The sequence below is a fragment of the Phacochoerus africanus genome, chromosome 2 (assembly GCF_016906955.1).
Source record: "Phacochoerus africanus isolate WHEZ1 chromosome 2, ROS_Pafr_v1, whole genome shotgun sequence".
Lineage (NCBI taxonomy): Eukaryota > Metazoa > Chordata > Mammalia > Artiodactyla > Suidae > Phacochoerus > Phacochoerus africanus.
This window is the reverse complement of record NC_062545.1, coordinates 11396241-11534467: the sequence shown is the minus strand read 5'-3', so window position 1 is coordinate 11534467 and position 138227 is coordinate 11396241. Positions and strand designations below refer to the sequence as shown.

At 40.2% G+C, this 138227-nt stretch overlaps 1 protein-coding gene and 1 pseudogene across 1 annotated transcript; both read right to left on the bottom strand.

The window, feature by feature from the left end:
• Nucleotides 1-23543: 23543 nt before the first annotated feature.
• On the bottom strand, nt 23544-78481 carry NOX3 (NADPH oxidase 3). The gene is made up of 13 exons (XM_047769314.1): nt 78331-78481; nt 77606-77701; nt 77378-77488; nt 76332-76416; nt 67594-67739; nt 64946-65127; nt 60300-60429; nt 55252-55344; nt 53145-53398; nt 47062-47224; nt 36466-36612; nt 32899-33023; nt 23544-23703 (listed from the first exon to the last, which is right to left on the bottom strand). The coding sequence occupies exons 1-13, from the start codon at nt 78376-78378 to the stop codon at nt 23577-23579; spliced, it is 1707 nt and encodes a 568-aa protein (XP_047625270.1). The 5' UTR covers nt 78379-78481; the 3' UTR covers nt 23544-23576.
• Nucleotides 78482-81523: 3042 nt separating this feature from the next.
• LOC125120978 (BTB/POZ domain-containing protein KCTD5-like) lies at nt 81524-82220 on the bottom strand (annotated as a pseudogene).
• Between the last annotated feature and the right edge of the window lie 56007 nt (nt 82221-138227).

Here is a 138227-nt window from a genome sequence, read left to right as displayed (position 1 = left end):
CCAGCTCTTTAAGTTTGATATAAAATAATAATAACTAGTATATTGAGCTTATTTAAAATACATAGAATGGGAGTTCCCATTGTGGTTCAGCAGAAACAAATCTGACTAGTATCCGTGAGGATGTGGGTTTGATCCCTGGCCTTGCTCAGTGGGTTAAGGATCCAGTGTTGCCATGGGCTGTGGTGTAGGTCGCAGACGTGGATTGGATCCTATGTTGCTGTGGCTGTGGTGTAGGCTGGCAGCTATAGCCATGACTGGACTCCTAACCTGGGAACCTCCATATGCTGTGGGTGCAGCCCTAAAAAGCAAAAGCAAATAAATAAATAAATAAAATAAAATACATAGAAGAGAAATCCCAAATCAACTGTGTTTTCTTAAAATTCAGGTAATTCTGGGCATATCTTCATAGCTCATAGTGTAGATGTGTATCTAGTTAGATCAAGGATCTGGGAAACAACTTAGTAGGAAAATTAGAAGCTCAAGTGTTTGGCCCAGGATGTTGAGGTTTGGGGAAGTAGAAACAGGACACTCCTTTTCTCTTCCATCTGAGTTTGAAACCAAACAGTAAATGGAATAAGAAGCTAGAGGAGAAAATAGCAGTTTGTGTGTGTTTTGCTGTTGTTTGTTTGTTTTGTCTTTTTAGGGTCGCACCCAAGGCATAAGGAGGTTCCAAGGCTAGGGGTCCAATCAGAGCTACAGCTGCTGGCCTATGCCACAGCCACAGCCATGCAGGACCTGATCTGCAATCTGCGTCTGCGACCTACACCACAGCTCACAGCAACACTAGATCCTTAACCCACCGAGAGAGGCCAGGGATCAAACCTCCGCGTCCTTATGGATACTAGTTGGTTTGTTAACCACTGAGTCACGATGAGAATGCCTGTTGTTGTTTTTTTGTTTACAATACTGGAGAACATGGCTTAGAGGCAACGTGAATCTCAGAATTAGATAAACATTCACCCGATAGATCACAGGTCCACTGCTGGCTCCCCTGTAAGCACAGAGCCTTTGCCAGGAGGCTATGGCTTATGGAGCATTCCACATAATGTGCCCTGCGTAGGCAGAGGCTTTCTCTGTCCATGCTTAGTGCTTGCTTCCAAATTTACCAACAAGAGAACACAATCCTCCTTCTTAGAGAAGAGTGAGCAAGAAAGTGGAGTGTATCCAAACTCATCGTTGCCCCTTCCTGGGGAAGATGATGCCAGGTCAGGACCCTTTCCTCTGCCAACCCTCACTCCCTACAGCACAGCTGGCTCGGCAATATCTTCAGAGCAGTTTGTGAGTCGAGCACAGCACCTGACACACAGGCTCTTCTTTGGTCTGGGTCCCAGGCTGCATTAAGAGTGCCCCAGACTGAAAAAAACAAAAAAAGTGGGTTGTTGAGAGCACAGGCTTCAGCAACACTGGTATTTGTGCTCAGGCAGGGACTGGAGACAGCAGTCCACACTGATACCAATGCTCTGCCCTTTGGGGACAGCAGCCTTCACAGTAATGTTGGCAATGGCAGCTGGAAGTAATAGAAACAATAATCAGAGTAGAAGCCAACACCAATAAGCATTTATTGTGCGCCAGGAATTCCACTGAATAATTCACATGCACTATATCATCCTTTCGAATTTTCTTTTTTAAGAAAATTTACATGCTAAAAAAGTAAATAGTCTGAATAACAATTACCCATAATCTACATTTAATACTCATACTTTTCTGGAGTTCCCCAGTGGCCTAGTCATTAAGAATCTGGCATTGTCACTGTTGTGGCTTGGGTTTGATCCCTGGCCTGGGAACTTCTGCACGCTGCAGGCATGGTCAAAAAAAGTTATCCATACTTTTCTGTATTTATGTCTTTTTTATTTTGGTGGAAGAGTTTTAAGTTACAGATATGACATCAATAGTCCCAGACATTTTGGTATGCACCTCTAAAATATAAGGAAATTTTATACATAACCATAACATCATCAACCTTGATCATATTAATAATTCTCCAATATCTAAAACTTGGTCTTATCCAATTTTCCCTGAATCTTCACCGCAAATGTATGTATAGCTCATTCGTTTAAACCAGAATTAAATTTTCATGTTTATTATGTCTGTAAAATATCCCTTTCTTAATCTAGAAAAATCCTCCCTTTCATTTTTTTTTTTTCAGTACAACTTTGATTTTTTTTTTTTTAATCACGACTTTGGCTTATTGAAGAGACCGGTTCTGTTTATACGTCCTCCCTTCTGTATTTATCTAATTGTTGGCTGTGGTGTCATTTAACCTATTCTTCTATCCACTGTGTTGAAAGACCCAATTAGATTTAGGTTAAATATTTTGGCAAAAATACTTCAAAGGCCTGGTTGTGTATTTCATTTTGGATTGCGTTGGAAAGTACTTCATTTCTGATTGCGGCACGACACTAAAATGTATCACTGGGTTAAAGTGGTAACAGCCTGATCTCACTGGGGCGTTACATTACCTTAGCCTCACAACTGTGGTCATTTTACATTTTTTTTTTTTTGTCTTTTTGCTATTTCTTTGGGCTGCTCCCTCAGCATATGGAGGTTCCCAGGCTAGGGGTCAAATCGGAGCTGTAGCCACCAGCCTATGCCAGAGCCACAGCAACACGGGATCCGAGCCGCGTCTGCAACCTACACCACAGCTCACGGCAACGCCGGATCGTTAACCCACTGAGCGAGGGCAGGGACCGAACCCACAACCTTGTGGTTCCTAGTCGGATTCGTTAACCACTGCGCCACGACGGGAACTCCCATTTTACACTTTTGACTGGCATCTGAGCAGGAGCATCTGACCCAGATTCTATGAGCTTAAGACCCTCTCCTTCTGCCACCTATCAGCAGTGTCTTTAACTCATGTTGGAGGCATGGCTGACCTTTTAGAAGTAACCCATGCCACCACAGTGAGCTGGTGCAAGAAAACAGGAAAATGACAAAGAACTATTTTGGGGATTGTAGACCCATCTGATAGAAATTTATAGGCGCAAATTGGAAAAAAAATGTTTGTGTAAATTGGTATCATATGCTTAACATTTTTGTTTACATTCTTATTCTTAGGTTATTTTGGCCTGGGAAAACATGGGTATTAGTAATTAACTTCCTATCCCCTCATGATACAGATGTGGGAGTAGGCGGGTTCGAAGCTGCTGCCAGAGAAAGGGTGCTGGGGCTCGATAAGTGTGAGGAGGGCTCAGCATTCCATTCTCAACCACATCCTACCTTTGCTCTTGTCTTTTACATGCTAAGGGTTGTTTATTTGATGATAAGCCCTTTGAGGGGAGGCTTGGGCCTTTTGTCTTTTAGCAGCAATGTTTACGTAGAAAGAAGCTGGTCTTTGGAGTCAGACCTAATTAGTCTTGAATATGGGTAACTGTATCCATGTGTTTTGTGACCACCTGCAGATGGTTAAATCTTTGAATCTGTTTCACCATAACTAAGAGAGGGTAATGATACATGCTTCAGAGATTTTGCAAGAAAGATTCATTCCCTCATTCATTCAACAGACATTTACTGAACAGTGTTCTATCTGTCAAGCCCAGCTCCAGGCAGAGGGGATACGACGTTGATTGTAGGACAGGGTCCCTGGGAGTTCCCACTGTGGCTCAGTGGAAACGAATTTGACTAGCATCCATAAAGATGCAGGTTAATCCCTGGCCTTGTTCAATGGGCTCCCAGGATCCGGTGTTGCCTTGAGCTGTGGTGTAGGTGGCAGACACAGCTTGGATCCCCCATTACTGTGGCTGAGGTACAGGCCAGCAGCTGTAGCTCCAATTCGGCTCCTAGCCTGGGAATCTCCATATGCTGCGGGCAAGGCCCTAAAAGACAAAGAAAAAAAAAAAAAAAGAAAAAGAAAAAGACTGGGTCCCTGATATTGAAATTCCACAAATCAGATGTGGTAACAGGTGAAACACTTTAGCATTCATGGTTCCATGGTTCCAGCATTGAGTGAAACTCAGAGCTGATCATTTTCTTTGCCCTCCTCTGAATCATCCTCAGTGTCCAGCACCATGACTAGTCCACCCTGTGCAGGGAGAGTCAGTGAGAACCAGAATTGACAGGGAAACAGCCATAGGCTCATCTGCGCTGCTGGGGGTCAATGGGAAGATAAACACTTCCACTCCCTCTTAGCCCTGTGGTCCAGAGCATAGCACTGACATGGAGAAAGTCTTAGAAATCAGGAAACGGAGACTTCCTAATTGTGTTTTAGGAAAAAAGGTGAAAACATTTATCATTCATTTAAATAAAATGTTAATATAGAAACATATACATATACACACAGACATTCCGGAGAGATAGTGGCTTAATTCCTAGAACACAGTTCCCTTAGAATCGGCATCATTTCAGCAATTCATTTGAAATCCTCCTCCACCACTACCTTCCCCCACCCCCTCAATTCTAATGATCCATCCGTATTTTTTTTTTGCTGTTGTTGTTGTCTTTTTGCCTTTTTGCCTTTTCTAGGGCATATGGAGGTTCCCAGGCTAGGGGTCTAATCAGAGCTGCGGCTTACGCCACAGCTCATGGCAATGCCAGAACTTCACCCACTTGACCAAGGCCAGGGATGGAACCTGCAACCTTATGGTTCCTAGTCTGATTCATTAACCACTGAGCCACGACGGGAACTCCTCTATCTTACTTATTTTGCCTGCCTGACTGGACTGTAAGCTCTCTGCAGACAGCACTGCTGTCTTACACATCACTTGGCCCAACACAGCAGCAGTGGGCATAATTCGGGCTCAAGGAGCACTTACCCCTGAATCACAGAACAGGATTAAGTGTCCCGAGGATGCCAGGCTCTGGCTAGCATTTCATTGTTTCCGATGCATATGTGACTTGAACATTAGCCTGCAGAGTTCTTTGCTACTCTGTATTTTGGTCTCTGTTAGCATTCCACACCTCCCAGCATTTTCCACTAAAGAAGCTGACTGAGCAAAGCCATGGAGATATTTTTCATTTCTTTTGATGGAGCATAATGCTTTCCTATATAAACACAATAACACAGTCATCACATAGGCACTTCCATTATTGCAGCGGCTGTGTACTCAGCAACACTCCCGGCCAGGCAAGAAGCCCAGTTGTTCTATTTTCCATTCTGATCTAAATTATGTTCATAATAAAAGAGTTTTCAATCAAGGTAAATACAGTTTCATCCCAGCATAATATCTACATTCCTGCTCTCTCCCTGTCTCTCTTTTTCCTCTCCTTTTCCCCCGTTTATTCTAGGTCACTAACCCTGCTATGCCTGAGATTCTCCTCTGGTGGGGATAACAGCCCAGCTCCTCAATGAACTATAACAATGGCTCTAAATGCATCTCCTGTAACACACCTCTGTGATTTGCAAAAGTGGGAATAAATCAAAGCAGGGAAGAGATGCCAGGAGAAGCCAGAAGCTAAATGTTACATCATGTAGCGAGAGGCTGGGGAAGAGAGAACCTACTTTTTCCTGGCAGTACAATATCTTTGTGCTTGTTACCTCCGCCACAGCCCCATTAAAACAATCATTCTGAATCTGTGGGAAATTGTCACCTCTTTCCTTCCTGCCACGGCAGCTGGTATTGGAGGCTGCAGACATTGCTCATTCCCTTCAAGGTTCTTAACACACATGCGAAGAGCAAAATGAAGCTTAATTTGTTAAGAAAGGGAAAAAAAAAAAAAAAGTGTCAGCTTCCCCTCAGGCTCAGCACAGGCACCAGGGGAAAAAAAGCAAAGATAAATGCCTCGAGGTGAACTGGCACCAACTCGAATTCTCCACTCACTCTGCTGCTCTCCTGTATGTATCACATTAATCATGCCGGATGGAGAGACATTTCCAAAACTTAAGCAATTTTCAAACCGAGACGCACCCTTTAAAAATACAATAACAAGGCTTTATTTTGTAATGCTTCCTTTGTACCAGCAGCAAATCTCAAAAATGTGCTGCAGATGTTAGTACAAATAATTAATACCCGGGTGGGAACAGGAGGGAGAGGTGGGAGGAAACAGACAAGTCTAAGCAGAAGGAGAACAGCAGTTGCCTCCTCCTTTCTCTTCCTGTGACCTTCCCCAGGTCACAGGAGCTGGGCTGTGTCCCCCCATTCACAGCAAGCCTGAGCTGTGTCCTGGTGCCTCTATTCATTCAGGGAACAGAATGGGTAGAATTTAAACCGTTTCATTGCTTCATCCCATGGAATGGAATATTCCAGCTTCCCAAAGCCCAGAGCCCTGTCACATCCCTGGGACATCCATTGTGCTCCACTGCTGAGGACCAAGCTCTCTTTGGGTTCTCGCTACCTTGCTATCCTCAAGCCAGGCCAGGCTTCTCTGCCTCTGATACCCAGTCTGACAGCCAGTACCCTGATTTCTGAGTTTGAAGCTTCCTATTGGTGACATCTGCCATTCTCAATCCGGTGTGCCCCTACCTGGGATTTCCACTATCCTGGGCTTCCTTTCTTCCCGGTACGTGCCTATCTCTTCTTGGAAGTCTTAAGGTCCACTGCTGCCTGATCCATGGCCATCCTTCTGGCATTGCACTTGGTCTTGCACCCAGCTGCTCTTGCTTGACTCTTGGCCCCCCATCTGCTGTGGTTTGGAAGGCTTGTGCCAGATCTCTTCTCATATTTTCTTTCCATATTGAATTTTTACCATATTCTGACCCTTACTCCAAAGTTTGAAGAGAGTAAATGAATAGAAGAAGAGCGGAGGATCCTAGAGCTCCATACTGTGGGGTGGTGGCCAAAGACACTCACTAGAAAAGGATGTCTTCGTGGACTGGAGGATCTTGGTGTGTCATCCCAAAGGTCCAAATCCCACAGTGACTGAGCAAGTGACCCTGCATGTTGGGAGATGACAGTGGTGGGAGACGTTAAGAGAGCCTGGGTCTCTTTCACCACAGACTTTGGGAAATTTCTAGTCATCTATTGTTGAGAGACAAGCCAGGCTTCCTTGACACAGTGACAAATTGAAATATTTTCCTGGGTTCTACAAAACCAAGTGTTTTTGAACCCTTGCCTTTAATATACAGGATAGGTGAAGAAAACACCAACAAGGACAAACGTGAGAGCCTCCATCCACTGAGGAAAATCCACACGTCCCTTGATAACTTAAGATGTCATTCCTTCCTTAGCAGAGCAAAAATCTACCAAGAATGTTTTAATTATATGAAACATGTCAGGTGCATATAAATTTCAGCTTAAGCAATACATATGAAAATAATCCAACTTAAGAAATAAATATTGGAATTTCTTGGTGGCTTAGCAGGTTATGAACCTGGCATTGTCACTGCTGTGGCTTGAGTCACTGCAGTGGCATGGGTTTCATTCTTGGCCTGGGAACTTCCATGTGCTGTGGGTACAGCCAACAAACAAACAAAAAACAAATAAAAAGAAAGAAAACTTGAAGTCCTTTGTCTTTCTCCTCTTATCAGACATAAACAGTGTTCTGAATTGGGGCACATGATTTAATTTCTGTGCATTTCTATACTCTGATGTGCATGTGATTGTGCATATGAGTACATAATATTGTTTTGCATGTCTTATAATCTTATTTTAGTGTTTCCACATTATATGTATTCTTCTACAATTTTTTTTTCTCAATATGATTGTGAAGCTTATTCATGTTGTTCTAATTCTGGCACTGGCAAACCATGGCCCATGGGCTGAATCTAGCTGGTGGTTTGTTTTTATACAATACTCTTTGAGCTAAGAATAGTCTTTAACATCTGTAAAGGATTGACTAAAAACCAAATCAAAGCAGTAGATATGACAGAGCCCATATGTGACTTTGTCCAAAGCCTAAGATACGTATTTTCAGTAGATATGACAGAGCCCATGTGTGACTTTGTCCAAAGCCTAAGATACGTATTTTCTGATCCTTTACAGAAAAAAGTCTGATGATTCTTGTTCTTTAATTTGGTCTGGGTTATTCTTATTCCTATGTTCTTCAATATAAATTTTTAAAAATAAATCTGTCAAATTTCATAAAAATTTTTAGGATTCAGATTGAAATTACTTTGCCGATTGTTTTGAGGAAAACTGATACATTGATGATACTGCACTTTTCCATCTGTATTCATTATCTACGGCTGCTATATTAAGTTACCCAAGATTTAGCAGCTTGAAACAGAACATAAATGTATTGTCTTATACGTATTTTCTTAATTACTATTTTCATATCGAAGTATAGTTGACAACATTATGTTCATTTCTGGTGTAAATACAGTGATTCAATATTTTTATAGTCATACTACATTTAAAGTTATTAAAATAATGTCTGTATTTCCTTGTTCTGTACAATATGTCCTTGCTGCTTACCTATGTTATACGCGGTGGTTTGTATCTCTTAATCCTATAACTCTATCTTGCTATCTTATATTTTTTTAGGTCAAACTCCAACATGAATCTCACTATACTAAAATCAATGTGTTATTGGCAGGGCTGTGTTCCCTTCCGAAGGATCTAGGGGAGAATTTGTATCCTCACCTCTCCCAGCTTCTAGAGGATGCCCACATCCCTTGGCTTGAGGCCCCTTTCACCTTCAAGGCCCTCGATCATATAACTCCAACTTCCTCTGTGAATCTTACTGACTCTTCTGTCTCCCTCTCCCACTTCGAAAGTCCTTTATGATAACACTGACCTGCTCAGATAATCTAGAAGGATCTTCCCATCTCAAAGCAATCATCATTTCACCTGGACCTCCAACTTCCTTTGACAAAGAACCTCACAAGTTCCAGGGATTAGGATGTGGCCATTTTGGGGGCTTTATTCTATGTAGCACGAGCCATCTAGTGAGTTTTTTCCTTCCAGTTACTATGTTTTCAAGTTCTAAAACTTGCATTGAGTTCTTTTTGTATCTTTTCTTTGCTAAGATGATATATTTTTCCATATATTTTTCCAGAGTGATCATGATTGCCTGTTGGAACGTTTTATGGTAGCTCCTTTAAAATTCTTGTTAGATAATTCCAACATTTGTGTCTCATCTTGGTGTTGGCATCTGTTGATTTTCTTTTCTCATTCTAGTTGAGATTTTCCTAGTTCTTCATATGACAAAAATTTTGGATTGTATCCTGTACATTTTGAGTATAATGTTATGACACTCTGGTTCTTATTTAGATCTTCTATTTCAGCTGGCAGTGAACAGGTTTAGGTTCGGAACACACATCCTGGCCCACTTTTGTGGTTTGTGGTTCCAACATCAATTTAGTTTTTCAAGCCTTTGGAATGCTATTCTGGTACGCTTCACTTGTGTTCAACCCGAAGGCCAGTCTGAAACCTGGGTAGTATTCCTTATCAGAGTTCAATTCTGAAAGCATTTGCTGTTGACTCTGGTTGGTTTTATACACTGGTCTCTTGGGAATTTGCCTGGGACTTTATACACAGATTTAAGAATCCTTTTCTTTATCTTCCTTATTCAATACCTCCCTTCCCACCCTTTCCCTAGGCCCTTCCTCTTAACCTTTTCTAGATATTTGTTTAGGGCAAGAACAGTTGACAGGTCCCCTCCCTAGAGTCTCTAGTTGGGGGTGCGGCAGCAAAGGAGTAACACTTCTGCCTCTGTTAGTGTGAGGAGGATATGGTTGATGGAGTTTTTATAATTTTCTTTGTGACGTTTTCATATATATTGCTGGCATTCTATATTGGTACCATATATTGTTTGATGCTGTTCCCACACTTCCAAGGATTAAAAATGAAATAAATTTGAATTTTGAGGAAACTGGCTAGAGATTTGGGGGATGTGGCATAAGAGTGTCACATAAAAAACTGTAACAGTGATGGTCTTTCCTTATTTAGTGGGTTACTTAATTAAATCTGTAAATTGAAACTGGATCATTATTGAGCTGTTTTCTTGAAGGTCAATCAGGAAGATTTGTAATAATTTGAAGTTGTTTGGACTAGATAAAGAATTCTTAAAGCAGCTTTTCTTCTGTTCAGTCTGAGGGAGAGAACTGAGAAAAAGCATCTGAGATGCAGAATTCTTAAGAAAATCTACAGGGAAGACAATTTAAGGATTGAAGAAAAGAAAAAAAAAAGAAGAGAAGCAAATCCAGCATGACAATGCCTGAAAGATGTCTGAAAATACTTTAGATTACCTGGTGACAAAGTGACCTATGTAGATAAAATGCACAACTAGGTTGGCATCCACCTCTCAGTGAAGGGAATATATAGTTCAGCCAATGAAAGGCCTTTGTTTGTACCTATGTGGGCCAGTTTTGCCTTTAAGTAGGGGCAGATGGCTGCATCTGAGACATATGGAAGTTTCTGGGCTAGGGGTCGAGTCAGAACTGCAGCTGCAGGCCTATGCCACAGCCATACCAGATCTGAGCTGCATCTGTGACCTATACTGCAGCTTGCAGCAATGCTGGATCCTTAAACCACTGAGTGAGGCCAGGGATTGAACCTACATCTTCAAGGACACTATATTGGGTTCTTAACCCACTGAACCACAACCAGAATTCCTACATATGCTTTCTTGAAATGTTTTTGGAAAAAGGTAGAGGAAGTAAGCTGATGAAACAGTGGTTTGGGAGAGCGATTCAAGAGCATGATGAGAAAAAGAGAAGGCTTAAAGATGACTCAGATGTATTTAGTGTTTTTAGCATAGGCATTTTGGTAGATGATGGTGACACTAACTGAAATGTAAATGGAGGAAGAACAGAACTGTGAGGAGAAAAATAAAGAGTCTTGTTTTGGACATGTAAAATTCAATATGCTTATTATACTCCCAATGGTGGAAAAGGCAGTTGGATATATTAGACTGGAATCCAGAGAAGTCTACTATGGTGTTTTAAGTAGGGAGCTCGTCAGCGAGCAGATGGTGCGTGAAGCCATGGAAGCCTATACTGTCAGTCAAGGGGATGGGTATACAGAAAGAGACAAGAACTGTGATCAAGTTCTGGGACACTCCAACATTTTATTTTATTTTATTTTATTTTTTGTCTTTTTGCTATTTCTTTGGGCTGCTCCACGGCATATGGAGGTTCCCAGGCTGGGGTAGAATCGGAGCTGTAGCTGCCGGCCTATGCCAGAGCCACAGCAACACGGGATCCGAGCCGCGTCTGCAACCTACACCACAGCTCACGGCAACGCCGGATCGTTAACCCACTGAGCAAGGCCAGGGACCGAACCTGCAACCTCATGGTTCCTAGTCGGATTCGTTAACCACTGCGCCACGACGGGAACTCCCTCCAACATTTTAAATTTGCGCATAAGAGAATGAAAAGAAAACTAAGGGACTGAAATGTCACAAGAGTCAGAAGAAGGGAGAAGTAGTCAATTGTTTCAGTTGCTGCCAATACCAAAAGGAGCTGAATGTCACATCCTGGAGGCATGTACCTTACAAACAGTTGCAGGTGTGGAGATAACAACCCAGGTAAAGTGCCTCAAAAGAGACCGTAGGGGATGTCCAACCACGGAGAGTAGACTGATACTGCAATGGTCACACCCACATCCACCAACAGACAAAATAAAGGACAGTAAATAAATTGTAACCTAATAAATTTAATCTAATCTAATAAATTGAAAAAAAAAAAACTTGTGCACAAGCAAAGACACAGAGGATTCTGGATCAGAAAGGAGACTAACAGGCTGACTTGGCTTCTACCTCACGCTACTCTTCGAGAAGTTCCATTCCTGAGTCGCTAATACTCCCACTTCTGGAAAGAAGTGAAGAGAGAGGGTATTCTTATCTTTTTCCTCTTCTGCCAGGAATTTATGAATGGCAGATGCTGACCTTCCTGGTTGCAAGAGACAGATCCAAGCTTCACACTTAACTGGGAGAAAGGGTCTGAAGCCTGGGAGAATCTCCTAACGGAAGTGCATTATACTCCCCTCGCCCGGATGGTTGGAGTGACCCAAGACAGAGGTCAGTATAATCTCAGAAGACAAAATGGAGCCCAGGAAATCTAAGTTGGTCTGCACACCCTCCAAGCTGAGCTTCCTTCCTCTTACATTCTGCTCCATCCCTGATGCTGTTCTCTCAAAGGGCAGAACAGTGGACAAAATATGAAACTCTCAGGCTAAACCAACCTTTAGGGGAGAAAACAGGATTCACATAAAAACTTGTACATCAATGTACAGTGTACATTCTGAATGGTCACTGCTAATTGGTATGGCTTTTCTTTTTGTAATGGTAAGATTGCTCTAAAATTGATTGTAGCAATGTTTGCCCAACTCTGCAAATATAAAAAACAAATTAATAGTACACTTTAAACGGGTTAACTTCATGCTTATGAATTATGCCTCAATAAAAGTGTTATAATGGGGGGGGGGAGAGAAAAAACCATGGTTTGAGAGATGGCATGAAACAGAAAACCCAAGAAATTCACAATATGGAAGAACCAATAAAATACTTGGACAGAGTCAACTAATATGAACAAGGTTAAAAAAAAATACAAGGAACATAGCAACTCTGCAGAAGTACTACAGCGAAAAAGAGAAAACAACCATAAGAATGAATTAACCCAATCTAGCAGAAATGATAACTCAGGTAGTTCCTCAGTATTGCTTTGTGTAATGGAGAACTTAATGAGTACATTAATTTAATAAGACAGGAAAAAAGACAAAATTATAAGACAACAAAATGAGATCAACAGGAATACTGCAGGTCTAAGGAAACAAATCAGAGCTCCAAACAGCATCTTTATGGCACTAATTTAAAAATGTAAACTGTAAAGTTTACTACTGAAAGCTGCATTTTCCAAGCCCATACTCTCTCCCTGAAAGAAAGCTGAAATTTCAAAAATTTAAGAAATGAAGAATTTTATAGGGTTTTTCTTGGTAACCTACCTGACAGCAAAATCTGTCCTTATACAACAATGAAATTATTTATAACTTTATTTATCCCACTTAATTTGAATATTCATATTTATATTTTTCATTGAAAAAACATTAAAGCTTTGAGAACTGGGTGCTGCCCCTAACTCTACTGGGAGTTTGTGCAGTATAAGAGATACACATTTATTTTCTACAATATGAAATAATTTTGAATTCCAAAACATACATGGCTCTAAGAGTTTAAGAATGAGATTGTAGACCAGTACTAAAATAGGAGAAGACACAAGTAAATTAAAGAGACAATGAGGTTAATTAGAAAAATTCATATATAAGAAAAAAAATCCAGTATAAGGATAATTGATATCTTTGAAATAAGAATAAAAAGGAAATAGAAGTATATTCAAAGACCAATTCAAGAAAGTTTTCCTGAAATGAAGAAAACAATATTTTAAAAAACCACACTATAGCATGAGAAAAATCAACATGAAATATTCAATACCCGTTATGAACTTCAAAGACAAAAATTATTTTTAATTTTTAAATTTTTATTTTTTAATTACTCAATGAATTTTATTACATTTGTAGTTGTACAGTGATCATCACAACCCAATTTTATAGCATTTCCATCCCAAACACCAGGTACAACCCTTCACCCTCCAACCTGTCTCATTTGGAAACCATAAGTTTTTTAAGATCTGTGAGTCAGTATCTGTTCCACAAAGAAGTTCATTGTGTCCTTTTTTAGATTCCACATGTAAGTGACGGCATATGACATTGGTGCTTCACTGGCTGGCTAACTTCACTTAGCATGATAATTTCTAGGTCCATCCATGTTGCTGCAAGTGTTGTTAAGTTTCATATTATTTTAATGGCTGAGTAATATTCCATTGTGTACATGTACCACGTCGTCTTTATCCACTCCTCTGTTGATGTAGATTTAGGTTGTTTCCATGTCTTGGCTAATGTATAGAGTGCTGCAATGAACACTGGAGTGCATGTATCTTTTAGAGTCATGGTTTTCTCTGGATGGATGCCCAGGAGTGGGATTGTTGGATCAAATGGTAATTCTATTTTTATTTCCTGAGGAATCTCCATACTGTTTTCCACAGTGGTTGCACCAATTTTCATTCCCACCAACAGTGGAGTAGGGTTCCATTTCCTCCACACCCTCTCCAGCATTTATTGTTTGTAGACATTTGAGGATGGCCATTCTGGCCAGTGTAAGGTGGTACCTCATAGTGGTTTTGATTTGCATTTCTCTAATAATGAGTGATGTTGAACATCTTTTCATGGGGTTTTTTTTTGGCCATCTGAAAGTCTTCTTTGGAGAATTGCCTGTTTAGATCTTCTGCTCATTTTTTGATGAGGTTGTTTGTTTTTGGTATTGAGCTGCAGAAGGTGTTCATAAATTTTGGAGATTAATCCCTTGTCAGTCAATTCATTTGCAAAGATTTTCTCCCATTCTGTGAGTTGTCTTTTTTTTTTTTTTTTAAGGTTTCCTTTGCTGTGAGGAAACTTTTAAGTTTAATTAAGTCTTATTTGTTTATTTTTGTTTTTATCATCATTACCCTAGGAGGTGGATCTGAGAAGATACTGCTGTGGTTTATGTCAGAGAGTGGCCTATGTTTCCCTCTAAGAGTTTTATAGTATCTGGTCTTATATTTAGGTCTTAAACCCATTTTGAGTTTATTTTTGTGTATGGTGTTAGGAAGTGTTCTAATTTCATTCTTTTACATGTGGCTGTCCAGTTTTCCCATCACCACTTATTGAAGGGGCTGTCTTTTCTCCCTAGTATATTCTTGCCTCCTTTATCATAGATGAGCTGACTGTAGGTGCGTGGGTTTAACTCTGGGCTTTCTTTCTTGTTCCACTGATCTATGTTTCCGTCTTTGTGCCAATACCATACATTTGCAGCTTTGTAGTATAGGCTGAAGTCAGGGAGCCTGATTCCTCCAGCTCCATTTTTTTTTTTTGGTCTTATTTGTTGTTGTTGCTATTTCTTGGGCCGCTCCCGCGGCATATGGAGGTTCCCAGGCCAGGGGTTGAATCGGAGCTGTAGCCACCGGCCTACGCCAGAGCCACAGCAACTCGGGATCCGAGCCGCGTCTGCAACCTACACCACAGCTCACGGCAACGCCGGATCGTTAACCCACTGAGCAAGGGCAGGGACCGAACCTGCAACCTCATGGTTCCTAGTCGGACTCGTTAACCACTGCGCCACGACGGGAACTCCCCAGCTCCATTTTTATTTCATAGGATGGCTTTGGCTATTCTGGGTCTTTTGTGTTTCCAAACTTTAAAATATTTTGTTCGAGTTCTGTGAAAACTGTCCTTGGTAATTTGATAGGGATTGCACTGAATCTGTAGATTGCCATGGGTAGTATAGTCATTTTGATAATCTTGATTCTTCCAATCCAAGAGCATGGTATGTCTTTCCATCTGTGTCATTTTTGATTTCTTTCATCAGCATCTTTTAGTTTTCAGAGTACAGGTCTTTTGTCTCTTTAGGTAGGTTTATTCCTAGGTATTTTATTCTATTTGATGTGATGGTAAATGGGATAATTCCCTAATTTCTCTTTCTGATCTTTCATTGTTAGTATATAAAAATGCAGTCAATTTCTGTGTGTTAATTTTGTATCCTGCGACTTTGCCAAATTCATGGATGAGCTCTAACAGTTTTCTGGTAGCGTCTTTAGGATTTTCTAGGTATAGTATCATGTCATCTGCAAACAGTGATAGTTTTACTTCTTCCTGTTCAATTTGGATTCCTTTTATTTCTTTTTCTTTTCTGATTGCTATGGATAGGACTTCCAAATCTATGTTGAATAGTAGTGGTGATTGTGGACATCCTCGTCTTGTTCCTGATCTCAGTGGGAATTCTTTCAGGTTTTCACCATTGAGAATGATGTTAGCTCTGGGTTTGTGATATATGGCTTTATTATGTTGAGGTAGGTTCCCTCTATGTCCATTTTCTGAAGGTTTTTTTTTTTTTAATCAGAAATGGGTATTGGACTTTGTCAAGGCTTTTTCTGAATCTATTAAGAGGATCATATGGTTTTTACTCTTTAGTTTGTTAATGCGATGTATCACACTGATTGATTTGTGGATATTGAAGAATCCTTGTATCCCTGGGATAAATCCCACTTAATCATGATGTATAAACTTTTAACGTATTGTTGGATTCGGTTTGATAATTTTTTTTTAGGATTTTACATCTATGTTCATCAGTGAAATTGGCCTGTAATTTTTTTTTTTGTGGTATCTTTGTCTGGTTTTGGTGTCAGGGTGACAGTGGTCTCATAGAATTAGTTTGTGAGTGTTCCTTCCTCTGCAATTTTTTGGAATAGTTTGAGAAGGACAGGTGTTAGCTCTTCTCTAAATGTTTGATATAATTTCACCTGTGAAGCCATCTGGTCCTGGACTTTTGCTTTTTAATCACAGCTTCAATTTCAGTACTTGTGATTGGTCTGTTCATCTTTTCTATTTCATCTTGGTTTAGTCTTGGAAGATTGTACTTTTCTAAGAATTTGTCCATTTCTTCTAGGTTGTCCATTTTATTGGCATATTGTTGCATGTATTAGTGTCTATGATCCTTTGTATTTCTGTTACGAATGTTGTAACTTCTTTTTCATTTCTTATTTTATTGATTTGAGTCCTCTCTTTTTTTTTGATGAGTCTGGCTAAGGGTTTGTCAATTTTGTTGATCCTTTCCAAGAACCAGCATTTAGTTTCATTGATCTTTTCTGCGGTTTTCTCTGTTTCTATTTCATTTACTTCTGCTCTCATCTTTATGATTTCTTTCCTTCTGTTAACTTTAAGTCTTGTCTGTTCTTCTCTCTCTAGCTGCTTTAGGTTGTTTATTTGAGCTTTTTTCTTGTTTCCTGAGGTGAGCTTGTATTGCTATAAACTTCCCTCTTAGAACTGCTTTTGCTGCATCCCATAGCTTTTGGATTGTTGTGACTTTGTTGTTGTTTGCTTCTAGGTATTTTTTAATTTCCTCTTTGATTTCTTCAGTGATCCATTGGTTGTTTATTAGCATGTTGTTTTGTCTCCATGTGTTTGTGTTTTTTGCAGTTTTTTTTTTCTTGTTGATTTTCAGTCGTATAGTGTTGTGGTCAAAAAGGTGCTTGATAGGATTTCAAACTTCTTGAAGTTACTTAAGCTTGATTTGTGGCCCAGAATGTGATCAATCCTAAAGAATGTTCCATGTGCACTTGAGAAGAATGTATATTCTGCTGCTTTTGGGTGGAATGTTTTATAAATGTCTATTAAGTCATCTGGTCTAATGCATCATTTAGGACCTGTGTTTCCTTGCTGATTTTCTGTCTGGATGATCTGTCCATAGCTGTAAGTGGGGTGTTAAAGTCCCCTGCTATTAATTGTGTCATTGTCAATTTCTCCCTTTAAGGTTATTAGCAGTTGCCTTGTATATTGAGATGATCCTATGTTGGGTGCATATATATTTACAATTGTTAAATCTTCTTCTTGGATTAGTCCTTTGATCATTATGTAATACCCTTGTCTCTTATAATATTCTTTAAGGTCTTTTTTGTCTGATATGAGTAATGAGTATTGCTACCCCAGCTTTCTTTTGATTCCTGTTTGCATGGTATATTTTCTTCCATCCTCTTCCTTTCAATTTGTATGTGTCCCTAGAAGTGAAGTGTATCAATTTCAGATTTTTGGTTTGCAGTTACCCTGAGGTTTTGATATAGAAGATTGTTTTAAGTTGTCGATCTCTTATTTGCAAATGCATCTCCAGTGTCCTGCATTTGTACCCTCCTCTTCTCACGATTTCTGATTTTGGTAGCATATTTGTGCCTGGATGATTTCCTACCTTTACTGTATATATGCCTTTACTGGTGAGCCTTGTCATTTGCGGTGTTTTTTTTCTAGTTGTGGTCTTTTCTTTTCTGCCTAGAGAAGTTCCTTTCATATTTGTTGTAAAGCTGGCTTAGCAGTGCTAAATTCTCTTAGCTTTTGCTTATCTGTAAAGCTTTTGATTTCTCCTTCAAATCTGAATGAGAGCCTGGCTGGGTAAAGTAATCTTGGTTGGAGGTTTTTTCCCTCTCATCACGTTAAGTATATGGTGCCACTTTCTTCTGGCCTGCAGATTTTCTACTGAAAAATCTGCCAATAACCTTATCGGGGTTCCCTTGTACGTTATTTGTTTCTTTTCCCTAGCTGCTTTAATATTTTCTCTGTCTTTAATTTTGGTCAGTTTGATTAATATGTATCTTGGGGTGTTCCTCCTTGGGTTTATTTTATATGGTACTCGCGCTTCCTGGATTTGAGTGAGTGGTTCCTTTCCTATTTTAGGGAAGTTTTTGGCTAATATCTCTTTGAATACTTCATCTGTCCCTTTCTCTCTCTCTTCCCCTTCTAAACCCTTGTGTTTAATGTTGTCCCAGATTTCTCTGAGACTATCTTCATCTCTTTTCAATCTTTTTTCTCTTTTCTGTTCCACACCAGTGATTTCCACTACTCTGTCCTCCACCTTGCTTATTCGTTCTTCTGCTTCCTGTATTCTGCTGTTGGTTGCTTCTAATGAATTTTTTCTTTGTTATTGTATTTGGCATCTCTGCTTGCTTAAGTTTTAAATCTTGTATTTCTTTGCTTAATGTTTGCTGTAAATTATCAGTCTTTGCCTCCAGTTTATTTCCAATGTCTTGCATCATTTTCAGCATCATCAGTCTAAAGTTTTTTTTCATGGAGGCTGACAATCTCCAGATCACTTAGCTATTTTTCTGGAGTTTTTTTCTTGTTGCTTTATCTGTTATAGTTCTCTGCATTTTCATTTTTATAGGTTTTTGGTGTGGTCTCCTTTTTGCAGACAATAGAGTGGCAGCCTTACTTCTGATGTCTGCCCCCCTTGAGGCCAAAGTTGATATGGGGGCTTGCTGTAGACTTCCTGATGGGAGGGACTGGTGCCTGACCACTAGTAGGTGGGGCTGATTCCTATCCCTCTGGTGCGTGGGGCTTTGTCCCTGGGTGAGATTAGAGGCAGCTGTATGCCTGGGAGTTCTTTAGGCAGCCTGTTTATACTGATGGGTGGGGCTGTGAGCCCATCTGGATTATTATTTGGCCTGGGGCTCCTCAGCACTGATGGGTGGGGCCAGATTTTCCCCAAATGGCCACTTCCAGAGGAACAGAGGCTGATGATTATTTCAGAGAACTTTGCATCCAATGTCCTTCCCCCACATTGAGCCACAGTCACTGCCTGTTTTCCCAGGAGATCCTCCAAGAATTTCAGTCAGGTCCAACCCAGACTCCTATAGAGCCTCTGCTTTGCCCTGGGACCCAGTGCACATGAAAGCCTGTGTGCACCTTTCAAGAATAGGGTCTCCATTTTCCCCGGTCCTGTGGTGCTCCTGTGCACAAGCCCCACTGGCCTTCAATGCCAGATGTTCCAGGGGTCTTTTTCCCAATGCCAGATCCCCTGACATGGAGCTCAGAACTCTCACTCCTGTAGGTGAGTCTCTGTGATACAGCTACTTTCCAGTCTGTGAATGCTGGCCTGGCAGGTTTGGGGGTACTTATACTGCATAATATCCCCTCCTACCATCCTGATGTGGCCTCCTCTTTGTCTTCTGGAGTAGGATATCATTTTGAAAGATTCCAGTCCATTTGGTTGAAGGTTATTCAGCATTTGGTTGTAATTTTGTTGTTTTTTAAAGATAAAGAATTATTAATGCATCTAGGAAAACAAGGTAATTTATTTTCCAAGGGAAAGATGAAATTGGCCTCATACTTTACCAGAGCAATATCAGATGACATAAAACACTGGAGTAATACCTACAAAGATCTGAGGGGAAAATAATATGGTCTAAGAACATTAGATACAGCCAACTATTTGTTGAGTGAAAAAGCAACAGACTAACATTCGTCACTATGTACTAAGTCATGGTACATACCACTCATGAGTCCTTCCTGAAACATACTGCTTGACAATTAATTCAACAAATTAGTAGTTTAGGCTGAAAAAAGCTCAAGAATAGAGAAATTATGTTACATGGAATGGTGGTGAGCAGTGAATCCATGTAAGGTTATCTCATTTAGAGCTACTTACAGAACTTAATGAAAAGTTACATTTAATCATTATTTATCTTCCAGAAGAATACTATATGGACTTTGGACTCCCCTCATTTTAGTGTCATCCTCCCATTTTCCATATTATCATTGTACAGTATTTGAGTTTTGCTTTTTAAAAAACATTCCTTCTGAAAAAAAACATTGATTTTTTTTTCTTTTTTTGCCTTTTTAGGCCTGCACCCACAGCATACAGAAGTTACCAGGCTAGGGGTCTAATCAGAGCTGTGGCTGCTGCCCTACACCACAGCCACAGCAACCTGGGATCTGAGCTGCCTCTGCAACATACACCATAGCTCATGGTAATGCCAGATCCTTAACCCACCGAATGAGGCCAGGGATTGAACCTACATCCTCATGAATACTAGTCAGGTTTGCCACCACTGAGCCACAGCAGGAATTCTTCATTGATTTCTTTTACAGCCAGTGCTTAGAGGCTTTGACAAAATCTTTCTCAAAGTCTTTGCTCATCATTGCTCTTGTATCCTATTTAACGAATTTCCTCTTTCTTTAAATCTATCCTTTTGTAGTTGTTTCAGTGAAGGAGACAAATTTCAAGGTTTTCTTTCCTTTGAAAGTACCTGTAGTTTGCCTTCACTTTTGACCAAAATTTCACTGAGCACAAAATTCTGGATTGATAACTATGTTCCTTTAGCACTTTGAAGATATTATATCATTATCACCTGGCCTCCACTGATGTTTATGAGAAGGCAGTGGTCAAATTCATTGTTGTTTAAGTAATTTAAGTAACATTTTCTATCTGGTTACTTTAGGGTCTTGCATTTTACCATGACATTCCTGGATGTTGAATTTTGTTTTCTTTTTTCTTCCTTTCCATTCTGTTCTCTTCTTTCTCTCCTCTGCTCTTTTCTTTCCTTACCTTTGTTTCCTCTTTCTTTTTTCTTCTATTTTTTTTTCGCATCTCTCTTGCTCATATATTCTCCTAGATAAACTTTAGCATATCTACCATTTCAAATAGTTTTAGAGAGATTTTGGAACAAATCAACATTTTTAGTATGTTTAATATTCCTATTTAGAAATATGCTATTTCTACCCATTTTAAAACATCTCACTAAATGTTTGTTCATTATCAAATCATCTTGCATAATTCTTATTAAATACATTTATAGATTTGCTACATTTCTGTTTTTCTGAATAGACTATTTTCCTTTGTTAAAAAAAACACATTTCTATTTGATTATTGCTTCATTAAAGAAATTTACAGAGTTTTCTTCCACATTTTTTTCTATCTAGATAGCTCAAACTCCTAAAGTTCAAAACTAAAGGTATGTGAACAGCACAGATTTTTAAAAATGCAACAAAATCTTTTTTTTTAAACTTTATTTTTTGGAACAGCTTTAGTTATATAACAAAATTAAAAGAAATGTACAGAGATCAAATTCTATTTTTAATGACAAGTATACTCCAACTTATTAGAAAAAATTAATTGACTAGAGAGTACATTTTATTTACAAATAGAAAAAAAGAAAAGTAGTAATTGAATATGATCGAGAAAATCTGTTAATATATACATATTAATTCTCCTGCTAAATATTAAATATATACATTTGACTGCAGAAAGTTCTAGTTGTAAAGACTGAATCAAATTTAAATGGGGAAATAATACACAGAAATATTAGGTGTATTAAAATTAATAGAGTTTAAATGATGTTCACCAAGGAATACTGAAAGATACTGAGAAATTCCAATATAGAATTAGCAGAAATAGGAAGTTCTCATTGTGGCTCAGTGGTAATGAATCTGACCAGTATCCATGAGGATTCAGGTTCGATCCCTGACCTTGCTCAGTGGGTTAAGGATCCAGTGTTGCTTTGAGCTGCAGTGTAGGTCACAGATGCAGCTCAGATCCTGCATTGCTGTGGCTGTAGCAATGGCATAGGCTGGCAGCTGTAGCTCTAATTTGACCCCTAGTCTGGGAACTTCCATATGCCACAGGTGTGGCCCTAAAAAACAAAAACAAACAAAAAAGAATTAGTAGAAATAATTTGAGACATCAGGGAATATACCCAGCATTTTCCCTAGAGTATAGTTAAGTGTATACCCTAGGAATTATAGAATCAACATTAACATCTGAGGACAAAGTAAAAGAAATGATCAATTTATAATTTAGAAATACCTGAAACAGCTTAAGTGGATGCCTGACCTCGTAAAAACTAATCATGTCAGACTAATTTAATTCTGTTCTATGGCAGAATGTCAGTCTATAAAGATAAGAAGCATTTGCAAAACACAGTCTAGTTTAATTTCAATAAATGCTTTGTTTTTACTGTATATGACATGTCATTTTTAAACTAAGAAAGTATGGGGTGATGTGCCATCTTCAATGGCTAGTTATCATTAATATATTCCCAACTGGGTGCTCATATTAATAGACAATTACAAGAATTGATGAGGGAGTGTTGGGAGTCTATGACTTGAATCTAAAGATTTGAGTATCACGAATTATATCTCTAGGTACTACAGAGCTAAATACTTGTATTAGTCTCTGGTGCTAGACTTCAAAACAATCTTGAAATATTCAAAGAAAAAATTCTAAAACAAAACAAAAAAATAAATACAAGTAGAGAAAACTGTAAGATATGAGGAATATACTGTGAAAACTTTAGGGGTAAAACAGCAGCATGGCATGGAAAGACTGGCTCAATGGGAGTATATATATATATAAAAAAATAATCCTAGAATGTTTGTGGGGGCATAAGTTGAGCTGGGGTATTAGTATCAAGATGATCATAGATGAAAATGCAATAGCAGTAAAGAGTATTTAGTAAAAGAAATTGAGAAAGAAATACAGAAGGAAAGAGACAAACATAGAATTTAACTGTGTTGAAAGCATATGGCACACAAGCTCAAAAAAAAAAAAAAAATGCACTCTCCTACCCACTACCAGCCATGCTTTGATTAGAATGTTATGTCTCATTTTAGTCAATACATTTTAAAAGAATATGAAGAAATGAAAATAGATTTGAAGAAAAGCAACAACAAAGATTGAAGTGCTAGAGTATATACCCTAGGCTGAAGAGTTAGAGAATTCAGGACTGTTTGGACTGGAAAAGGGATAGGTAAAGGATGATTTTATTATCATTTTCAAGTATATAAAGGATTTTTGTGAAAGATAACCCCCATTGGTGATTTCTCAGATCTATAGAGGATTGAAAAAAAAAAACCCACAAAGGAGCTTAAGTTTAAAGCAGAAAAGATCAGGTTTGGATATAAGGCAGATGTCTCTGCCATCAGGAAGATGAAATTTGAAATGACTTCTAAAGGCGGCTATGAGCCAAGCAGCCTCGCCGGTCTCCATGCTGGATGTACCGTTAAAGCATGAAAACAAGCTTGGGGATGATAATCTGGATCAGGGGTCAGCAAACTACCTCCTACGGGCCAGATCTGGCCCACCACCGGTTTTGTGGAGCTAAGAATGACTTTTACATGTTTAAATTGCTGAAAACAAGTCAAAAGAACATTTCATGACATAAGAAGATGATAGGAAATTTGATTTCAGAGTCCATAAATAAAGTTTTGCTGGAACACAGCCACAGCCATTTGCTGAGGTACTGTGGCTACTTTGGTACTTAATGGCAGAGGTGAGTAGTTGTGACTCAGACCATATGGTCCAGAGAATCTAAAATAATTACTGTTTGGTGCTTTATGGGAAAAGTTTCCTGACTCCTGACCTACATGATTATAGCCACTTACACAACACATAGATTTTTTTTTTCCTCCAGTCTAGAAGCTCTCTTTGCTGTAATAAAAATGAACCCCCCTGGGGTCAGCTGATGAGTATAAGCGGCACATTCTCTGAATTATCTTGGAGAGAGCTTTGGGTCCACAGAAGAACACTCCAATGTTGCTGCTGCAGTGGAGGCAAGAAAAGGAGAGGACGTGTTACACAGGGGCAAGGCCAGCCAGAAGCCAAGAGAGGGCAAGCCACTTAGTGAGTGGCTGTGGCTGTGACTTCATGTATGCTTTCCCCCACCCACTTCCTCTGTTGCTTAACATTCTCCCCTACTTTCATCACCATGTTCTCCCACAGGTTCCAGAGGTTCCAGAGTCCTAATATGCCCTGCATCACATGGGGAGATGGTGCCAAGAAGATGGAGCTGCCAGGGGCCATAATGACTGGAGGGCATTTTGATATGGAGGCGACATTGCCTGGCGTTTTGATCAGGGTACCTTGGTTACTTAGCATCCTCTTGGGTGGGTGATTAGAACAAAAGCTCCCTGGGAGCAGGAACCTGGTCCGTTTCCTACCTTTCGGCATACAGCAGACAATCAATACATGTCTGTTGAAGGAATGCATACAGGGCTCTGCCCGTTACTATCTATGGGGTCTTGAGTAAGACTCTGAACCTCAGTCTCTGCTTGAGTCAAATCAAGATAGCAATGGCAACATGGTATGTTTTATCCAAAGCAAAATGAGATAATGCATTCAAAAACTTTTAAAAAGTGTTACTCATTACTATTCTTCAACCCTGCCTTTTAGCAGATAATAACATTTATACAAAACTCCTAGCAACGTAGCTTATTTCTCCTGTTGGAATTACTTTAGTTTTCAAGGAAGGCCAAGAAGAAGAGTTGAAAAGGAAACTCACGTTGCTGAAAATAAAGTCACCCCAAAGCTGTCATCTCTAATTATGACATTTCAGAAAAGTGTGTTCAAGAGGTATTTTTGTGTATAGTGTCTGTCCCAGGGCTGCTCAAATCCCTTGTAAACACAGCTGCCAGCTCTGCTTATACATAAACAATGAGTCAACACAAGGATTCAGGTTGTCTCTGGCAATCAGGAGGGGCCAGTCTCTACAAGGACTTATAGACACTAAGTTTCCCCTTATCTTGCATTGTAGGATTCCTTGCAGCATTTTTCCAATCTCCAGCACAAGCTTAATGAGTTATCTGGTCTGGATCAAAAGTTCTCATACTTTATTGGGCATAAAATTATCTAGGCAGATTATCAAAACATGGAGTCCCAGGCTCAATTCCAAGGAATGCATTTTTAGCAAGGCTCATGGCCCTGCATGAGCCACACTTTGAGAAACACTGCCTTAGAGAAATTGCTCAGACTCCAGGACCAGCCCACTACACTGCCTTGACTTCCTCATACCGTTTTTCTTAGCCTCTGTCGCTTCACTCCTCTTAGCTTGTATGTTAACAAAGTTCTCTGCCATGTATTGTATCCACATTTAATTACGTGTCCCAGGACCATGATATCCATGGTAGATATTAATGGTTCAATTACCTTCCAAAGTCTAGCTTCGAATGAACTTATCAAGTGCATTCGTTTATAAATGAAAATATGTTTAAAATGCATAAGTACTATTTTTAAAGACATCCTTCCCATGGCTAAACTTGAGAAGATATTTTTTGCAGAAATTATTTCTCACTGAAAAAAATACAAGTTTATGACTTAAAGAAGCAACTTTACAATGTTTATGGAACTATCAGCCAATGGTTAAGAGTGCTATCCGTCTGCCACGTTGTTCTGGGAAACTTAGGGCATGTTAATTATTTCAAAGCCCCTCTTTCTTTATCTAGCCATGGGGACAGTTCTAGTACCAAACTCCTACCACCTGTGTGAGGGTTAGGCCAGCCTTCCACCCCGTACTTGGCAAATGATGAGCTCTCGGGAATAGTTAGCTTCCGTTACGACCCGCACGATGTCTGGCTGCTCCATGAAGTGACCAGAAGATGTGATGTGGGCTGCTGACCCAGCAGTGATTACAGGCTTCCTGGATCAGCGCTCCTGCACTAGGTTTTTTGAGTTCTGGACTGAAACATTTTGAATGATAGATGGGTCAGGCAAGACCCTTCCCAGTGAGGAGTCTGATACCCAGAGGCATCCTTGCATCTACGTTCAAAGACACTGTTGTGGGTGGTGATATTTTTCCATTAATGTAGGTGTCACCAAAGAGACTGCCCACTGGCCTATTCCCAACAGGCTAAGACTGCCCTTTCGTTTGCAGCCACAGTGGCTGCTGATCAGGACGATGCCCTTTGATGCTTTGCCTTTAAGAGTCCCCTTCAAAGGATTCTGATTGCTGGCTGTCAGGTGTACCACGGATGTCCCCAGCAGTTCACAGCTACCCCAACTCTTTTAAAGTTGTGGCTGTTACACTGCACAGCTGAGCACACACTTCTCTGTATTTATGTAACTGTCATGGTTATGCAATCACCAAAAAGTCTCACAAAGGCCATTCATCATCTTCCATTCTCGAAGGCAAAAAGGCCAGTCCTTCACTAGCTCTGTGTGCGTTACTGTCCCCACACGCGGCATTCTTTTGCTTGCCTTGCTTCTCCTCCTCGGCATTTGTGATTTCTAGTTTGGAGCTTTCTCATCATGAATGCTTACTGTGAAGCGTGGAGCTGAGAAGCCCCACAAAGTGGTTAAGGTACAGATGTGGCGGCATTTTTTTTTTTTTTTTTTTATGAGGCCATGGACAAGTGCAACAGAACCCTAATGGGATCGGTAAAGAAAAAATTCTTCGATAAAGTTTAATTACCCATGATTGCTCAGAATGAAAAAAAAAAAAAAAAAAGATTCTCTGTAAAAGAGGTATAAAAGCACCAGGCATTATTCTTCTGTTTACAGCCTGCAGGCTGCAGAGTTTGCACACACGGGAGGAGCTGGATCAGGGACAACATTGGCGGCATTGATCAGTCTGGGCTGCCGACTTTGATGTGAAAGGACAAATTTTACACCAGCTGCAAAGATGGTTAACATTACCAGCATTATTTTTAGCTCTGATAAACAATAAAGAAAATCCTCCCGTCCTCCTCTTATTTGCTAAATAACCGTGCTCTTTTCTGTGGGGTTGATGCATTTTTCAAAACAGTTCGGCAATGCCATGCATGAAAGGCATCCAAAATGTCACCTCCCAGGAGATTTCTGTCCAGCAGATAGATGGGGGAGTGGGTGTGCCTGGGAGTAATCCCACCATCTTGCTGGATTCCCAGGTTCTGCTGCCTTGAGCCCTGCTCTCTTTAAATTGTATGTTTGTTTTTATGTGTTGGCTTTTATGCTTGGTAAGTTATAACCCTGTAGGGGCAGACCCTAAACCCCATTTAAAAAAAATCAAATTACTTTATGCCCTGAGTGCCTTCTGCAAATAAAATCGATAAACAGAAGCTTCCCGTGGATTTATGGAGGCTTTGAAAGAAGACAATGAGAGCCAGAAAATCGGTATCAGACCACAGACACAACTTCTGGCTAATCTTTCCTAGAGAATGTTTTTCATTAGAAATGCCTCCAAATGATTCATCGCATAATTATATTTTGTAAAACACCTTCTTTTTCATAACCACAGATGATAATTGTGCTGGCCATTTTTTAAACCATCTCCCAGTTGATTTGAGCAGCCTGCTCTGTTACTTTTCTGTGTCCTAATTACTCAGTTGCTGATTAGAAGCTACGGACCTCGCTGATAGCACTTGCTCACAGCTGAGACACTTCTTCCCACCAACTCCATCTTCTCTGGCCAGACTCAGCATTCTTGTCCCAGCTTCCTCATCCCTTTCATTGTCCCTTCATTTGCTGGAGCTGGTTCCTGTGTCTTGCTCTGAGGAGCACAGATACAGTTGCGGCCCTTGAGGATGTCATGGTTAAACAAGGGAGAGAAATGAAAGCCGTTGACTTAGAGCCTTGGGTCCCTGGGAATGGGAGAGCCAATTTTCTCCCAGTCTTGTCCTCTCCCCCTTCTGATAAAACACTATAATACATACACCTTCACACTGAAATACTGCACACAGAAAAATCCTAATGCTTTTGCCATATCTAATGCTCTGACAGATAATACCACCAAAGAATAGTGATAAATCCACCTTGTGGTCAATACTTCCCTAATCCTACCTACTGCAAATGGGACAACACCAGTAATTTTCATTGTGTCTTCACTTGATTTGAACTGGAGAGCTGAATGTCCTCTGGTGCAAAGGTACCAAGAGAGTATCCTAACAATATCCCAGTCATAAACTTACAGTGGTCTTCTTTTTTTTGGGAAGCTATAATTTGTCATGTGTGGGATTTCCATGTCAGTCTATTTCTTTGAGTATCCTGAACCATTTAGTCATATAATGAATGTTTAGGATATCCTGTCAGATAGGCACACTTGCGTGCCATAATCAGAATGTTAATTTCTTAAAAATATCATTTGAAAACATTCTGCACATATGCACATAGAAATGAGAATTGGAGGGTGTGCACACAAGCAAATGTGGTTCCAGATGGACACATTTACCCAGTTTAGTATAAAGGTATTTTTACATCTCTGAAAACAATGGGTGGTCTAAAATACACTCATGCGGCACAAATGAGAAGCCCCAATCACATGGTGAGTCGGCACTTGCCGTCATTGCTGGGTTGGGTTGTACTGTTCTAACAAATGGTAGTACTCTGCTATTCTTTATTTTCCCCTCAAGATAAAAGAAACACTTCTACTGAAGTTATGAAAAAAATGGCCAAATCTTCAAAGTTTTTATGGTAATTAATTACATAAATTTTTATGCCTACAAGGCATGATGAAGTTATTAGTAGATAAGTCAAAAGTGGAAAACTATAAATATTATGTGAAACGAAAGATCAAAGATTGAAGTCTTATGGAATATCATCTTATTCAATTAATTAAAACAACTGATCTACAAATCCAGAAGGTTGAGTACATGCACAATGTGTGTTTATCAATAAGGAGCTAGATGCGACAAAGATATATTTATTTTCATCCTGTCTACCTTCTTGGCAACAATTTCCTGATTTTCTGAATATCTGCCTAAAGCTTGGGAACATACTGAGAACATTTACAAAAAACAAAATATAGCTTCCGTTTTCGTATAAGACCTGTATTTCGAAAGATTAGTAAGACATAGATATCAATGCACATATTTAACTAGACTATTTTATTTTAATTGGGAGAATAATTTCCATTGTTTTTGTGTTTAGAGTAATTTTCTGTGCTTGTTTAACAAGCAATGTACAACAATTGTCACATGCATGTCAGTTTGGCCGTATGGATGAAAGGCTTACTTGTTACATACCCACTTACTATTTATTGTGCCTCTTTTAAAACTTGTGTTTTTGTAATATAGCTGACACAATTATGAACATTAATTGCAAATAAAAACAACAGAATACACTTTCCTGTTTTCTACTCTCAGTCTTTGATCTCTTTTTAATTTTTTCCCCTTTCCTTATTTGTATTCAATTTGATGCCCATCAATTTGTTTCTCTATTACTGTTATTTTTGCAATTTTCTGGTTCCTTTATAGCTTGCACTATTCTCTTTGATCTGCTTCCCTTCAAGCTTTATTTTTAGTTCTGTTAAAAAAATGTTTTTGCCCCTCTTCCCTTTATCCTTTTGATTTAACTCCTTCTTAGAACAAGAACAAACTCCAGCTTTAAGTGAACAGGTAAATGTTTTTAAAAGAGTAAGCCCTAAGAATCCTTGGCTTCGTGCTGATGAATAGAAATGGTTGAGAGCCTACTTCAAAGACATCAAGAACAAAGAACCTCTTTTTTTTTTTTTTTTTAAAGAAACTTTTCTGAGGCCATAACAAATCCACCAATTCTTTCTATCCTATCTTTGCCAAAAGATATGAGCTAATGACAGGACAGACCTGTCCTGTAAGTACAGCCAAAGAGGCTTGGGAACAAATACATCCTTGACATAATCAGGGGAAAACATACTGTTTATCTCTTTAATAACCATCTTGAGGAAAATTAATGAGACTTTGTCCTTTGTGCAGAACAATAACTGAATTGTGTGTTTTATTTATATCTGGACAAAGGCCAGGATATTGAAATACTTCTCAATATTAGATTTTCTTGTTTAAAAATTAGATTCTATTGGCATTCTCTTTCCGAGATTTCTTCATTAAAAGCTTCATTAAGTATAAATCTTCTTTTACACAGCAGAAAACAAAATTATTTTAAGGAGGTCATTTAAAAAGTCTTTTGGAGAATGGTGCTAAGCTCTTTACCTTCTCTCGGAGACCTGGCATTCCATGGATAAAATGATAATTGATCTTTGCCTACATGTGTCTAATATTAATTACATGATAGTTGATGTTATGTAGTAAGTTGAACTGCTCTAGAGTCTAAGGCTATTACAAATACACTATTGTTAGAATTGGGAGCTTAGGAAGTGTGATGAAGAGGCTTGATTCAGTGATACCCAAACCTTGGGGGGTGGCCTGCTTCTACTCCGGAAGAAATGAAGTTATCCATCAGGAGGAGAGAGTTTTCATAGCTATCGTGCTGAACAATTCAACTGGGCTTTAAGTTCATGTATGCACTACACTTTTGATTACGGCTTTTGAAAAGGAATAAACATACCCCTCACAAGGGCAACGAGGAAAGTGACAGCTACATAGTTTTCCCACCTTCCAACAGTTCTCTACACTTCACTCTCTGCAAAATCAGACAGACTTGCTTCTCAGCAGGAATCAATATCATTCTGGAGGCAGAGTTTGTGCAAACTCAGTTCTGCTCTCCGGCTCCTGACGCTGTGTTTCTGGCTCACACCTTTCCCAGAGCACGGAGGAGATAATTAAATGGTTTGGTTTGAAAGACTTTCCCACTGAGCTGCAAACCTCATATGTAACACAAATACACAAATACAACGTGAGGCATCAATAAGGGACAGCCACAGAAAAGAGCAGTCTTACCTATAAAAACTTAAAAACCAAGATATATGTGTCCATGTCAAAAGCTTGCAAAGTGGGAACATTTAAGCCATGATAATTGAAAACTGAGGATAAAACATTTATCAGATGAATAGATTTTTTTTTTTTTACAAAAGGAGAAAACAGCAACATGATTGTAACGTAGAAGCTTGTAACGTTTTGTTGGTTTTCTACCTAGATAAGAAAAAGTGTAAAACAGAGCAACCAAACTAACCAAAAGATGAATAATATTCACCAGAAGAGTATTCTGCAGAGCAGAAAAAGTACCAGGGAACTAAAGCTTAATGAAGCAGTACCCCCTGTGAAGGAAGACCACAAAGCCGAAATGCCAGAACTGGGGGGAGAGTGCTAAGACAATGGAGAAATCACAGCAAATGAGAAGTTAGTCAGAGATGCCTTAGTAGATTTCTTTTTTTTTTTTAATTTTAATGGTTTAATACTGATAAAGTGGATTGAAAATGGGTCCTTATAGAAGACCTGAATGACATGATGTATAAAATAGCAATGAATAATATATATTGAACTCCACAACCTGCAAATAGAGAATATATTTTCCTACCCTTCAAGTATCATGGCTCTTGGAACTCTTGTTGATCTATATTTGCTTCTTTACTCATCTCATCTGGTTTCATGGCTCTAAGCACAATTTATATGCTCACACCTCCCAAGCATGTACCTCCAGTCTGAACTTCTCCCCTGAAGTTTCAACTCATATTCATCAGCCTAATTGATATCTCCACTTGGATGTATAACAGGCATCTTAGAGCTAAACCTGTCAAGAAACTGAACTCCTGACATCCTACACCTGCCAACCACTCCTCTTACAATGGTTCTCATCTTGGTTCTCGTCTAACTTCAGTCTAGCTTGTGCCGTGTCTCCTATCCAAGCCAGCAGCAAGTCATGTCAGGTCTACTCTCAAAAATTATCCAGAATCCAATTGTTTCTCAGCACCTTCACCCAAGCCACCCCTTCTCCTCCTTGCTGGCCTTTTCATTTCCGACCAATGTCCCTTACAAGCCACTACAGCCAGGGGGATCCAATTAAACGTAAGACGGGCAGATCCTGTCACTCTTCTGCTCAAGCCTCCAAGTGGCTTTGCTGCTCAGAGTGAAATCCAAATAAAATGACCTGTAATTGTACCCCGCTTATCTCTCCTGAACACCTTCTCCTGCAATGCTCCCTTTCAATCCTTGTGTTCCAACCTCACTGGCCTCCTGGATGCCAGGAACAGTATCTCCTGCCTCAGGGCCTTAGCATGCACTGCCTTTTTGCTCTTTCCCAGTTGTCCGCAGGGCAAACTCCCTTGCTTACTTTAGGTCTTTCCTCAAATGTGTAAACTATTTCTTAAACAAAGACAGTATTAGGACACGCTCCTTTCAAGAACTGTAGACGATGAGATTTTCAAAACAAAGATGGATCGAGCAGATATCTAATAATAACTTTTCATTGGTGCTTTGCACTTTATGAAGCTCTTCAATATACTATGCACTTTTTAAATGACTAAAACAACACTGTGAATGTACAGAATCTCCCATGGGGCCCAAAGTCTCAGATAAACCCCTTGTCTAAGGTCGCATAGCCAGTATCTTCTAGAATCAGAACGCACAGCCTCCACTCCAATCTTATGGTCTCAGAGCAAATACTCTTCCCTCCTCTACCTTTGAGTTTATCATATACTGATAATAGTACCAGTGATAAATAAAATAATAGTAATAATGGGGATAGCCACTAACTTTACTCAACTCGAAGCGCTCTTTTAGGTAATTTACAACTTCTCACACATTTAGTCCTCACAGAAACCTAGGAGGTACACAGATTTTTTATTTGCAGTTTGCAGAGAAGCAGACTAGGTCAGTGCCGGGTCTGCTCAAGGTAACAGTTCAAGGTAAACTGGTGGCAATGGCAGAGCCAGGATTTACAGCCAGGCACTCAGACTCCAGATTCTGGGTCCTAACCACTGCCCAAATCCCTGCTTGGGTTTAGAGTATTTTTTGTCTGCTTTGCTGGAAATGCTAGGTACAGTTTACAATTTGGCACAAGTGAATTCCCCAGTTGAGTAATTAGAGATCAGTTGTGTTCACCAAAGAGTTCTTGAAGGCACAGGGAGTTTAAGAAATACCATCTTCAGTTGAGCTTAAGTGTGAAAATTTCAATGGTGTTGACAATTGTCAGATGCTATAAGCTGATCAAGCAGAGGTGTGTGGTTCCTGGACTATCTCATGACTACTTTTTCTAAGGTCGAAGTTTTATCTCTAAACGAAGTGCCCACCGCTGCAGATTAACCAGCTTGTGCCCAAGGGCTTTGCATTCCAGCAGCAATGGAGCCCATCTCTCTGAGGAGGCTCCCAGCAGGCAGAAGAGAGCCAGCTGCCTTACCTGGGGTGACTGTAGGCTACCCGCCGGAACTCGTTATTCCAGTTCGGTCTTCCATAGAAGGTTTTCTGCTTTAATCCCGTAATCACATCAGTATTTTCATCCCAGTGTAAAGCTATGTGAAAGGCCTAAAGTAAAAATTGTAGTATCAGATGACATTTAGGGGGAAAAAAAGGAACCTACTTCTAAATAAAGGAGGAAGTAACTATGCTCATTCATAGATTTAATCTAATGACCAACTCCGGCCTAATTCTCCTGGGCTTCTCCATCATGTGGCTGAACATTGCTTCTTCTCGATTCTATTTGTATTACAAAATCCTAATTCTTCCACTTCTCTTTGGTTCTTCTTCAAGAAAGAAACACTGGATTTTATTTTCTTATCATATTCTCCTGTCTCGGTATGGAGCTGCCTTTCCAGTCTCTAGCTCAGCTCTTTGCACCTCTTGCCGAGCACTATTTCCCAGAGAGCTTCCGTTCTAACAACCCAATCGGCATCATCTACAGAGATGAATTCAAACTTTCTCTCCTAAGTCTGTCTTCCTGCTTGAGTAGAGTTCTGGATCTCAAAACTTCCCAAGTGCATATTTTTGTTTTTGTTTTTTGTCTTTTCAGGGCCACACCCAGGGCATATGGAAGTTTCCAGGCTCGGGGTCAGTGTCAGAGCTATGGCTGCTGGCCTATGCCACAGCTACAGCAGCTCAGGAGCTGGGCCATGTCTGCCTACACCACAGCTCACAGCAATGCCGGATCCTAACATACTGAGAGAGGCCAGGGATTGAACCCACATCCTCATGGATACTACTTGGATTTGTTTCCACTGTGCCACAATGGGAACACGCCAAACATATATATATATATATATATATATATTTTTTTTTTGGCTATTTCTTGGGCCGCTCCCGTGGCATATGGAGGTTCCCAGGCTAGGGGTCGAATCGGAGCTGTAGCCACCAGCCTACGCCAGAGCCACGGCAACGTGGGATCCGAGCCGCGTCTGCGACCTACACCACAGCTCACGGCAACACCGGATCGTTAACCCACTGAGCAAGGGCAGGGACCGAACCCGCAACCTCATGGTTCCTAGTCGGATTCGTTAACCACTGCGCCACCACGGGAACTCCTATTTTTTTTTTTTTTAATGTAGAATTCCTTCTGTTCCTTCGAATTGATCATCAGGTTTAAAAATGAATCACCCACTTTTCAGATAACTTGTGACTTTGTAGGGGTTAAGTGATTTCCATAGGTAGACAGTGTGCTATGAAAGGAGTGATACAAAGGAGAGAGAGCACATCTCTGAGAGGGACTGGTCAGGGAAGGGAGGGACAGTCCATGTGCACCACTATCGTGACCCGGGTCAGGTCACCACCCTTCTTTACTCGAGACAGAAGCAGAGTGCCCTGGAGAGGTAAGTAAGTTAGTCTGGCGAAGCCCTGAGTGACCCTGACTGAGAGAAGTGGGGAAGGCCTTGGAGGGGGCTTAAAGGGGCTCTAAAGGATGATTCTGTGCAGCAGGCAGTGAGTGTGTGTGGTGGGGACAGAGGGCATTAGGTGACATATCAGGGAAAGGAAACCATGAGAGGAGATGGAAGCAAGAAAGTCCTTGGCACAACTAGAGAACACGCTTTGTCTGGTGGCTTTGGTGCCAGAGGACAATGACAGGAATTCGACAGAACAAGTTGGTTGCTGTCAGGTCGGGAGGGGCCTGGAAGTGTTTGCTAAGAAGAAGTCTGGGAACCATTCAATAGGAAAAAAGAGCTTTCCCTACTTCCATCAGTGGTACTGTCCAGCTACCAATCACTGATGTTCAAACATTTGGAATTATGTTTGCTCCATATTTCTCAGCCCAATGTTCAATTAATCTCCAAACCCTGTTGATCTGCCCTTCACAATACCTTTCCCATCTGTCCCTTCTGTTCTTGTCATTCTGCCACTTTGAGGTTGTTGAATTGAATTTAACAATTGGCCATTTCTAAAACAGCCTCTTGATTCCTTGCTGACAGCATGTACCAATTATTTTGTCCTGAAATCTAAGCATCTCAGAAATTTCCAACATGTCATGGCAAAAATCTAAGAACGTATCTATTTTAATTCACTTGTGTTCAGAAGAAAAGTATATCTCATAGCATACATTTGGAAGTGGCAGAGATGGGATGGGGCAGAGCTGTGTTGTCACAAAATCAAACAGTGCCTAGGTCTCACATCTTCCTAATGACTGGGATGGCCTAGGTGGACATTCAGGATCCAGTTACCATAGAAGCAGAAAGCAAGCAAAGGACCAGAAAGCAGAAGACAAAGGCTGTGTTTATACTTCACCAAACGGATCATTTGTCCAAATTCCCATGTGAATAAGAAAAAAAAATGTTTGTTTGGAAAATATAATTAACACTATTTAATTCATTAAGATGATTCAAGTCCAGTTTCCAAGAAATCTCTATTTCGAATCATCCCAGAGGAATAAACATTTAAGGCTGACTACAAATAAGACCCCTCAAAATCATTTTGCTCCTAAATTTCAAGCCAAATCTTATTCATTTGCAGAAATGATGTTCTATAGGGCCAATCTGTGAGTGTGTGTGTGTGTGTGTGTGCGTGTGCGTGTGTGTGTGTGTGTGTGTGTGTGTGCCGTGTGAGAGAGAGAGAGAGAGAGGGAATGAGAGAGAAACAAGCTAGCTAGCTAGTTCAGGAGCTCATAGAAGGGCATTCATTTGTAAATTTAGTGACTAATACAAACCTCTTTAGCTCAAACACACTTTCCTTAAAGTAAATATCTGTAGTAGCTGTCAGAGAAGTGCATAAATTTCATAGAACATAAATTTCATAACCTAGTAATCACTGTTAGCTTCCATATTTAAGGAGTTAAAAAAGATTTAAAATTTAATAGTTATTATTCAATATTATCAACACAGAAATACTCCCACAGTGCAGTATTTTGATATAAATTCTCTTGGTAAACTCAACGTTAATATGTCATTAATACAGGACACTGCAGAACCCCTGACACAACAGAAGATCATTTTGCTCTTGGGTGAATAAACATATGTGCACACAATCTCTAAGAATGCCTTAGGAAAAATAAATCTCTAGATAAATCATGTACCCATAGTAATTATTTTCTGTAGGAGCTCACATACTTTCTAATACAAAATATTGGATGTCAACACCTGGGAATTTTTTCTGTTTAACTCTGAACAGCATAGAATCAGAACCGGTTAGGAGCTCTACAAGACACTACAGCCAATCCATGATATCAGCTTGATGTTACTGGAATGACAAATGCTGCTTTTAGCGACACGATTTTTTCTTGGGTTTTCAAATTTGGGATTGTCTTCCATTAACCAAACTCTTTCCCAATCTTCTTTTCTATTCCTTGGCAAGTTAACTGTAGGTCCTTTTATTCTACAATTTGAATAGCTCTCTCTAATCTGGTTTTATTTTACTCTCTTTTCTTTGAAAGAACATAAAAATAATACTTTCAAGCTACCAGATAACTATATAGTTTATTATTGAAACTGTTTCTCTTCTCTTTGCTCTTTCATTAAAGAATACTGCTTATTCTCAGTCTTATCAATACCTGATTTTCATCCCAGCCAGTAAGAAATACATGGTAACTCAGAAAGTGAGTTTTCCCTTGCTCACTCATCCGTGTTTCTAGTGAGAGTAAGAGATCAGCAAACCACGCGAAGGCTCCTGGATCCCGGCAAATCCAGTAGAAATACACCTGTCGAGAGAGAAGGCAAGAAAACAGATCTGTCCCTATTTTCATAGTGTGCTGATAATCGCAGACTACTTTATCTCCATTAAATTACTTGAGCCCAAATGGGCACTTCTACAAAATAGCAGGCTTCTCTCTGCCAGTGAGCAAACAGTCACACTGTGATTTCTTTAGAAAAAATTCACATGGTGTTTGGAAAGGCCCAGAGTGAATTCAGAGTCAGGAGCCTGTGGGTTGTTGCCAGTTTCTCTGGATGAGAATCAATTCAGCGCGTTCCTGGCTGTGCCCCTTCTGAACAAGGTTAATAATCATAACTAGCTGTGCCTCTCACTGCTCCCAAAGGGGGATGAACCATTAGACCAACCCCCTTCATCTTTTCTTATGACCTAAGCTTGGGATTTGAACCCTCTTCTCCAGAGACCCAAAGGCTTGTTCACGAATCCATCTCACCAGCCTTGACCTCCCGAGGGTGGAGATTATGGTAATTGCAGAATCAAGCCACACGTGCCAGATGTTTCCCCTCAGCCAGAGGTATCAGTGTCCAAGAAAGCTGGTGGTGGGGGCGGCGGTCGTGCGTCAATTACTACAATGAGATTATGTTGAGGAACACTTCTTTTCTTTTATTGCTTCCTCCCTCTCCTGGTCCCCTCCCCTCTTCCTCTGTCTCTCTCTTCCTTTCTCTTGGCTTCTTTCTTTCTTCCTTTCTCTTTCTCTTTCTCTTTCCTTCCTTCCTTTCTTCCTTCCTTCTTTCCTCAACTCTGTGTTTGGCAAATGGCATGTGACAATTAGTAGTTTGGGTCTGCTAAAATAGAGGCTTAGTTTTTCATGTTTTGAGTTTCATATAGTCATATCTAGAGGAAACCACAGGAGAGAGGCCTTTTAATTCTCCTCTTTTTCGCATACTCCTACCCACCACTGCCCACTGCTGTTTCCTGCACTTCCTCCCCAAGGAGACACCTCTGGACAAGGGGGCTGGCCTTCATCTCCAACCATGAAATATTGCCTTCAGTGGCCGGCCTTCTCTTCCCCCATCTCCAGCCAGCCTGCAAGCTCACCACCAGATAATGAAACGATTTAATTAACAGATCAAATTTATGTAGGGAAAAAACACAGACTGTGTTTCAAGGCTAAACATCTTGTTTATTCTCTCCAGGTTTGTGCAGGAATTTATCGAATGAACAGTCAGGAAGATCACCAGCTTAGAGTCTATGTATTTCCTGGCCAGTTGCTGGCTGGAAGGGCACTGAGACTATTAATCCCAGGACAAATAATAATCCCTAAGTGTGTCACTCCCCCCGCCCCTGCCATACACACACCCAAAGGAGCTGCTTTTCAGTTTCCTCTCAATCTCTGGTTCCCTCTGATGATCACGTTCCTTGCTGATTCAAAGAACTGAACGGAACACATTGAATTTATTGAATGCTTACTTTACATGAAGACTGTTCTTGGCTCTGGAACTAAAGAGCAAACAAAAGACACACAGATTCCCTGTCCTCATGGAGTCTGCATTTCAGAGTGAGAACGGAGACGATGAATTAATCAGCAACGTATAGACTGTGTCAGAGGATGATCGCTACTTTGCAGAAACGTAAGGCAGGCTGGAAAGTCCTGCAAGGAGAAAGGACCTCTGAGCCAAGGCATGGAGAGAACTGAATGGCTGGAGGAGGAACTCTACAGATGGAAGTGACGAGCAGAGGAGGGGCTGGGCATGGGAGCTCCCAGGAGGAGCCGGGGGGCTGTGTGGCCAGAGTGAAGTGAGGAGGGGGAAGCAGGGGGAGGTGTGGCCCGAGGGATGGCCAGGAGGTGCAGACAGGGCTGTGGGGCCAGCCTGGCTCTTCTCTGAGTCAGGAAGACCCTGCAGGGTGTCCAGCAGGGGAGGGACATCAGCGGAGGAAGGATCCCAAGGAAGGGTCACTCTGGCAGCATCCTGAGAGTGGACGGGGTGAGTCAGGGAGGGAGAGAAGCAGGGAGGCAGAATGGAGGCCAAGAGGCTGGTTCTGTGTCCTATGAGGTGATGAATACTGCTATCCTCTCTCTTTCCACTTTGTGTAGTGCCTAATTTAAATTACTCTTTCAAACCCTCAGCCCTCCCTTTAACTCACTTTGCTCCCTATGGAAATAAAAACCAACTGGCTGCATTTAATACCCTTCTCACTGGGGCTCACCTGTCCTGTCCTTCCTCTGCCCAGTAGGTACATTGTTTTATCTGGGAATGTTAATGGTGGCATTTGGGGTAAAACAAACAACATTGACTTATTTTCTGTTATTTTAACTTTTTAAGAAACATGCTACAAATATTCACCTAAGAATATGAAACCAAAGCACTCATTAAAAAAAAAAAAAAAAACCACCAAAAAACTGTCAATTTCAAATCCAGTCCCAATCATCCTTACTTGAAAAATAGTCACATCTGAGCTTCCTCCACTTACTGACCCTTATTCTTTCAAACAGAATTCATCTCTGTCCTTACTTTCTTGTGGCTTAGCTGTGTGTCAGTGTTCTGAGGGTTCACCCAGCCTTTTATACTTTTGGCTCCTTGTAGTGGCTTTGTGTGTTTTTCCTTCTGTAATTGACTTACAGGTGATGCTGGGCAGCTTTGGTGCGAGGGGCAATGGAGGGGCACTGAATGGGCTCCGGAGAAGTGCTTCAGGCAGAAAAAGAAGAAAACGGGGCTTTGAACAGAGGAAAAGCGTATTTACTTTGACTCCCTTTCATCTTTCTAATGGTGAGGGACACTCACTGTGAAGGGACAGAAGCTTCCCACCTCTGCATTTCGTCCAGGAGGAAGGGTCTGGTCAACGCTAGAACAAATGTCCCAAACAATAGGCTATGTGTCTGTGATCTGTGCTTCCCAACCCTCACTCCTCCTCTGTTGCCAAAAATAAAACCGCTCTGAAGTCAGTTACCTGTACAAAGCATGGCTTTCAGAATTCTGTAGCTGCTAACAGAGGCCAAAAATATTTCAGGTACCTTTAAATGGCTTTGTTAAACAGAAAATCATCCTCAGTAAAATGATGAAAGTTCTCAACTTTTGTCGTAATGGAGGCATTTCTTTTACAGGACTCAGCCCACACATTTTTGAGATCTGACAGATCCAGGTGTTTTAGGGGACCACTCCGGAACGACGTGATGGGGTTAGGGAGTTCTGTGTGTGTGGGACCTGTTACATCATTCCTGGCATGAACCACCAGACAAACTCAGCCATGTCCAGTCTCGAGGGCCTGGGCCGAAGCTCCAGCCCATCCTCACGTTCCCCACAGCCTGGGCTTCTCTTTAAGAGCTTGTGCACCAGGTCAAGGCGTTAAGGGATCAGTAGGAAGGGGATCCGTGCTGTTTTTAGAAAAATGAAACAAAATGAAAATGGATCCCAGAAAATGAAATAAGAAAAGCTACTTATCTATTTTATTCTCAGAGTTCCAGACTCTTCCATCAGAAGTTCCCGTGCCACAACCTGGATAGGCACCCCAAGCACAAGTGGAAGACACACCTCAAATACAACCTGCATTTCTTTAGACCCCAAATCCATTTCTTGTGGATGGAATATGAACAAAAATGACCTATCTATCTATCTATCTATCCATTTATCTACCTATCTATCTATCCAACTATCCACCTAGGGCCCAGAGTCTCTCTGCAAGGGGTTTTTTCCTTTCCAAAGAGGGAGGTTGTTCATGAGGGTGCAGGCTGAGCATACAGCATTGCATAATAATTAAACGTTGTGCGTCCTTGAGTTCTGCAACCTGGATGAATATGTTAGCCAACACATTCTGAAGCAACTAGTTCTTCTTATTGAGATGCTTCCCGAATGGGGTTTCCACATCCAGTTCTAAAGAGATGAAATCATAAATTGTTTTTCCTATTACTCATTGTAAGACTAAGACAGTCTTTGTCAAGCTTTCTTTCTTTTTTTTTTTTTTTTTTTTGGCTGCACCCACAGCAAATGGAAGTTACTGGGCCAAGGATCAAATCCAAGCTGCAGCTGTGACCTATACCACAGGTGAGGCAACACCAGATTCGTAATCCACTGTGCCTGGCCAGGGATGGCGCCTGAGCCTCAGCAGCAACCTGAGCTGCTGTAGAGACAATGCCAGATCCTTAACCCACTGTATCACAGTGCGAACTCCATTAAGACTTCTTAAAGCGGTTATGCTTAATGTTAACGGTTTCTTGGCTATGCTACTGCTTTGCCCTCTGTCTGGGGACTGAATTTATTGCGTCTCGGTTCCTTCTAATTATAGTTAAAAAATACTTGTTGGGCAGCCAAAATGATCATTAACGCTAGAATGATTAAATCAACTGTGAGATAGCCATACTACAGAATACGCTGAAGGTGCTAAATAAAATAAGGTCAGTATGTAGACACTGACACTTGAAGGAGCTGCAAGCCACATTATGACGGAAAACAAAAACCACACCACGCACATCTTTCTCTCCCCCCCCCCCCCGTTCATGCAGAAATAACACCCTGCCTATGTGTGTAGGTGAGTATGCGCACACACGTGGGCAGAAAAAGAATGGAATAAGAGGCACTCAACTGTTTCAGGTGAGAACCCTGGAGAGCAAGATGGTGGTAGAGGTTAGTTTGGGAAGGAAAGTGAATGAAAGGAGATTTTAGATGATTTTATTTGAATCTTTCACAAGCACCCTGCAGTCATATATGGCCTGTGTGGTTCATAAACCAAGATATTAAAAATATTAATACTGGTCACCTCCCCACAGGGCAATGGGGAGGCCCCATGGGGGACCGGAGTCTTTAGAGGCCACCTAGTGAAAGATGAAAAGCACCTGTGTCTCCCGGAGATGCAAGCTGGCCTCATGCTCCCGCCTCCATTTATCACAGCGCTCGGCAGTCGCCAGAGATGATCAATTCCAGGAGTAGCCAGAGTGCCAGGGTGAGGGAAAGAAAAGTAAATAATTTCTCAAACTAAACAGATTAAATGAAATGCATTTTTCATTCATTAGAAAAGAGAGCAGGCCCGCCTTTGTTTTATTAATATATTTAAGTGGAGTATGGATTTTTGCCTTTCTGGGCCTCTTTGCCTTGCTTGTTCCCACTGGCCCGTGCTGTCTTTTTATTTGAATTATCTGTTTATTATATTAGGTTAAGAACCCAAAGGCCATTTTGCATGGGACACACTATAAATACCCATTAGCACGGTTATGTATTATTGAGCTGATAAAGGAAGACAATTTATGAAGAAATTAGATTATCTCAGTTTTTCTATAATCTATTTTATTATTGTCTGAAGATTACACATGCAGTTAAGAAAATGAACCAAAGCATCCAGCTGGCCGTTCTCGGTTCTGACTCCACGGCCCGGGGTTTTAGGAAGAACTGAAATGTGGAGGCCAATACGTTTATGTCAGCAATCTGCCCCTCCCTCCCTGTTGGTACACACCTATTTCATTCATCATTTTGACAGTTTGCACAAGCAAACTGTCCCAATTTTTTTCAAGGGCTCTTTTCACAAATTGAGTGTGATGCAGAATTAATCACCCCCGTTCGGCAGGAGTTGGGGAACGCTCCTCGCCGAGGGGCCTTTTCACCCTCGGCTTTGTCCACGTCGAGTCACAGAGGCAGCCCCACCACCCACACCCCCTTCTCTCACCCCAAAGGAGCAGTGTGCTCTCCTCTGCCTCCAACTCAGTGAAGTCTGGCTCTTACTCTTGTGTTGAAAATACCCTTTAATACGTTACAACTTTTTCTTCACAGCAGGTCATCATTAGATTTGTTGTTATTTTGCCTTCTTGGGAAGTTTTGTCCTAACTGATTCTCTCTCTTCCTCTGCCCCACTATCTTTGAAAATAAAAGACAGCTAGAAAGAAACCTGAAAAAGGCCAGCTTCAAACAGAAAGTGATACACATGATCCTATTTGCTCTTGGCTGGCATTTTACTTAGCAGTGTTCTAGAACAATGTGGCAGGGGAGAAGAGTAAAGAGATGTAGCTTGCAATGGTCACAACTAAGAAAAGTAGGGTTTCTTAGCAAATTTTTGTTAATTTGCGTTTCTACAGCAGTTTTTTTTCTTTTTTTGTCTTTTCATCTTTTTAAGTCTGCACCGGTGGTACATGGAGGTTCCCAGGCTAGGGGTCTAATCGGAGCTGTAGCCACAGGCCTATGCCACAGCTACAACAACACTGGATCCTTAACTCACTGAGCGAGGCCAGGGATCAAACCCACATCCCCATGGATATTAGTCGGGCTCATTAACCGCTGAGCCATGACGGGAACTTTGAGCAAATTTTTTTCTCCTGTAGACCTGCAACATACGGCTGGTCTGTAAAAGTGCCTGCCTTTATGGCAACTGGTATTTTTTACACTGGAGGGAGAAAATCCCAACCAACTGCACTTAAAATTCCAGCTCTGAGCCCCTATGCTGTTTTTTTCCCTTTTCTTGTTGCAGAAAGGAACACTCTGAAAACTGCAGCCTGGATCTAGAATTATGAAGACATTGTTAGGTAAGAATGCACTGCTTTGCTCTGTAGCACTTAAAAAAAACTACAGAGATGCTGACAGGTGAGTGGAAGCAGCAGTATTTATATCAAAAGCATGTGGGCGGCCCTGACAAATATTAGTTACATAAGCCTAATGATGGCTGTACTCAAACAAACACAGAATTGCCCTAGGACAGAGAAAGTTCCTAAACTTTTTCTCAGGCATGCAGAAGTGGGTCTTAAGTGTGATTTTCAGCCTAAATTTTCAATAGCATAAAACCTCACTTCTTTCATAAAAGAGCTCTGAAATCAGAAAAGCAGGCTCCTGCCCTGAGTCTGAGGCTAGCCAGGTAGGGACTCTGGACACATCACTGTCCACTCTAACTACTGTCAGGTGCAAAGGTGGGCAGATAAACCCTTTCGATTCTGTGATCCTATCCTTTCAGCTTCTTTTTTCCCGTATACTATTATTCCTATTTTTTTTTTTTTTTTTTTTTTTGTCTTTTTGCTATTTCTTTGAGCCGCTCCTGCGGCATATGGAGGTTCCCAGGCTAGGGGTCGAATCGGAGCTGTAACCACCGGCCTACGCCAGAGCCACAGCAACGCGGGATCCAAGCCGCGTCTGCGACCTACACCACAGCTCACGGCAACGCCGGATCGTTAACCCACTGAGCAAGGGCAGGGACCGAACCCGCAACCTCATGGTTCCCAGTCGGATTCGTTAACCACTGTGCCACGATGGGAACTCCCTATTATTCCTATCTTTATTTTCAGTGGAGGATTGTCTCAATATTACTCCCCATGTTTATAAGTCATGAAAACATCATTTTTTATTTCCAATCCTATGGTTCCTCTTTCCTGGAATAGAGATCAAAGTCTCTGTTTTATAGTTCTGTGGTAACTGCTTAGCCCTCCAACTGAAATGGCCTTGAGAAAACCCATAAACAGAGCCCAGTAATAACAATGGACTCGAGAGAGAGGAGGCAATACCAAGATTTTGTGGGTTCCTACATGTACCTTAAGATTCTGGGGGGTTCCTATAAGAATTTTTCCTATTTGCAATAAAATAATTGGAATGTATTATTTTAATTATAAAGTTACTGAACTTATAGTCTTTTTGTTTAAATAAAAACGTTAACCTTAGTAAGCCAGACGTTTATAGAAAATTGTGCAGAAGCCATTCGTTCATTCTTTTGAGGATGTAGACATTTATTTATCCATGGATTTATTCAAAATTTATAGTATGTATGTGTATAAATATATATGTCTCTTATTATGAAGATATCCAGAGAAGCCATGCTCAAGAAGCTCAAAGTCTGTTAAGGGAAATAAGGTACTTTATGAACCTTAGCACAAAAAAGAAAGATAAATGATATAAAAGGAGAACATCATAGGGTAACGGATCTTGAGAGAAGGGTCAGGTATTATACGTCTGGTGTGAGGAGAGTGACAGGCTTTTCATGTCAGGATGAGAGGGTGTGGCACATGGTAGGTGTGGAAGAGATTGTCCTTGAGCGAGTGAGTGAATGAATGTGAGATGCATGATCCCATTACCGTCTCCGTGTGAAGCATAATGCGACCTTTAGTGTAACAAGAACTATGAAGCTTTGAGCCGCTACAGTGGGTTTTCCTTGGCAGACAGCAAGAGCTTACCGAGACCAAGGAATCATCACAAACCATAACGAAGCTTTTCTGTGGGGTCCAAACATAGAAAACAGGGTCTGTTTTGCTTCTTTTGTGCCAGACTGAACTGTGGCCCCATTCCCCACCCCCTGAAATTCACGTGTTGAAACCTACCCCCAAAATTTGGACTTGGGAACTTTGGGAGGTGATTAGGTCACAAGGGGGGAGCCCTCTGGGATGGGATCAGCGCCCATTACAAAGCTCTCTTGTCCCCTTCTGCAGTGGGAAGTCAGAGCTGTTAGATGAGCTATTAGATGACGTCTGTGCATCAGGAAGGTGCTCTGAGCAGACACCACGTCTGCCGGTGCCTTGATCATGGACTTCCCAACCTCCAGAACTGTGAGGAATGCATTTCTGTTGTTTATAAGCCACCTCGTCTATGGCTTTTTTTTTTTTTTTTTAAATAGCAGCCCAAACAGCTTAAAACCCTTGGTTAAATGTATTGGAGCACAAAGGAAAGAACATGGGATTTAGCTTAAGAAGGACCTGGTTTCAAATTCTCATTCTGATAGTTGCTAACTTTCAGTTTCCTCACTGGTAATGTGGGGACACTACTTATCTGAAAGATGTACTATGACAATGTCATAACATAACTCTATCTTTCTTATTAGCTTTGTGATCCAGCCTCAATTTCCTCCTCTGTAAAATGTGAATAAAAGCGGTAAGTGCCTCAGAAAGGTGATGTGAAGTAGTGTGTGTGAAAGGCCTAACTCCCTGCCTTCGAGACGGTCAATGCTTGAGTAATCCAGGCTCTCAGCATCCATGGTGGTACTAGCAATCTATTTACAGCTTTGGCAGATATAACACACATTTAATATAATTTTATACACATTTACAAGGTAATGTCTCCACATTACCTATTTGTCTTATTTGGTATTAAAACTCCCTGTTGGATAGGGATGCTTATTTCTCCATCGTGAGGATCAGGAGAGCCAGCTCAGAGAGGGGAGCGGGTGCACTCAGCGGGACGCTGCCAGAGAGGGTGGAATCAGGCTGGGGTGGATTCTCTGACCACAGTCTGCCTACAGTACAGCAGGTGGGAGTCATCCCCACCACATGTGGGTTGTATGAAACCCAAGAGCCAGATGGACCCGGGTTTGAATCCCGTTTTGTCTTTCATTAACAGCGTATTCTCAGAAAATGACTTTGGTCTTTCTAAAGCTTCAGAGTCCTCATTTGGAAAACAGAACCTGTGCTATCTATTTTGTAAGGTTTTTGGGAAGATTATAAAAATAAAGCGAGAAAACGTTATGTCAAGCACCTGTCACTTGGAAACTCACGAAAAGATACTCTAATTTCTTAGCTGAGAAAGCCCCACCCGTAGAGATGGTTCCGTCTGGCCTGGCCCCGAGGCCTCTCAGAGCGCTGTTTCCAAGAGAATGGTAGGTGAAGAAAGTGTGGTGGGTAGATACGCTTGAGAAGAGCAGGTGAATCAAAATGGAAGGAGGTTCTTTTCTGCAGAAATTACGGGATAGGTTCATAGAAGGCGGCGATCTCCTACAGGGGATCTGTCGTGGCTTTTCTGGTGAGTTGACTAAGAATTCTTTTTAGCGGACCCTACCCTCTGACTACCGTTCTGTAGAACACACATGGAGACATGCTGATGCAATCACGTGTCTCCCTCTGACAGATGAGGAAACCGCAGCTAGCGTGTCAATCAGAGAAGTGGCAGAACCATGCCTAGAACTAGGTTTGCCTGACATCCTGGGGCCTCCTGAGCTGACCCCATTCAGTGTTAGCGTGGTTCCTTTTCTCCTGTCACGCCAGTGTCTGCTGCTGATCCTAAGATGGCTCAGCTATGGGATGGACTGAGGCACGAAGAGAACCATGGAGGTGGCTAGTCAGACAACGTACAAGGAATGACAAAAGGGGGGCCTAGGGCTGGATGGCCACACCAAGCAAGGAGACAAAGGAACCACAACTGTGGCCTTTTTGCTTCTCAATTAAGACCATGAGCTGAAAATATCGAATTGTACACTTGCAACCATGGCATCGAGCTAAGGAATCTAAGGCTGCCTGTTAATACCACTCACCACAGCCCAGTCACATAGCCATTTGCAGCCTGTCCATATTTCACTGATATGAGCAACTACATGTCCTGTAATGGCAATGAAGCAATAAAATTTATGTCTTGTCATCTTTAACAAGATTAGACATAACCCTTCTCATAAATGTAGCACTGAATGGAGATTTTTAAGAACATAAGTATAGTTAAGGATCCTTGAGTTTATCCCTCCTAGTTAATTAAAACCCTCCCCAGGAATCGGCGGATGATAGATAGAAGGACATTGAACTTTTTACTTCATGGAAGGGTGAACTGATGATTTTTTTCCATACCTTGCTCAGCTTCAGCTGGGTTTGTGACTCACAACATCTGTACCAGATAGATTTCAGCAGAGCGGCAAAGGGCGTGACCCCTATGCCCGCAGCAATGCACATGGTCACTGGATAGTGAAACACATCCGTCAGGGCAGCCCCGAACGGCCCGTCCACCGCCAGCCTGCAATCACAAAAGGCGCTTTTTGGCATTCAGAAAACACCCCGCTCTTGAAAACAAAACCATCCCAAACCAGTGTTCTGTGTAGGACGTGCTGGTGAATGCGTGCGGGGAGGTTGGCGCCGTGCTCAAGAGCGCCCTATTTGGACGTGTGGCATCGGGCTATGTCGCCCTGCCTGGTGGCACAGCTCTTTTTACAGTTCTTAGGAGCTTGTTCCACCCTCAAGCATCAGGAAGACTGGCAGGGGTGCTTTCTCTTTTCCTTTTGTTCTTTTTTTCCAGTTGCCATCAGAGGGAAACAGCAGAGGCACCAAGGTCATTGAGAAGGGTTATCTGTCTGTCCTTTTGCTAATATAATTCTCTCATTTTTATTTATTCCGTCCCACCTCTTAGTATGTTTATATAATTTTAGCCTAATGGACGCCATTCATTTGGAATAAACATAATTTTGGAATAATTTATTGCTTATGTGGATTTCCTAAAACTCATTATTTCAGATTATGCGAACTCAAAATCTGTAATAATTAGGCCAGGGGCAGCACGGATGTTTTCTCTCTGCTTAGAAAATGTTTCTTTATGAGGAAAATGCATATTCACGGGATAAGTGCCATCGTCTTTAACCTGGTCCTCAATGGACCGACCCCTGGATTCTGCTCCATCTCGTGTGATCACTTCTCCACACTGGCTTTTCTTTCATTTCTTAAAGGGCACAGAACCCCCTTCAGCCACGGGCCCTTACACGTAATAATCCAATTAATCACTGGGAATACTCTGTCCACGTTCTCTTCTCTCCCCTTATTTGGTTCATAGTTACCCTCCATGACGTCTTATCTCAGTCCCCATTTCCTTGGGGACATCTTCATGGATTTCTTAGACGAGAGATGAGATTAAATCCCCCCTTAGATCATTTATAACCCCACGTAACTCTGTAGTTCTCATCGCAGTTGTAGTTTTACAGCTGTTTGAGGGGTGTGCGTGTGTATAAGTATGTGTGCATAATCTGACTGGTGTCTATCTTGGCCACTAGACTCTTAAGTTCTGTGGAGGGGGGGGTCATGTCTGTCTTTGCCCTAACCACCCCCCCCCACCAGCCCAGCACCTGACATGGCATGGAGTTGTTCAATAACAATTTGTTGAATAAATTGTAAAGGGAATGTTTAAAATATTTCAGTCAGCAGAATGTATTAAATAACCTCTACTCTTCCAAAAGCACACATTTACATATGAACAAAGATATGCTAATTAAAAAGCTTCTAAGTTATTCATAACCATTCCCCAAGGGGTATCTGTTGAAGGCACTGAGGTTGGCCCATGTGGGCTTACTATGTGTTCATGAAAGTTCAATTGGGTTTACTTTAAAATATTCCATACGCCAGATCTCCTAATAATTCAAATGAACTCTCCTTAAGTTAATCTTAATTAATAAGGCTTTATTACATATTGATATATGGAAATAGAAGAATAAAAATAAAAGGTCATTAATCAGAAAGGGTTAGTATCTCAGCCTAGAGTAGATTCTTTTATAAATAATTAGATAAGGGGAACTGGGAGCCAAAAAAAAGGAACCGTCCACGATTAAAATGTCTTACTGTTAATTGTTTTTTATAATTAGTTGTATTTGGGATTTATTTGACACTGATTTTAAAAGATAACAATTAAACCCAAAGAAGAATTGTGCCACATGATCCACAGAAATGCGTAACAAACAACTTTCTGCATAATTAGAATTGAGACTCTACTGGAACGGCAGAGGGAATACTGAGTCGAACCTCCAGGCTAGTAGAGGGATCTTTCCTTCCCCTGATCACCTCCCCATGTGAACCTGCAGGGCCCCTATTCCATCGAGGGGCAGGTCTAAGGACTGGACAGTTTATTCTCCTGTCTCACCGAAATCTGTCTTCGGACCTCTTGTGCCTTTTGTCCTCCTGAGAAATACAAACCAGATCTTTTCTCTTATTTGGCCTCTCACACCCTTAAAGAATTGATCTGGGTATCATGATACCTATTGTTCTCTTTTTGGACCCAAATATCTCCATTTTTCACACTGCTGAATTGGCTTCCTTTGCACAAATTCCTGTTTATCAAGTTCGCTTGGCCTGTCTGATTCAGATACAGTTTCTAACAACGCAGCTTAGAAACAAGCCCCCTTTCCAGCACCCACATCACCCTTCCTTGCTGCTTCTAGCCAGTGGCACCACCCACCCTCCTCATCAACCCCCAGTCTCGACTCTCTGGACCCACAACCTCTACTCACCCACACTGTCTGTCCTCCCTGTCTAATCGTCACTTGCATTGTCCTCTCCGTGGTAGGTGACCTTTCTTATCTTGCTAATAGCAGCAGTAGATAACCTTTTATTTATACTATGCACGGTGCTAAACAAACTGCATATGAACTGTCATATGTAATCCTAAACAAAACCTCACAGGCTATTATTATCATCTTTATCTTACAGATGAGGAAACTGAGGCAGATGTCACATACATCCTCCAAGACCTCGCACAAAATTGGGCTTTGAACCCAGGTTGTTGGATGTTGGCGTCCCGGCTCTGGGGGGTAGATTAAATCACTGAAAACTCTAGTACTGACTCTGAGAAATTCCTCCACTTTACTTCAAAAGGCTAAGTCTTTATTTATTTATGTATGTATGTATTTATTTATTTATATTGAAGTAGAGTTGATTTACATTGTACGTAGGTATATAGCAAAGTGATTGTTTATATATACATACATTCTTTTTCAGATTCTTTTCTATTATAGGTTGTTACAAGATACTGACTACAGTTCCCTGTGTACAGTAGGTCCTTGTTTTTCTACTTTACATACAGTAATGCATGTCTGTTAATGTGAGGACTTTTAAAAGACCTCACAGTCTCCCTTTTTCCTGCACTCAGAGGAAGAATTTCTCTGATCTTGGGAGCTTTGCTTCTGCTCCTGGGCTCCTCAGTCACCTTCCCTTGTGGATTCCTGGGGCTGGATGAAATCCTTTCTGGGTCCAAAGCAGTGAAAAATTACGATGTTCTCCCTACCATGTCTGACTTAATCCAAAATTAAAACATCCCTGAGAGGTAAAATCATCGAAGGAAATTCAATAAAGTTCGATTCTTCGTATGTTGAAGATTTAAACAAATTCTAGGTTTCTGGGTGGTTTAGTGCTAACACACATACTTACACATACCTAGAGGCAGAGGTCAAATGATTTAACAAATGAATGGAAGCTGCACTGCGTACAGTGACTCCTTTTTATTCATTCAGTAAATATTTATTGACTGCCAGCTAAGAGGGCCTATACTGGGCCCTGGGGTCAACAGAATGAATCAAAGATATAAAGTTTCTTTTCTCAGGAAACTTCCATTCTTCTGTGGGGAGATGAACGGTAAACAAATGAACTGGCAGATATGTAGTGTGTCAGGTGGAGAGGAAGAAAGAAAGGCTTGGGGCACAGCGACCACGCGTGATGGGAAGGGAAGGCCTCACTAGAAGATATGAGAGCAGAGACCTGGGAAGAGTGTGCAGGGAGAGGGAACAGCAGTGGCAAAGGCACTGAGGACAGTGTACTCGGGGAGGGAGAGAAGCAAGAGCTGGAAGAACGGCTGGGTGCAAGGAGGAAGTGGGAGGTGGAGCAGAGGAGCCAAATCATGAAACGCATTCTGGAGACAGAAAGCAGGGTGCTACGGAGAAACACGTCCTGAGCTCTTGCTGGGGGACTGGCTTAAAGGCTGGCTGGTTGTGCAGAGGAGGCTTGGTTGATGTCTATCACACTCAGAGCAGAAACGAGGCTTGCCAATTGTATGAAGGTACCCATACTGGCAATGCTGAGGGAGGGCTGGGACCACTGTGTCTGTGTGTGTGTGAAAGAGCAGGTGATGTTTGCACTTCGTTTGTTATCACTACTCTTTAGTACCAATGTTTGAAATGAAGGCTGTGCCTCTTCTCATCCACTCACACGTCCTACTGCCGTGACCACTGTCTGGCAGCTCCTGACACCCTCCAAGGATGGCAGAAGAGGGTAGCTCTTGATGCTTCTTTTCAAATATCCAGTTCTTTCACTATGTTTTTCTCAATTTTTTTTGTGTGTGTCCCTGTTTTTCTGGGGCCTTCTACACAGGCTTTGAGTGCTTATTGGGCTATCCTGCAGTAAGAATGGGGATCGTCCTTAAGTCACTGTTTACCGAAAGGAGCCAAGGTGTGGTGATTTACACTGGGGTTTCTGTCCTGTGCCCACGCTTTTCTGCAGAGGATGCTGTTAGGGACTGAATTGTGCCCCCTAGTTGATATGCTGAAATCTGAGCCCTGGTTGGAAATAGGATTGCTGCTGCAGAAGTAATTAGTCAAGTTAAGATGAGGTGATTCAAGAGGAAAGTGGACCCTTAACCAGTAGGATCGGAGTCTTTAGAAGAAGGAACTGGAGTTCCCGTCGTGGCTCAGTGGTTAACGAATCTGACCAGGAACCATGAGGTTGCGGGTTCGATCCTTGGCCTTGCTCAGTGGGTTAAGGATCTGGCATTGGAGTGAGCTGCAGTGTAGGCCAACGGCTACAGCTCCCATTAGACGCCTAGCCTGGGAACCTCCATATGCCGTGGGTGCAGCCCTAAAAAAGGCAAAAAGACCAAAAAAAAAAAAAAAGAAGAAGAAGAAGGGACCACAGCAACAGAGAGACACACACACACAAGTGGGAAGAACACCGTGCTGACAGAGGCAGAGATTCAAATGCTGTATCTGCAGGTAAGGAATGCCAAGTATGGCTGGCAAACCAGGAGGAGCTAGGAGGAGCCAGGGAAGGAGGATCAGAGCCCTGCTGGTACCTAGATTTCAGACCAGCAGTCTCCACAAGTGTGAGAGCACACAATTCTGCTGTTTGGTCTCGCTCTGCTGCAGCACCCAGTTCATGGCACTTTGTTACGACAACCACAGGCAACCACAGGTGATGCCAGTGCTCCTCCAACCTTCTCAGATCTACCCTTTGCACGTCTTCCTTGTAGCAAACTTAATTCAACTGCTTGCAGGCCAGTGCTGAGCCATCAGACCTCCTGAAGGCCTGGAGAACACAGGCAAGGTTTTGACACACAGTGGAAGCTGATTAATACCTTTTGCATACACACGTGGTATTGGCTGAATGCTGACTTTCTTGATTCTTAGGTAATTTTGTCATTTTCTGAGCTTCAGTTTAATTGCCGAGCTCTTTCTCCAATGTGCGGGGCCTGCCAGGTTAATTTGGACTGTAAAGCATCCTTCTTCTGAAGATTAAACTTTATAAACTTTAAAATATAATGGAGAAACTTCAGACTAGGGTAGCAAACAGTTTACAGGGCTGCCTTGCTCATCACAAGCTGCTTATAATCCGCCGAGGGATGTTGTGGAGCTGGGAAAGCCAGATCTTCCCTCTCCCCAGATCATCACCTGCGTTTGTTGGACACGCGTCATTTGTTTTGTAAAGAAATGTTCTTGCTTCTACTGGAAATCTACAGAAATATATATATATATATATATATATATATATATATATTTCTAAAAGTTGTGCTTTTTCTTTCTTTTTTTTTTTTTTTTAAAATAGCTGCACCTGTGGCATATGGAAGTTCCAGGCTAGAGGCTGAATCAGAGATGCAGCTGCCAGCCTACACCACAGCCATGGCGACACTGGATCCAAGCCCCACACTGCAGCTGGCAGCAATGCCGGATACCTGACCCACTGAGTGAGGCCAGCGATCCTCACAGAGACAAGTTGGGTCCTTAACTCACTGAGCCACAATGGGAACTCCAGAATTATACTATTTAAATAGAGATTCTCAAATTTTCGAAGTGGATTCAAATTTATTTACCATCTAGAATAACGATATTGCTGAAGGTGTTCGCATGTTGATGCACCAGAAGACCTTACTTTTTATAATATTCTAACCTATACATAAAAAAGAGATGGGCTCCCACCTTGGCAGGCTCCAGGGCTCCCTCAGGGCCTGTCCCTCTGCCCCAAAGGCTTTATATAAAGCTTCTGTCCAGTCTCCTGCTACCCGGATGTGCACACTGAAGAAGTCCTCCTGGGGAGCAGAGGTGAGGGTGAAGGGGTGCCACTCCAGCCAGGATACGGATGGGCACTGGATCAGGACATACTGGCCTGGCGCCATTTTAAAGTTGCGCTTCTTCATCTGAAGTTCTAGGACTCTAGACGGATGGCTTACCACCTGAATGAGAGCAACAGAGTTGTTGGTTTTTTTCACTCAGGTTAAATAAGAAGGAAATGGGCTTCATTCCATCAAAGGTTTTCAGATTTTTACATCCGCTTTTTTGAGGTGTAATGACAGGGACCGTTCACGATGACTTTCCAAGGATCTCTGCCATCACTTTTATGGCTGGGTTGGCAACTCCAGCAAAATGACCTTGATGTCCTTCAGAGTGATAGGTCTGAAATTTGGGTAGCTGTATCCAGGGGCAAAGTGGTGTCTGGCATGTGATTTTCTGTCTCAAGTGGCCATGCTTTCTGCAGCAGAGTTAATTTCAGGCCCAAGAGAAAATAAGCTGGTATTTCACATCTAGCCCTTAATTACACTTCAAGTTATTAAAACAGTCACAGAATTAACTTCATGTTTTAAAATGTAGAGGTCCATTTGTTACCATTTTCAATGATGTGCATCTTTTCTTAATCCCTTAGGATGTGCCCCCCGCTATTTCTTCTAAGTATGAAACAATCTTCAAACTCACTCTGAAATGTTTTGCTTGTTTTGTTTGGTTTTAGTCTAGTCTCATCTAATCTGCTACCTAGGCTCTGAGTGTTAGATTTAAGAAAGCATCATGCAAAGGCTATTGCTTTTTAAGGAGCTCTATAACTTGCTGCTAATCAGAGGCAAAGCACTGATTTCCCTTCTGAGACTTCCCTCTTGTCTCCTGGCCCCATGTTTTCTTTTGTGGCAGGAGGCACAATGGAACGAAACCTAGTGTCTCACTCCTACGACAGGATTTTCCCATTCAGAAGAGAATTTCACAGCATCTTCACCATTAGTTCTGTTTTTCCTCTCCCTACTGATATTCGTTCTGATTCTGCTGTTAAATGGTCTCCCTAGTAAGAGCTCTAGTAGATTTCCAGAAGTTTTACTGTCTGGCTCTTGATATAGCTTGATATTCTTTGGTGCTTAACTTAAAAACAGCAACACAGAAACAGCTTAAAGTAGAAATATGAAGCAATTCCTAGGCATCCACTTTCATGAACGCAGTGAAAGAGATAGAGGGTCCTGTTAATGTTGTATTAGCAAAGCTGTACGGGTTTGGTTAACAGAGAATTTCTTCAAAGACATTTACAAAACGGGAGTGTGGGGGCAGGAAGTGTGGCTAACTTTTCAATCTCCTGGGCATGTATTCATGATCAGTTTGCTCATGTCATCCTCTAGCGCCAGGTCGACACTGGAGAGCTGGGGGAGGGAGGCGAGCCCTGGAAAACACGCCCGCCAGGTGGGCCCGGGGCAGAGGCCCCTGGACATCCTAGCACACTCTCTTCACTAGGGCGGACACCTTTCTTCCTCTGAACCTGAGGGCGCCTGCTCCCCCGTCTTCTGCTTAGTGGTTCCAAGCGTGAGTGTGTGTACTCGGAAACCCACGTACATTACGTGTGTGTGTGTGTGTTTGTGTGTGTGTGTGTGTGTGAGAGAGAGAGAGAGAGAGAGAGAGAGAGACACCTGTGTCTCCCTGTGGTGGAGGAGGTGATAACCATACTCCGAGTTGCTATGATCAGTGTGAAGCCTTCTCGGCCTGCCTGCCTTTTTCTCCCTGGAGAGAAACTGAAATAAAGGGAAAATACAGATGACTCCAGTGCTGTACCATAACCTTTAGCGCAAGTCTTGTACCAGGATGGAGCCCTGACTCTGTCTTTGGTAAAATTAGTCTCACTAAAAGATGCACAGGATACAAGCAATTATTAGAACAGAAGATGAGCCACTAAATTACAGACAGTTCTACAATAAAAATGGCAAATTAAAAACTTGGGCTAATAAAAAATTTTCATCTCCACTCAGGTTTTTATTCAGACATAAACCTATACGCGTACCTTGGTAATGACAACTTCTTGTTGAAATCGCCAGAACCTAATTATTCTTTCACATGCATACAAGACCACAGGGCCTAAAACCCATTTCCAAGCCTGCAGAGAACAGCAGAGGGAGAGGAAAAGGAAATGAAAATTGAATCCAAATATTTTCAATTTGAACCAATCAATATATAACACGATGGGGCTTAGACATTCTCCTTTAACTATGGGCCAGTTATATCAACAACAAAGATGTCTCCTTGTATTAAATACCATAACATTCAATTATTCCTTGATGTCTGCAAGCTTATTTAAGAGATTAAACTCTTCTGTATTGGTTTTTGTGCTTACTTGATCAATGATGCCTTTATGTAATTAGAAATAATTGAATTTACAAAGAAATAAGAAAGCAGATTGATGTTTATGTTACATATGATAGGGTCATAAATGCTCCCAAACTCGGCCAAAGTCAAAGACTTACCTACAAACTACGTTACCGAGTCAACATAGGACACGAGCAATTCAATAAAGACATTCTAAATGGTAATTTGGGGGGCCAACGACACATCAGAACTTGGTGGGGGGGTCTGCCTAAAGCAACTCACACACCCACATCCACATCCACACAGAAACACACACCCGCACATGTGGGTACAGCCAATGTCATCTGGAGTAAAACATAAAGTTAATTTCTCAGCACTTTAAATGTAGGTTTACAGGTTCTGAACAAAAGCCTAGACGCTTGTCTGGAGAATTGCGACAGGGAATGTTTCCATTCCGTGTTAAGCCTTTATGAGTGCACTCTGCAGTAGCAAGGATCAGTTTACCAGCAGACTACTCTTGTCCCAAGGTTGGGTTACAACATAAAGTGCCTGCTTCCTCTAAAAGGGAAGGAATGAGAACCTAAAATTTTTGAAGTTTTATGCGAGGTTTGCTATCAAACAACCTCCTGGGGCCTATCGCATTCTCTTTAGTTTATAGAAAAGGAAACTAAGGCTCAGCAAGATGGAACAGATGGTCCAATCACTAAGGCAGTAAGTAAGGTGCACAGTGAAGATGTGAACCCAGACAGCCTGGACCACCCAGCCTGTGCTTTCCCCAGGTGCTCACACTTCTGTCTGCCCAGTGCTGATGTTGGAACTGACACTTGTTTTACAAAACATTAGCGACTCATTAATTCATTGAATTTTAGGATGATAAGGGTTCTTGGAAATCCAGTCTAGTTTTTTTTAAAGACGGAAAAGTGTAACGTTCTGGGAGTAGGTGAGTTGCTTAGGGAGACAGCATCCGAGACTAGAGCCCGTGCCTTCTCCTAATTTCCTGAAATTCCCTCCTTGGAGTTCTAAGTTCCTGGCACCTGCTCTTAGAACACTGTCTCCCAGCAGGGAGGGCATCGCCTTCTCTTGCACTCAGGCGTTCACTAAGCCCTCACCAACACCGAATGACTCACCATCTCCCCACTCATCACTCCCCTACCCACTGTCCTACTCCATCTTTTCTGTTGATAGGTCACAAGCCCTTCAGCATTGTTTTATTTTTTAGCCTTTGTTATCTTTCTCGTTTCTCCTAAATCTCTGTTGTTTATTTCTGGGTCTGTTTGTATGGCACCTTTTCCCACCTACATCAACCTTCTGTGCTTTTTCCCAGGAGCCTCTTGCTAGCCTGATAAAGGTTCGATTTATATAGGCACCACAAAGCAATTTGACCCACTTATTCCTTTCTGCCTCAGTGGGGTTCAGCAACGTGTTCAGAATAACGGAGAGAATAAAACCTTTTGTCCACTTGCGCTGTGGGTGAGGTGGGGGTGATCATCAGAATAAGGGAAAGGACAGGAAGGGGTACACGTGAAGGATGGGGCTGGACCAAAGGGGTGACTCTTTAGGTCTCTTATGCTCAAAGGAACCAGAAAGTATTTTGAGAAGTGGTTTGGATATTTACAGAAATGACAGCAAGAACGCAATTCTTTCCATACAAGCCTAGAGAGAGATTTGCAAAAACACATGTAGTCTCTATGTATTTTTACGAATAATCTTCCACGCCCATAGAAAGTTTGAGACATCACACACTTCATTTTGGTGCTGTCAAATCAGACATGGTCTCTGCTTTTTCCATGTTGGCAAAGTGGAATGGATTATCCTTCTCTGTATAGCTAGTTAGGAAGGAGCATGTGAGCTGTTCATCCTCGGTTCGGTCTCTCTCCAGTCTCTAATGGCCCCAGGAGCAGAAGGCCCAGTTTAGGTTACACCGTGGTGCTCCTGGAGCTCCTGGAAGTTGGGGAGAGGGAGAGGATGGCCGGAGAGGATATTCAAGGATATACACCCTAGAAGTGATGACCAGGATAGGCAAGAGTGAAAACAAGAAGGAAACACAGCCCAGAGCAGGAGGGGCGCATGGTCAGGCAGAGCCTTGGTGGGTCTCAGAAGACCTGGGTTCTAGTCCTGGGGTTATCTCCTTCACCTTATGCCTTCAGCAAAATCTTTTTTTTTTTCTTCTTTTTTTAATGCTTAAATGTTCTGTTTTGTAAAATGGGAGAGCTGAAGGCAGTTATTATTTGGGATCTCTCCAAGCTCTTAAAGGCTTCAGCTTTACTTGCAGAGAGAAATATTATGTCCGGAGTGTGTATGTGCAGAGAGCAGCAGAGAGCTGACAAAATGTGGAGGTGAGGAGGCCAGAGATTCAGAACAAATGTTGAAGAGTACAGGGGTGAAAGTTCATGGCCACAGCGTTAGGAGCTCTGGCCCCTTGACGTGATTTTGCTAGGAATGCCTTTTGTAACCATAGGAAAGAAATGAAACCTCCTTGGGCCTCAATACCTCCATCAATTAAATAAAGAGGAAGAGCTATTTAGTACCTAAATGTGATTAATGCTAAATACTTGGTGGAATCTTAGCATTATTTTTCCTTCTCCAAAAATATTCAAAAAAGTCATGGTATAGTGAGTATTTTAGGGCAGAAATAAAACCATGTTGATTTAAAAGCTGCAGTAATGAAACCTGTTTCCTCTACTTTCACTCCTGGCTTTTCATTCCTACCAGAAAATAAGAACATGCTGACTTTGATTTTATTTTATGTGTGTGTTTATGAAAGGCCTCTTTTTCTAGACAATAAGATTTCCAGGGGCAGGAACCACATCACTGAATCCTGCCTCTAGTGAGACACCAAGAACATAATGGCCACTTGGCAAAAAAGCGTGCTGAGTTTACCTCAGTTAAAGCTTCTTCCTATAGGCTGACATCATTCCCTAGTAACTAAAAAAGTGTCAGTCTTATCATCATTTGTTCAGATTATAGTGAAATGCAAAAAGGTGCTTCTTTGGCTAAGGAAGACCAGGCATCTTTTGTGATGGACTGTGTGGGGAATTCTAGAGTCTGGAGTCTTACATGCATCTGTGAGTTCTGGTAGAAAGGGGGAGGGGGACAAGGTGGGGAGCAGGGGACTGCAGAGTCTAATCAGGCCTTTGATCAGTTGGGTTTATATGAAGTGATGTAACAAAGCATCCTCAGCCCTAACATGGGAGCGGGGCACCACTGAGGGTGAAGCGATAAATATTCCATTGGGAAAATATTCCACCATGAAAATGCACCAAGTCCAGAGAAAGGCAAAGAGGAAGAGATTGAGTCTAGGGTAGGGGTGGTGCAGTGAAGCACGGGAACAAGGCTTCCTTGTCCTTGGGATGCCTTTTGGAGTTCGTGTCTCTGAGACATCAGAGAGCATCTTGTTACAGCTCAGCCAAGCGGTAAGTGCACAGCCCGCACATGCTTTGCATCAGGGTCCATTACAAATAATGGGAAAGAGTGACAACATGAGTTTGGGTGTGCAAGGAGGTGTAGCAGGGGAGAGTGAACAGAGAGGTGGGTACGGTGCCCCTTTCTAATAATTAATGTCAGCCCAGGCTGCGGGGAGCGGGCTCTAGTCTGTAGGCATGAGGTGTGGGAGCGCATTGATTTTTTTATGGAGACACTGTAGCTGAGAATTTTTGCGAGGCATTCATGCTCCTCATTAGTATGCAGGCTGGGTAGTGCCCACCGATAGTTGAGTTTAAGACAGAGACAATCTATACTGGCTATTAAAAGAACCACAGTCTAATGGGCACGTCTATTCCAGTGCTCTCGGTTTTAAACATTCCTTCTCGCAGTTTCCACCCTTAAAATCCAGTCCTTCATCTAATATAGTTGAGGATTTTCAAAAAAGTTCCTATGCTCTTCATATGTGGATGACTTAATATCCTGACCCCTCACCATCTAATTTATACTATTTTCCCATGTTCTTGTGATCCCTATTTTTTGGCACTTGCTTCCTCCTTGTTTTGATCTGCTGGCTTCATTTGCTTTCTTTCATGCATTACCCAGCTGTCCCCAGGTTTGCATTGCTCTAAGACACACGAGGAGACCAAACAGGATTATTATTTCTGTTAATCTACGCTACCAACTGTAGTGCTTACAGCATACCGGGGAAATCTTACTTTTGAGATCTTGTGGACATTATCATCTACTCTAATTAAGTCTATTTTTGGCTCATATTGTCATGATTTCAGTTATAGAAGCTTAATTAGAGAAGGAAGGAAATGCATGTAAACTCAGATTTTTTTTTCCATCTGAAGAGTCATGGAAAGAAGGAAGCTTGTGAAGAGGGCACAATTCTTATCAGGTCATGGATAAGGGATGATGTTGTCCATTCTCAGAATGGAGAGGGCAGACGCACAGGGAGGGGCAGACGCACAGGGAGGGGCAGCAGGCAGCTGAGGGTGCAGAGGTGGAGGGTGGGGGAGCCAACCGGCTTTCTGACTCCTCCAGAGACATGACTGTGCTTGTGGGGCTCTGAATTCCCACGCTCACAGACATCCACATTTAAACGTAAGGAGCAGAACACATTTCAAAACGAATAGAGTGCTTTTGGCAGGAAACCTCTCTCAAAATTATCCATAACTCCATTTCTCCATTAGCACACTTAATAAAGAGTTGGCTTTGTCTGGCAGTGACACGGGCTGTTCTTTTTTCAAGCACATAAAAGCTCCAGCTGTTTTAACAGTGGCGACAGCTATTTTTAAAAGCTCCTAGGCTCATTCTTACCGAAGGTTCCTTGCCAGAAAATTGAGGCACGGGACACCGGGCAGCTGTCTGCCACTCAGCAAAGTGGTCTCTGCAGAAGGTGACATTGTGGAGCAGAAGACTTTCAGGGGTCTGGCCACGAACGATCCGACTGATCATTAAAAAAAAAGAGCAGAACACAAGCCCAAAGTTTGGAAGTGGTTTTGTGCAGTCTTGTGATACCAGCGATACATACTCTACAGTGCAATAACACGGCCACTGTCTTAACATCCAGGCTGTGGTGTATTTCCCTAAACAACTTTAAAAATAGGAGTTTAAGAAGCTTTGAGTAACTCTGAAGATCCCAGAAAAGAAGTGCCCCTCTGAGGTACCCTGTGTTAAATTGAACGTGTCTATATTAGAGAATTTATAATGAAGGAAAATTGTTTGAACACATCCTTTTGTAGACTGTTGAATTTAATTAGGTTACATCTTGCCCTGATTGCTGATTTGGGCTAATTGGCTAACTTTGTACTATTTGGGTCTTTTGCAAATGTATTGAACTTCTACCCTTCCTGGTTTATTTCTGAGCCCCTAGAAGATGTCAAGTGAGGAAGACAACAGAAGTGCCCTGAATAATGGCATTTCCCCCCACCTGCAGTGACCCATAGCAGGCTTAGCATTTGATAGGGTCAAAATAGGTCAGTGTGAAATGTGCCTTCAAGACTACATTGTTGAATTTCAGAGCCAAAAAGGGAAATGGGCTTCGTGAATAGAGCACTGGATCGAGTCCTGTGATCCTGCTGTATTATATTCTCCACAAATGCAGTAATGACTGTCCTTTGACAGGTTGCTTAGGTACAAATTCCTCCCCTTACCCCTGGTACACAGGCTGTGAAGCATGCGGTGCCGAGGTCATGTAATCTAGGAGATGCTCAATTCCTAGGTGTTTGGGAATAAAATGCATTGATTTGTTTTTGAGGAGCATGGTCCTGCAGACCGAGAAAGTTTAGCATCACACAGCTCAGGTGCTGGGTGGCCTGTGGAGTAACATGTCTCCTTTTGCATTGCATCGTAGGGCCTGGGAGAAGGGTGCAATGATGCCCTTGGAAACAGCCTGGAGAGCTGCCACCCTGGCCTTTGTCCCAGTCTGTTAGTCTGTTTAATGGAAGTCATCCAAACTTGCTAACATCCCTCTGCGTCAGAGGAGCAAAACTATCTGTGAATCTCCCCCGAGCAAATGATACCCAGACAGAGGAAGAGTGAATAAAAACATGAGAGCCAGAGGAAAGGAATCTGTAAATTTTAACACCTTCACTTTCAGGCCTGAGGCAACATTTCTTATAAGGTCTAAAGAAACCTCAGAATATTTCTCAATTGCAGTAAGTATCTTTTAAAAATGTTTAAACTTTTCATGTCTTCATCTATGCCATCCCATAATAGGAAGATTAGTGGGCTTTAACACATTCCAATAATCCTACTTTACTTGGCATTTTGTATAGAATTTGCAAATTACTTTTCGCTGTAAACAGTAGCTGTGGAATACTTCAAGCTGAGAAGATTAAATGAGGCCCTTATCCCAAAATAAGCCTTTCGACTAAGTTAAAACGACGGAAAAATTTCATCTTATGAAATGTTATTTGGATATTAAAAAATATCTCCAATGAAACACTGCCCAGTGAAATCCTCCAATGCACCAGGGTGTGACTGCCCCGGGGAAGGGTCACGGCGATGCATATGCATAATTTCTGTGAAGGGGACTTGCAGACACATGTGGATTATGAAGAGCCTCTCAAATGAACCACGGGGGTTAACAGCCTGGCATGGGCAGAAGAACCCGTAAAGGCTGGCCTGCTGGTCTTGGTCTTCGGGGTGGAACACTTGGGGACTACAAACCATCCATCCCTCCCCTTACACATGAAAAGTCAGGGTGAGGGATGATGCATTTATAAGAGTCAGTTGCAAGTATTTTAATGTCAAAGAGGCTGGAAAGCTTTCGCCAGGCAGCATCGACGTGATCACTGACTGACAAGGTTTCTAAAAATTAGCAGAGGGATGGCCAGCTTTTTAGGGTAAAATACGCCTCCAGGGACAAGTCTCCCTTCTCCCATGTCTGTGAGTCAGACAAGCTGATGGTAGGGGCTCTTAACCAGGCAGAGCAGTGGTGGCAGCAGCAGTGGACCCTCTTCAAGAAGTGGGGGGCTGGGATGGGGGGAGCTCCTGTGTGGGACAGGGGGACACTGGAAGAGGCAGCTGCCTTGCTGAGGTGCAGATCCAGAAGAGCTGCCACAGGGCCCGCCCACTCATGGTCACAATCACTGTGCGGCGTGTGATTTGATCAGCCATATGGTCGCTTGGACCATGCATTTGCTCTTTGAGATCTGGACAGAAACAGAGCCCACCTCTGAGACCAGGCCCCTCTGCACCCAGCCGCTGCTGTGGTGGGAGACCACGGTGCAGGACAGGTTACCATGTAGGCGTAGGAGGCAGAGGAGCTGCTGGCAAGCCACGCAGGGCTTTGCAACATGACTGGCCACATTCTTGTGTCAAAAAATGTCTTAGTCACCAAGTCAGTGATCCACTCCAGTAAAGGTGTGGTGGTCTGAAGACTGACGTCTTGGGTCTGACTGCCATCTTCCTGTCCTGGGATCTTGAGTGAATCACTTCACCCTCTGGACATCTGTTTCCTCCTTAAGAAAAGGGGACAACAGCACCATCTCACTGGACAGGGCTGTTGTCTGGGTCAAACTGATCATGCATGTGAATGTGCTTTGAAAATTTAGCCTGGGAATAAAAGGCATCAATTTATGAAATAATTGATGTGGGACAAACTAGCTTACACACATCAATTGGTTAATTGGCCTAGAGCCAGTCTGGTAATATTTAAAGAATTAAAAACATTATATTTGAAAGGTGCTATACTCCAGATACTGCTTTAGCTTCCTGATGAAGAAATTAAGAGTATCAGGCACTTGTTGAATGGCAAAACAGTATTTTATGAGATGTCTGAACAAAAAGGAATCCTAGAGATCAGATAGAAAATCCCTGAGATCTGATAGAATCAAAAAGGCTTGCACATGGTCACTCTGATGACTAGTGACAGAGCCAAGGTCAGACTGTCATCTCAAACACTGTCCCCTCCCACACTGGGTTTCCTAATGGATAATTCTGGTCAAGCAGAAGTAAAATTTGGGTGTCAAAAAATATATCCGGATTGAGTTCCAGGCACTGGAAGGTGGATGGGATCCTTCTAGCCTGCCCCGTGGAAGTTCCCTTGCATCTCTTCTCCATCCAGTGGCTGATGGACCTAACGGAGGGAGGAGCCACAGGTGAAAGCAGCCTGAGCTCTGAGTGACTGTGTGAAGAAGAGTTTGCTGGCCAACAGCCATGCAGCTGCTGAGATTTGGGGGTTATTATTTTTTTTTTTTTGTCTTTTTTGTCTTTGTTGTTGTTGTTGTTGTTGCTATTTCTTGGGCCGCTCCCACAGCATATGGAGGTTCCCAGGCTAGGGGTTGAATCGGAGCTGTAGCCACCGGCCTACGCCAGAGCCACAGCAACTCGGGATCCAAGCCGCGTCTGCAACCTACATCACAGCTCATGGCAACGCTGGATCGTTAACCCACTGAGCAAGCGCAGGGACCGAACCCGCAACTTCATGGTTCCTAGTCGGATTCGTTAACCACTGCGCCACGACGGGAACTCCTGAGATTTGGGGGTTGTTTGTTACAGCAGCTAATGCTGCCCATTCTGACCAATCAGAGGAGATGGGGAAGGTGAGAAGTAGGGCTCTTCTTTTACACAAAAGAATCCAGAGGGAGATCTCATTCATCAGTGTCTAGATGCCAAGTGCTGGGACAGCACGGGGGCATGAAATAACTCTCCCTATTTGACACCAGTGTGGCAGACAAGCCCAGGACAGGTAACAGGTACCAGAACAACGGCATATGAAGTCCAACCACTTGTCCTGGGGCCCATATTTTAAGAACAAAAAACAAGAGGAAAAACTGGGAGAAAAATAAATAAATAAATAAAGGAAAAAAGGTGATCAGAACCTTATCTTGAAAAATAAATTGAAAATGTTAAAAATTAAAAATAAGCTAAGTTCACATTAATTTACCAAAGTGTAGTAACTCTAATGTCTAGAGCAGAAAAACGACAAAGAATAAATTTTCTTTTCCATATATTTTCCTAAAAAATTTGTCTAAAAGCATTATCGACATCCTTCCCTTCTCATTTGTCCATTTTGCAGTTCTTATGGTTTAGAGATTTTATATATACATACATACATACATACATGTATATATACCTGTCTATCTATCTACCGACCTACCTATCTACCTACCTCTATATCCTGATTAATCCTCTATAAATTAGATCTGTGGAAATAGGTTCTGAATGAAACATAACATCTATTGCTATCCAGCACTCACTGACATTCCTCGATCTAACATACATGTCAAGACTCCCTAACAGAAGAAGCTAGGACAAATAAACATAGCACTTGACCACCCATGTTGCTTATTTTCAGTGTTGTTAACAACATGTTCACCACAGTGGCAGTGCTTTTTCATACGTTCTATGTGTCCATTAGTCCTATGTGTCACTTTCTTCCATCCAGAAGATTTTCTAGGACTATGTTGAGGTTCGCAGAGATAGAATCTTACACACTGAGCGCTGTAAGGACTCACCCTGCCCCGTGGATAGTCAGACCGATAAAGAAGATGATGAAAACATGGTGTGTGTACCAGAACAGCTCATAGGATGCCTGCCGGATGGACTCGGTGGAAGAGGTCATCATCAAGATCAGAACCAGTGAGATCAGCAGGCCAGTAACACCTGAGATTGTCCTTAGCAACTCGGTGACTGCGTTCTAAAAGAAACAAACACCAGGACATTAATGTCTCAGTCCTAGTTTTCCAATTTTGAATCAATATTTGACAGTCCAAGCAGGGAGCAATTCAAAATGTTCTAATCAGAGGCATATTAGGCTCAAAAAGCATCCCCTTACACCTCAAGAAGGGAGCTTCCTTACCCTTTCCTCACTCCACCCAAGGGTGGAAATTCACTATGCTCAAATTTTGTCCAATGCCATTTCATTAATTACATTTTTCCTCCATCTGTATAAATCAACTGTCATGTCAAAGTTATGTTGAACTGAAATTAGGACAATATGTGAAAATACAATTTAGTATACAATACTGCAAAACAAAGCAGAGTTTCAAGTTTTTAAACTTTTAAAGTAAAAATGAGAACTGTCATGCTTAATTGCATCTTAACATTAATAAACACTTTTTTTTGAGAGGTCCCTCAGGGGCATTCCTAATAAAGCTGCTGCACACTCTGTTCCCCCGGCAGTTACTCCTTGCTCTTGCTTTTTAGTTGGAAGGACCATGACTTGCATTTCTTTCATGCTACCTCAGGAGGCTTGGAACAAGGCTTTGTAAATCCTGGGTGATCAGTAAAGATACAGCTATTCTTATCAGATAGATTCTGCCAAAGGGCCAGAATTCTGATCTGTGAGTGCAGAGGATGGTTAAATAGCCATGTAGAATATGAATCACAAAGTACTGTGTTTTACTGTGAGTTTCCCATATTCTCGCTAAGCATTAGTATTCACTCATTGTGTTACTATCGTGGAGATAACCATGGGCTCAATAAACTCACACTGTATCTTTTGCCAGTAACACCTCATTAATTTGGGCTGCTTTGAGATCTCGAGGTAATTTGGACAGGAACTTCTCTGTTGTTTATTTTTTCTTTATAGAGCAAACAGTGGAAATAAAATTGAAATCGGTATGTCTAAAACATTTAAAAGACTTTTTTTCAAGTGTACTCAGGTATTTTAGAAATCTATTTACATCAGATGATGTGCTAGTTTCAATTCATTCTCTTCTGCTTATTAAAGCAAATCCCCACTTCCCTTGTCTTGCAACATATTTACAGACCGGTTTGAGTTGCAATGGATCCTCTAAAATAATTCCACTATGCCTCTTTAGAAATACTCTATAATGCACACTTTGTGTTACTGATACCCATTTCTCTAAATACCCAAATTAGAGGGTTTCCTGAACTTAATTAGTACTTACATAGTATATTGCTTCTAAATTTTTGAAATGACTGTACTGGGAATAGCTTAATCATCTTGTTAAATTGCTTTTAAAGTATTGATAAGAAACACTATTTGTTATATAGTCTCTTCAAAGTGTGGAGATTTATTCTTGGGTGTGTCTATCAATGAACTTTCCAGAGCCTTAGTGAGGAGAAGAGTTAACCCTAGCAGGCATCCAGGTACCTCAAATGAGTACACCAAGGGCATTCTACTCCCTCAGGCTTAGGGCATCTGTAGTTTTGACTTATGACTGTGAAACTTGTACTTTTAATTGTTATCAGTTGAGAAGACGTAGCTCTAACATGATCAATGGCCTGATGTTTAAAGGATAATTAGGGGACATGATATAGAAACATTTCCACAAAAAGAAACTTTGAATTTTGCTTCTTCAAATAAGGCTGCATGGGCGAAATGGTAACTTAAAGAGATGGCCCAGACAGTGATGCAGGTATTTCCATTTCTGGAGTGTACTGTCTCAGAATTCTTCTTGGGCAATACAGATTTTTGAGCTTGGTATTGACGCTGAATACATATTCCAATAGGGTAGGTAGCACATGGCAAAAATTTACATCAATCAGGAAGAAAGAGGTAGAGGGTGGATTAGAGAAGAGAAATGTCAATCTTTACAGATGGATTTCTGTGGCTACACTTCAGGTTTTCTTTCTGTTTCCCACATGTGTACACAAGTAATTGGCATTATGACGTCACTGGCCATGCAGGTCTCATTATGGAATTAGCTGCTATCCCCAGCATCGGATTTGGCAAACTAGCTAGTCACACGTATGTCAAAACATGACACAGGAGAAGGGATCCAGAAAACAATTTGCAAATTGAAATGAAGACATCCAATTCATCATCCTTGAATTCAGATGGCACTTCACATTCTTTATTCGTCTAACATTGGCAAAAAAATCTAATCATGAGTTGCTTTAAAAAATTTACATGTTAGGGTTTTAACAGGTTATTGCATTCCTCATTTAGGCATATTTATTATTTTTTGCTATAAACTAATTAGCATAAGTTTTTCTTCTTGCTCATAACCTCTTGGCAACATTGATGGCAGAAAAAACTATTTTTTTTTAAAGGTGAAATTGATGTTAGCACTTGGCAGAAGCTGCTCTCCAGCTTTCTAAAATTAAGAGCTTTTGAAATATAGTATTCCTGATAAAGGGATCAGAAAAGGAAGAATTTAAGGGATGAAGAACCAGGGAGTGTGCAAGAACTCACTGTGTGGAAGGTCCGGATGGGGTTGAGGTAGGTCTCATTTGGGGTGTCACCAAGTTTGGAAAGTGCAGCCACAAGACCTTCTGCTTCCCGCGACTGGCTCCCATGGTAGCGCTCCAGGTTACACAAATGTGCCCCGATGTGGATGGCTACGGGTTGGGAGAGGACATGTGACATGTGCCATGTGGATTTCTTCCTTTGGAGTTACTCAAAACCACAATGCCTGTCTGGTCACCCTTCTCAGCTCTGGCTTCTCTCCAAGGAAGAATAACCGCACATCTCCCCCAGTGTCTGGATGGAGTGAAGTGAATACTTCCGAAGGTATCATGTAATTTACTACAATCATTTTAATTAAGACAAAGAAAATTTCCAATTCACCCTAATTATAAACAAATAGTCATTCTGGATGTGGAATTGATATTATGATATACAAAAATTATATACACGATCCATCATATACATATATACAGAAGACACACACATACACATATTCTTTCCCAAGAAATCAGAAAGCATCTTACTAGAATACTGTACATTAGGAGTTCCTGTCATGGCTCAGCAGTAACAAGCCCCACTAGTATCCATAAGGATTCAGGTTCAATCCCTGTCCTGGCTCAGTGGGTTGGGGATTTGGCGTTGCTGTGAGCTGTAGTATATAGGTTGCAGACAAGGCTCAGATCCCGCATTGCTGTGGCTGTGGTGTAGGCCGGCAGCTACAGCTCTGATTCAGCCCCTAGTCTGGAAACTTCCATATGCTTCAGGTTCAGCCTTAAAAAAAAAAAATACTAATATACAAGTATATGACTTATGTTATAGACACCAGGGAAGATAATGGTTTTGTTCTCTCTCAGACCTTACATTTTATTCTTACTTTATACATTTTAGTGTACATGTATAAATACACACACCCACACATAACACACACACACATACTTGCATGTGATATTCCTAGAGGACTGAAATAAGCCAGTATTTATGGAGCCAAACATCTCTGTACATTCTTAAGAAAATTCAGCTTTCTCATTTTAGGAATTGATGATGTCTAAATTTCAAATGAAGAGAAGCTCAAGAACACAATGTCTTCTAGCATAAGGAGTCTGTGCCAGGTGCCACTTTCCCTGCCTTGTGAAATCTGTAGGGAAGCCAGCAGTCACAACATCCAGACAAGGACATCCTGAGGCTTTTGTTGTCATGGAAGCCCTGCCGGGTGGCCAGTTGATACTTGCCATGGGGATCAGATTCAAGTGTGAAATGAGCCTTCATTACCCAGCATATAGATCATTTCCCAGCGGATATCTTCTTTTTCTCTGTACCCACAGTGAAAAACAGCAGAGGCTACTATTATTATGCAGTCTCTATAGTTGTGGGTGATTTCTGGGATCCTCCATGGCTATACATTTTGGGTTGAAATGTGGGGAAAAAGGGAAAAAGGAAAAACAGAAAGTTCTGGGAATACTGGTGGTGTTTTGTGTCCTATGGTCCTAGGATCAGATTTATTTAGAAATGCCATCCTCTATTAGCCTCTTCTCTCTGTCACATGAGTTCCTTTTAACAGAGCCATTCCCGTTTCTGCCCTGCAAAGCAGTGCTCATGCTTGAAGACCCAACTCAAAAGCTGTTTTCTCAAGCCTTCTTCAATTTCACAGGCACCAATGATACCTTGATGACATTTCGCAACATTATTGTTCTGAGTGTTTATTTAGGGCCACGCCCATGGCATATGGAGATTCCCAGGCTAGGGGTCGAATCAGAGCTACAGCTGCTGGCCTACATCACAGCTCACAGCAACGCTGGATCCTTAACCCACTTAGCGAGGCCAGGGATGCCACTGGCAACCTTGTGGTTCCTAGTCAGATTCATTTCCGCTGCGCCACAACAGGAACTCCTATACTTGTTTCTTGATGGACTTTGACCCCTCAAGATATGTTCACCTTGAAATCTCAACACCTGGCACATTGCCTGGCCCCAGCATGTCCTTGGTAATGCTTTGTTCCGTGACCACTGGGCTTACAGAAGCGGGGAGAGGGTCAGGAAGTCAATGTGCGGCAACATTGCCGGAGCAGTGCTTCCCCAACATGTCTTTGTGCACATTTTCCACAGCCTTTAAGTTAGACGTCAATTTAAATACACTTCTGCTTGAAGCTCACTTAAGAAGGCAAAGCACATGACAGTGTTCCTGAGTCTATGATGTGGACTGTCTCCTGAGCTGAGTGAGGTTAGCACCCAGGACACAGCGTCTTTCCTCTTATGCTCCATTTATCACCATACACGGCCATATCTCTGAAGGGGTGGCCTCGTTTAGTCTCAGCATCTACAAAGCTAGAAAAGATTACCTGGCAGCAGTCTCTTGGAATATGCTGTGGATAAACTGGGAACTATTTACTAAATGGAACTCAAACATTGTCCAGTATTTTATTTTATTTTTTTATTTTTATTTATTATTTATTTATTTTTTTGTCTTTTTGCTATTTCTTGGGCCGCTCCTGCGGCATATGGAGGTTCCCAGGCTAGGGGTCTAATTGGAGCTGTAGCTGCCGGCCTATGCCAGAGCCACAGCAACACGGGATCCGAGCCGCGTCTGCAACCTACACCACAGCTCACGGCAACGCCGGATCGTTAACCCACTGAGCAAGGGCAGGGACCGAACCCGCAACCTCATGGTTCCTAGTCGGATTCGTTAACCACTGCGCCACGACGGGAACTCCTGTCCAGTATTTTAAATGCTGTTTTCTGACAATCATCTTCAAGTTTAAAAAAAAAACAAAACAAAACAGGTAATTTTCTCATAGCTGACACATATTGAATGCTTACTGTACTCCAAACGCTGCTATAAATTCTTCAGGCATATTATCTCATGCAATCCTCTGGTATTAGTCGTATTCCCGTTTTACAGAGCAGTAAATAAAAAGTTAAGGAACTTGTGGTCCATTAATGGTAAAGGCGGGATAAAACCCTGTTTGCCTGATTTTGACCCTTAAGTTATGTTGCTTCTTTTCACTAATCAATAATTGTTATACCTTACTGTGTACTGAAAATGAATTTCTCCTAAGGGCTTATCTAAAACTCTTTGAATGGTTCACTTGGCGTCTTTAACGCAGAGTCAAATAGCACCTAAACGCTACGACTGATCATGACCTTTGATGCCCTCCATGCAGGTGGGTGTAAATACTCCCTCTGCATTTTATCCCCTCACCCTCACTCCTCTGCTCCTCGGTTTCTTCAATTCCCTCTCTCTCTGGGGACTAAAACACACCTCAGAGGGGAGCTGTTCCCATTTTATAGAAATAGAGACTGAGCTTCAAGCAAAATCAAGTGATGTATTTACCGTTCCATAATCCACAAATGATGACCACAAAGAGAACATGGGATAAATTCTAGCTCTTTTACATTCTACATTCTGCAACTTTTCTCTCCCATGTAATGAGTTGTTGATCACAATCTATTTTCTGTTAGGTTGATTTCCACATGAGACTTGACACTAGTTCACTAAATGTAAGTACATTTACTGAATGACTGAAGATATTAAACACGTTATCTATTCTTATTGCCAGGTTTCCTATACAACAGAGCTGAAGAAACTAATGAAGTAGTATAAGAAAACCCAAGATGGTTTTCAAGAGGTAGGAATATATTGAAAACTGTTCTTTCAAGTTTTTTTTCATGTACTTTAAAATGCATGCTCCAGCTGTGTCCATTTTTTCTTTTTACAGGTAGAAAAATAAAAAAGTAAAATATCTTATCTTACTTATCACTGGAGTTCTCAGAGAGAATACTGCTTGTGCCCACTTTGTTTGTCTAAATGTTTTATTTCCTATTAGATCTGACCCTAATTTTATTGTGACCTTGGCTTGGAACTCAAGGTATCCAAATCCAGGGCTGTTGGGACCTGACAGAAATCAGGGGGGACAGTGATTTTGTTCCTTTTCAGACATTGTTTTCTATGCTTCCCTTTGTACCTTTCAATTATTTTCAATATGAATGGCCATGCTATGTTTACAGTGACAGCTGCTTCAAATGTGTGATAAAACAGTGATATGATTTTATTTCTCTCTTTGTCTTCAAAAACCATACGCCGTTATAGGATATGAGTCTGTAGGAGAAAGAATCCTGAAGAGATCTTTCAGTTACTTAACTTCTTTTGGTCCCTGTTTTCTCCTCTGTAAAATGGGTGGATTGAACTAAACTGTACTATCTGGGCGCCTTTCCAGCTGTCTGCCTCCCGTGTGTCCATCTGAAGTTAATCCGGAACATCTGTCACCTAAAGGGAGCTTTAATCTAATATGCAAGTAATGCAGATGTGAAATTCAGGTTTTAACATGTTTTCAAAATCAGCATTATTTTACAGGGGCTTCTTAAGTCTTGCGCCGAAGCCAATGTCACCAACCACTCCAGTACTCTCCTCCTGGTGCCTCTGGGACTCCTGCCAAGCTCTTGAAAAAGCCCAAGGTACACATTTCCAGAATCCACCCAAATGCCAGGCTAAAAGATATTATAACTGGGTCTTTCCAAAATTTCATTTTCTTACCAAAGTATTTCCACAGTTAAAAGAGAGCTGAGGTCTTGGACACACTACAAATGTACATTTAATTGGTGTGGGAACTTCTGAGTTCAAATAAGGAGCTTTCATTGAAGAGCGACCAAAAAAATCATAAAAGCTACAATTAGAGCCAGTGGCCCTGAGAAAGTTCCTTTTCCTTCTTTCTTTCCTTCTTTTTCTTTTTTTCAGGAGATCAAAGGAAGCGTAATTGAGGGAGAATCTTGGAAGTATGGTCAGTTCTTGCTATCTTTCTGCCTGCCTGTCAGTGATAACTGTCATTTTGGAGTTAGTCACCCCCTAATTAAGCAGCCTTTAGAAATAAGGATCTTGGGACAAATCCTGGCTGCGTTTCTTCTACACACATTCTCCGGCACCATGTGCATGCCACTCAGCTATAAATCACATTAAATCGTGTGAGAGAGGAGAGGCCTCCCTGGAGCTCCCTGTGCCTCAAGCAGAACCAGATCAGGAGCAACTCCTTCGGGATTGAGTCTCAAAGAGTTGGGTCTCTGGGACTGTCCTCTGTGATGGGGCCTCCAAATAATTTTTTTTTCTTAGCACCCTTATTCTGAAGTCACTTCTCTCAACGTGTCCCTGTTGAGTTTCTGGAGGTTTACAAGCCAATTTGAACAACTCCTCAGGAGACGCATGAGGGTTGTCATCCATACCTGGAATCTAGCAGATGCAAGATGCAGAATCTGCTAGAGAGCAAGCTGCCTGGGTCACTAGGCACAGCCTTTCAGGGGAAGCTTGGGCTCAAAGCACTGCTATTTAATCAGAAAGGGTTTCAAGGTCTATGTGCACCAGAGTCCAGAAAGATCTGCATTAATAAGAATGGAGAGGATGCAAAACCATGCTTTTTATACCAGTGAGGTTGTAGGACCCTGAAAATTATTTATTAGTGGTTGAAGGAGGCTCTAGCAGCTCTTATCACAGGCAGGCAAGCAGGAAGGCAGGAAGCCAAAGGAAGAGTTCCTGTCACTGCCTTTTCGGTGATGCCCTTGATTATAGATACCATTGTTTGCTTCTTCCCTCCTCCTCCTCAGCCTACTTTCACCAGGCTCTAATTACATCCTTTAATGATCTGACCAATTAAAGCTGCAGTTCAACTTATAGGGGAATGGATGAGAAATTAGAGGCTGGCACGCAAACTTCGACGCGGATGCACTTCTTCCAAGGTTACACACCTCTATTAAGCCAGTCGGCTATTTGAAAAGCAGGATAATGGGCGATGCTAATAAAATAAGCATGGGGACATTTTCAACTGCTCCCAAGTGAATACACCAGAAGGACAAAATGTGAAATGCAAAGGTATATCTATGAAACTGGGCTTAGCATATATATTTTTTTTTCTAAAAGCGCAGTTGCCAGTCACGTTTCTTAGTGAATGTGAAATGTAATAATTGCTTTGTCAGGGTTTGGGAGAAGCAGAGAGCTTTCTCTCCACCCTCCTGCCTTCGCCTGGAAAGGAAACAACCGCAGTGCTGCTGGTTGCCATGGTGGTGGGAGACGGGGAGTGCTCCAAAGCAGTCACGCCCTGCTGGCAGAGCCCCAGGAGATGTTTAGGAGCTGCAAGCAGTGGAGGTTCAAGCAGAAGAGGGCCAGGGAGAAGACCTGATTCTCTCCAGGGATTTGTGAGGGAAAGAGAGAGAGCATCCTGCTTTTTCTTGTTATAGCAGAATGGGAATTTATCATCTTGGATGACAGGCATCATTTTGAATCTCTTCACTGCCCACACTCTGTCTTTCATCCACCCCAAACGGCTCCCAGTTTGCTGGCAACTCCTGCATTCTCACATCTTGTACCTTTCCTCAATAATTCTCTTGATCTCTTTTGCCTGCTGGCCAATGTCTACTCATCCTCAGGTTTGAGCAAATCTGTTAAGGACTTATTACGTGCCAGGGCCAGGAAAGCCAAGAGGCATAAGGCACAGCCTCAGTCCTCAAGGTGATCAGGGTCTGAGATACTGTACTCTGGTAGGAAGTGAGACCGGGACCACAGGTGAGGTGCGCCAGCAGCTCAGACCTGGAGGTCAAGGGGAAGCTGGCCAGGGAGGGAGTCCTGGATATGGTGACAACCTACCCAATGAAGAAGAAGACAAGCATTTCAGACAAAGGGAACAGCAAAAGCAAAGGCATAGTCTGCTCAGGGTCTACCAGGAGCTGGGTACCACCAAGGGAAAAAGCAAGGGGGTGAGGTAGAGCACCAGTGGGTGGGGCTTGATGAGCAGAGCCTACCAGGCACGCTACACTTGGACTTCTCTTTGCAGTAGCAGCAGTGAATGGCCTTGAGGTCTGTAGGTTTCTAAGAGGTCCACATCTCATCGGGATGGACAGACTGAATTATTCTAATTCCATAGATGAGGACATGAGGAATTCATCTGAGCTCATGCAACCCATCAGTAGCAGAAATATAAAATGCCTTGGTCATCTGATTTTAGTCACCTGCTGTCCCTATAAATTATACTCCATCCTGCAAACCTTAGTGACCACCAGTTTCAGGTTACAGCTCCTGTCATGGTATCTCACATATGAGAGGGAGAGACAGGATTCACATCACTGATGCCTGGGTGTAGTGACATGTGATTACACAGAAAGACATACACATATCCAAAGGTTTAAGGAGAAAATGATTGCATGGCACATACTTTATTCTTTGACTCCCTTTCTTCTGTGTTTTGATGCTGTGGGGTTTTTTTGTTCCTTCTCTCTATAATATCTTTATTACTTCCTGGCAGAGTCCAATTTTGCCTTAAAGCTATTGCATGGTGATTATATTCTTCCTGTCATTTTACTGTGTTTTATCTCTTCATATAGGAATTAAAGCCTAAAGATTTTATTTATTTTTAATTTAAAAATTTTTTAATTGTTATTTCCCCAATACATTTTTTTTCCTACTGTACAGCATGGTGACCCAGTTACACATACTTTTAAAGGAAGCCTAGAAATTCCTTGAATTCTTTCTCTGAAGCACTTTCCAAGGAACAGTCTGGATTCCACTTGCTGCGTCTCCAGATAGTCAACCGAGCACTCCCAAGGGACCCCTGTGCTAGTTTTAGATAATTTTCAAGGTCTGGCAAAGACTTCCATTTCCTAGCTGAAATCTGCTTCCTTGAGTCTACATTCCTTCCTGTATCCACTCATTCGTCAAAGATTATTGGGACCTACATACCCTCTGGGCTACTGTAGGCCTTAGAACACGAGAATGAGTCAGCCCTGTTCTTTGTCCTCCATCCCTCGCTGCTTTTCTCTAGGACATAATGTATTTTTACCCTTAATTCTTAACAAACTCCAAAGACCTTTTGCAAACGTTTCCTGGATTGGTTTAATCTGGCATTGGAGACAGTCGGTGGGGAAGTCTCCCCGCACGGCTCAGCGCACACCCAAGTTGTGTTAATTGGCACTGGGACACCGTCTGTCATGTCTTGTTGCTTAATTAAATCCACATTTGTTTTCAGTGTTCTTTTTACTCTGCTATTTTTTATGCATGACAGGATAAAAACAAATGAGAGAAACATTTTACAGTTAAATCAGTTTGAGGGGAACAGTCCTGAATCATAACTCTTTATCGTTCAGATAGCCTTTTATTTCAACGGCTCTGTTGTCCAACAAAACCACAAGCCAGTTGGTTACTGTCCCTCTTTTCTTCTTCCTCACCAGAGTTTAACTTTGACCTTGGATGCTAATTTCTAGTGCCTTTATCTTGAATTCTCTTGTTTTCTAACTCAAGAAATAACGATAACGTTTTATATGCCTATAAAGCTTCATATCTTTTCAAGATCCTTTTATATCCACTAGCTTGATGCTATTTAGAACCTTGTTCACATATCTTGCCTTCTTTTTTTCTTTTTATTGCCCATGATACCATTTGATGGTCATTTTCCTATGACTGAATGGAATTTTGAGTATAGGTCAATTTTATTTCCAACTGGGGTCCTTTTTCTAGTGGGTATTGTCAATGAGCTTAGCTATTCGCAAATGAAAATGAAATCTCATTAGTTTTCCTTGAGAAATTGAAGGCCTGCTAAGGAAGACTGCATTAGTATAAATTAGAAATTAAAAAAAAATCCATTTATATAAGTTTCATGTGATCAAATGGAAGGCAAAGATTCTTTTATCAAAGGTAAGTCTTTGGCCGGGAGGAAATAAACAAAACTACAAAGTGATATTATAAAATTCACCAGGAAATTACTAATAAGCACTTACCTGCATTAATGGCTATCCCATAGGCAACCAGTTTGTGGAATTTGAGATTTTTGTCTAATTGCCTCCTCCATGGTCCTCTGAAGCACTAGAGCAACAAAAATTAAAAGTCTTATTCAGGAAAAATCATAGAAGTAATAGCGTCAATGAGAGCAGGACTCAGGCTCTGCCTCTACATGACTGAGGGTGGGGGCAACGTGACACAAAAATTAGTGGCCATTAATTAGTCAAATAGGCAAAATCAAATGGCTATTACTGGCCTTGCTAAAATTTCAACTCAATAAAAGGGAGTGAGTTAGTTCACTGGCCATAAGTCAAGCTCTAGACTAAAGCTGCTAACAACCACGCCTCAGCTAATTTAGAAAATGAGGATGATCACATCCTCAGGGATGTGGTTTAAGTAGTCTATAAATTATTCTCTATTACACAAAGAAAGGCACTACATTCATCTACATCTAAATATTCATAAAATTATGAAGACGATTACATAATAAATTACTTAGACTCTAAGTGTTACTGAAGGCCTCATTTTTCTGTTCAGTGCACTACTCTGTTTGGCAGGGAACACAGGTAAGTATGCAACACAGTGAAATCTACATGGTTAGGAAAAGCCCCATTATGTCTGGTAGGGGTTAAAATCTGAAATCTCTGTACAGTGATTGTGCTTTCCTGGGCTGAAGACTCACAGGGACATTTCTTTAGTGGCCTTTGGCTCATCTACTTATTTACCCCCTTTTAATCAGAACTGGTAACAGTTCACACTGTTATCATACTTCCATCTTCACGAGTCAGGTCAATTGTATTAGCCTTTCTTTTCTCAGATGAAGCAAAGGCACCAGGGAAAGACTGAGCCCTGAGTCCAACGGCATGTCAATGGCAAAAGCAAGAGACAGATCAGTAATAATTTCTGACTTTCGGTTTTAACTAATGTTCTCTTTACAAGAAACAAACCTCAGTCTAAACAGGATGATTGGGAATGTCATAGGAAAGTATCTTTGTTTTCAATGGCACGTCTATTAGGAGGTTATTTCAAATAATTTAGTACTTACAGTACTTGTCCCTCTCATGAATGAAATAAAGTTTCGACTGATTGGTAGCAGAATTAGCATGCAGTTAAAATTCAGGCACACTGCAGATGCTCGAGCCCAAGCCAGTGCTGACTGTCCAAATGTAAAGACACAAGAAAGAGAGACAGTGAAGACAAGGAAGATGGGAGAAAAAGAATGCATTTTGTTTACTGAAACAATCATTAATGTGTAGGCCTCGACTCTACTTACACCCAGAATAACTCGGGTATAAAGGAAAGACTCTTCATCTTCATACCAGCAGAATGTGTCGATAAACAGATATAAATTCACTCCCAGCCATGCGAGCTAGTGTAAACGAAAAAAGAACCAATCAATACTATCTTCAAGCTTTTCTTCTATTCAAAAGCACTTGGGATTCTTCTTTTAAAGTGAAATGAAGAGCTTCTCAATATTAACCGGAATCACTCCACACACTTAGCGCTCATAGACTACTTCTGAACAGTGATCACAATGGTAAGAAACTGTCAACTTTGTGAAAAAGATTTTAAAATGCATTATGGGTATAGTTGAAGGAATTTAATGAAAAACACAAACCATCCTAATCAACATGGCTATACTGTTTTAAGCCAGTTATGTCAAGAAGGAGGAAGTCTTTAAAAACAACTCAGCAAGTACTCTAGAAAAATTTCAATTTCATAGTCTAATTCAAAGACTTCATTTGATTTAGAGGAACGTTCATACATGATGCATGAACAAACTACTTGACTTAAAAATAATTTAAAATGAACTCAGTTGGAAAACAACTTTACATGATGCTATAAGGGTAAATTAAATAAATCTACTGAATGTTTTCTAACAAGTTCTAGTCTTTTAACCAGAGCAATACCTCAAGTTATTTAGTATTCTGATACAAGTTATCCTAAGAATCAAGATACAATGCACATATTTAAAGGTGAACAAAAAATGATACTTACTACGAATATGATGGAGAGATTCTCATTCAAAATCCAGGACCCCATCATGTCAGTTTTGCTCTTTTGCCCTCAGCAAATTATTTCTTTTATTCACCTGAGCCTGGATATTGTTTCCTTAGTAAGGGCTTCCTTGCTGAGTTACTTTGTCTTTTTGTCTTAGGAAGCACCTACTGGGAGAAGCTCTTGAGGAATTTCTAATTAAGGACTTCTTGCCAAAGGCACATCTCCAAGTTGACATGCCTCATGACCTAGGTGAAAACAAGGCAAGTCTCTGTCTAACGATCCCTTTCTACAAAGATTTCAGAAGAAAGGAAAGCTCATTTTATTAAATTATCCTCATGTACTTTATACCCCATTCATTTTCTACATGATTGCAGTCAAGATGATAACTTCTTATGTAAATTTGAAAAATAACCTAACTGCTGAAGGCTGAATACGGCCAAACACTTTAATAGCGTTTTCTCTACTTTGTTTATTTTAGCTTCTTTACTTCCTTTCTCCCACTTTGAAAAAAGCTTTTTATAGAAGACATAGAATGGTGGGTAAAGAAATATAAAGTAAGTAATCTTTCAGAAGATGATGAAAACAGGACAGGATCTTAAAAAAAAACCACACAGATCACAGCTCGGATCCCACGTTGCTGTGGCTCTGGCATAGGCCGGTGGCTACAGCTCTGATTAGACCCTTAGCCTGGGAACCTCCATATGCTGCAGGCGGCCCTTGAAAAGGCAAAGACAAAAAAGAACCCCCCCCCCCCAAAAAAAAACCCACAGATGAAGAACTTGCATGAATTTAAAACATGGCCGTAAAGAATGAAGGAGACGTTTCTGTGGACTTGATAGAATAAATCTTATTTTTGCCTTTAATCCCACTTGGTGCATCCATGAGGTCAGTGAGAATATTCTTTCATAACTTAGTGATTCTAGGAGTGGATGTGCGTGGGCGTGGCCCATTCTCTGATTTTGTTTAAGTTACAGTTATTAAATACAGTGACTGTGACTGCTCTGGTAGGCAAAGTTGGCCCAATTAAAGCAATTTTTTTTTTTTTGGCTAGTTTTGACTCAAATATTTCATTTAAAGTTTTCAGATAATTAAGATGAAAACAGGAGGAGATGTGAATCATTTGAGTAATTGCCTAAGCTTTCTATGTTTTCATATGGTGCATCTATTTAGTTGTCCTAAAAAAACTAAAACTTAAAAAAAAACCTGGCAAGACTAGTAACTATGAGTAACACTGACCTAAATAATAAGAATAATCCTTAATCCTAAATAAACAATCCAGGCACCAGGTTATGGCTTTTTCCAGTATTGTCCAATTAAATCATACATTGACTCTATGAGGCAAGTACTATAAGACCCACAACACAAAAGTGGAAACAGGTCTAATGAAGAAACTTACAGTAGGAATAGCTGGGACCTCAATCCACCTCCCTCTGACTTTAGCATTTTTTTCCCTTTTTTTTTTTGTTTCCTTTTCTGCCGCCCTGAGCCACCCTGCATTTGTGGAAGTTCCCCAGCCAGGGATTGAACCGGAGCCTCCACAGAGACAAGCTGGATCATTAACCCACTGCCCCACAGTGGGAACACCCAGCATCTTCATTTTTATCCATTACCTTAAACATCTCCTTTTTTTAAAAAAAATTCATAAATACATAATTTTATTTGCTATTTTTAGGGGAAATAGGCATTAAATTGTAAGCTGATAAAATACAACTACCTACGAAAGCACAAAAGTATAAATATCACCTTAGAATAAATTTTAGTGAATTAAGTCTTAATTCCTTTAAATTCAAAAACCCCACAAGTCTATTATGACAAGGCCACAAATCAGAAGACGTTAAGTGACCCGCCATGCTCCACAGGTACCGCCCGAGGACAGGAAGCGCTCCGCAGGGAGGACGGTGACCAGGGCTAAGTGTGCCCCATGGAGAGGTTGCTGTAAGCGGGGGAGGCCAAACATTTAACAACACGCAACAGACCTTGAAAAAAGGAAGAAATAAGCGGTGCCAGACAACGTGGTTCACCAAGTAATAACCGGTAGCTGAGACCACGGCCCACGGAGGACGCCTCCGCAACAGCCTTCGGCGCCAGATGCGCCTGCGCCGGGCGGCCGGGGCGCACATGCGCACAGCTCGCCTGGAAGCTGGCGGGCCCGGAAGCAGAGCTGCCCCCTGAGCCCGGCCCTCCAGACGGACAGGCTTCGCTACCCGATGACAAAAGGCCTTTTCTCAAAGCGTGCGGACGGCGCTTTCCAAAGGAATCCTCGGGCCGGTGCAGGCTGCGTCCCAACACCCCAAAAATGTTAGCTAAGTGCATAGTTATACAAGAACGAGAGAGCCGGTGGCAAAGAGATGTTTGGGGTGCGCCGTAAACATCCCGTTTCCAGCATTAGCCTGAGTTTCAGCAGAGGCCGGGTGCACAGGCCTCCCGCCCCGACGAGGAGGAGGAGGAGGAGGCGCCAGCTCCCCTGGAACCCTCGCTTAGGTCTGGTTTGACCAAACTTGTACCTGCCTTTGAATGACTTCACTTTGAGACATTTCTAAGTGAAAGCATTGGGTGCTCTGGCTGCACAGGGAGAGAAAGGATGCACGGGTCTCTGGTTTGGAAATTACAAATGGAGATGCCTCGACTGTTCCAGGCCGGGTCAGGCCAGGGAGCCCAGCTCCGGAGGAGGCCGGGGATGTAGGGACCACACGGATGCTGGGAGAAACCATCACCCCATCACGTCTGGAAGGCAGAGCAGAGCTCCCTAAGCCCCGGAGGACCAGGGCCTGGTGCGTGCCAGGGTGAAGGTCACCCGGAGCCCGGGGCCCTGGCGTTGCGGCCACTTCCTATCGGTGAGGCCCAGGCTCCGTTACAGACTGTATAGCACCAAGAACGCTATCTCTTAACTGATCCGTAGTGATTAAAGACATCCGTCGGCAGTGTACTGCCTCAGGCCTGAAGGCCACTTGGAAAAACCAAGCCGAGGTCCCCACGGACAGCAGGCCACCTCTGAGTGGGGATGCCCAGCCTCGGACAGCTCGTCCCATCTCTCACCACCCACCTCAGAGGCTAAAAAGGATTCACATCCAGACCTCTGTAGAGATATTGTCAAAATCACGTTTCTTCTCATGGCCAGCCTTCCTCGCGACTAGGCGGATCACTGGATCCTGGGAAAAGGTAAAAAAATGTTCCTTCAAAAATGCGTTCCTCACAGCCTGGAGCCTTGTTCTTGCAAAATCTTGGCCTTTTTGCTGGGCTCCCTGGCTGTGCCCTCCGGGGTGCTGTGCAGCTCCTTGGAGTCCAGTTGAGGAACTCGGCATGGCCTTCACTCCTGTTGCAGGAAGAACCGAAGCTGAGCAGCTGCTCAGACTTCAGCTCTCAGCCCCAGGGTGGCATCTGCCCGAGCTCCTCTTCTGGACACCGCAGCTCTGGATACAGGAGCTCTTCACCTGCACTGGGATGTTTTGCTGTCTCTCTCCCTAATTTTATCCTTTACAGGGTTTATTAGGGTGGTCATATTGTAAAATTCCACTTCCTCCAACACCCTTTCCTCTGCAAGGCCTCTGTTCATGACCAGCTTTCTGTGTCTCAGGTAGTTCAGCACAGGCCCAAACTGGGAGGGCTCTCTGTTGATTAAATAGGTATCTGTTTCATCCTTGTCTGAGTCCAGGTCAGGGTTGTCCAGCACAACTGTACAGGAAGGATTTCGAATCTGCGCACAGCACCTGCCGAGTGGTGAGGAGGTAGGTGCCACAGATAGATGTTGAGCCAACCCACTTGGATACGTTGCTGGGAAGCTGGGCCAAAGTGACCCCCAGTCCCAGCAGAGGTCATCCCCAGACCCGCCCCACCAGGAGGCCACTCTGGGTCAGTGGAGGCAGCAGCTCACTGTGGTTCTCTGCCATGATCCCAGCAAACCCCTCCACAGCTCCCTAAACATCTCTTTTTAAGAAGTACTAATAACTTTAGAAAAAAGATATCATTTTTAAAGGAACTTTGTCCTCCAGAAATAGATAAAAGTAGAAGTATTTTGGTAGCATTAATGGGAGGTAAGAGTGCAGTTAGTGAAATATCCTCAGTAGCTTCTTTAACAGTGAGAAATATAAAGATGTAAATTCTTCATATTCATTTCTTTAAGCCAGTAATCTTCCATGATGAAATGATTTGTTATTTCTGAAGTGTTTGGGATTTACATATTTTAGAGGCCTTATTCTGTTGCTTTATAAAAATGGATTCAGAGAGACTACCTCTAGAATTTTGTATGATCTTGTCTATTTTAGATTCATTCAGTGTGAGGAAGAGTTGGAACTTTTTAGCCTTCTGTAGTCTTCACACGGTATTAGAAAAGAGGGGCATATATTGCTGAATCATAATGTGTGGTCACATTTTTGATGTCGTTAATGGCTTAGAGTATTTCTAGTGCTACAGTAAAAACAAAATTTAAAGCTCTTGTTTTGAAAACACATTTTTGCATGCTTCCCTTCTTATTTCTAAAATGTGATGTGTTTGTTCCTCATTTTGAATATGTAAAGATATTTTGTGCTAAAGTGTAGATATTATTCATTTACAGTGTATAAAAATGGTTCATATTTGTATTATGAAAGTATAATTCATGACTTCAGCATTTTTCTTCACAGATTTTATTCTTGTAGAACTTGCCATGATAATTAATTTATTCATATTCAAAAGGCAGGAGTTCCCATTGTGGCTCAACGAGTTAAGAAATGGACTAGCATCCGTGAGGATGTGGGTTCCATCCCTGGCCTCTCTCAGTGGGTTAAGGATCCAGCATTGCCACAAGCTGCAATCCCAGATGCAGCTGGGATCTGGCGTTGCTGTGCCTGTGGTGTAGGCCCGCAGCTGTGGCTCAGATTAGATCCCTAGCTGTGGGAACTTCCATATGCTGCAGGTGTGGCTATAAAAAGAAAATAAATATATTTTCAAATTCAGAGCTCAACACTTTTGTGCAAGCAATGAACATATCTTTTCATCTCAACACTTCTGTTTTCACAATTGAGATAATCTGTTGACACCATTGTTTGGTTTACAATATTGCCATCAGAATTCATAAGACTCAGAATAGCATACCTTACATCACACACCTGAAATCACTCAGTTTAGCCTCTGGGCTCCTTGGAAGCTCTCAGTTTTGATAAATAAGACATTGTGGTTCCTCTATTTATTTATTTATTTATTCATTTATTTATTTGACTGCGCCTGGAATAAGTGGCAGTTCCTGGGTTAGGGACTAAACCCATGCCACAGTAGCCACCCAAGCTGCTGCAGTGACAATACCAAATCCTTAATCTGCTGTGCCACAAGAAAACTCCTGTTTTTAATTTACCTGGTGAAATTCGAGGGTGCCTATCATTCCCCAAATGTCTGCCTCAGTTTTTACTTCAGTGAAGAAATCATTACAGATCAGAATTTAAATCAAGATTATTGGAATCATTTCTCAAGAATTGGGGCCAAGTGAATGGAATTGGGTCTAAGGAGAGAGGGAATTGTGTGAAATCTACTAAAATGATATCAATACTCAGAATTTGATGTAGACTAACAATTTTTTCATTGCTGGTAAGTAGTGCCCATTTCATTGCTTGGAATTTTCTCAGAACAAAAGAAGTAATATTTGCCTTGGGTGTGTCCCAGGCAGATACAGTCAGCTCACCAGAAAAGATGTGAGTTTTTTCCCTTGTAAAGATCACTAAGGAGTTCCCTTGTGGCTCAGTGGTAGTGAACTGAACTAGTATCCAGGAGGATGTGGGTTTGATTCCTGGCTTCTCTCAGTGGGTTAAGGATCTGGCGTTGCCATGAGCTGTGGTATAGGTCGCAGATGTGGCTCGGATCTGGCGTTGCTGTGGCTGTGGTGTATGTCAGCAGCTGCAGCTCCAATGGGATCCCTAGCCTGGGAACCTCCACATGCCGCAGGTGCTACCCTAAAAGAGAAAAAAAAAATCACCAATAACAAACTTTCTATAATGGAAAAAGTAGGAAGGAAACCAACAAATATGTTTACGAAGGCAGGTTAATTGCTTATATATATGAATGCAAACTCTAAACTTCCCATGTTCCATTTCTGGACTGGACTTGTGCTATTATAGTTTTGGTTCTTTTTAGTTTCTTAGATGAACAGTTGACCCAACAAAGAAACACTTTGATCCCCAAGGGCAAGATTGATCATCTAGTAGCTTTTTCTGCTGCACATTAAAATCCAAGTTTCCTGTAGGTATATAGCAAAGTTCATAGAGTATAAAAAGAGCATTGCCAAATTTCCTCTTCTAAGCATTAAGTATGTTTTTGTCTTTTCCTAAAAGCATTTATAAGCATCTAAGTATTAAATTGAAAAGGTATGAAAAAAATTTTAAAGTTACAAGCACATGTAATCTCAAATCCATACATGGTTATTCTGAGGAGCATTTGTTGTGATAATTATGGAATTATAGTCAATAAATCATATATCGAGTAAATTCAAATTTTTAAAGAAAAACCAGAATACGAGAAAAAAGTTCAAGGCCATACATTAAAATAAATCTGATTTTAAAATAAAATGTAATTAAGTATATCCCCATCCCCTACCTTTTGCTGAATTAAGTATATTGTATTTTTTGTAGGAAACATTGTACTCTCTTAATATTATTTTAAAATGGCTTGTTTCATAAACTTAGTTAACATATCCAGGTGAAGCCTTTTCCCCCCATCTAGGCATAATTCTTTCATTTATCAAAATTTCATAATTTCAAGTGAATACTTACTGAGATCACTGTATGCATCACATGACGCTAGGCACATTGTGTATTAGAGGTCTGAATCCTGTTATTTAGAAGGTTACATTATAGCACGGAAGTGCCAGATGTATGTGCAGTAACTAAAGCTTCATTTAAAGGTGAGTGCATGTTGAATGGTAGAGATTATCTACCTATGGGTCACGGAGCACAGAGAGATCTAGCTGAAGGATTTCCTGCAGGGAGAATTCTCTCTAGATGTGGATCAAGCTAGGTTTTGTCAAAGCTTATATACTGTGAAGAATAGAAAGAGGGCAATAAGTTTGAATTTCTGTATCTCTCAAAGGGTCAATTTGATAAGCTCTCCAAATATCAAACAGCAAGCAAAAATGACTTCTGCTTCCAACCTCTTCCTACGGTCCCCTCTGATCCGGTCTGCTAAGCCCAGAGGACTTCCTGCTTGGTTTGCATTGCTCACATATGTTTGCAGAACGTTCCTCTTTCCATTTATTGAGTCTCCTAAAATCTTTCTGAGTCATTTTGAGAGCTGCTTCTTACAGGACATTGATGCTGAGTAGCCTCAGGACGATAGTTCGAAAGAGAGCAGAATGACTAACTCCTCATTTCTTACCCCAAACTAAATGGCACAGTTCAAAGTCTCCTGTTTGCCAGTTTGAACTTTTTGGTTTAAGGGTCTAGTGAAAGTCAGAATTCTCATGCTCTTTGAATTTTTTATTTCCTGCCCAGCATACACCGAAACTTAGTAAATTTGTCAATAAACACAGAATCACATTCATTGCTCTGCTTCTTAAAACATAAGGCAATTCTATACAAATCCCTACACAGATACAGTCACAGGATTTTTGAGCACAATTTTTTGTTTAAGTTTAAAAGTGAGAGGAAAGTTTTCCTGTCTAGGTAGTGAATTATTTAACTTCTGAGTTCAGGAAAATTTAAAGTTTAAGAAGTCTAGTCTAGAAATTCCTTCTTTGCATACCCAAGCTGTTCATCTCTCAGAAGTCAAAGTGGATGCCAGAATTCCATAGATTTCATTTTTCAAGATGAACATTCATATTTGAACATATTTCAAGCCAGATGGTTTACAGTTCATGTATTTGTTGCTGTTTTCCTGCCACAACAACTAAATATTGAAGACACATATTTGTGATGAGGAGAGCACTCCAAACCATCTTTCCCACTGCATGTTCCCTAATCCCCTGCATGCTGTGTGGAAAGTTTCTGAAGAATCAAGTGGTGAATCACATCCATTTGATTTAATAGAGGAGGGGTGAAGTTACATAAAACAAGCTTCCTATAAGTATTTTTTGGTAACAGCCATAAATTGTCTGGTTGCAAATAAGAAAGCAAATGAACATGTATTGAAATATGCTGTTTTCATGATCCATTCAGACAAGCTGGAAAGCTTTCTTTTAAGACCTCTAGTACCTTGAAGGTAGTTTGCCAAACTATGGGACTGTCTGATCAGAGTTCAGAAAAGAACAGGAAGATCAAACAAAGGTTTAGTATTTTTAAATATGAAACCATCAGATAGGAAAGTATCGGCTGGCGAAAGCACTGTCCATTTGTACTGAGGATGCCAATATCACTCAACAGATTCAGTGGTATCTTTCTTCTAGGCTAAAATAATTTGCTGCTCATTTGTCATCTCATGTGCAATTTGTTATTATTCTGTTCAAGTATCAATATTTGCATTATTACAACTTTGAAGATTCATTTTGTTGACAAGGGGTTCAGTTAGGAAACAACCAAAATAATACACACTTTTAAAAACTGGAAAATAGAAGAAAGGATTGTAAGCACAGAAAAGAGGTATGTTTCCTTGATATCTGAGCAAGATTTCTATGAATATTCAATAAGCACTAAACAAGTACCTGGCAAAAGGGATGAACCTGTCCATAGTCATTATCCTAACCATCATCCCACAATACAGGACATGCACACACGAAATGACAGCAATACTTCTTAAGAGACAGTCTGCACATCTTCATACCTAGAATCAAAATTGCCTACACTCATCTAGGGACTAGCCCCAATACCAGTGCCCCACATCGGTGGTCCAGTCCTGCCCACCAGCATGCCACAAGAGCCATGGCCAGGCCCTGCAGCTGTTCTAGGGGTCAGTCTTGCTTATGTGTCATCAAAAAGTGTAAAATGTGAGGGGTGGGAAGTAAAAAGATAAAACTTTGGAATGTGTTCAAATTTAACTTGCTGTAAGCCTAAAACAGGCTCCTACTTACCTAGGAGGCTATAGATGTGAAACTCATGGTAAACACAAGGCAGAAAACCTACATTAAATACAAACAAAATTAATGAGAAAGGGATTTAAACATAACACTAAAGAAAACCACCAAAACACAAGAGAGGAAGAAAAGAACAGAGAGAAACTACAAAAACAGCCAGAAAACAATTAACAAAATGGCAATAAATATGTACATATCATAATTACTTTAACTGAAAATGAGCTAAATTTACCAATCAAAAAAGAGTGGTTTAATAGATTTAAAAAAATTCATCCATATACTACCTACAGGAGAGCTGACCTCAGGAGAAAGGACACACAGAGACTGAGGGGCTGTGAAAGTGAGGATCTGGAAAGAGATATTTTGTGCAAGTGGAAACAAAAAGAAAGCTGAAGTAGCTATACTCAGATCAGGCAAAATTGACTTTGAACAAAGACTGTAACAAGAGACAAAAAGGCATTACATAATGATAAATGAGTCAATCCAGCAAGAAGATGTAACATTTACAAGTATATATGTCCCTAACAGATGAATTCTGAGATATGTAAAGCAAATGCTAATGGACCTAAAGGGGAAAATGAAAGCAATACAGTAATAGTAGGGGACTTTAACACCTCACTTACATCAATGGATAGATCATCCAGGCAGAAAATCGAAAAGAAAACATTATATTTAAACATCATATTAGACCAAATGTGTCTAATAGATATATATAGAACACTCCATCCAAAAGCAGCAAAATATACATTCGTCTCAATTCACAAGGCACATTCTCCTGGAGAGGTCACAAAACAAGTCTCAATAAATTCAAGAAGGCTGAAATCATATCAAGCACCTTTTCTGACCACAGTGGCATGAAACTAGAAATCAGTCACAAGAAAAAAATTGGAAAAGCCCCATAAATATGGAGATTAAACAAGATGCTTTCAAAAAACCAGTGGGTCATCAAAGAAATCAAAGGAGAATTAACAAATACCTAGAGACAAATGAAAACAAATATAAAAACTATGGAATGCAGTGAAAATGGTTCTAAGAAGGCAGTTCATAGCAATATTAGCTTACCTCAAGAAACAAGAAAAATTTCAAATAAGCAATTTAGCTTTATACCAAAAGGAAGCAGACAAAGAAGAACAAATGAAGCCCCAAATTAGTAGAAGGAAGAAAATAATAAAGATCAGAGCAGAAATAAATGATATAGAGACTGAAAAAAAAACAGTGGAAGAGATTAATGAAACCAAAAGCTTGTTCTTTGAAAAGATAAAGAAATAGACAAATTTTAGTTAGACTAATCAAGAAAAAAGAGGGAGAACTCAAATAAGATCAGAAATGAAGGAAAAGGAGTTATGAATGATACCACAGAAATACAAAGGATCATAGGAGACTATAAGAACAATTATATACCAACAAATTGGACAAAAAATAAAAGAAGTAGATAAATTCCTAGAGACATACAATCTTCTAAGACTATATCATCAAGAAATCGAAAATTTGAATAGACCAATTACTAGTAAGGAAATTGAAACATCAATCAAAAATCTCCCAAGGAAGAAAATCCAGGACCAGACAGATTCACTGTCAATTTCTAAAAAATGTTCAAAGAAGATTTGATACCAATCCTTATCAAACTTTCCCGAAACATTGAATAGGAGAGAAACTTTCCAAACACATTCTACAAAACCAGCATTACCCTGATACCAAAACCGGACAAGGATACTGCCAAAGAAAGAGGATATTATAGGCCAATATCCTTAACAAACATAGATGTGAAAATCTTCAGTAAAATATTAGCAAATCAAATCTAACAATACAGTAAAAGGATCATACACCATGATCAAGTGGGATTTGTTTCAGGGTTATAAGGATAGTTCAACATCTGCAAATCAATCAATGTGATACATCACATTACAAAATGAAAGATAAAAATTATATGAACATTTCAATAATGCAGACAAAGCATTGGACAAAATTCAACACCCATTTTGATAGAAACTTTCAAAAAGAGGACTCAAATAAATAAACACATCTCAACATGACAAAGGTCATATATGACAAACCAACAGCTCACATCATACTCAAAGGTGAAAATCTGAGAGCTTTTCCTCTAAGATCAGAAATAAGAAAAAGATCTCCACTCTCACTACTTTTATTCAACATAGTATTGGAAATCCTAGCCATAAAAATTAGGCAAAAAAAAAAAGTGAAAATGATAGGAAGAAGTAAAACTGTCACTATTTGCAGATGACATGATACTATATGTAGAAAATGCTAAAAAGAGTCCGTCAAAAACTGTTAGAGCAAATAAGCAAATTCTGTCAAGTTGAAGAATACAAAATCAATATGCAGAAATCTGGGGCATTTCTGTGCACTAAAAATAAACTATCAAAAAGAGAAATTAAGAAAATGAATCTATGTACAATTATATCAAAAAGATTATACCTAGGAATAAATTTAACCAAGGATGTGAATGACCTGTATACAGAAACTATGACATTGATGAAAGAAACTGAAGAAGACACAAATAAATGGAAAGAAGTTCCATGTTCATGAATAGGAGAATTAATATTAAAATGTTGATACTATCCAAAGCAACCTAGAGTCAATGCAATTGTCATCAAAATGCCAATGGCATATTTTACAGAATTAGAGGAAATAATTCTAAAATTTGTATAGAACTACAAAAGATTTGAAATAGAAGAATCTTCAGAGATTGAAAAGAACAAGGTTGGAAATACCACACTCCATGATTTCAAACTATGCTACAAAGCTATAGTAATCAAAAAGTATGGTATTGGCATAAAGACACACATCTACACACACCTGCACCCACACAGCTTGATGTAACAGAGCTGAGAGCCCAGAAAGAAATCCACCTATATATGAACAATTAATTCACAACCAAGGAGCAAAGAACATACAAAGGAAGCAAGATAGTCTCTTGTTGAGAAAACTGGATAGCAACATGCAAAATAATGAAACTAGACCACTATCTTACACCATACACAAAAATCAACTCAAGATGGATTAAAAACCTGAATGTAAGACCTGAAACCATTAAATTCCTAGGAGAAAACATAGTAACTTCATAGACATCTGTCTTTGAGATATTTTTATGGACCTGACTCCAAAGGCAAGGGAAACAAAAGCAAAAATAAATAAATGGAATGACAGTAAACTGAAAGCTTTTTGCATCATCATCAAAATGAAAAGGCAACCTATGGAATGGGAGAAGGTATTTACAAATTATATATCCAATAAAGGATTAATATACAAATATATATGTAAAGAACTCATACAAGTGCAAAACTATAAAACAATCAGATTAAAAAATGAACAAAGGTCCCGAATAGACATTTTTCCAAAGAAGACATATTTAGGGAGTGCAAATCAAAACCATAATGAGATACCACCCATGTCTATTAAAATGACTTTCATTGAAAAGATGAGAAATAACAAATATTGGAGAGGATTTGGAGAAAAGGAAATCCTTGTACTGTTCATGGAAACTGTAAATTGGTGTAGCTATCATGGAAAACAGTGTGGAAATTCCTTGAAAAATTAAGAATAGAGCTACCATATGATCCAGTTAGTCCATTTCTGGGTATTTATCTGAAGAACAGGAAAATACTGATGAGAAAAGATATATGCTGGAGTTCCCATTGTAGCTCAGTGGTAAGGAACCTGACTAGTATCCATGAGGATGTAGGTTCAATCCCTGGTCTTTCTCAGTGGGTTAAGGATCCACGGTGAGCTGTAGTGTAGGTTGCAGACGTGGCTCGGATCCCACATTGTCGTGGCTGTGGCTGTGGCTGGCAACTGCAGCTCTGATTTGACCCCAGCCTAAGAACTTCCATATGCCATAGGTGTGGCTCTAAAAAATAAAAAGAAAGAAAGGAAAGAAATATGTGTTCCTATGTTCATTGCAGCATTATTTGCAATAGACACAATATGGAAACAACCAAGTATTCATTGCTAGATGAATGGATAAAGAAGATGTGATATATCTATATTTATATCTATTATCTCCAGCTAGCTAGCTGTTGGAATATTACTCAGCCATAGAAATAATTAAATCCTGCCATTTGTGATCACACGGATAGACCTTAAAAGTATTTGGCTAAATCAAATAAGTAACACAGAGAAAGACAAATACTGTGATTTCATTCATACATGGAGTCTAAAAAAAAAAAAAATTGAGCAAACAAAATAAAACAAAAATAAACTTCTAGATACAGAGGAAAGATCAGTGTGGTGATGAATGGTAATTAGACTTGTGATAGTGATCACTTTGTGTCACTTAGTGTGTCCAGATGTCAAATTATAACGCTGTACACCTGAAACTTACATAATAAAAAAATTCCCTAGAATCGTAATACTCAAGAACTGTGGGAAACCCGAGGATTCATGAAGAGCAACATTCTCATTGGACAAAGGAGAAAATAGAGGCAGGGAGCTTAAGGGATTAGTTTAAAGTAATATTGCAGGTTAGTGGAAAAACTGGACTAGCGCCCAGATGTTCACGTCCACTGGCTGTTCCCTAACATCACTCACTACACCTGTGTTTTCATATCTTTGCAGTTTACAGTGTGGAGAGATGAAAGATTTAGTCAAAAGCACCTTGTAGAAGCTCATTCCAGAAGCTTGGGTCCTAGACAATATGGTCTGGAAGTGCTCTTGAGACGGGGTGCACACTCTCTAGAAGCCTGGAGAGGGAATACGTCCAGCGAGCCCCCCAGGTGCCAGGCACTTCACACATTATGGTACTTAATCCTATGAGGGTGGCATTAGACATGTTTTGTAGATGAGGAAGATGTAGCAAGGCTCAGAAACCATCCTAAGGCCTCCTCGTTAGTAAGTATGGCTGAGCAGCAGGCCCATTGTGCTTGACCCCCAGTCCCGTGTCTGCCTGTCTGATGACGTTACCTTAAAGTCGGATGCGCACATGCATTTCCCAAACTACCAGTGACAGTTTCCTTTATGTGCATGAATGCCTCTGTTTGATTGGTGTTCAGAGCTAGATGCATTTTATGATGGTCTGGCTAATTCACTTGAACCAATGAATTAAAAATATTATTCAGAATGACTAGAGCCATTAAGCTGTGTTTCTGTCACAGGTAAAGACAGGGTCAGTCATCTCGTGCTCCTCTGACCGACGACCCTGACACCATAGGTCGTGAGAGTGTGGATTTTATGTGAAAGTTTAAAAGTTTATACTTAAAATTTTTCCCAGGAAGAATACAACATAATAGGTCAGTTGTCCTGAAGAAATGCTTTGTTACTTGCAGATCATTTAAAAGTAAAGTTTATTTTTCCCATTGCCATTATTTTCAGCAATTCTTGTGGCCAGGAGGAGAAAAGAAAATAATTGCTCAGAATCTGCAGTCAGACGCATCAGAGCGTTTTTAGAAGACTGATCCTCAACAAGAACAGTGAACTCCTGTAAGTATGTTGAAAATCAGGATATTGGTCTATTGTTGCTCCTGATGTCTGCCTCTCTTCTCTACGTGGCCTCAATCCTTCCAGCAGATTTAAGTGTCAGCTGAAGCTGCAGGTGCCAAAATGCTATAGTCTCCTACTGTCACTTCCATTTTTCAGTTTAAAGTTCCTTCCAGAAGGTGAGGCCAGTGGATCCCAAATCCTGCCTGCACATCATTTGATTCACTGATGCTGGTTGTGAATAAACCCATCTGTCCTTTGTACTTCATCCTTTTTATAACATAACTTCAGTTTTCCCTCCTTGCCTCCTCCTTTGCGAGTGGTACAAACTCCTCTCAGATACCTTTCCACTTATTTCCCTAGGGGGAGCCGTCTTTGCCGTATAAATTCCGCCTATAATTAAGATTTACTTCATTTGCAAGCACTTTTCTTGGTATGATGTTATTGTCCTAAGAAAGAGGGTTTGTTGTCAAGGTGACCAGGGTGGTGCGGTTAGCAGTTTGGGTTTTCTCAGAGCGGCATGGTCACACGGTGACTCTGTTCAGATGATCTTGTCAGATGACTGCTAAACATCCAGAGGTATCTCGACACCTGCCTCGTTGTCTGCCTCTCCGCATTGTCCAGGTAGACCTTGCCTACCTACGCGTTGTGCCCTGAGTTTGATGGCAGAGTGTATTTTCTAACCAACCTTGATTCCACTTCCGCTGAACTGGATCTCCTCCCCGATCACTGTACTCATCAGTCACAACTCATACACTCATGGCTCCAAGTGATACAAGGGAAAACTGGAGGAAGGAAAAAGGCAAGAGATGAGCGGCGAGGCGCAAGGGGGAGGAAGTTTTGTGTGAAGCTAAATCCACACTGTTCCTGACTATTTCTAGACTATAGAGTTCTTGAGGATGGGCCACAAGAAGTAGAGTTAAGAAAGGTGCTGCAAGGGAAAAGAATGGACATTCTGATGTGGAAGCATCAGGGCTTTCTTCATTCTCCTGTATGTCCTCCCATTTATCCCGCCTTTAACAAGTTACTGAGTGCAGTGTACCAGGAGTGCTAGGCCCTGGGCTGCCAAGGGGAATAAGACATAAGCTTACTTCAAGAAGTTACTGTGCAGCAAGCCAGCCAGCAATTAGTGTCCTTGGTTCTGCCTCTGATTCTTAATCTGTCCCCTTCCTTTCATTCCATGTGCCTCATCACCTGCCTTTATTACATTTTACTGGAATTTTTGCAACAGCCCTTAATTGATAGGTCTGTCTGTAGTTCTTTTGCTTCCATCCCAGTGCCGCAACCAAAGTAGCTACCTTTCTAAAGCACAGAACAAATCATGTCCTAACTCTGCTTATATGTCTGAAATGATCCTCGTGAGAGACTGGCCTCCACTCCCCCATCCAGCTTTGTCTCTTTCCATGTTTCGGAATATCTCATGAGCCAGCCACTCCTGACTCCACCAACAGGTCGGTAGTTTTTTTTCTTTTCTTTTCAGGGTTGGACCTGCGGCATATGGCAGTTCCCAGGCTAGGGGTTGAATCAGAGCTGTAGATGCTGGCCTACACCACAGCCACAGAAACACAGGATCCAAGCCACATCTGCAACTTACACCACAGCTCATGGCAATTCGGGACCTTTAACCCACTGAGTGAGGCCAGGATTGAACCCACGTCTTCATGGATACTAGTTAGGTTCGTTACTGCTGAGCCACAATGGGAATCTCTCATCTGTATTTTTTTGTTTGTTCCTGCTTTCTGGAATGTTCTTCCTTCTCTATTCTGTCTTGTACTAATCAAGTTTCTCCAGAGAAGCAGAACTAATAGAACATGAGCATGCATGCCTGCGTGCATACACACACATTTGTTTTTCTTAAGGAGTTGTCTTATACAATTATGGGGGCGGGCAAGTTTGAAATTTGTCATGTGGGCTGGAAAGTCAGGCAAGAGTTGGTGTTACAGTCTTGCGTCTCAATTACAGCAGGAAAGCCAGGCAGAGTTTCCTGCATTGCCATCTGGAGGAGAATTTTTTCTACTTCAGAGAACCTCAGTCTTTGCTCTTAATGCATTAAGCTGATTGGATGAAGCTCACCCACACTGTGGAGGGTAATCTGCTTTACTCAAAGTCTACTGCTTTAAATGTTAAGCACATCTAGAGAAATACCTTCACGGCAGCGTGTAGACCAAACAACTTCATCAAAGCCGAGTCATAGCTTCGTCAAGCTGACACATAAAATTAACCATCACATTCCTCACAACCTTAACCCTCTTCAAAGATTAGTTCAAATATGACCTCCTCTGGAAGCTTTCTTAACCTCGGCAAAGTTTCAGACTAGTGTGACAAGTGCTAAAAGGAGGTGGTGTAGGTCAAGGAACAGTGTCGCCACTAGGGGGCAGCAGTCCGCTCATTTTGCAGGTGTGAGCCAAAAACAGTGAATGGAAATTCAAACAGGAAGATGCAAATACGGAGTCACAAAACCACGTGGCTGTGAGGGAACAGCAGACATGTACAGAGAGGTAAAGATGAGGACAGGACTGCAAGGGCAGAGACTGGAGAGGTAGATGGGGGCCAGATCGCAGAGGGACTTTGTAGTTTCTAGGGCTGCTTCGACACCTTATCCCGAGTTGGAAGCTTAAATCCACAGAAAGTTGTCTCACACATGTGGTGGCTGCTCACAGCCTTGACTTTCCTTGGCTGGGGGCTGCGTTACTCCAATCTCTGCCTCCATCTTCATTTGGCCTCTTCTCTCCCGGTGTCTCCGTATCTTCTCTTTTCCTGTCTTCTATGAGGCCAGACTGTTATCCTATTTAAGGCCTGTTCTAATCCAGAATGACTTCCTCATAGATGCCTACCTTTATATCTGCAAAGACCCTTATTTCAAATAAAGTCACATTCTGATATTCCAGGTGAACCTATCATAATCCACTACAACCTGGGAGGAAAAATAACAGATTTGGATCTGAGCCAATATTCTGGGACCATAGATTGAGACGCCAGGTAGTTAATGTCAGTGGGTTGGGGCCAGAAGTGCCTGATATGAGCCACCTCATCCAAGAGAAGCAGGCCCAGCTACTGAAGGAATGTGGGCCAACACTGTTGTATCTTTTTAATTTTTGAAGAAGAGTCACATGTCTAGAATTTTACATAAAATCCCCTTATTTTAAATTTTGGACACAAATTTAGGAGTTCTCCTTGTGGCTCAGCAGTAACAAACTCGGCTAGTATCCATGAGGATGCGGTTTTGATCCCTGTCCTTGCTCAGCAGGTTAAGGATCCAGCATTGCCGCAATCCTTATAGGTCACAGCTGTGGCAATGCTGGATTCCACGTTGCTGTGGCTGTGGTGTAGGCTGGCAGCTGCAGCTCCAATTTGACCCCTAGCCTGGGAACATCCGTGTGTTGCAGGTGCGGCCCTTAAAATTAAAATAAAATAAAATAAAATTTGGACACAAATTTAAATGAAAACAAAAACAAGACTTACACCACAGTATGAGCACGAGAAAAGGATTGATTGGCTGGGAATGGCTCATGGACCTTTTGTTTAGAACTGCTGCTGGAGGGGGTTTCAGCCCTGCCCTGTGAAAGTGTGAAATACAAGGTACAGGCCCCAGATTGCTGCATCCAAAGATGACCTTGTTGTCGGGGTAGAGGATGGGTTGGAGGGAGTGAGCCTGGAAACTAGAAGGCCAAGTAAGAGGTCATTGCAGTAGGCCAGGAGAAATGATATGAAAGTTAACTCGAGAAGTGGCAGCCTTAACGAATCACGGAGCCCCTGTGAACACTGAATGAATGCAAGAATTAACGAGCATTAAAAAAAAAAGCAGGGAGTTCCCATCATGGCTCAGCGGTTAGCGAACATGACTGGCATCCACGAGGACGCAGGTTCAATCCCTGGCCTTGCTTGGTGGGTTAAGGATCTGGCGTTGCCGTAAACTGTGGTGTAGGTTGCAGACACGGCTCAGATCCCACATTGGTGTGGCCCTGGTGTAGGCTGGTGGCTAAAGATCTGATTGGACAGCTAGCCTGGGAACCTCCATATGCCGCAGATGCAGCCCTAAAAAAGAGAGAAAGACAAAAAAAAAAAAAAAAAAAGCAACTAGGACGTATGAAATAATAAAACCTAAGGAGACAAAAGTTTTTTCCTATGGAATTAAAACATCAAAGAATTCTTTTTTCTCTTTTTAAAGAACTAGATCTATCAATGACAATTCTACTTTCATTTTCAAATGAAAAATATAACTATACACACAGCTAATTAAATTAATATAGCTTATTATGACAAAAATAATTTTCTTTCAACTTTGTGGACAGCACCACATTTTATATTAAGCTGCTAATACTCATAACCATATGATTTCAAAATCAGCCAAGCTTGAAAAATGATTGTCTCTGACATTCCCCGTGATCAAAGCAACCCCAATTATAATATTATATTAACCAAGCTAAAAAATAGTATAACAGTTTCTAACCTTTCCGAACAGTAATTAGTCATCTAACTATGTATCCACATTTATTTGATATATTTGCATAGTTAATTAATTATGATTTATTTAAAAGTATTCCATTTGTAAAACTTTGCTCTCTTTCACCTACAAATCAAATTGCCAAGGGATAAATTTAATTTTAAAATCTTTTAAAAATTGTTAAGCTGTTTTGAAGATATAGAAGAAGAAAGAACTGAAAATACCTTGTTCTTTCTCTTTTGAAAAATTAAACTTTTAAGAAGAGATGGGGGCTAAGTTTGAGGAGCCTAATAACTTAAGTGCAAATGAGACCCTTGTGGAGAAGCCCTGAAGTCTCCTTCAGAACAATTGACCAAAAAAGGCCCCGGAAGAGATTGTGTCCCAAACCAGTGCTGGGTGCACATCCAGAGGGAAAAACTCTCAAACTTGGGGGATCTATTAAGCGGCCGTGCATTAGCAGTTGAAGTCACATGATCTAGAAGGCACTGAAACATCCCATGGATCGCCAGGAGCATAACTATCATGCTCAAGGTCAAACTATTGCAGGACACAGATTAAAAAGTTAACAACCTTTTAACACGAGTACCAGAAATTAAATTGGATGTGTATCTACATGAACGCAAGTGTCCAGGTGAAAAATTCAATTATTCAGATGTTTATAGATATCAAAATATCTGGATGAAGAAAGCTTCCAGATTTCGCCTGGATTTTCTGGCCTGTGTGAACATTTCAGTAGGTTAATTTCTGAGACTTCTGATTAAGGCTGTGGGCTTAATAGATGCAAGGAATTCCACTACTACTTAAAATACACAGAAATGCCACCTAAACTATTTTTAAATACTAAAAACAAAAACAAAAACAAAAACAAAACACAACTAACCAACTTCCTGACAAATAAAGAGAAAATTCCAGGTAGCCAAATGAAGAGGGCACAGTATGCAAAGGAGTAGTGGTGAGAGGTAGGTTAAGGGTGGAAACTCATGCTAGGACCTACAGGTTAGAAAAGATGCTATATGCATGCCCAGCAGATGATACAGGCTCCCTGCCCAGTGGAAGAGGTGGTGACATCACAGTCCTATCTATCAATAAGAACTGGAAAGTCTTTGCTTGTAATCCTGGAAGACAAGTGTTCATACCTTACTCTGGGAGGAAACAGTTGCCTTGAGAGTTGGAACCTTGAATTTGTGGTGAAAGATGATGAAACATAGAGCCACAAATTGATGTAAAAATAGTTCCTAACCAGTAACTTTTAGGGTCTTGGCAGAGACACTGGAAAAATTCCATGGAAGGTAGGACGCAAAGACTGGGTTTCCTTTTTTTAAAAAAAAATTTTATTAAAGCCTAATTGATTTACAATATTCCTTTAATTTCCACTGTACAGTGAAGCTACCCAGCCATATTTGTGTATATATATATGTGTGTGTGTGTGTGTATATATATATATATATATATATATATGATTTTTTTTCATAGTGTCTTCCATCATGTTCTAACCAAAGAGACTCTGCACAGTTCCCTGTGCTAGCAGTAGAGTAGAACCCCATTACCCATCTGTTCTAAATGTAATGGTTTGCATCTAACAACCCCAAATTCTGTCCATCCCTTTCTCCCTGCCTCCCACCTGACAAACACAAGCCTGCTCTCCATGTCCATGATCCATTTCTATTTTGTAGATAGAATCATTTGTGCCATATTTTAGATTCTACATATAAGTGATATCATACTGTATTTGTCTTTCTCTTCCTGATTGACTTTACCTAGTATGAGAATCTCTAGTTCTATCCATGTTGCTGCAAATGGAATTATTTTGTCCTTTTTATGGCTGAGTAGTATTCCATTGTATATATGTACCACATCTTTTTTTATCTCTTCATCTGTCAATGGACATTTGGGTTGTTTCCATGTCTTGGCTATTGTGAATAGTGCTGCCACAAACATAAAGGTGCAAGTATCTTTTTGAATGAAAGTTTTGTCCAGATATATGCCCAGGAGTGGGATTGCTGGATCAAATGGTAGTTCTATATTGAGTTTTCTGAGGAACCTCCATACTGTTTTCCACAGCAGTTGTACCAGTTTACATTTCCACCAACAGTGAAGGAGGGTTACCTTTTATCCACACCCTCTCCATTATTTATTTGTTAATAATGGCCATTATGACCAGGGTGCGGTGGTACCGCATTGTAGTTTTGATTTGCATTTTTCTAATAATCTGATGTTGAGCATTTTTTCATGTGCTGGCTGACTATCTGTTTGTCTTCTTTGGAGAAATGTCTGTTTAGGTCTTCTGCCCATTTTTCAATTGGGTTGTTTATTTTTTGTTGTTGAATTATATGAGTTGTTTGTGTATTTGGGAGATTAAGCCCTTGTCAGTTGCATCATTTGCAAGGATAGTCTCCCATTCTGTGGGTTGTCTTTTCATTTATTTAATGGTTTCCTTTGCTGTGCAAAAGCTTTTGAATTTAATTAGGTTACATGGGTCTATTTTTGTCTTTATTGTCATTATTCTAGGAGGTAGATCAAACAAGATGTTTCTGTGATTTATGTCAAAGAATATTCTGCCTGTGTTTTCCTCTAGGAGTTTTATAGTATCTGGCCTTACATTTATGTCTTTAATCCATTTTGAGTTTATTTTTGTGTATGGTGTTAGAGAATGTTCTAATTTCATTCTTTTACATGTAGCTGTCCAGTTTTCCCAGCACCACTTATTGAAGAGACTATCTTTCTTCCACTATTATGTTCTTGCCTCCTTTGTCATAGATTAGTTGGCCAAACCATACGATCATTTTAATAGATGCAGAAAAAGCTTTTGATAAAATCCAACACCCAAATCTGATTAAAAACTCTCCAGAAAGTGGGCATAGCAGGAACCTACCTCAACCTAATAAAAGCTGTATTTGAGAAACCCACAGCTAACATCATTCTCAATTATGAAAAACTGAGAGCATTTCCACTAAGATCAGGAACAAGACAAGGATATTTACTTTCACCACCCTTTTTATTCAACATAGTTTTGGAAGTCCTAGCCATGATAATCAGAGAAGAACAATAAATAAAAGGATCCAAATTGGAAGAGAAGAAGTAAAACTATCAGTTTGCAGATGATGTGATTCTATACCTAGAAAATCTTAAAGACACTAAGAGAAAACTGTTAGAGCTCGCCAATGAATTTGGTAAAGTTGCAAGATACAAAATTAATATGTGCAAACCAATTGCATTTCTATATACTAACGATGAAAGATCAGAATGAGAAATTAGGGAAACCATCCCATTTACCATCACATCAAAAAGAATAAAATATCTAGGAATGACCTACCTAAAGACACAAAAGACCTGTATTCTGAAAACTATAAGACACTGATGAAAGAAATCAAAGATGACACAAACAGATGGAAAGTTATATCATGCTCTTAGATTGGAAGAATCAATATTGTCAAAAGGGGGTTTCCTTTAAGATTGAGAGATAACCTCACATAGGGAATGTTAATACATTCAAGGTTCAGTAAAGTAAGACAATCCACAGACAGTAAAATTGGATAATTGCCATCTAATTTATTGGGAATAAAAGAGCATTAATTACATAAAAAAGAATTAGCTCAGGTTATTTTTAAAAGTAATTGGCTACATTTGAAGTATATGCTATAAGGACAGAAGGAACTAAAATATTCCTTTTGGTGTTTTTTTTTTTTTCTTTTTAGGGCCACAACCCCGGCACGTGGAAGTTCCCAGGCCAGGAGTCGAATCAGAGCTGTAGCTGCTGGCCTGCACCATAGCCACAGCAACGTGGGATCCGAGCTGCATATTTGACCTACACCACAGCTCACAGCGACCCCAGATCCTTAACCCACTAAGCGAGGCCAGGGATTGAACCTGCATCCTCGCGGATGCTAGTCAGATTCATTTCTATTGCACCATGACAGGAACTCCCTAAAATATTCTTTTAATGGTAATATTATTCTGAGACTGTTGTGTGTATTGAAGGATAAAGAAAATGAATGTTGCACAATATACTATAATTTAAAAAAAGAAAATGAATATTTATATTTGTGTCATTGAGACCCACGGTTTTCAATGCAGGGGAAAAATGATACAGGTATGAGGTCAATGAGGCTAAGTAGAACTCTGTAATTAATGAATTTGAACTAGAAATATCGGTATAAAGTCATGATATATTTATCTAAAACATTATTTTCTAGTTATGCTAAAAAAAAAAAAAAAGTCATGCGTGTGGGGGGTACTGAACGACAATGGGCAATGAACCTCTTTGCTCAGGTTGTGGTTTCTAAATACCACTTACCAATAAAAGAAACCACGAATTCATGAGTAAGTGTCTGGGTCCAGGTCTGGAGCAGGAAATTTGTAAGAACCTGCACTCTCTCGTTACACCAGAAAGCAAGGGAGATAGCAAAGACTGCGAGTCAGGGAGACTGAAGAGTCAAATTGAGAAAGATACCAGAGGCCAGAGGCGGGACAATTTGAGGACCAATAAAGATGGCAACATGCCAAATATATTTAAGTACATGAGTTCTTAAAGCAGCACATCCTCAGTCACCTTTCAAAGCTGTTGAGGCACTAACTTATTCTTTGAAAACTGTTAAATACAAGGAAGGCATCAAACATTTTTACATTTTCATCCTGTTTTTCTGTTTGAACTGTACCTAGGGTAACCAAATAATTGATGAAGAAAAGTTCTTTTTCTAAGAGGACTGATTTCAAGCTGACGATTGCAGAAGGAGTAATACAATTTTAAAATGGTCCCTTGGCAACCCTTAACACTAATTCTAATACTAACCCCAACTTGAGTGGATGTAGGCAACTTTTATCACTGGTTGGTAACATCAAAAAAAGAAATTCATCCTGGTATTATGAATCTCTCATGGTACATAACATTATAAAGTATTTTGCCGAACAAAATATCAAAAATGTATTTGATCAGGTTTCTAGATATAACCACCAATTTTTAGGAAACTCTGGATACAGAAGAGTATTTAAAATAATATGTGATACATTTATCACATTCCGGACTAAGAGGTGTTCTGTAGGACAACCTGTTCAGTTTCTCCAAACAACACAGAAGTTAGAAGAAATCTGTATATCCAAATAGACTTAAGAACATTAACCATTTGCAGTGTATGGACCCCAATAAAAATCTAAAAGTAAAACTATAAAAAATTTTGATATAGTAAGGGAAATTGAACACTGAGCTGATCTGGTGATATTAAATATATATATATGTTTATCTTTAGGTATGACAATGTTATTGTGATTACATTTTTAAAAGAATCTTTATCTTCTAGAGATATATATTGAAATATGTGTGGATGCAATGATATAATATCTGAGATTTGTTTTAAAATGGGATGGACAGGGAATTTGGGGTTGGTGGATGCAAACTACTACATTTAGAGTAGATAAGCAGTGAGGTCCTGCTGGACAGCACAGGAAACTATATCCAGTCTCGTGGGATAGACCATGATGGGAGATAGACTGAGGAAAAGAATGTATGAATATGCATGACTGGGCCACGATGCTGTACAGCAGAAATTGACACAACATTGTAAACTAACTATACTTTAATAAAAATAAAATAAAATAAAACAATTGAGGGGTAGGAGAAAGTGGATGGGGGTAACAAGTGAATGAAGATTGGCTAAGAATTTACTGTTTTTGAGTCTAGGATAGATGTGGGGTTCACAATATTATCCTCTCGAATATTTAACAAAATAGTGAGTTCTAGAAAGTAAATAATATAGAAATGTGAAAGAGACTTAAAAATAGATGTTTAAAATACAGTTAAGTGAAGATTATCATTAAATAGCATGAAATAATGAAATATAAAAGGTAAAGATAAAACTGAAGCAATGAACCCAACAACACAGATTTTTTTAAAAAGCACCAGAGTATACTATTAATAACTATAAAATTTTGAAAAACAGAGGGTTTTCAAGAAATATATAAATTAATGTAATGTACTCCAGGATACTCCAGGAGAAATAGAAGACCTGGGTAGAAAAATAATTATTAAATAAATGAATTAATAGTCAAAATCCTGCTCTGTCCTTTCCTAAAGCAGTGATAAGACAAAGGGCCCGGGAAGTTTTAGAAGAAAGTTTTATGGGATCTTTACTAGATAACTTGCTCATAAAAACAATTCCATGCTAGTATAATCTTGGTAATCAAACTAGATAAAGAAATCATAGAAAAAGAAAATCATAGACAGATTTTGTTTTGAAATTTGATGTGAAATTCCCAAGTAAAATATTAGCAAATTCACTATAAGGGTACAGAGAAAAAATTGTTAGGACCAACTACTGTTTAAACAAGGAATTCAAGAGTTTTTTTTTTTTTTTTTTAAAGATTAGACATCTCTAAGTATTATTCACTGTGTTAACAAATTCAGATCAAAAGCAATATATTTGTCTCAATGAAGAAAAATTATTCTGTAAAAGTCAATATTTATTTATGATAAAAGCTGTTATTAAACTAGGAATATAAGATAGTCTTAAGCTGGGAGTTCCCGTTGTGGCACAGTGGAAATGAATCCGACTAGTATCCATGAGGATGTGGGTTCGATCCCTGGCCTTGTTCAGTGGGTTGAGGGTTGGGCATTGCCGTTAGCTGTGGTGTAGGTCGCAAATGCAGCTTGGATCCAGTGTTGCTGTGGCTGTGGTGTAGGCTGGCAGCTGCCCTCCAATTCAACCCCTAGCCTGGGAATTTCCATATGCTGCAGCTGGGGCCCTAAAATGCAAAAAAAAAAAAAAGTTGTAAGCTAATGAAGGGCATCTAACAAAAAGTTATAATAAACTTCATACTGAATTATGAAACTTGCAAGCATTTTCATTAATGGACTTTCTTAACACAGGGATGTTCGTTATAATCATCCAACCTTGTTCTCGTGGATATTAACCAACCAGATAATACAAGAAATAGGACTGCAATTTATAAAATTATAAAGAAAAAGGTGGACAAATATGATCCAAGATAACTGACAGAATATTATAGCTACTAGGAGATTTTAGGAAAGTTGGTATATAAAAGATTAACATACACAATTAATATATTTTCTATGTCTAAAATACAATAAATTAGAAAATCCTATTCACAAGGCACTAAAATTTATGAGGTGACCAGGAACAAATTTACCAAAATATATGTTAGATTCTTATGGGGAAAAGCACAAAACTTTGTTGAAGAACATTGAAATAGTCTTAAAATCATAACAAAATGTGTCATTCCCATGAATGAGAAGACTAGCAGTAATGAAGATGCCATTTCCACCAATCTATTTTTAAATTCAGTGCAGGACTTCCCATCATGGCTCAGCGGAAATGAATCTGACTACGGTCCATGAGGACGCGGGTTCCATCCCTGGCCTCGCTTAGTGGGTTAAGGATCCAGCATTGCTGTGAGCTGTGGTGTAGGCTGCAGATGCAGCTCAGATCTGTAGTTGCTGTGGCTGTGGCATAGGCCAGCGGTTACAGTTCGATCCGACCTCTAGCCTGGGAACCTCCGTATGCCACAGGTGTGGCCCTAAAAATAAATAAATAAATAAATAAATAAATTCAATGCAATTAAAATCCCCTCACTAAGTTCGTGGAATTTGAGAAAGAGGTTCAAAAAGTAAAATGGAAAATAAAAAATCAAAAATATCTAAGACAATTCTAAAAACAAAATTAAACAAAGCTAATAGGCACAAACAAAAAACCCACAATTATTCTATCCAATACCAGGATAATAGAGAGCTTAATTAAAAATATTTAAATATAAACAATATAAAATAATGTGGTTTTGGAATTCACGTCATGGCTCAGTGGTTAACGAACCCGACTAATATAGATGAGGACTTGGGTTTGATCCCTGGCCTCTCTCAGTGGTTTGAGGATCCGGCGTTGCCGTGATCTGTGATGTAGGTCACAGGTACGGCTCCCGAGTTGCTGTGGCTGTGGTGTAGGCCGGAAGCTACAGCTCAGATTTGACCTCTATCCTGGGAACCTCCATGTGCTGCAGGAAAGACAAAAGACAAAAATAAATGATGTGGTTTTGGAATAACAACAAATTACCAAGTGGTATAGATCATAAGGTCTAGAAACAGGTTCCTCTTTCGTGGGAACTTATGTGAGAGATGCCACTGTAACTCAGTGGGCAGAATATGGTCTGTTTAATATGTTATAAGGAAATAAATGACTTTCAATATGGAAAAAATAATTGGTTCCCTTTCTCACCATATGATATACAAATGAATTCTCTGTAGATTAAATACTTAAAAGTTAAAAATAAAATTTTGAAACTATTAGAAGATAGACTGATCACCTGGGAATAAAAAAGGATGTCTTAAGAAAGGTACAAAAAGGAGATTTATAAATCTGACCACATTGAAATTATAGGTCTAATTTATGCAGTAATAATATGTAGTTAAATAAATGTGAAAACTGAGAAAAAATTTAACATCTATATAATTAATATCTTTAAGGAAGAGAGAAGGAAATTCTAAAAATCCATAAGAAAGAGACAGAAGACTCTCTAGAAAACTAAATCCATGAAACTGGACAGAAATGAGAAGAGGAAATCAAATGCGTCAACACACCTATAAAAGAAAATTTAACTTGATTAATAATGGGAGAAATACAAACTGAAGAAACGAAGTATCCTTTTTTGCTCATTCGATTGGCAAAAATTAAAATGCCAGACTATTGAGTCAGCAAGGATAGGGAAAAGCAGTGCTTCCCACCTGTTAATGGCTGTAACCACTTTGGAAAGCCCTTGAGTAGCATGTAGCTGTCTGGAGGAGTTGTGCGCTTACCACCTAGCAATTCTGCTGGGTACCTGCTTAAAGAAACTCTCACATGTGTATCCAAGGAGACATGTACAAGAAGTTTTCTGCAGCTTTTTTTTTTTTAAGTAATAAATTTTAAACCACCTCATGCCTCCCGCTAGGAGAATGTATGAAAAGCACTTGAATCTGAACTATGTTTGCTATTTAATTTTGAGTATTACTTTTATGATTCTTAATCAAATTCATCTCTTGCCCGGTGTTTTGCCATTGATTTGGGTTAGCAAAATATTGTGGCCTCGTCCATCCTCAGCGGTTTTTCTGTGATTGCATTTCTATAGGTCCTTATGGAGTCTTGAGTAGGAAAAAAATTCTTGACCAGGAATCAAAAATAACAAAGCCTTGGTTTTAGAGGATGGCCGTAAATAGCAAACAAAGACTCAAGAGAAAAAAGAAATGTGTGAGGTGGGATGGAGGAGGCTGTGACTGGTGGAACATTTCGGATGGAGAATGATGGAGCTCCTTGGCATCTGGGGAAATGAAAGGGGCTGTGAACTGACCTGAAAACCAGAGGCAGGGCCTTCCAGTATTAAGTTCTAGGTCAAGTTTTAAATTTTTCTGTTTGAAATTTAGAAAAATGATTGAGCAAATAATTTTATTAAAAACCCATATTATCTTCATTAAGGATATTTTTAAAAAGCATATACAGCCTTTTAAATATAGTCCTGTTGTTGACTTTTGGGTCACGGATGCTGTGAGACTGTTTTCTTCTTTTATGATTATGTGTTAATTAAATATTCTGATTACATTACATAGTGATTACATATTCCCTTGCCTTAGTCTTTCCAAAGGCAGTGTTTTAGACGATCTTGAAGTAGTCTTTCATAAATTATCACTTAATAAAAGAAAAGAAGCGTAGCCAATTATAATTAAGTGTTCAAGAGCTAACAGTTTTTTTTTTTCCTTTGCAAAAATAAGTTCTGGGAAATCTGTGCAGCCTTGTGTTCTGAGAGGCTGAAAAACCCTATAGCAACTGAAAAAACGACATTGTTAAATAAATGAGGTGCAAAATTTGATTTACCTTAATATTGTTACAGTCTGGTGGGGAAAATCCACAGTATTCTTCATCCTGTCACTTGCAAATTAAAAAAGTATCCATTGTTTACTTAGCCCCTAAAGTGTTGTGACTGTCAGCCCAACTGAAGATGCTGTGATTGACCTAAGCTCTTTCATGTTAACAAACATGGGCACACACACACACACCAGCTCACATGTCTACGTTACTCTTTGAGGACAGGCGTGATTTGTGTGTGTGTTTGTGTGTGTGAGTGTGAGAGAGAGCCATGAAATGAGTTTTGGTTACAGAGAGTTATAGTTTGGGGCCATTGGTGATGCTCTTCTGCCCACCTGTCTTGAATAATTTTCAAACCTTCACTTAGGCACAAATTTAGGACTCTCTATCATGCAGATAATTTAGGAGAAAAATTTAAACTTTTGGTAATTGTTTTACCAAGTTATTATTCAGGTTTATGTCATTGCATCCCCTTGGTTTGGGGTCACTTAGGAAGGTGGAATTCAGGTTCATGGTCAGTTTAAGCAAAATTAATATCTAAGTGGTTTATCTGGATTGTGTTGTATCTACTAATTAAATTTTATATGGTAGCCAAGTAAATGATGTAGGGATAACTTTGGAAACTGGCCACGTGCTACTCTAGAATATTCTAGAAGAACGTACAATAGATTTAGTTTGTGTTGCTGGTCTTAAATTTTGACTTCTGTTTTTTTTTGCTTTTGTCTGCATAGTCACAGGAGTGAAGTATTTGGTTATTCTGTATTACCAACCACAATACATGTTTTATGCATTTGTGGTGGAATTGAGCAGAATTAGGCATATGGGAAACTGGAGTCAGTATCTGGGTTCCTGTGAACCTCGGCTCTGCTCTTACCAGCTGGCTAACCTTGGCTGAAGTACTAACCTTGAGCCCCAGTTTCCACACCCATATAATGGAGATGATTATTATAATTGTAGGTTGGTTTTAAGGCTACATTAAGATGGTATACATCAATTCCTGGGCACAGTGCAGCACAAATGCATAAAACATTATTTATTACTACTAAAATTCCATGCAACAGGATTCTATCCATTTCTTTTTTAAGGTAGCCAGAAGCTTGGTTTCTTCCTTGACGCCTTGACAATGGTCCTTAAACCTGGCTGCAAATTTGAATCATTTTTGAAGCTTTAAAACAATATCAATATCAGATCTATTTCAAAATTAACTGGATAAAAATGTTGGCACTTGGCCCAGGTGTCATTATTTCTTAAACTGTCTTGAAGTAATTCTAATTAGCAGCCAGGGATGAGAGCCACTGGCAAATGAAGTCTTTCTTTAAAGAAATTTCAGCTCTTGGCTCTGTGGAGCTGCAGGGATGGAAGTGGAGGAATGTATATCTCTTTCACTTCGTCAAGAAGCACCTAAGAATATAGCCCATAATTCTGCTTTCATTTTCTCACCTGCCATTCTCTTTTCTAGCTGTTGTCGGTCAGGTTTCCACCTTTGCCATGGTACGTGTTACCAATGGCTTCCTAACTGCAGGGTCTGCTTACCCATGAGGCTGACCACTCCCTTCATCCTTGCTTCCTCCGTCTTGACTTTATTGGCAGCCTCGACCATTGCCATTCTGTTTCTCCCAATTGTTCCTTCTAATGAAGTCTCCTTCCTTTGTCTATCCCTATCAACCTACGCTAAATGCTAGTGATCACAAAGCTTTTATTTTTTTGTTGTTGATATCTTTCTTTCCTTTTTCTCTGTCCACTTTCTTGCTTGCTTGCTTGCTCGCTTTTTTTAAGGGCTGTATCTGTGGCATATGGAAGTTCCTTGGTGCTAGGGGTCAAATCAGAGCTGCAGGTGCAAGCCTACACCACAGCTCATAGCGATGCTGGATCCGTAACCTACTGAGCGAGGCCAGGGACAAAACCTGCATCCTCATGGATACTAGTCAGGTTTGTAACCTGCTGAGCCACCTATACAAATGGCATTGTTTTGTTCTTTCTAATGGCTGAGTAGTATTCCATTGTGTATAGGTACTACGTCTTCTCAGTCCATTCATTTGGACATTTAGATTGTTTCCATGTCTTGGCTATTGTGAATAGTGTTGCAGTGAACACATGGGTGCATGTGTCTTTGTTCAGATATAGGCCCAGGAGTGGGATTGCTGGATCATATTATAGTCTATATTTAGTTTTTTGAGAAACCTCCATACTACTTTCCATAGTGGCTGTACCAATTTATATTCCCATCAACAGTATAGGAGGTTTCCCTTTTTCTCTCCACACCCTCTCCAGCATTTATTATTTGTAGACCTATTAAGCAATAACCATTCTGACCCGTGTGAGGTGGTACCTCCTTATACTTTTGATTTGCATTTCTGTCAAAGGTTTTATACTTGACTCTTTCTTCTTCTCAGCCTCCATGTTCTCCATAACAAATCTCAACCCAGGTCCATGGTTTCACCCTAATGATTTTGAACCCCAAACCATTTTTAGACTAGAACTTCATCTTCAACCCTGGACTTGAATTACCAAGTTTGTTGTTGTTTTGGTTGCACATTTAGAAAGTTCCTGGCACAAAGGAGGGGCTTACTTATATTTAAAATCAAATTAACCTACCAGTGAATGAATGGCTTACAAGGTTTGTATCAGACGAAGCAGTTTGGATTTCATCCTGGATGCAATGAGAAATCTTTGGAAAATTTTAAAGCAGTAGACTGAAATGATCAGGTGTGCCTTTTTGGAAGGATTAGCTCTAGTCATATTTTAGGAGATAGATAACAAAGGAGACAGATTATAAAAAGATGCGATAAGAAGATGGCAAAACTAGTATTTATTGAGTTCATACTATGTGCCAGGCGAATAGTACTGACCTATGTACTTTACATGTATGGTCTTATTTAGCATACATACTAGCCTCGAAATGGGTGTTATTATCCTATTCCACTTCTTTAGCAGGAAAACTGAGCATTAGAGAGAGATTTAATAATTTGCATGGCAGCACAAAGTAAGTTATGTTGGAGCAGGAATATGACGAAGAAATTGTATAGCTGGGAACTCAGGTTTTTGTGATGGAGGCGGAAAGGAGAAAACAGATTTAAAAGCTGAGGGTACAGAACTTGGTGTCATTAAGTAAGGCTGATGGGGGAGGGGAGCATGATAGTTCATCAGCTCTAGGATGCCATATTGAGCATAGCCCTTGCTCTTGGTAGACTTAACCGGCCAAAAGCTTCCATCCCATTAAATGATTTGCTTCTTGACAGATCTTATCCTTTTGCATAAATTCACATTGATGTTTTTGTATTAATTCTCCCCTGCCTTCACTTTGATATTGCTAATTCTTTTTTCTGTTTATTCCAATAATATAAATCTTGCCCATACTTTAAAACCTGTCTCGCAAGTTTTGTCTCTTCCATGAAACTTAAAAAAAATAATTTTAGCCAAAACAGAATCACTATTCCTTAGACTATATTATTTACCTCCCCAGATTTAGGCAGGTGCTCAGAGGTGGTAGACTTTAATGTGAAAGTGCATGAATTGGGAAGCCAGAAAGACCATTGGTTCCAATTAATTGCTGATGACTTTGACAAAGTATTTAACTGCTTTGAGCTGAGTTTTGTCAGCTATAAAATGGATATTTCTATGACATGAGTATAAAGTACAATAAACATTAAATGAAATAATGCATGTATGGTGCTTGTCACCTTGACTGACACATATTAAGTACTTACTAAATGTAGCTAATACTGCCTTTATTATTAAATGCTTGTATTTATCTCAGCGTTCTATTTTACACTTGCAGGCATTGGCTTCCCAGGAACAATGTAATTATCTCAAGGGCAAGGAAAGTGTTCAACACATCTGGCAAATTACTAAATACTCAATAAATGCTGAATGAATGGATGATTGCAGACTTCTTTTGCTTTTATTTCAGTGGCTAGCGTAACATTGGACCTGTGCTAGGCACTTAATAAACACTACTTAAGTATTTTAAAATTATTATTAAAAAACAATGACCGGTATGATCTCATGCTTGATTAACCTAATTATATAGAATTCCAAGTATCTTGTAAGCAGAGGAATTTTCTCTAAGTTTCGTAGCAACAGAAGCATTGTGCTGATGTCTTTTCCTGGTGTCAGTTGGATCAGCATGAATATCCTCATCTAGAAATTCACATTTCCTTCATTCCTATGTCATTGCTAGGACTATAAGGGTGGAGTTGTTAGTTTATGAAGATGCACCAAAATTTCTTTCTCTCTCCCTCCCTCTTTCCTTCCTTCCTGCCTCCCTCCCTCCCATCGCATCTTCCCTCTCACCCGCTTTTCCTTCTTTTCTCCATTCGGCGAATGGGTATCATATACCTCCCACGTTCAAGGCACTGTGCCAGTGCTGAAAATCCAAAGAGGAGCATGGCGATTCAGTAAGGAGGGAGACACAGTCACCGTCTCAAGGAGCTTATAAATTAGGGGAGGAGATAGACCAGCAAACAGATAATTACAAAGCACCAAGACAGAAGAAAACGTGTAGTGTTATGGGGCAGACATCACAAATTTAAGGTTCATTACGCCATTTTCTGTCATCCTGGAGGGATCCAAGGTGAAATTTTCCGAGCATACTGAATGAATGTGAACTCACATCACTGTGACCTTCAGTCTAGGAGACATCGGGTACAATTCGGCTGGAACATCTTTTTCTCCTCTGACATTATTTATCTGATTTCATTGAGATACAGGACACCATCATTTGAAACAAGTGCCCATAAAAGTCCATAAAACCAAGTGACCTTTCAAAATATAACAAAGATAAAAGGTTACTATCATCGCTCTCTATGAATCACCTCATTATCAATATTGTAGACTTCGGAATAAAATAATAACAAAGTTTACTTAGAGCAATGACATCAGATAATTAAGCCATTCTTTGGTATTTAATATCAGTCTTTCTGAAATAGGACTCCACAGTAGTTCCACAGAAGCTTATGTGTGCAGGTTGGTTTTAGGTTTACCATTCTTCCCTTCCTAACTATGTTGATAAAAATAGTTCTCTTCACAGGAGGAGTGATTAACATTAACTAAAAGCGTTGCACAGATGAATAAATATAGAGGTAGCAAGGCAGACATTGCAAATGTGTAACAACACTTAATTTGTATGCTGTAGTTCATTGTCCACCATATTTACTTATTTAATGTTTTAATGTCTGCCATTAAGTAAATGTCCCCGCACATTCATAAATATATTTGATAATGTTTACTAGGGAATACCCACAATGTATCTGAGTTGTTAAAAATGAACAGCTATATACGACTTGTGCTGTCATCCATGTGACAAGCTACAAAGTTGGTATCACTATGGTAGTCATTTATGGGAAATAGAATAATTACACCACTGCTGTAAATTACAAGATTTCTCATTGGAACCATGGACTGTTAATAAGGGTTGCATTCATTACAGATTTATCAGGTTTGCATTTCTGCTGTGAGTTGGCATTTCATATCTGTAAATTCATTTGCATAAGAAATTGAAAGAAATTGATGGGGCTATTGCAAAAAGAGCTTTCAAATCTCATGAAGTTCTGATCTGCATAGTTGGAGATTGACTGGTCCTAAATCTGCTCCAAGTGAAGTTCTTAAGGAGTTTCCGTTGGATCCCTTTGCTGAAAAGGCTCTGGAACCAGATTGCCAGAATCTGAACCTTGACCTATTTTTGGCCAGCAATACCAACTTGAGCAAGTTCTCTTTGAACTTAACTTTTTTCAACTGCACACTGGAACAACAATGCTATCCACCTAGTAGTTTTGTGCTGAGAATTAAATGGAAAAAAATATATAGGGCCCTTCAGAAGGGTCTGGCACACAATAGGTGTTCAATAAACTGTAACTACTGCTACACATATGTATTTTAATTTTTAAAAATTGAGTTGTAATTGATATGTAACATTGGATTAGTTTTAGGTGTACAACCTGATGATTTCATATGAGTATATATTTTGAAGTGTTCACCACAGTGGTTTCAGTTAATGTTCATCATCAGATGTAGTTACATTTTTTTTTTCTTATGATAGGAATTTGAAGATCTACTTTCTTAGCAACTTTCAAATATATAATATAATATTGTTACCATGCTATCTATACCCTACATCCTTAGGACTGATATACCTGTAAGTCTGTATCTTTGACCACCCATTTTGCCCACCCCTAAACTCCTGTCTCTGGCAGCCACTAATCTGTTCTCTCCCTGAGTTCAGTTTTTTAAAGATTCCACATGTAAGTGAGAACACACAAGGATTTGTCTTTCTCTGTCTGACTTATTTCACATAGCGTAATGCTTCAAGGTCCACGCATGTTGTCACAAATGGCAGGATTTCCTTCTTTTTATGGCAGAGTAATATTACATTGTGATTGTGTTGAAGATGGGCACTTGCCATCTACTGCTGCAAGGATTAAATCATGAGTATTGCACCTGCTAACTTTCAATACTCCTTTAGGGTGGAGATGAGAAGTGAGGCACTTGGTGCTCTGGGAAAACTGGCAAAATAGGAATTTAGGTAGTTAGATATCTTTAGGAGAGGATTTTATGAGCCCAATTCTTGGCATCTCCTCAAATCTAGAAAAGCGCTAAAATCCTTCATGGTGACTTCTCCTCACGACTCAGAGTAACATTGATAAGACTAGCAGTAACCTTCTACGAAATGTGTGCTTGATTGCATGCATTTCCCGCCTTCACCAAAATCACACATATACTGATTTCCCCCCCTACCTCTTTGGAGCAATTTCTCAGAGCCCTCTGAAATGCTGTCTCCCAGGCTCTAGTCCTTATTTTGCTCCAAATAAAACTTAACTCACAGCTCTCACATTGTGCATTTTTTTCTGTTGACAGAAAATATCAATAATGTGTATCATTTCTTTTTTGTCCACTTATCTGTCAGTGACTACTTAGGTTATTTTCACATCTTGGCTGTTATAAATAAAGCTGCAATTAACATGGGAATGCTGATACCTCTTTGAGATAATGATTTTGTTTCCTTCAGATAAATACCCAGAGGTAGAACTTCTGGACCACATGGTCGTTCTGTTTTTAATTTTTGGGGAAAACGCCATGCTGGTTTTCACAGTTGCTGCACCAGTTTTCACTTCCACTAGCAGTGTAACATTTCAGTCTTTAATGTTGATGTGGGCACGGCAGTTAGGTTTGCCCCCTTGATGCTCATTCTGGTCGTCTCAGTCACATTCTTGGACTCAGTATGAAAATGTGCATGTCTAATAGAGTAATTTGATGGTATAGATGTGATAGCTTCATCCAAATGACTCAGATATTCCTTTTCATATTTTCATAAAGTATTTACAATGACTGCACCCTAAGTGAAAACAACAAAGGTCAGAAACAACACTTTCTACGAGACAGCTTCAAGATTAAAGAAATAGTAAAAATAAGTTTCATGAACTGTCAGTAAAAATTAAAAAAAAATAGAAAAATGTGGTTGGTATTGTAGATAACACAAAAAAAATCACTTTTAACTTAATTTTATTTTTACATATATTAACATCAGATTCCTTTATAGTGCTCATAGAGCCCTTCAAATTGTCACTCAATGATGGCAGATAATTTCACAAACACATGGCTGCTTTGGTTTTCTATGGTCATGTGGACACGATATGGTCTGATGGAAAGAATATTGTTGTAAAAGAAAGTCCTGATTTCTTATGTAACCTCTTCCTTCAAACAGCTATGTAATAATCCACTTACCCACTCAGATATGTCCCCTGTAATATAAGAGTGCTAGCCTAGATTATCTTTCAAGCTCCTTTGGTCTCTGATGTCCTGCAGCTAAGAAATTTGTTAGAAAGTCCATGTAGATTTGCAGTTACAGAAAAACCTGTATCTGCAGAAGCTCTCTTTTCTGCAGTGTAGTGGCATGTTTGCACAAGCTGGGTTTTGTTCACACATTTTGCAGCATTGCTTATCTCAGAGGGGTTGAGAAAATCTGTCATACTAGAAATATTCAAAATTACAGCCTATTTAAAACAATTAAATAATAGTTCTGTGTTTTGCCATTGTGTTTGCATTTAGGATAAAATAGCTACTTAATCTGTATAACAATTTGAAACTAATGATGGTTAAATCACCTAATACTCCTTGATATCAATGCAAATTAATCTGAAATTTAACTCCATTTGTTGGAGCCCCAGCGTCTCCAGGCACTTGTATTAGATCTCCTCGAGGAAATGATTTAAAAAATTCTGACATCAAATCCTTTTTGATTTTGGGGACTGCATTTCAAAATACAAGAATTTCTCATATTAGATCATAAATCTGCTCCATAGGAATTTGATCTTCTTAGATTCCAGCTTTTGGTTTATGCTTCTCAAAACAAAACAATTATACTAATAAAAAATGTCTCAGCAAGGGGATGAATAGAAGTGGCAAGTACATTAGAAGTCAAAACAGGATTTTTTTTTTTAAACGAAGAGGCAGACACCTCTTTGGCATTCACCATTATAAAACATGAGATGAATGCAGTTCTCAATAAGAAGGCTAAGTGCATAAAATAAAAGAGCACAGCCATTATCCATCTCAATGGATATGCCTCCAACTTATGAATCCCAACAATACATAAAAAATACATGATGTTATTAGGTGGTAGAAGCTGGCAATATATTGTCCATAACTTATTTATATAAGGCTGTCCCGAGAAGCAGTGTTTAACTCTGCTGGCTGGGCAGAGAGCAGTTGGGATCTGATCCATTTTACTGACAGTCAGAGAGGAAGACAGATGAAACCTGGGGCATCTTAACACTTCCGTCATCATCTTCTTGACAAGTTCTCAGTTTTCCTCTAAGCTTCTGCTCCTCTCACAAAACAAAGATCATCTCCTTGTTTTTCTTAAACATTGTACTTGGTTGTTTACCTCATGAGTGGATTTATTAAGTGGCTAAATGCCACTAAAATTAGGAACTGATGGTTGTAGTCAATCATGGAGTAATTTCAAGGGACTACCACCATCCTGGCTAAAGTCCCGGAGTCTGGTTTGGGTTTCCAGGGGACCAGGGCTGCTTGGATGTCAGGGGTCTCTGAAAGGGAGCCTCTCAGCAGTGGCTCGTACATCATATAAGAATGTCCAGTGGTCTCCAAATGAAATATAATAGGAACAAGGTCCAGCCACAGGAAAGGAACTCTTGAATGTGGATGTTCAGTGATCCTAGGCGCCTGAGAAAGCATGTGGTGAGGCCACGGGCACTTGTGACAGATGTACTCATTTGATTGTTGTGACAATTCATGGTGACAGCTACTGTTTTCTTACATACATTCTGAAAATTGTGTCTCCATAACTATCCCTGAAGTTTGTCTAAAGACAGACTACTTCGGGGTTTGTTTCCAAAACAGAAAATTTATGGCTTTAAAATAAAGATTTTAATCAATGAGTGACTTTAAGTTTTATTTAAGTCATCAAAATAAGGATGGGTAAAGCCAAAATAGTGCTCGTAAAGATGCTAAATGTTTCTCCAGAGAGCTGAACTCAGAGCTGGTTCTCAGTGTTCATCTCCTTCTTGTGGAGACTGAAAGTTTCCCATCAGGACCTAAGAAGCTGTCATTGAACTTGAGCCGTGACAGTGCTCTCGCCATGGATCTGGTAGGGATGGCACATGTTTTTTATGGTCATCAATTTACAGTGAAGTTAGATCATCTTTTTGCCTGGGATACTACACAATTGATTTCTCAAAGGTCACCAATGAACTCCTTCAAGTGAATTGAATTGAAAATTTAGTTTAGCCTTAAAGGGCATTGCAGTTCAATGGTCTAAATCAGGGATTAACAATTAAAAGTCTGAACCCTGCTTTTCTGGCATATTGGTGACAGGAAGATTTCATGGATATCCGAGGCTAGCAATGGGCTAAAAGCTCTTGCTCCCCACTCATGTATACTTTCTTTGCACAAGATGTAGGATATATTCATATATATGTAAATAGGGCTTGAGGATTTTAACACTATTGAATTTCATAACTTAATGTAACTTATTCTAGTCAGTTAACTAGAATGCTGTTTCCCTGCTGAGTTCGGTTGCACTAGGGCAGCCAGTCTTAACCAGGAGTGCTCTGATGATTCATCTGTTTATGAATCCATGGGTGTAAACCCCATCCAGAGATATCCTAATTTAGCATTAGGACACTGGAAAGTGTATAGATAATTTATTGACGTGTAGTTGATTTACAATGCTCTGTTAATTTCTACTATATAGTAAAGTGGTTTAGTTTCATATATATATATATTCTTTTTCATATTCTTTTTCATTGTGGTTTATCACAGGATATTGAATATAGGTCCCTGTGCTATACAATAGGACCTTGTTGTTTATCCATCCTATATTTAACAGCTTGCATCTGCTAGTCCCAAATTTCCAATCCATCCTCCCCACGCCCCTTGACAACCACAAGTCTTTCCTCTAGGTCTGAGTCTGTTACTGTTTTGTAGACATGTTCATTTGTATCATGCTTTAGATTTCATATATAAGTGATATCGTATTGTATTTGTCTTTCATTTTCTGACTTCCTTCACTTAGGATGACAATCTCCAGGTCCATCTATGTTGCTGCAAATGGCATTATTTCATTCTTTTTTATGGCTGAGTAGTATGGCAAGCATATTTTTGACTAAGTTCCCTAGTGATTAAAAGAAAACAAACAATAGCAACACACACATGTAAGTGGTATATATGTATATATATATACCACACACACATGCATATTTTTCACTTAATGATATACTGTAGAAATCATACATTATCAATACACATTGTAAACTCATTCCTTTTTTTTTCCTCCTGTTTTTTAGGGCTGCACCTGCGGCATTTGGAAGTTCCCAGGGTAGGGGTAGAATCGGAGCTTCAGCTGCCAGCCTACACCACAGCCACAGCCACCTGAATTGCATCTGCAACCTACACCACAGCTCATGGCAACACCAGATCCTTAGCCCACCAAGGGAGGCCAGGGGTTGAACCCACAACCTCATGGTTCCTAGTCAGATTCGTTTCTGCTGCACTATTATGGGAACTCCTGAAGAACATTTTAAGAGCAAGTTTCCTTACTTCTTTGTGCCTCAATTTTTTTCATCTATAAAGTGGAGATAATAGCACCTGCCCCATAGTGTTTTGAGGATTAAATTTGTTAATATATGTAAAGTGCTTAGAGGTATATCTGGAAGCTAAGAGGCATGATAAAAGAGTTGGAAATTATTAGCCTAATCATTATTATTTTTAACCACGATCTGACAGTATTCTCAAGAGAGATTAAAATGTTTACGCAGAGTTTGCTGTATTTTCCCATAGTGACAGTTGTATGAGAATCGGATAATTTTCCCCCAATTTTTGTATGAGACACCATTTTTGGGGGAGGAGGGGCAGCTGCGCTTGCGGCATGTAGAAGGCCCTGGGCCAGGAACTGAATCTCAGCCTCAGCGTGGACCGATGCCACTCCAGATCCTCATCCCGTTGCACTAGGCCGGGGGTCACCCGGGGCCTCCACAGGGGCAACGTCGAGTCCTTGACTACCCTGCACTACAGTGGGAACTTCCGAGGTGCCGTTTGGAATTCAATTTTAAATGGACTAGAGGATGAATTGGTGGAGAGTGGGAGGATCACAAGGTCAGGAGGAGGCGGGAGAACTCGGTTCTCACTTCCTGCTGCTGCCGGAAGTGGGTGACCTCGGAGACAGGAATCCTGGAACTGAAGTTCTTCATGCGGAACATGAAGGTGTCGGAGGAAGTGGTCCCTAAGGCTTCAACAGCTTTATCTCTGACTTCGCATTGTGGCAACCAAGAGAGGGTGGGCACGTGTAAGGCAGACTTTTCCCGGAGCATGCTCTGTGAAGGGAGGCACCCCAGTGCCTCATCCAGAGTGAAAATGATCACGTCTGAAGTGTGACTTTTTGCTCAGAGTAGGCACTTAATAAGTTTTTGTTGAACTGTTTAATGAACGATTATCAAAATGCAAAGTGAATACCAGACACACCATCGGTCTTCAAACCTATTTTTTTCTTCTTTTTTTTTGAGTTCTTTTCTAACTATATATACGTGGTATATATAGTTAGAATTACTTTGCCGTAGACCTGAAACATTGTAGATTAACTAAACTTCAATTTAAATAAAGAATTTATACCTATGTCTTTTTTTTTTTTTTTTTGTCGTCTATTTGCTATTTCTTTGGGCCGCTCCCGCGGCATATGGAGGTTCCCAGGCTAGGGGTCTAATCGGAGCTGTAGCCACTGGCCTGCGCCAGAGCCACAGCAACGCGGGATCCGAGCCGCGTCTGCAACCTACACCACAGCTCACGGCAACGCCGGATCCTTAACCCACTGAGCAAGGGCAGGGACCGAACCCGCAACCTCATGGTTCCTAGTCGGATTCGTTAACCACTGCGCCACGACGGGAACTCCACCTATGTCTTTTTAAACTGATTATCTGAGTTCTCTGTAGAACCCTCTCTAGAAACTTGACCAAAATATTCATCCTTCAACATCAGAAAAAAACTTTAAATAGATTGCATTTTATTTAGCACATCCATGCATATCTATTTCCATTTCCACATTAATAGTCTAATTGAACTATGACAATTGCAAAATACTCTGTCTAGAATATTTTGTTAAACTAAAGGAATGGAGGATGCACGGAAAAATTTCATGTGCACTTAGCATGAACACAAACAACACCATTTGAAAAGTGGAACTCCTCTTAAGGAAAGGATTTAAATACAGTAATGCTGTTGAAAGGACCCATGGACAGTTAATTAGAGAGATCCTTCTCCTAGTGGTGAATGAAGATGAATTTTTATAAAGCGGCATGATTAGATGCAGTTACATTAGGCTTTCGTAACATTAGCATTTGTCCTGTGATTGGAGAAGAGCCCAAAGATGTTAAAGGGTAAAAGGATGGTCCCTGGAATCCATTAGTCTGACTTTAAACTTGATGATTTGCAGTCACTACATCCAGAGGTTCTGAGGCATGTGTGTATCTTTGTGCTTAGAAGCCTCTGAAATAGAATTAATTTGTTCACATCGGAGTATGGATTTTTAAAATGCCAAGTTTCATTTAATTAAACAAGGAAACTAAACCACACTTCTTCTTAATCAGAAATGTTGTCGGGAAAAGAGTTTGGGAAGCCAATAAATTATAATAAATAATGGTGAGTTTTAATATAAAGCTCACTGAAACATGCAACAGGTCAACCAATCTATGAACCTCTGGAGGGTAACAAGACAGTAACCTTGACATTGCACAGTATTTGACATACTGTGGTATTTGACATACAGTGAATCATTATTTACATTTTGTCCAAAAACATTTACCTGAGAAAAGGTCATGACGTTAAATTTGGAGACATTTACAGCAATTGCCAAATGTTTACTATCTACATGAATGTCATGCTTCTCAGTCAAAAGCAGGTTGATGTGCTAAATGTCAATTATTTCAGCTTGTTTGATGATAGCACAGATTGCCAAGCAACATAAAAAGAGGTTTAATAAATATTATATACACTACTAACCATTAATCTTGCCTAGCAGAGGCTGGAGTTTTACATATAGAGGATTTATGACAAGCAACAGCTCAGGACATTAAAACTCAATTATTGCAGTCCTGGATGGCGGCACTATCATTAGCTTCTGGAAGCTGCACCTTGCTTCTTCTGCTTCTGCTGTCACTTTTCAGAAGCCATCGAAGAAAATGGAATTATTTCAGGAAGTGGCACTTTGATGTTTCCTTTGGGTTGTTTGGTCCTTTCCAGAGTTACTGGCAGTGGAGGATAACCCATAGTTATGTTGGTGGGAAATTGAAGTGTTCCATTTTTGTCATTGATTACAAGACATAATGATGCTCTGCAGCAACGCCAAGGACTTAAAGAGGACAACACAGAAACGTTGGGAGCAAGGCAAGAGCAACAGAGAAGTACAAGGTTGCGAGGGAGCCAGCAATGAGTGAAACGCAAACGGGTTTCCAGGGTGGTTTATCAGGACTAAAACTTGGTAAGAGCAAGTGGTGGGCTTTTGTTCACTTTCTTCTAATGGCAAAACATATAAATAACAACAGACTCATTTTGTGATCAAAAGATGACAAAAATTCCTTGGATCAAATGCCCATGGTCAGTATTCTAACAGCTTGTCCTGAGCCCAAAATGAACATGTTTATGTACCATTTAAGTATCTATTCTTTCTTAATTTTCTTCTCATTGGAACTTGACTTTATGAGTTAACTCAAGTTTATGAATTTATGAGTAAACTCATTACTGGCTTAAGCTTGATGCCGTGTGATAAGCACTTATTGAGCACAAACTGGATTCCACAACTGTACTGGGTTCTGGTGTAAGACATTATTACAGTCAGATAGGAAGATGATAGGACAGTGCAAGTTAGGCTATGTAAATACCACACAATAGTAATAAAGCCAATCCCTTGAGAGTTTGGAAGGAAGTGTTATGAGCAAAGAACCTGTGATGGCAGCATTCGTGTTAGACTCTGAAGGGCCGGAGAACATACCCCTTCGGAAACAAGTAGCAGAGGGCATTCCAGGCAAAAAGGACCTCAAAAGCTGGTCTGTGCATTTGGGAGAGAGGCATGCTGGTTAGCTCTGCTGGTGTCAGAGGATTTATGAATGGAATGTGGCAGGTGAGCCCAGAAAGGCAGGAGTAAGTGGACTCATGAAAAATCTGGAATGCCTGGTTAGAGTTTGGCTTTTATTCTGGAAGCCACTGGAAACTCTGGAGTTCTTTGAGGTCAGAGCTGGCCTGGCAAAGATGAATCTGGCAGGGCCAGATGAGTGAAAAAAAAAAATGCCTTTGTGGGAGGGATAGAAAAAAACAAAACAAAGCGGGGCAACTCAGAGGGTTTGGAATCGGGGGAAGGGGTAGGCAGACAGGCTTACTTAAGCGCCTCACTGGCAAAGGTCAGCGTGGCACCTCCTTTCTGGGGGAGTTTTAACCTCTTATCAGTCAGAGAAGGTGTAGGAGTTCTGTCTTGATAGAGAGACAGCTGAGCTAACGGGCCTCTCTGTCCACAGAATGAAGGGATTTCTAGAAATGAGGGTAAAGGTTTAGTCAAGACTTTTCTTCCCTTGCATATATGAGTAATCACAGGAGAATGCTTATGCTAAGCTTCTTACTTCTCAGATGCAAACAAAATTCAGCTGAGCTGATTTGCAGCTTATGCCAGAAGTGTTGAGTCATCTCCCAAAACAAATAACAAGTAATTCTTTCCACATTGAACTGGAGGTTTATTCTAGAATCTGAAACACATGACTCTTATTCTCCAGTACCGAGCCCTAGGCTAGACAAACAAAGTTTACTTTTAAAAGGATCAAAATTACTTCCCAGAGCTCAAGGCCTCACTCCTTTCAAACTACTAGGTCGTCTGATGTTTGCAATATCTTGTACTTACTCGTGTCAAATATTGATGATCTCTCTTAAAATAAAATGATGTTATCAGAAAAGGCTAAGTCATTCTCATTCTGTCATATTCACTTATTAGTCCAAATCCACGTTTTTTTTTGTTTCTGTTTTTTTTTTTTTTGGATGTGTCCATGACATGCAGAAGTAGTTCCCAGGCCAGGGATTAAACCTGCATCACAGCTGCAACCTGAGCAACAACAGTAACAAAGCCAAATCCTTAACCTGCTAAGCCATGAGAGAACTCCCACATGTTGGATTTTTTTTAACTAATCGCCTTAAGGAAAGGGACTTAAGGAAAACTTAGGTAAATGAGGGGGAAAGATGTAAAGTAAGGGATCTCCTGGGAGAAGACACTGACCAAGAGAAGGCATAGAGAGGATGGAAATTCAGGAAATAAATAGCACCTGGATGCTTTCTTTGTGTTTTCAAGTCAAGTTGATGAGTATGTTGGTAAACAAATTGCTTACTCCATAATTAAACCCTTGTATGCCCTCATTACCAGAATTTAGCTAGACTCTTGGGGATATTCAATGAGCTTGAAAGCTGTTTTCAATATTTGACTGGCTGCCATATGTAAAGAGTAGATTTCTGTTTGGTACTCAGAGCATGGAGCAATAGTTGGAAACCATAGAGTTTTCTCCCACTAGAACAAAAACGCACACAAAAATACATCTATCTCCACTGTTCAAAGAAAGGGTTGCTTCACAAGGTATTGGGTTACCTGCAGGCTGAGTAGTTATTTGGGGTTCTTTATATTGGTCTGCTGGATGAATAGGATTTAGATGTCAATTAGGTGGCTGGACTAAGGTGATCTTTAAAATCCCTCTCAACTTTGAGCGCTTTTGCTAGAAGAGTGCCAGGGACGATAAAGAGATCACATTAAGGATTTAAGCCTGAAAAAGGTGGCTAAAATAACTCACTATGCTTTATACATCTTAGCTAAGTGATGAATTGAAGAGACACAATAACTCTTGACTGCCATCTGAAGGGTAAGAGGAAGGGTAGGATTATATATAGTGCCAAGAGGAAGTATAACGAGAAATAAAACCATGAAATTTACTAAAGAAAAACTGGAGGATGGGAATTAGAAACATTTTTTCAAATTAGAGCTTCAAAATCTAATGTGTTTTGGCACTGCCTCCCAAGGGCAGCCACAGAAACCCCTTTGAAGAGCTCTGCACAGCCTCGGCTGGAACGATTTAAGCATCATGCCCTTTAGAAAATAAAGAGCTTTTTCTGGAGGACAGGGAGGGAAGGATTGTACAATTTCTCTTCAATACAAAGTATTCTGATGTGAGGATTTCTCTTTACGTTTATCCCCCACAGACCATGTCTTCTGTCAACAGGCTGCAGGCAGCCCCAGGCTTGCTTGCGTCCACATGCGGAGGCTGTGTATTAAGAGACATCAGCAGGGAATATCAGAAACAACCCTCCAGACTTGGTCCCCTGTGCTCTTGGGAGCAGCTACCTCTTGGGACAGCCTCCTGCCACCTTTGTGGAAAGTGGTTTGGGGAAGCCCAGTCGGCTCCTCAGATCTCCTCCCCTACCTTCCCCTCGTCAGGCTTTTGTCTGGTCACCCTCAGCCTCGCGGAGGTGGGGGAGGGGAAGCATGCCCTCCTCCCAGTTGGGGGTCGTGTTGCCTAATGGTGCAGCCCCCTTACCTTGCATATTTTCTTCCCTGTCTTCTGGGGAACCAGCCTGTCCATCAGCCCTTGGGCAAATCCACTCTCCAACCTCACCTTCTTTTTCTCAATCAGAAATGCCACACTTCCACTTTCATTTAAAGTAGGTAGGTAGGAGCTTTGAATATCCAAGCCATATCGGGAACGAATGACCCCAAGTCTTTGTCAGAGCCATGGATTTTTCTGGTTGTATAACCTAGTTGTTGCATCTTAGGCAAAAGCACTGAAGTTCTCTAAAGCACAACCTCCTCATTTGTAAATTGGGGATGTCCTGTCTTCCTTGCAGGCTACAAAGGGGACCAAAAGCGGTGATTTGTATATATTTATGTTTTGGTGGCAAAGTTCCATGTTAATGCGAATTACTGCTTTTAACAGGAAAGGAGACAACTCTTTCTTTGGTCCGCTGTGAATACAGTGACCTCTTCTAGGATGACTGTGGCTCTCCTAACAAGGTTTAAGCTCTAAAAGAGGGAAAGGACATTTATTACACACTACTTTAAACCTGTGAAAAATCTTCAGATGGCTATGAGCATGCTTTATGGGCTGGAGAAATGAGGAAGAAGCTGGGAGATTCTCTGTTCTTGGTGGACTGGGTTGGGGAGAAATCCCAGATCCTACACAGCTGGTGGCGGCCATGCAAAGGGAATTGGGGAGTGCAGGCCCAGAGACAGGTGAAGCAAAGGAAAAGGAAAATATGGGGGCTGGTTTTACAGGTAAGTGTTTCTGGGTTTTCTCTGAGAGAAGTATTCAGATTCACATGTTGAGGTCCTACCTCTGAGTACTTCCGGATGGGACTGTATTTGGAGAGAGGATCTTGACATGATTAAATTGAAATGGGGTCGTTAGGGAGGGCTCTGAGCTAATACGACTGGTGCTTTTATAAGAAGAGGAAATTTGGACACAGACACACCGGGAAAATCATATGAAGACACAGGGAGAAGGTGATCTCGTGCAAGTCAAGGGGCGAGGTCTCAGAAGAAACCACCCTATCAGGACCTTGATCTTGGTCACCTGGTCTGCAGAAGTGTGAAAACATACATTTCTGTGGCTGACTACCCACCCCACTACCCCCCCTGCCCGAGTCTGTGGCACTTTGTTACCACAGATGATATCACTTCTATGTGGAATTTTTTTTCCTTTTTATCTTTTTTCATTTTTAAAAGTTTTATTGAAGATTTGCCATGATGTGATCATTTCTGTACAACAAAGTGATTCAGTTATACATATACACACATCCATTCTCTTTCAGACTCTTTCCCCACGTAGACAATCACAGGATATTGGGTAGAGTTCTCTGTGCTGGACAGCAGGGCCCCTTGGCCCATCACTCATCCCTCCATAGACCTCAGTGTGCATATGTCCCAACCCCCAGTCCCTCCCTCCCCTCCCTCACCTGTCCCCTTTGGTAACCACCATTGGTTTCAAAGTCTGTGAGGCTGTTTCTGTTCTACAAACAAGTTTATTTGTATCCTTTTTTAGAATCTAGTTTTTTAAATGATACAAATGAATTTACTTACAAAACAGAAACAGACTCACCATTTCAAAATCACGTTTATAGTTAGCAAAGAAAAAAAGGTGTGTGGAGGAGAGGTAAATTAGTTTGGGATTAACATATACACACTACTGCATATAAAATAGATAACCAACAGGGACCTCTGCTCAGTAGTCTGTAACAACCTACCTGGGAAAATAGGTCACCCCCCAAGGTATAGGATTGGCAGTCTGTCTTCCTCTGGGTCAGTTGAGTGCCTGATGCAGATGGACTTCTGACGCTTCCGGTTGTAATAGGGAAAAAGATTTCTTTGAACTATCACCCTCTGCCCATGCGGTTTAGTTCTTCAGGTCCGTAAGGACAGCATTGTGTTCTAGGCGCTAGAACCAGGAGTTGACTGTCGACAGCCTGCTGCCCAAATCTTGTCTGCTGTCCAGTTTTATACACAAAGTTTTATTGGAACACACACAGGCATGATCATGGGTATGTATTGTCTGGGACTGCTTTTGTGCTGCCATGGTGGAATCGAGTAGTTGTAAGAAAGGACAGAGGACCCACGAAGTCTGACTGTTTGCTCTCTGATCCTTTATAGCAAAAAAAATATTGGCCATTGCGGGGGAGTGAAGAGGCTTCTTGTGCCTAAGCCCTTGCCCATTATGGATATCTGGGTATCTGGAGGTGGAAAAAGACATTTACAAGCCATATGATTTGCTATACAAAGATCATTTACAATACTTTGCATATTTTGTCTTCAACCACCACTCTGAGAGTGACTCTCTCCAATATTTTGGGGCATATTGTCTTCATTTCTCTGCTCATGATCATTCAGTTCCCACAATATATAGTAAATTAACTTTCAGAAAAAATTATTTATTCAACACTTACAAATTAACTCCCTATAGAGTATTTTCTACTTTAACTGGGTACTGTGGGAGATTCAAAGTCAACAGAAAGGAGAAGTCAGAGCTTTAAAGAGCTTTTATACATAACAATTCACACTGCCTGGTCAGTGGGCCTAGTTAGAGTGAATTCACGGGACCCCAAAACAAGTTACCAAAAGAAGTGTAAAACACGTGCACTGCAAACGACAAAACAAGTCTGAATATTGTGAAAATGGCAATACTTCCCAAACTAACCTACCGATTCAACACAATCTCTATCAAAACGCTAGCTGCCTTTTTTTTTTTTTTTTTAAACAGAAATTGAGAAGATAATGCTAAAAGCCATATAGAATTTCAGGACCTTTTCTGGGGGATGCCAGCAACTTTTTCTATTCTAGTTTTGTTGTTGTTCATGTCGGAAGACTGAAAATAGAATCTCCTGCTTCTGAGATTTCTATTTGAAAGGAGATAGTTGGTTATTTATTATTAGCCAATGTATCTTAAAGTTAAATGAGAGGTTGAGGAGAAGCCATGTGAAGAGGTAAGACCTCGGTAACCATCCTGAAACATATTCCCTCCCCTAGAGTATTGACTCAAAAAGAGTTACCAAATATATAAGCGTGATCTTTCCAAGTCACTCACTGTAACCTAGAGAGACCTCGCCTCTCTTTGCAATTCTTTTGTACTGTTCTTGTGTTTGTTAATAACGATAATCTTGCTTGAGTTAACTAATGGTCACTTATCTTACCATCTCCCCTAAGCACAGGTTACAGCATTCCAGTCCTGTTGTTTACATTGTCAAAGAATTTTATTCTCAGGGAAGAGTTAGCTTCCTTAGTTCAAAGGAACAAGATCCTTTTAGAAGGATTAGGTCATTTGATGGATAAGACGCAAATACAAACCTATGTGCTTCATCAACCCAAAGTGACCACACGTTCAATGCCTAAAAGGAAATTCAAAGGAAATTTTCTGATCTCCACTGTCAGCGTGGTAGCCTTGACATTGTGGTCACAGTGTAAGAGTTAAATAAATTCAGGAGAGAAATGTTTACTTAAACTCTCTGGGAATGATACTGTTATTCTCTTTTGTTATTGAATAATTGAAAAGGTATCAAATAGCAAAGTTTCAATTATTCATCAGGTTATTTCATTTGCTAGACAAATGTCTGTAGGCAAATAAATGACACTGGAATTAAAAACTGGCAACACCTCCGTAAGTTTGCTTATCGGGTCATCACTGCTTGAATCTTCAAATATAAAAGCTTCAGACAAATTGTCCATCAGTGGTTATAGAAGGAGTTAGTATTGTATTAGTTTCTATTTCTGCCATAACAAATGACCACAAATCTAGCACTTAAAATAACACCCATTTATTATCTCACAGTTCTATAGCTCAGAAGTTCTGAGTATAGCTTAGCTTAGCTGGGTCTTTTGCTTAAAGAATCATAACGCAGAAATCAACATGGTGGCAGAGCTATATTCCTTCCTAAAGGCTCTGGGATGAAGCCACTTGTAAACCCATTCTGGTCATTGGCTGAATTCAGTTCCATGTGGTTGTAGGACTGATGTCTCCATTTCCTTGCTGATGATCAGAGAGGTCTTTGCCCCTCCCTGGTCTTTGCTCCTAGAGGCTCCCCACGTTCCTTCTCCCGCATTCCATGTGGTACCCCTCCAGCAACAACTAGTGGAGACCCTCTCATGCTTCAATTTCCCTGACTTCCCCACTATTGAATCTTTCTTGCCTCTAGCTGGGAAAAGTTATGTGCTTTTAGGGGTTTGTGTAATTAGATTGGCGCCCCCAGATAACCCAGAATAATCTCCTCGTTTTCAAGTCTGTTACCTTGACTGTATCTGAAAGGTCTCTTTTGCCATGTATTGCAATTTATTTAAAGATTCGGAGGATTAAGGCGTGTGGATATTTATGGAGTTGTTATTCTGCCTACCACAGTATTGAATAATAAGACCCAGATTTTCGTAATTCAGAACTTTGGGATTTTGGTTTTTTTGGTCCCAAAAGGATAAAATGGTGTAATAAGAAAACCTCGTTAGGTGCTAACTATGATTGCAGAGAGTACAATCTTATTTATCTAATTCTAGAGCATTTATTTTTCTGGAAGATTGTGCTGTGCAGTTTGTCCTTATTCCAAGGTATCTTTCACATTCTTACTTCCATTCTAGAATTGCAAGGATGAAGTATGTATTCTGATCATGACAGGGCAACCAAAATAAGACATACTAGAGTTTATACACAGAACTGTTTTCACTTTCTAGTTTTTTTGTTTGTTTGTTTTGTTTTGTTTTTTGCAGACCTATAGTATGTACTTGTCCTGACTCTCCCAGATTCTAGCTTCCTGTTACCCTCTTCTGTTTGGAAGCTGCATAAACTGTGGAGGGGGTATAGCTGGACCCTGAAAACAAAAGCACTGTGTTCTGAAACTCCACCTCTATCATAGTCTTTCTGACTTTGTCATTGTCTTGCATGGGTGGTCCCTGGGAACCAATGCTTTGTGTTTTGTTCTTGCGATAAGACCAAACCTCCTCATTCTTTCCCTGTCTCCTTCCGTTCAACCTTCCACTACATCTTCAAACTTTTCTTGCTGTTATACGGAAGATATTCATCAGAAAGTGTCCCCTCAGTGTAAATGTTACAGCTGCAAGAACTATGAAAAGTCTGAGCTTTTATCCTATTTGCAGGCTAATAAGTTAACCTTGTCAGTTTCACGATGCTTGTGGAAGACACGAGACTCCTGTGTCAGAGAATAAGGATATTATGACTCATGGCACAGCAGGACACATGAACTTAACGTTCAGCATGTTCCTCTTGCCCGCCAAGGCCCATGGTGGTAATGTGGAGCCATCTCGGTGGACACTCCACATGCAGTGGGTTCATCTCCTGGCTGAGAAGCCCTGATCCTTTAAAGTGAGCTCAGGGACCAAACTTTAAAGGAATTACTCTTTTGAAGGGACTTCCCCAGAGGGAGATTCTGTGTTTTCCAAGGCTGTTTGCTCTACAAATGTCCTTCAAAGGATAATACTGAAGAAACGATCAACACTTCTGGTCATAAGACATGCAGAAACGTGAGACCCATGGAGACTTGTCTTCTAACAACTGCTTCTTGTTTAAAAAGTGTCCCATTGCAGATAAGTGGGTATGCCTGTCTAATACAAAACAGACTAGCTTTGCCTACATTTAGAAGACATTAGAGTCATTCATAGCTAGCTAAATTATATGCATACATTTTATGATTATTTAATTATTGAAAACAAATTGTATGAATATACACATGTATACAAATAAACACGTTCCAAGAGAGTATTAGGAAGCAAGCCACAAAGTAATTATGTATTTCTGACGTTTACTGAAAAGAACAAGTAAAACAATATACCTATTAAAAGATTAAGTGAAATGTGGTTTGGAGAGCTGAGCTCAAATATTTAAGAGTTTCTCTGAGAAAATAAACACTGCTTTAGGCCAGCTTTCCTAAAGTTTTTTTTTTTTTTTTTCCCAAATGCAAATTCTAGCAGCTGATCCTAGATTTCATGGTTAAATAACTTGGGGTTCATGTAACTAACTTTCTCTAGTAAGAATCACAATGCAGATTAGCATATTAAAGGTTCTGAGAAGTCCTGATATGAGAAAATTGGTTTTATTTTGTTTAATTCAATATTATTATGATTGATTTGCTAATGAACTCATGGTGTATGTGTGTGTGTGTGTGTCCAACACAAACCTTCTGCAGAGCACAAAGTGTTGCCCATTTAAAGTGATCAAGATTTACCAGATTACTCTTTTTCTTCATAGGCTCTTTAAAATCTGGGAATGTACCTTTGAATTTGATTTATTCTGCACATTGCACATTCAAACACTACACTTTTATTGGACTTGATTATCTGGAAATGTCATTAACTTATTCTCAGTGTCCTTCTGCTTTTTCTGATCTGTTTATAAGGTCAGTCCCTGAAGTTTAATTTTCATATTGATGAGGAAATGTGCTTAATGTTACAGGATTGATTACAATGAATTTGAAAGCCAAGTAGGGGAAATCTATTCCCATCAATAAATTTGTTTTTCAAATTTCTACAAAATAGTCTGGAAGCGAAACTGCAAAAGGGTAAACATGATGTTATCCCAGTGCTATTTTCATTATAATTGTATGTAAAAACTAATGGCTTATTGATTCTAAAAATTAGAATGTTCTAAATAAAACCATAATTCAGGAAGTACTAAAAATAGTAAATGTTATTTGTGTAGATCCATCAGACTACCTAATAAATCACCCTGAAGATAGGCATGAAGATATGTATACTCTTTACACTTCTAAAATACATCTTAAAAACCATCAATTAGCTATTATAAAGTGCTCTTATTTTAATATAAGTGTATTTATACCACTTGAAGGTCTTTCCACATAGTCTCAGTTTTAAATAGCTTGATTTTCCCCCTACTTAATAAAAGATAAAATACACATCTGGACACACAATAATAGGGAGAAGAGGGCAATATTTTTTAATGTAGAATTTTTAATAAATGATAATCATTTCTTTTTACTGTATATCCTCCTAAAATTTTTAAATAAGCTTTTTTGATGTGTGATTAAGCAGTAAAATGAATCAATTTTAATGTTTAATTTTGACAAATGTATACTGCTACATAAGCATCACCACCATCAAAATATAAAGCATTTTTATCATCCCTAAAATCCTCCTATGACCCTTTGAATTCAGCCTCTCCTTCGCTCTGGACCCTAGGAACCCCTGATCTTTCCATGACATTAGTTTCGTCTTTGTCATTTAGCATGTAGTTCTCTGTGTCTGGCTTCTTTACTAGCATTATTCATTTGAGAATCATCTGTGCTTCACGTCTATTAGTATTTCTTTTTATGACTGAGTAGTATTCCCTTGTATAGTTATACCATTTGTTTATTCATTCATCCTTTGAGGCACATTTGGTTTGTTTCCAGTTTGGGCTATTATGAATAAAACTGCTGTGAACCTTCAGATATATATTTTCACTTTTCTAAAGTAAATATGTAGGAGTGGGATTTCTGAGTAGTATGGTAAATGTACTCTTAGCATATATAAGAAGCTGCCAAACTATTTTGCATGGCGGCTATAGCAATTTTCATTTTATTTACACGCTTGAAATAATGTATGAAAGTTCAGTTAATTCATATCCTTAACATTTGGTAGAGTTAAGTAGTTTTTGTTTTTGTTTTTGTTTTTTTCTTTTTAGGCCGCACCTGCAGCATATGGACGTTCCCAGGCCAGGGATCCACAGCTGTGGCAACGCCAGATATTTAACCCACTGATCTGGGATGGGGTTGAACCAGCATCGCCAGAGACAATTACAAATCATTAACCCGCTGTTCTAGTTAGTCTTTAATTTTAGCCAATTTAGTGGACATCAGTAGCGTATTTCTTTAATGACCAATGATGTTGAGCACCTGTTTACGTACATTCTTGCCATTTGTGTATCTTCTTGTAAGAAGTGTTCACATATTGTTCCCAATTTTTATGAGTTATTTTGATATTCTGGGTATAAGTCCTTTATCAGATATATGTTTTGAAAATATTTCCTCCAAGAGTGGCTTACTTGTTTACAGTGTATTTTGTAGATTTTTTTTATAGGTGTCCTTTATCAAGTGGAGAAAGTTTTCTTCTTTTCATAGTTCATTGACAGTTTTTTTTTATGAGTGTGTGTAATTATTTTCAAATGCTCTTTCGGTATTTATTGATGTAATAATGTATTTTTGAAAATATTCATATGGTGAATTACATTGATTTTTGAATGTTGCATTCCTGAAATAAACCCCACTTGGTTGTGGTATATTGTCTTTTCACAGAATGGCTGGATTTCAATTTACTAACATTTTGTTAAGATGAATACTTTTCTATTTTGTTAAAGATGTACCTTTATATTTTTGAAGATCTTCAACTGTAGTTTTCTTGTAACATTTTTATCTTATTTTGGGATCAGGATAATGTTGGTCTTAGGGAAATATTCCTTTTTCTTTTGTTTTCTGGAAGCATTGGTGTTATTTGTACATGTTTGATTGAATTTACCAATAAGGTCACTTAAGCTTGAAATTTTCTTTGTGGGATGGTTTTTAAACTAGGAATTCAACTTCTTGAATAGGATATAGGCCTTTAATGCTGTTTCTTCTTGAGTGAAGAAGAAAAAAACTTCTTTGTCTTTCAATTTTTCTATTTTATCTAAGTTGTCAAAATTATTAGTATAAATACGCTTATAGTATTTTCTTATTATTCTTTTAATTTTTATAGAATCAGCAGTGATGTCACTTCCTTTAGCCTTGATGTTGGTAACTTATATCTTCTTTCTTTTTCTCAGATAACTAGCTTTTTGTTGTACTGATTTTTCCCTATTGTTTATCCCATTTATATTTTATAATCCCTTTATTATTGTTTCCTTTCTTCTGCTAACTTTGAGTTCAATTTCTTAGATAATTATTTTAGACCATTTTACTTAATATAAGTATTCAAAGCTATGACTTTTCCTCTAAGCACTGCTTTTGCTACATTCCACAAATAGCAAATGTTATATTTTATCATTTGTTGAAAATATTTTCTCATTTTCTTTGTAATTTTTTTGACTCATGGATTATTTTGAAGTGTTACTTAATTTCCAAAGAGTTGGTGATTTTTCCAGATAGCTTTTAAAAAATTTAGTTTCATCCTACTCTGATCAAATAATACGCTTTGTATAGTTTCAGTCTATAGTTATTGAGATAAATACATTTATTGATTCATGGCTCAGAACATGGTCTACCTTGATAAATGTTTCAATAAAATATTTATTCTTCTGTATGGTTGAATAGAATATTTATTCTTCTATTGAATAGCATATTTATTCTTCTGTTTTAAGTGAAGTGTTTATAAATATCAGCTTGGTCAAATTGATAGTGCTGTTCCTCAAGTCTTCAATATTTTAATGATTTTTCTCTCTACTTGTCTTTTCAGTTACTGAAAAATATTGTTGACATATCTAATAATAATTTTGGATTTTTCTGTATTTCCCTTAAGTTCCATGAACATTTTCTTTGTATATTTGAACGTCTGTTATGAGATATGTACATTGTGATGGATTGACTCCTGTATTATGATGAAATGTCCCTCTTAATTACTGGTAATATTTATTGTCCTGAATTCTAGTTTGTCTGATATTAGCGTGCCACTCGGGTTTTCTTCAGATCATTTTTCCTGGTATAGTCTTTTTCCATTCCTTTACATTTAATTTATCTGAGTATTTATACTTAAAATTGGTTTTTTGAAGATAACATAGAGTTGTTTTTGCTTTTTTATTAAATATAACAATTTCTATCTCTTAATTAACTTTTAGACCTTTTATATTAAATGTAATTATTGCCATGTTTGGACAATAATTCTGCCATCTTGATAGTTGTTACCTATTTGTTCCATCTGGTTTTTTGGGTTTTGTTTTGTCTTCTCATGCTTTTCCTGCCTTCTCCTAGATTAATTTTTTTTCATCCACTGTTTTCTGGTTCTTTCCATAGCATGCTAGAATTTTATTATAACATGCATGTGCAGATCAGTGTCAGGCTAACGATTTGAGTGGACCCTTCTGCTGACTTCTGTAGAGTTGTCTCTGTGTAGCTCCCTCCACTCCACTATTCTGTCCTGGAATTTTAGGTAATCAGACTCCAAACCTGATCTCTTCAATTCAGTGAGAACTTCAGCCTCTTTTTGTTTTCTGCCTCACTGTTTTTGATCCTAGAAACTGACCCAGAGCAATAAACGAGTGTAATTGTAGGACTTATCTCATTCCCCCCTTCTTTCAGGGAACACTGACCTACCTTGCCTATTGTCCAATGTTTGAAAACATTTTTTTCATATTTATTATGTGATTTTCTGGTTGTATGTAGCAGGTGGCAATTTTAAGAGCAGTTAATAATTCATGGGTGAAATCTTTCATGATGCTTCCCTTACTCTGTAGCTATAGAAGTTGTCCACTTACATTTTCAGATTTCTTTTGTATGTGGGTAAATGGTGTTAACCTTAGAAATGAATCCATACAGTGGAAGAGTGGCCCCTTCTTCCATTTCTAAATTTCATTCTCCAAACCTTAATCGTTTCTCATGAAAGAATTTTTAGACTATTGGGTTGAATTTATAGTTTTCCTTAGCTAGAGCTGTTTAAGGGAACAGAAAAAGATTTTCTTAAATCTTATTAATCTATTCTTCATTAGGTTGAGTTTGGCATCTTAAAGGGATTTTAATTTTATCTTCCTGAAAAATTTAGAGCAGACTTTAAAACCATCTTTTCCATCTACGAAATATGGTTAAAAACATAAAAATGCTCATTTTGTCCTTCATGGGAACTGTAAAATACATACAATAAATTGGAAATGTGAAATGGGGCAAATGGACTAATTATCAAAATCATGTTTGGATATAAATAGCTTACTCTCCTCCTTGGCCTTGAAAATGAACCTGCGGCATGTTTTGTAAAGAAAGAGAAGGGGAAATCCAAATAAGAACAGGAAAATTACTGCTAGAGAAATCTAGAACCGACAGAAAGGGGTCTGTCCCCTACTGTGATAGGGCAAGTGACACTCTCCACATCATGCCCGTAGGTGGGGTGGGGAGTTTCCAAGTCTTCTCATGCTGTTGCAGCTCAGCCTTTGGTGGACTTTGTGCAGACTTCTAGGTATTTCTTCTCTGCTGTGGCAGAAGAAAGTCTCAAGAGAACTCAATTCTTGGAGTTCCTGCTGTGGCGCAACCCGATCAGCAGTGTCACTAGCACCCTGGGACGCAGGTTCTATCCCCACCTTGGCACAGGGGGTTAAGGATCTGGCATTGCTACAGCTGTGGCAGCGTAGGTCACCCCTGCAGCTCAGATCTGGTTTCTGGCCCAGGAACTCCATATGCCAAGAGGTGGCCAAAAAAAGAGAGGAAAAAAGAGAATTCAATTCTCTCTTCTTTTCAATGGGCAGAAATGAGGTTTCCCATGTGACAGTGCAAGCCCAATATGTTGGAAGAGCATTTTCTCTGGGAAAATAATCAACCAGTACTGACTCCTGCATGGAAGAGTATAAGTAGCCTTTTATTTATTTTATTTTTTTATTTTTATTTTTTTTGTCTTTTGTCTCTTTTGTTGTTGTTGTTGCTATTTCTTGGGCTGCTCCCGCGGCATATGGAGGTTCCCAGGCTAGGGGTTGAATCGGAGCTGTAGCCACCGGCCTACGCCAGAGCCACAGCAACTCGGGATCTGAGCTGCGCCTGCAACCTACACCACAGCTCACGGCAACGCCTGGATCGTTAACCCACTGAGCAAGGGCAGGGATGGAACCCGCAACCTCATGGTTCCTAGTCGGATTCGTTAACCACTGCGCCACGACGGGAACTCCAAGAGGCCTTTTAAAAGCTGCTTCCACAACTGCTTGCATTTTCTAAATCAAAATTTGTACTTTTGCGTGAGAAAGAAGCTACCTTAAACGGGCTCATTTTGGAAAAGCTTTTCTGAAACTCTTCCTTTTCACACAATGGTTTCAAGGATGAAACCTAATGATTTTGGCATCAAGGATATTTATTCATTTTTTTTATACTGTACTATAAGGAAAGAGTAAACATGCTCATTTTCCCCCTTCTGTTTGTACTAGGTGATAAACTCTTCTCATTTCTGCATTTCACAGAGATGCACTTAGATTGACCTCATGCATTGGTATGTGGAGCTACACTAGCTTTCTTGCTCAAACCCTGTTTTGGCTTTCTCTTTTGTCACTGGAGAGGAGGTTGGTTGACCACACTTCCCGGGGTCTCTTGTGAAAGTATCAGTCATTAAACATAGAAAGCTGACATGGTCAAATCCCTGGTCACGCTTCAGTTTAACCGGTAAACATGTTACGTGAACTTCTACATGTCCTGTGGTACTGCTTGAGGCCTGGAACACAAAGATGAATATTACAAAGATCCTACTCTTGTAGAGCTTATTGTCTATTCTCATGATGTTTAGATTAATATTAACACAGTGGGTTCTGTGCCAGGATACAGGGAGAGGGACCTGCAGGAGCAGAGGAGAGGTGTGGTTTCACAGAGCAAGGAGATGCCCCAGGTCGCTCCAGGATATTCATGCAAACCATGCTCACATGTTGTGACATCACCGCAAAGCTGTAAAATATCATCTACTTCTGCAGTCCTCCAGGGTAGGAACTGTGGTGTTTACAGAAGGTTTGCAGTTATGAATTCTCTGGAGCACTGTAACTGCAGAGTAAAAAGAAGTCAAAATTACTTTCACAAGAGAGTCTCTGTGAAACTCTGTTGGACCAGATCTTTGTCAACCAAGCCTTTAGAAAGAATTATAATCATATTATTCTTTTAAAGTTAATGAACTACCTCTCTTCATTTGACTATAATACAAATATATTTAAACACTTTCCCTTGATGTTTTTATCACATATAATCAATGATTTTACTTCTTAATTGCATTACAACCAAGTTATTTGTGAGAACAAACCACTTTCTTCTGATAAAAATGCCTGTAAGTTTTTATACAGTAATAAATTAAGTTTGAGCAGTTACATTGACAAGTGACTCTCCTCAAGGCTTGGGATTTAAAGCAATTTGTCATTTTTCTAAAAAAGCAGCTGGAAACCTGTGTCCTGGGAGTCCATCCATTCTTACTTCTGTAGGGCTGGTATGCTAGCTAAGGAGAGTGAGTCTAGCTGGTCATCCTAAGTCTGAATATTGCTTTGTTTTTCTCTGCTGGTTTTAATATTCAAAGTAACTCTCTTTGGAGCAATTGAAGATGTCATTTAAGTTTGTTTTTTAGATATAACTCACCTTATTGTATAGAAGAACTTACAAGCTGTGTCGTTGGGTATTAATTTGGAGTACACAAAGCCCTTGGTATTTAGCCCTCCCTAAATGTCAAGAGTCACTGTATATTCAGGACAGTTTGGTTTCTTGGCATCAGGTAATGGTTTGAATTTCCAGTTGTCTCCTTTTCAAGTTTGGTTCACCCATATTTAATAAAAAATTGACATATAGTCATATATGATAACTAATATTGTGTTAGTTTCTGGTGTACAGCACAGTGATTCAGTAACACATTATCTAGCTAGCTAGCTATTCTTTTCCCTTATAGGTTATTACAAAATATTGAGTATAGTTCCCTATGCTATGCCATAGGTCCTTGTTATCTCTTTTATATATAACTGTGTATATCTGCTAATCCTAAACTCCTAATTTATCCCTCCCCTACCCCATCCACCTTGATAACCATAAGTTTTTTTTAATGTCTTTGAGCCTGTTTCAGTTTTTTAAATAAGTTCATTTGTGTCATATTTTAGAGTCCACATACAAGAGATATAATATGGTATTTGTCTTTCTCTGTCTGACTTACTTCCCTTAATAGGATAATTTCTAGATTGATCCATGTTGCTGCAAATGGTGCCTCCCCCCAATTTTAAGTTCCCTTAGGAATGTCTGCATAACACTGTACAAGTGGGAAATGGTGCTTTGAGCATGAGCAGTACACTTAAATCTCATGCACCAAAGGTAGGCAAGCATTTCAAGTGCTCATGAATGGATCCCTGACTGGAAGCTATTCAAACAAGGTATCAAAATAGATGAGTCAATCCCTGAGAACCATCAACTGAAAAAGCTGGGTGATCTGGATAATCTTGTAGATTAGTCTAGAAATTCTTGAGGTTGGTGAATATTGTCCCAAGTTTAACAAGGCCTGGCATTGTTATTAAAAATTATACTAATCATCCAATAA

Excerpts from the sequence above, each read along its gene's own strand:
- NOX3 (XM_047769314.1), bottom strand. The coding sequence starts at position 78,378 with ATGATGGGGTCCTGGATTTTGAATGAGAATCTCTCCATCATATTCGTA. Across the intron at positions 77,702-78,330 it reads ATCTCTCCATCATATTCGTA|CTCGCATGGCTGGGAGTGAA; the intron begins GTAAGTATCATT and ends CGTTTACACTAG. Across the intron at positions 47,225-53,144 it reads GAGCCCTGGAGCCTGCCAAG|GCTGGCGGTGGACGGGCCGT; the intron begins GTGGGAGCCCAT and ends TTGTGATTGCAG.